Below are 144,179 nucleotides of genomic sequence, written 5' to 3' on the forward strand. Positions count from 1 at the left end.
CTGTCTCTGTCAAATCAATCTTTTTTAAAAAAAAAGAAATATAATTGATTTCTTGTATATTGATTTTATATCCCGGAGTGTTGCTGAACTCATAAGTCTTAATAGTTTTTTCAATGAATTCCTTGTGATTTTCTATATATAAGAGCATATTGTCTGCATATAGTGACACTTTTACTTCTTTTCCACTCTGGATGCCTTTTGTTTTCTTGCCTATTTGCCCTGGCTAGAACCTCCAGTACAATGTTTAATAGAAGCAGTGAGAACAGACTTGTCTTAACTTGATCTTAGATGGAAACCATTCAGTCTTCTACCACAATGTATGATGTTAGTTTTGGGGTTTTATAGATGTCATTTATCAGGTTGAAAAAGTTCTCTTCTATTCCTAATCTGTTGAGTGTTTTTATCATGAAGGTTAGCAATAATTCTTTTTTTTTTAATTATTTTATTTGTTGCTTTAGTGTTTACAGTATGTGTCTTCAACTTTTCATACATTACCTTCAAGAGATATAGCTTAAAAAACATATAGTTTGAAAAAAAAAAACATATAGTTTGAGAAACTTCCATTTCTCCCCTCTCAGCCATTATATAATTGTTGACATATATTTTACTTTTAGATGTCCTAAATTCTGTAAAAGTTGTTAACATTGTTATTTAAATAGTCAATTATCTTTATTTTAAAAGATTTTATTTATTTAATAATTGGAGAGGAGCAGAGGGAGAGGAAGAGAGAGAGTCATAAACAGACTCCCCACTGAGTGCAGAGCCCATAGCAGGGCTCAATCGCAGAGCCTGAGATCTTGACCTGAGCAAATCAAGAGTCAGAAACTTAACCAAATAGTCAAGTATCTTTTTTAAATGTTTATTTTATAAATTTGTATTGTAACGTTTACTTGTAAAAACAATCTATGAGACCATTTAGGGCATTTGGACAATCACAAACATTTGTAATTTACCACCTTAACCATTTTTCAGTATCTTTACATTGCTGTATAACAGATCTCTAGAACTTCTTCATTACACAAAACAGAAGCTCTACACCCATTGAATACCAACTTTCTATTTCTCTTTTCCCCCAGCCCCTGGCAAGAACTATTCTACTTTCTGTTTCTATGAGTTTGAATACTTTAGATATCTCGTATGAATGGAGTCATATAGTATTGGTCTTTTTGTGACTGGCTCATTTCATTTAGCATAATGTCCTCAAGGTTCATCTCTATTGTAGCATGTGAAGGATTACCTTCTTTATAAAGACTTTGTAATAATCTTTTTTTAAAAGATTTATTTATTAATTTGAGGAGGGGAGGTGCCGAGGGAGAGGGACAGAAATCTTGAAGTAGACTCCCTGCTGAGTGCAGAGTCCGACACGGGGTCCATCCCAGGACCCTGAGGTCATGAACCTGCAATCACGACCTGAGCGGAAATCAAAAGTTGGACATTTACTCTCCTGAGCTACCCAGGTGCCCCAGGCTTAATAATATTCTATTTCATGTATATGCTACATTTTACTTTTTTATGTATATACTATATTCATCTGTTGATGGACATTTGGGTTGCTTCTACCTCTTTGCTATTGTGATTATTGATGTGATGAATGTGGATGAGCAAATATCTCTGTATATTCTAGATATTAATTCCTTATCAGATACATGATTTACAAATATTTTGTCCCATTCTATAGGTTTCCCTTCTACTTGAAACTCCTTCAGATTTCTATTATCTATCTTCTGTCTACTGATTTTTCTTTCCTTATCCCTCTACCAATTGTTCCATTTCTGCTCAAAAACACATAAAATCCTTACCTTGACCATACTAAGTGTCCCAAGCTTCTATTTTTTCTACTTCTTTTCCTTTGTGGCCTATTTTCTTGACAAGATAATTCATATCTGGTCTTCAATTGCTTACCCAGTTCACTTTTTCTTATCTCCTATATTCTGTTCCCACTCTCACCACCATTGAATTTAGTCTCTTTTTTTTTTTTAAAGATTTTATTTATTTAGCAGAGAGACAAGGCAGAGAGAGGAAGGGAAGCAGGCTCCCTGCCGAGCAGAGAGCCCGATGCGGGGCTCGATCCCAGGACTCTGGGATCACGACCTGAGCCGAAGGCAGAGGCTTTTTTTTTTTTTTTTAAAGATTTTTTTTTATTTATTTATTTGACAGAGAGAGATCACAAGTAGGCAGAGAGGCAGGCAGAGAGAGAGAGGAAGGGAAGCAGGCTCCCTGCTGAGCAGAGAGCCCAATGCGGGACTCGATCCCAGGACCCCGAGATCATGACCTGAGCCGAAGGCAGAGGCTTTAACCCACTGAGCCACCCAGGCGCCCCTGAATTTAGTCTCTTAAAGGTCACCAAGTACCTCTCCAAATCAAGCCATGCTTTCTCATGTCTCTTGACCTCTCTAATAGCATTTGACAATGTTTTATGCCCCATTTTTATTGAAAGTCTCCTCTTGGTTTCCCAAACTGTCCATTTTCCTGGTTTTCTGGCTACTTCTCTCTCGGGGTCATGTCCCCATTGCTGTTCACCATTCTTTTCAGAATTCCGACTTCACCAATGCAGACATTCCTTCAAGTTCTCTCTTTGCTCTTTTCTCTCTTTTTGCTATTTTGTTCAATTCCAGCACTTTAATTATCACCTTAAAATGCAGGGCCTTTTAAATATCTCCAGATTCAATCTTTATCCTGACTCTAATCCTGCATTTCCTTTTTTAAAAAAAGGTTTTATTTATTATTTATTTGACAGAGAGAGAGAGAGAGATCACAAGTAGGCAGAGAGGCAGGCAGAGAGGGAGTGGGAAGCAGGCTCCCTGCTGAGAAGAGAGCTCCATGTGGGGCTCCATTCCAACTCTGGGATCATGACCTGGGCCAAAGGCAGAGGCTTAACCCACTGAACCATCCAGGTGCCCCGAATCCTGCATTTCTAACTGCTGGTTGAACATCACAGTCATAAAACTTTGGAGCAGCAAGAAGCCTAGAGATCATCTAGTTAAATAGTCTTACACTATTCCACAGGACCCAAGGGATTTCCTGCAAATAGAGCAGATGCTCTCTTATCTCAGGCAGCTCTACTTCTTTCTGCATTGTTCTTTCACTTCATACGTGTGTACTGAATGATTCCTTAACGTCTTATAGACATTAAAAAAAATAGAAGATATTATGAATAATTTGATGCTAGCAAATTTGACAACTTAGATGGAGACAAATTATTTCCAAAACACAACTTGCCAAAACATGCCCAAGAAGAAATATAAACTTTATGTAGAAGTAATTATAGAAACAGAACTATTAAAGATCTTGAGCTCAAATTGAAACCCGTCCTACAAAAAAAACATAAAGTCTCCCTATGGAATTCTTCCAAATTTTTAAGAACGCTTTAATATCAATCCTATCCAACTCTTCCAGGAGTTAGGAAAAAAATACCAAAATCTGAAAGAACATTATCCAAAAAAGCAAAAATATCAGTCAATCTACCTCATGGAGATTGATTCAAATATTAAATTAGATATTTGCAAAGCCACCAACATGTTAACAAAAAAAAGGTCAGCACATCATAATAAAGCGATTGTACTAGGAATGCAAGGCTGGTTTAACATTTGAAAATCAAGCAATATAATTTACTGCATTAAGAAAATAAAAGAAAGAAAAAAGAAGAAATTACACTGTTATTTTCTGTCAACACGAGTCACATACAGAAAATTCAAATGAATGTATCTACACCATTAGAATTAATAATTCTGTTAATGTAATTGGACACACAATCAATAAAGAGAAGTAAATTTAAAAAATAAATTTATATACAGCAACAAATAAATATTATGTTAAGCAAAATAAGTCAGTCAGAGAAAAAAACAAATATGGTTTCACTCATGTGGAATTTAAGAAACAGAACAGATGAATGTAGGGGAAGGGAAGGATAAATAAATAAATAAATAAATAACAAAAACAGAGAGGGAGGCAAGCCATAAGAGACTCTTAAATATACAGAACAAACTGAGACTTGCTGGAGGGGAGGTCGGTGGGGGGATGGGCTAAATGGGAGATGGGCATTAAAGAGAGCACTGGTTAGATGAGCATTGGGTGTTATGTGTAAATGAGCATCCCCTAAATTCTACTCCTGAAACCAATACTACACTATGTATTAACCAATTTGAATTTAAAAATAAGTAAATAAATAAATTATATTCAAGAATTGTATGGGGGTTGGCTGAAATACATGGTGGGGATTAAAGAGTACAATGTAGAGTTCTTGAATCACTATATTGTTACACCTGAAACTAACATAATAGTGTGTGTTAACTATACTGGAATTAAAATTTTTAAAAATAAAAAGACTTATAATACAATATTATGATCATGTTAATTCTCCTCAAACTGATCTATAATATAACTCCAATCTAAATCTTAATTGTTTTAAAATAGAAACTTACAAAGACATTCTCACATTGAAGTGTAGGTGCAAAAGGCCTAGAGGGACAAAAACAACCTTGAAAAAGAAAAACAAAGTTGGAACATTTACACTAACAGGGAGCAAGGCTTACTTTCAAGCTACAGCATTAAAACTGTGGTCCTGAAGGACAGATAGATCAAACAAACAAAATAGAGTCTAGAAACAGCTCCAATCATATATGGTCCCCAGATATATGACAAAATACATACAGCTATTTAAACAACAGCAGCAACAACAAACAAGGTGACAGTAATAAAGATTGGGAGGATCCGGAGCAAGGGGAGCTGGAATTCCTTGCTGCTCAGAGTGTAAATTGGAACTCTTTGGAAGAGAGTTTGGAAAATTGAACTCTATGGAAAAGAGCTTCGGCACTTTTTATTAAAGCTGAAGATAAGTATACCCCATTGCCTGGCCGTCCTAATTCTGGGATACAACTATACAAAAGCGTATACTGTGTACACCCAAACCATATCCTAGAATGTTTATGTCAGCCCCATTCATAAAAGCTCCAAACCGGAAACAGTTCAAAGACGCTTCAAAAGACAACAATAAATACAATATTGTGTGTTCATATAAATACTCCACAGCAGTGAAAAGGGACAAACCCTTGCTACATACAAAAATGTGAATGATTCTCACAGATGTAAGGTTGAGTGCATGAAGCAAACACAAAAATATATACAATAAATAATTCTGTTTCCATAGGCAAAATGAAATGATGGTGATGGAAGTTAGGGTGGTGGTTACCTTTGGAGGAGCTCTGAAAGGGAGCACAAGTGGACTTTGGGGCTGTTGGTGACGTGGGTTTGTTCACTTTGTAGCATTCACCAAGATTTCTGAACTTTCCTCTGTTTTCTATCCTGCTACAGAGCTATACAAAAAGGAAGCATATTTTAGGAAAAAATTAGTCTGGAAATATTTTTATTCTTAAAGGACAATGTGGTGCACTTTGATCACATAATAATGAAGTATGCAATTATTGGTTTCTTTTCTTTTTTGTTTCCAAATATCAAAAACCTTGGGGATAACTGTCAGTTGTAGTGACCATATTAATTTAGCTGGTTTATTTCTGTCTTCCTCCTAAACGGCTTTTAATTTTCTATTTCTTCTTATTATATGTGTGTTTTCAATTATGTGCTGCCTCAAATCGTCTCAGGAATCAATTTCTGATGAAAATGTATGATACATACCATTTTACCTAGGAATTGTGGTTACCATTTTGCTTTACTTTTTTTTTAACACCAAAAAGCTAAAAATGAGCAACCAAACCAGGATGCTTACACTTTTTTCAATTAAATGTAAAAGACCAAGATGTCCACTAGATGGAGGCAAACCCCAAGGCTAAATTTTTCTTGTAAAAAGTTAAATATATTTAACGTAAAAACATACAGTCTATAGTAAAGAAACAAAAACTTAATATATTACCAGAGTTAATATATTGCTTTGTATTACTTAATGGTATATTAGTAAAAACTAGATGGATTAAGTTTCACATTCTGTGTTTAATTACACAGATTTTAAATATATCTCCAGAAGTCACCTCAGTCTGTCCTCTGCTTGGAACAGGGCAATTGAATAAAGCAATGGGAGGTGCCTGGGTAACTCAATGGTTTCCTCATATGCCTTTGCCTCAGGTCATGATCCCAGGGTCCTTGGAGTGAGTCCTGCATTGGGCTCCTTGCTGTCTGGGGAGCCTGCTTCTCCCTCTGCCTGCCACTCCCCCTGCTTGTGTGCTCTCTTGCTCTCTCTCTCTGACAAATAACTAAGATCTTTTAAAATAATGAACGGAACAATGGATGTTTCATGCCATTGTTTTTTCTTCAGAGAAGCAGATGCTATAACCATTTTGGTTTCCTATTCTAGATTCTAACAGTCCTCATCTAAATTATTTAAAAACCCAGTAGAGTCCTTCTTTTAACAACAAAGCCATCTTTTCAAATTTGTTGAGTGCTTTCAAATGGACTAATTATTTTAGAGAAATTATTTAGTTTCCTACTCTCATTTAATGGAAAAAACATTCCTTCCTGTTATAAAGGGCTTTTTGCTTGGGATTGTAAAATTCCAGTGAATTGGTGAAATCTTCCTCTTCTACTTCTTTTGTTGTCTTTGTTGTTGGTGGTGGTGTTAATAACTCACTGGACTCTGCAGTGCCTAGAAAGTTATACCCTTAGAATTCAGCGAAGAGAGTCTTATATGCCCCTGCTTGCTATGGAAAATAACACAATGATGAAACTAGTCATCCCTGGATACCCTACTTGTAAAAATCATTGAAAAAATCATTAAAAAATTATTGAAGTATAACTTCTGTACAAAAACCTGCAACCCATTTAAAGAATACAACTCAATGACTCAGGCAGTGGTGTACAGCTGCAAAACTACCACTACAAACATGATATAGAACATTTCCATCTCTTCCAAAAGATTCTTCCTGCCCTTTTGCAATCCAACTTCTATCCTTGTTGCCAGGCAACCACTGCCTTGCTGTCTATAAATGAGTTAATTTTCCCCCTAAATGGATATTCAGTTGGAACACAGTACTATGTCTTTAAGAGAATTCCTACTCCAATCCTTGGCAACTTTGTCAAAAATTAATTGACCATTTCTTTCTGGATCAGTTCCTAGAGTCTCTTTTTTCCTATTGATCTACATGTCTATCCAATACCACACTGTCATTACACTGCCATTTCATAGTTAGTTTTGAAATCAGGTTGTATAAATCCCCCAGCTTTGTTGTTCTTTTTAAAATTTGCTTTGGCTCTTATGACGTAGGAATTGCTGAATATTTTATGCCATAAAATGCAATCTGCTCCTTATAAGGGTAATTTTCATGTCTCCAAACACTACTGTAAATAAATAATTTGAAAGAAAATGGAATTTTTGTTGTAATTATTTGATAGACTAATTGGTGGTACATGGATATTAAGATTCAGGGACACCACAGATGAAAAGCTGTATTTGAATGTGAGCTTTCTGGAAACGTAGTCCAGTGGGTGGGGTGACAATGGGTCATCTTCTTAACCTCTGTAAGCCCTAACAGAAACTTGTATGATGACATCTCAAAGGTTTTTGTGGGGCTCACATGAGAAAATGTTAGTGAGTGCCCACAGAAATCCCTCAGTTGTTAGTTATTAATATTATCATAGTAGTCTGGTGTCAGAAGGTATTGGCTTTTCTTATCCCCTCTAGAAGTAAAAAGCCTGTGTATCAACCTAAGAGCATTTTATCCAGCAATGCAATATAAAATTTACAGTTGCAATGGTGCAACCTATTAAAAACTCAGGATTTGATTATTATACCCATTAATACCCAGAAGTTAGAATTTCCCTAAAAACAACTTCATCTGGACTAAGGGGTAAGTTTTCTAGAAGCCAAAGCTGGGAAAAGGAAGTAGGCTGTTCTTAAGAATGATACTCAGTATTGAAGAGTTTTCTTTTTCTTATTGTATGTTTTATCTTAATTTTTTTTAAATGTTTATTTTTATTTGATAGAGATCACAAGGAGGCAGAGAGGCAGGCAGAGAGAGAGAGAGAGGAGGAAGCAGGCTCCCTGCCGAGAAGAGAACCCGATGTGGGGCTTGATCCCAGGACCCTGGGATCATGACCTGAGCTGAAGGCAGAGGCTTTAACCCACTGAGCCACCCAGGTGCCCCTTATCTTAATTTTTTAATGTGTTCAAAGAATCTCATTAATATACTAAAAATTCAAAATAGAATCAATGATGATCTAATTTTTGAATGTATACTGGTGTGGAGCTCGATCCCAGGACTTCATGACCTGAGCCAAAGGCAGACATTTAACTGAGACACCCAGGTGCCCCTTGTTTTGTTTTTTGATTCCTAAAAATTAACTGTTTAAGTCATCTGTGTCTGAAAACAGAACTCCAGTGACTGCTTAGGAGACAGTGCTACTTATCAACTCAAATTAACTCTCCAATGAAGTTTGCCTAATTTTTAAAGACTGTACATCTAGTAGAGATGAAAAGCTGAACATATTGTTATGCCTCAATAACGGGTCCATGATTAAAGGAGCGAGACTGATATAAAGCGAAGGTCAAGCAAAGCTTTATTTCGCGCCAAGCATCAAGAATCTAACCGAACGTTCGGGGATGCACCTCTTACGAGAGAGGGCGACCCTTCTGTTTCACAGACTAGCTTTTAAGGGCAAAGGTCATGCGGTCGGGCCTGGCCACGCACAGGTGGCCAATGAAATTGTAACACACACAGGAAACTCCACAGTGATGCTAGGTGAGCAATTGAGTTACAACTTACCCTAGTAGACATTTGATCCAGCCTATTACACCTTGATTAGGATTGGTGCCAAAAGGGTTCCCCAAGGGTGGGGGTCCCTGCTCCTTGGTAGCTAGGGAGACAGTATGCAAGCCCCTACTGATCGGATGTCTCCACCTGGCCTGACCCACCCTTGTATCTGGGCTTTGTTACTTGAAGCTGGTTTCCTGGACTTGTTTTTCTTTAAATAAATCCCCTGGGGGAAGGGGAGCAGGGACAGTTTAACTTTAATGAAAGCCTCTTGCTAAATAAGTCCTTACATTCCCCCCCTTTTTTTGGAGACTAGTTAAATCTTTGACTTTTTAGCCAGTTCTATACCCTCCTTTTATTAGAAACAGTAAGTTAAGCCCCACCTTTTATTAGACACAGTGAGTTAAGCCCCCCCTTTTATTCGCAATTGTTTATATACCCCCTCCCCCATATATTAACAATAGGCGCAACAATGAATTTAATGAACTTATTGTTTTTTGAGTCTTAGTTTTAGTCCATCGGCAGCGGCATCCACCTCTGGGGGGCGTTCTCATCCTTGGCTTGTTTGACGTGACCCGCGTGAATCCAGGCCCTGATGCCTTCTACTTTTATTGCCATGGGGGTGGTCAGGATGACAGTAAACGGTCCCTTCCAGGGAGGCTCCAGGTTTCCCACTCGGTGACTACGTATCCAAACCAAGTCCCCGGGTTGGTAGGCATGTGGTTTCACCTCCGTCTCCGTCTCAGTGTGGGCAGTCCGGATCCCTGCATGGGCTCTTTTTAAGACAGACTGTAATGCCTGCAGTGACTGGAGTACAGACTGGTCAGTCATTTCTGCTATAGCAACCTCTTGTAATCGGGGGCAGTGGGGGGGGGGGGTCTCCCGAACATGGTTTCAAATGGGGTCACCTTATTTAAGTAGGGTGTACATCGCGCCCTGAGGAGGGCGAAGGGAAGGAGATCTACCCATCCACCGCCAATCTCCAGAATTAACTTTGTCAGGGTCTCTTTAAGAGTCCGGTTCATTCTCTCTACTTCCCCGGAGCTCCAGGGCCGGTGGGCACAATGTAGTTTCCAATTAGTGCCTATGGCTTTGGCCAATGCCTGTGAGACTGAACTCACAAATACAGGGCCATTGTCTGAGCCGATCACGAGAGGTAACCCAAACCTAGGAATTATTTCTTCTAGTAGCTTTTTGGCTACCATTCCTGCTGTTTCGTTTTTGGCGGAAAAAGCTTCCACCCAGCCTGAAAAGGTATCTACAAAAACTAACATATACTTGTGCCCATATTTCCCGGTTTCATCTCTGTAAAATCTATTTCCCAATAAATTCCTGGTTCCTTACCTCTTTCTCTTTTCCCTCTTCCCATTCTAGTTCCTCCCGCATGGACTGCCTGGCATTGAGCACACCTATCAACCACATCCTGAGCCATACGCCGTAATTTAGAAACCTGGAACCGCTTGCCCATAAGCTCCTGAAGCTTGCGTGTCCCCAGAAGAGTGCCCTGATGTATTTGGCGTACTAATTTTCTTCCTAGTCTTCAAGGAAGAATTAACTTTCCTGTTCTAGTCTTAGCCCAATCCTCTTCATAGTCTAATTTAGTCCACTTCTCTAAATATTTTAAATCTTCCTCTGAATAGTTTGGTTTCTCTGGTAGGGTCGGAGCCGGGAGTGTAACCAGCTCTTGTGCTGTTCCTCAAGCTGCTTGCTTCGCTGTCCGATCTGCTAATTGGTTTCCTTTTGAAATCAGATCAGTCCCCTTTTGGTGTCCCGGGCAATGCATAACGGCCACCTCTTTGGGGTCCTAAATAGCCTGGAGGAGAACCAGTATCTCTCCTCTATTTTTTTTTATATAAGCTTTCATTTTTTTTTAAGATTTTATTTATTTATTTGACAGAGAGAGATCACAAGTAGGCAGAGAGGCAGGCAGAGAGAGAGAAGGAAGCAGGCTCCTCACTGAGCAGAGAGTCAGATGTGGGGCTCGATCCCAGGACCCTGGGATCATGACCTGAGCGGAAGGCAGAGGCTTTAACCCACCGAGCCACCCAGGTGCCCCTCTCTCCTCTATTTTTAATTTCTTTTCCTTCTGCTGTTAGGCCCCTTTCTTTATAAATAGCCCCATGTGTATGGAGAGGAGCAAAGGCATACCTGCTGTCCCTATAGATGTTGGCGGTTTTACCCTTGGTCATCTGCAGTGCCTTAGTGAGTGCAATCAGTTCCACTTTCTGTGCCAAGTTCCATGTGGCAGGGCTGTTGTCCAGAGTTCCTGCTCAGGGGAAACCACCGCAGCCCCTGCGTACCTCTTTCCATTGACCATGTAGCTACTCCCATCCGTGAACAGAGTCATCTCTGCACCGGGAGGGGAATGTCTCTGCGAATTGGCCTTATTCCTGTGACTTGGGTTAGGACCTCCCCGCAGTCGTGTGGGTGGTCAGTCAGCTCCTCTAGCAGCAGCGTGGCTGGATTTAGCACCACCGGGGGCCGGAAGGTCACTCTTGGTTCGTTGAGGAGGAGGACCTGATACTCCGTCACTTGGGCGTTTGTCATCTACAGATCTGGTGGAGTCTGGAGAAGGCCCTCGATAGCGTGGGTGGTGGTCAGGATGAGATTTTGACCCAAAGTAAATTTACTCGCATCCTTGACTAGAAGGGCCGTGGCAGCAATTATGCAGAGGCAAGAGGGGAATCAGCCACTACTGTATATAGTTTCCTGCTAAGATAAGCTACTGGCCTTTGTCAAGGCCCCAGAGTCTGAGTCAAAACTCCTTTGGCCACCCCTGCTTTTTCATCCACATACAAGTGGAAGGGCTTGGTAACATCTGGGATGGCCAGTGCTGGGGCACTCAGTAAGGCTGTTTGTAATTCCTGAAATGTTCTTTCGGCCTCTGCTGTCCACTCTACCATAGTGAGCCCTCCTTTTGCCAGTTCGTAGAGAGATCGGGCAATCTCCGCAAACCGTGGTATCCACAGTCTACGGTAGCCCACTGTCCCAAGAAACTCCCTCACTTGTCGGGACATGGTGGGGAGGGGGTATCGGGTGATCACCTGTTTCCTGGACTCAGACAGCGAACGCATGAACGCACTCCCTCGTGGAGATCAAAGCCTAAGTAAGTGGCACAGCTCTGACAGAGCTGTGCTTTCTTCGCTGACACCCAATACCCTTTTTCCTGCAGAGTTTGTAAGAGCTCTTGTTCCCCGCAAGCATGACTCAAACTCCTCAGCGGCTATCAGCAAGTCATCAACATACTGCAACAGTGACTCCCGGGTTGGAGGTTCTGTACTCACGCAAATCCTCATGTAGGGCCTCATTGAAGATGATGGGTGAGTTCTTGAATCCTTGGGGAAGTCTCGTCCAGGTGAGCTGGACTTGGAATCCCTCCTGTGGGTTGGACCACTCAAAAGCAAAAAGAGGCTGCGATTCCCTCGCTAAAGGTATGCAGAAAAATGCATCCTTGAGATCTAAGACGGTGTGGACAGTTCTTCTGCGGCCCAGGAGGGAGAGTAGGGTGTAGGGGTTAGGCCCTGTCAGGTGGATATCTTCAACCTGTTTATTAACTTCCCTCAAGTCCTGAACGGGTCGGTATTCCCCAGTCTCGGCCTTTTTGAAGGGCAGCAAAGGAGTGTTCCATGAAGATTTGCAAGAACTAGGATCCCGTCTCCCCAGAGGCGGTTAATGTGTTTCCTGATCCCTTCCTTTGCTTCCCAGGGGAGGGGGTACTGCCGGACGTGAACAGCCGTGGCCGGACGTGAACAGCCGTGGCCATCGCTTTTAACTGTACCACCACTGGGGGCCGCTCCTTGGCTAAGCCAGGGGGTTCCCTTCTGCCCAGACTTCGGGAAACTCGGGCCTGTAGGGTTTGGAGAAGGCTCCTCCCCCCCTTTTCTCCTCTGGTTTCGAGACTGGCTCATAAAGGAGGTGTTCATCTAGTGCTGCCACGAACATCGGCACCGTGGGTTGTCCCAAGGTTACAGTCAGATCTCCTTCGGAGAACTGAATGCCAGCTCATAATTTGTGGAGGAGATCCCTTCCCATTAAGTTATAAGAGGCATTAGGGAGGACCAAGAATCGATGTTTGACTACTCCTGAGGCCAAATTTAAAGTCCTTTCTGTTGTCCATTTGTGTTTTTCCGTGCCGTTTGCCCCTTGCACCCAGACTTCCTCTCCAGATAGTTTTCCCATGGGTTTAAGTAATGATGAAAATTGGGCTCCTGTGTCCACAAAAAAAAAATCAATTGATTTTCCCTCCACTTTAATTTTTACCCGAGGTTCAGGGAGGGGCTCCGAACCACGGCCCCTTCAGTCTCTAGTGGCCAGCATTGCCGTCTTCCTTTTGGGGCACTCCCTGGCCCAATGTCCTTTTTCCTTACAGTAAGCGCACTGATTTGAATCTAAGTCTTCCCGCCTGCTTTCTCTGTGCTTAGACTTTTCCCTCCATTGGCTATCCCCTACCTGCCTTCTCCCTTTCCATTGACCTTTTTATCCCGTTTCTTCCCCGCTTCATGTGCCAAAACCTTACCCAGCTTTTTTGTCTGTCTTTCCTCTTCCTGTGCATCCTTGTTGTTAAACACCTTTTCTGCTATTCCCACTAACTGTCAGATTCTTTCCTTCAAATCCCTCAATTTTCTCAAGTTTCCTCCTTATAGCTGGGGCTGACTGACTAGTAAAAGCAAGATTCACTGCCCTCTGATTTTCGAGCGCCTCAGGGTCGATCGGGCTATACATTTTATAGGCGTCAATAAGCCTTTCTAGGAAAGACTCATTCTTACCTTGAGTCACCGCACTAGTTTTAGATAAATTTAGGGGTCTCCTTGCAGCTGATCGGAGACCTCCCAGCAGAGCCTGGTGGTAGAAGTGTAGGCTCTCCTTACCTTCATTGGAGTTTGGATCCCAGTCGGGGGGTTCCCTTGGGTAGTAGTCCTCCATTCGCCAGGGATCAAGGTCCCTGCCAAGTCTCTCATTTATCTTACGGGTTTCTCGCACAATGCGATCCCTCTCTTCCACGCTAAAGAGGGCCATAAGGAGTTGTTGAATATCCACCCAGGTGGGCTGGTGAGTAAGAAAGGCAGTCTCCAAAAGACTGATTAAATCCTGAGGGTGGACAGAAAAGGATTTATGTTGGGCCTTCCAGTTAGAGATACCAGAAGAGGAGAAAGGGATCTAGGTTAGGTGGGGGCGCCCTCTTCCCTCACGGAGAGGCAGCATCGGCGCGATGGAGGGAGTTAAAGGGGGATAGAGGAAAGGGGGAGATTCACGGCAATCTTCCTGCTTGGTGGTCCCAAAGGTGGACCCTGACCGCGTATGAGGTGGGCTGGTAAGGGCATCTCGGGACTGAAAGTCAGGTTTAGGGGACAGATAAAAGGGGGGAAATTCCACATTCTCCACATTGGACGGAGGTAGGATGGTCTTCTTCCCTGATTCCCCCTCCTCTTTTTGTTCCGGTTTTGGTGATCCAACCTGCCTTAGGGGGAGAGAGATGGTTTCGTTAGTGGGGAGGTGAGATTTGAGCCATGACGGTGGCTCTTCTACCAGATATTGCCAGGCCATGATGTACGGTATTTGGTCTGGATGGAGATTGAAGACCTTGCTCTGAGTAGAGTAGATTTGAGCCAAGACAAACGTTCCTTCCTGCGGCCACTCTGTGGAGGAAGCGGGCCACTCTAATTGGCAGAGTGTTTTTTAGTTTTCCCAGATAAACCTTGTCACCTGACTGGGTGGCTTTACTTTGAAAATCCTTAAAATGCTGGAGAACAAGACTTAAGGGTGTCATAGGTCCCTTACTCCCCACTTGCCTCATTTCTCCAAACATAATAAACAACACAACAGACAACAAAAAGACAAGACAAATACAACCGCAGGCCCAGCTGTCCTCACCCAGATCTTGCTGCTGGTGGGAATTTTCTCCATCCCCTGCAAACATAATGAACAACAGAACAGACAACGAAAAGACAAAACAGAGACAACCGCAGGCCCAGCTGTTCAGAACCTGAGGAGACCTCCTAGGGGGACTCGAACCCCCTGGTGATCTACCAGTGGAGGGAAGGGGCATCCCTGCATCCTCTCCAGCCCTGGGGAGCACGGCTGTGTCCGGCTTCACCCCGGTGGGCTATACCTGGAGCTCCACCCAGACAGACAGACGGACCTCACAGAGTTCCTGGGGATCGGTGGATCCCACATAGTAAAATCTGTGAGATCTTACCTCAAGGCTTTTCCCAGAAATTCTGATGCTGGCTCAGTTCTTGTCGTTTAATCCCGGGCAGAGCCCCCAAATGTTATGCCCCAATAACGGGTCCGTGATTAAAGGAGTGAGACTGATATAAAGCGAAGGTCAAGCAAAGCTTTATTTCGCGCCAAGCATCAAGAATCTCACCGAACGTTCGGGGATGCACCTCTTACAAGAGAGGGCGACCCTTCTGTTTCACAGACTAGCTTTTAAGGGCAAAGGTCATGCGGTCGGGCCTGGCCACGCACGGGTGGCCAATGAAATTGTAACACACACAGGAAACTCCACAGTGATGCTAGGTGACCAATTGAGTTACAACTTACCCTAGTAGACATTTGATCCAGCCTATTACACCTTGATTAGGATTGGCGCCAAAAGGGTTCCCCCAAGGGTGGGGGTCCTTGCTCCTTGGTAGCTAGGGAGACAGTATGCAAGCCCCTACTGATCTGATGTCTCCACCTGGCCTGACCCACCCTTGTATCTGGGCTTTGTTACCTGAAGCTGGTTTCCTGGACTTGTTTTTAAGTAAATCCCCTGGGGGGAAGGGGAGCAGGGACAGTTTAACTTTAATGAAAGCCTCTTGCTAAATAAGTCCTTACAATATGAGATGAAGGAAAAAAAAAACCAAATTGGGTAGCAGTTTGCTTTTAGAATTTATTTTTATTTCATTAAGCAGATTTTCTAGCCTACAAAGCCTGCTCCTCTGAGATCCACTGGCAAATGTGACCATGTCATTAAATTCATAATGATGGCTATTAGATGTACCTGAGCATTGACTGGGTAATCAGTGATGAACCAAATATAAGAGTTTTTGTGTTTTTATTCCACTTGGTCAACATTAATAAGACTTATCCTGAAAGGGGTAAAATTAGGTATGAATTTAAAGAGGAACTCAGGTAATAGGTATTGAAGAGCTGTATAGAGAACAAAAAATAAGCCACTCTCTGCTTCTCAGCCCTGGGTACAGGAAACCCATTTTCTCTCAGAAACTCATTTCCTCTCAGTCCTTTTAATTATTTGCTAACATGGGCGCCTGGGTGGCTCAGTGGGTTAAGCCGCTGCCTTCGGCTCAGGTCATGATCTCAGGGTCCTGGGATGGAGTCCCGCACCGGGCTCTCTGCTCAGCAGGGAGCCTGCTTCCCTTCCTCTCTCTCTGCCTGCCTCTCTGCCTACTTGTGATCTCTGTCTGTCAAATAAATAAATAAAATCTTTAAAAAAAAATTATTTGCTAACATCCTTTTGCTTCCCCCCTCCCCCAACTTCGGTTTTTCCCATTGGTTGGAGACCTCTGATGCCTGAAAGGGACCTTTGAAAATGGGATATAGTGTTTCCAGGAATGGAGGCGTTTGGATTTTTGTCATAATAGATGCCAATGAAGAGAAATAAATGAATGCATCCGTAGAATAAAGTCTACATCCCATCACCATGGTAGGTAGTGGGTCAGAGAGCTCCCCGCAGGAGCATATTTAAGATTTAGAAGAGCAAAGCCAACTCATTTCATTTGTGAGTCTATGAATTATGATGTACTCCTTAAACAATGACAGTCACCTTTCCTTAAGCATATAAGCTAATCAAAATTAAGCCAGTTATGAAAAACAGTCTTCGAATAAACTCTCCCAGATTAGAGAAAATTTTCTTTGCAAACCGAGTTTTGTTTTGTTTTTTGGGGTTTTTTTTTTTTAGGTTTCTTAAAGCAAAGTGGAAGATACAGGTAAGTAAAAGAGTCAAAAGCATGGTTAGTGAATGCCTTCTGTGGATAGGAAACACTTTCCTAAGGAAAAGTACAAAGGAAGCAAACAACACAAATTCTGTGCTCAGAGATGGAAAGGATTTCTCTTTTATGTGGAGTTTGCTCCTCAGCACTGGTTGAATGTTAAGGCCTGAAACCAAGGGAGTAGTGAGTCACATCTCAGCTCCTTATTGTAAGTAAGGAGGCCTCTTTGGCCCCAGACTTAGGTGGAGAGCTTATGTAAAATCATGGATGCAACTTATTTCCAAAGTAAGAAAGGAGTCACAGACTCTAACTTTCAGGTAAGCAGGTAGCTTGTTTAGCAGTCTGCTAGGATAGATGGGGTCCTATTCTATTGTCACTGCCTGTCAGCTGTACCTGTCATTTGGTATCCTCAAACTGGGCCACTTTTTTTTTTGAGAGAGTGTGTGCCTATACAGGAAGAGGGAAAGGCAGAGGGAGAGGGAGAGAATCTTAAGCAGGCCCCATGCCCAGCACAGAGCCCAACACAGGGCTCAATCTCACCTGAGATCATGACCTGAGCCAAAATCAAGAGTCAGATACTTCAATGACTGAGCCACCCAGGCGCCCAGTACATTTCATAGACATTGGTACTCTGAAACTGAGGCATCTCCTAGCCAGAGACCACAGAATAATTAAAGCTATCCTAATTCTTGAATCCTGTTTGTCATGATGATTCAGTTCCTAATTAACTTTTCTGATATGATTCAATTTTTTTTTTTAACCCCAAAACCACCAAACATATTTGATTAAGTAACATTATTAGTCCATAGTGATTGGCTCACATGGATTGGCTCAAAGAGACAAACTTTGGTGAATAAACAACTGAAGAAAGGCCCATTGGTTTAGTTTCCTTCCTATAGCATGTCAGTTCTGGTGTTAAGAAGTTAAGCGACAACACTTCAGGAATAGTCACAGAAAGGGTAGGTGGTCAGTGGGAAACTCCTGCTAGAGAGACTGAGACAGTAGTTAATCAATATATGTTCGATGAATACATAGGTTATGTATCCAAGGAAGATCTGTGCTGATCAAAAAAAAAGAGAGAGAGAGAAAGAGAGAGAATTGGTATCACTTTTTTTGTTCAAAACTTTTATTTTTTTCTGAATATTTCTATTTATGCTTGTGTCTCTATCCACATTGTGGCTTTTTTAAAACCTGAGCCACTTATAATCTAGCCCCAATATAATCATCATCCCTTCACTCTTCGAATTCCTTTTCCCTCGTCTCTTTGCCTTTGTAGGATTCATATAAAAGGACGACCTTGGAAAACCGAGACTTCCTGTGAACTAGAAAGACCATCTGAGCGGTGCCCCAAACACCAGGCTTAGGCAGGTAAAACCGGTTGGCGAGCACATATAGTACGATCTCTTGGACCAAGGTAGAGTTGTGCGCATGTCTAAAAAGTCACGCCGACTCAACCAATGGAAGAAGGATCGTGTGGGTTGACCAGGGTGAGGTAGGGCCGTCCACAGGATTGTGTGAACTGTGGTCGCGGAGGCAGTTATGTAACATTCACGGGCTAAACACTTTAGTTAACTACTTTGCTCTAAAAGCAAACTAACTAACTAACTAACACTCTAAACTAACTAACACTCTAAAAAGATAAAGATCTAAGCTTCTTTAATGTTTTTTTAAACTTGTGACCATTCAAGTCACTAAGTGAGTTCTTACCATTTAAAATGAAAGCAAATGGCTATTGTGATGTGGAGAAGATGGCTGAACCGCACCAGTATACTTGAGATTTTTCAATTAAATTCTGAGTTACCTCACCTTATAAAAATACATGTCAATATACTAAATACTGCACGAAGTGGTGGTATTTAAAAATACACTTCTCTTGGATCAGCACCAAAAATATCATTAGTTTTTCTGTACAACCCGTTACAAGTTGTTAAGTAGAAGCATGTTAAAATTATTTCTGATAAAAATTACAAAGTCCACATAGATCAGTAAAGTTATATCCAAACAACTTTCAAATACATTTTGACATCAAGGTTAGGCATTTCACTGGGAAGGGCATTCGAATGTGTACCACTGATTTTCTGTCGCAAAACTTTTGATGTCAACTTTGTATCATGGGCATATGTCCTATCTCACACAAAGGAGGCACTGGTACTTGGAAACGTCAGAGGATCATTAGAACCGTTATGGCTGAGGTGAAGAATTTGTGCAGCCTTCCACAATTTCAAAGAGGTAGTGATAGACACTTGTCCGTCTAGCAATATCAAAGGCCGTTTCTTCCAAGTTGTTCTTCAGACCCGGTTTGATGTAGCGGTTCATAAGGAGGAGCTCCAGGGTATCTTTGCTGTCCCTGTTCCCGGCGGCGAGGTGTAAGGGGGTCAGGAGGCCTTTTGTTTGGGCGTTGATATCTGCATCATGCTGGAGTAAGAAAGAAGCGACTCTGGTGTTATTCCACTTACAGGCACTGTGCAGCGGCGTCCAGCCATCCACAGTCACCGCGTGGACATCTGCCCCTTGTGCAATCAGCTCGCGTACCACATCTAAGTGTCCACTGTAGGCTGCTCGATGGAGAGGGGTATATTCGTCTTCGTCTCTAGTGTTCACATGGGTGGCCTTTTCAGACAGTAGTCTCTGCACTGTAGTAAGCTGAGAAGGAAAAGGATCTTTTCAAAACCCAGCGTGACCAAAACAGTACATGAAGCAAACTAAACTGCCCAGTGGCGTTAAATTTATTTGAGCTCCACAAAAACTTGTTAGCAGAGGACTTTTTTTTTTTTTTTAAGATTTTTTATTTATTTATCAGAGAGAGAGGGAGAGAGAGCAAGCACAGGCAGACAGAATGGCAGGCAGAGGCAGAGGGAGAAGCAGGCTCCCCGCCGAGCAAGGAGCCCGATGTGGGACTCGATCCCAGGACGCTGGGATCATGACCTGAGCCGAAGGCAGCTGCTTAACCAACTGAGCCACCCAGGCGTCCCAGCAGAGGACTTTTAAGATAAAAATGATTTAAGATTTATTTTGGGGACAGAGGGCTACAGATTTAAGAATGAACACGTTAGTGTTAACCACACTCTTGCTTCTAAGAATGTGACTCTCTCTGAAAACCAAGTATCAGTATCAGATGTATGACAATCACACATTTACTCCTGGTCCAGTTAAGGCCCACTGCATCTAAGCTTTCGTCCTAGAGAAATAACACCATAATTGTATTTGATATTTTACACTTCATTAGTGAAAACATTAATAACTGATTTTTCTACAGTAGGATTATGGTACCAATATGCATAGTGCATAAAGCTTCAAAAAATTATCAGAAGAATACAATGGTAACAAGGAAATCTAGAGATTAAGGAGCTCAATTCCTTCCTACTAAAACAACCTTGGAAACGTTTTCAGGAAGTGATTTTCAGTTTGGTCTTTGGATCTCTGGTGGGATACAGTGTGCTCCTGGATGAAAAAGTTATCCAAAAATGCAATACTTTTTAGTTATTAATTTGCTACCACCGACATGGAAGAACTTAGTAAAACGAAGAAGTGGCTGAGCAGGAAGAATCCATTTATGATACTACTTACATAATACTGGGCAAATTAATATTCCTGAATCCCATTTTCTTAAACTGTAAAAGGGAAGAATATTACTTATCTTGTGGGGATAGATGAGGATTAAGTCAAATAATATAATAAAGCACATGGTATAGTTGTTATACCATGTTGGTATATTCAAAACAAGTTAATTCCCATCCTCCCTCTTCTAAATGATAGTTTTCTCTAGGAAGATCTTAATGACTTAATATAAATGTTTTAAAAATATAGGTGATTTTGGGGCACCTGGGTGGCTTAGTGGGTTAAGCTGCTGCCTTGGGCTCAGGTCATGATCTCAGGGTCCTGGAATCGAGTCCTGCATTGGGCTCTCTGCTCAGTAGGGAGCCTGCTTCCCTCTCTCTCTCTCTCTCTCTGCCTGCATCTCTGTCTACTTGTGATCTCCCTCTACTTGTGATCTCCCTCTGTCAATAAATAAAATCTTAAAAAAAAAAATAGGTGATTTCTTGCTAACTGTATAATTATCCCTTAAACTCCCAAATAATACCCAATAGGACGCTTTGTGACTTACTATGTCCTTTCATGGACATTGCCTCATTTGATCCTCAAATCCTGTATAAAAGATAAAGGTATTATCATGGCCATTTTTATAGGTAAGAAAATAGAGGTTCAGGAATGGTAGGATTTGCCCAAAGTCACAAACCAAATAGAGGTTCAGGGACAGGTCTTCTGGCTCTGAATCCAGTACTTCTCTTATTATATTATGGTTTCCTCTTTAATTGTTTGTTTGTTTTTTTTACCCGATTTTTTTCTGCGGCCCAAAGAAGCAATTTGCTTGGATCTTTTTCCATCTTTTTTTCTTGCAATTGATACCACTCTTCAGTTTTTTCATCTTGTTCCTCGTCTTCATCAGAATTCCCTACCCAGAGACTTTGGGTACCAGTGGGAATAAGGTGCCCATGTGTTTCCAACAATTCAAGCTGGTTAAAGTGTTCAGAAAAGTCCAGGGAATTTTCTGGGTCTGGTTTTCCATCACTATTTACTTTCCCTCTTTCCATTTTTCCTATGACACTAAATATAAAACATTTCAAATGCCAGGGTATAAATAATCTTTCTAGAGATGAATTATGTCTGCTTTATTTTATCCATCAAGATCTGGAAACACAAACACAAAAATTATTAGCAAAACAGTAATTGTTTGTCAACAGCATAGATAAGTCTTGCAAACATACACAATAAACCCATCTAGACTTTTTGGTTTTACTGGTAGTCTTTACATTCTCTAAATATCAGCACTGAAATTTGTTATCTATACTTTTAATGGTTAAAACTTTATTTTTGTTGTTGTTGTTTTCTTCTACTAAGCCAATGGTTAAATTATTCTGAATCTATTGGTTTCAATACTATTGTATTATATGAAGACTGATAAATGCTTAAGGCTTTTAAATCATAATTAAAAAGACCAGCACATTCGTGATTTTTATAAACTAGACACATAGATGATGTAAAGCAGAAATAAAAACTTTTAGTTTCTAATAAATTACTTCAAAGAATTAGACATTCTTAGGGACGGAATAGCCCCAAGGATACCTGTATAAATCTCTCATCAGTGCAGATATCTTTATTAACACATCTATAATAATTATCCTATTTCTACTCTAATAATTGCAGGCTTGGGAAAATTCACTGCTTTAAAAAGGAGTCCCATTCCTTGAAAGACAACTATAGTTTTTAGTTGGCTTCTTGTCTGGAACTAAATTTCGGCTGTCATTCACTCCATTCAACAAATATGAATAGAATGCCTGGTCTGTGCCAGTCTTCGGGTATTGGGATTCAATAATGAACGAGATTCATGTCTTAACCTCAGAAAGGTTATTGTCTACTGGAGGTGACTAGAAACAACAGCATGATGTGTGCTATGACAGGACTCCGTCCAGATACAGTGATATACAACAGGGTTATAATTAATCCAATCCTAAAGGATTAGAGAAGGCTTCTTGAAGGAAGGGACATTTATTTAGTGAAGCTGCCACATTAATTTATAAACGAGTTATCAGTTTTAAGAGTTGCACAGCTTATTAAATCTTAACCAATTTTTAAAAATGCAAATAACTAGTAAGTATCTTTTAAAAATACCATTTCTCAGGCTCCCAATTATATTTGTTGAAATCTTATCAGTCTTTCAAGGCTCTTCTCAGATGTCATCTCTTTCATTAGTCTTTCTTGAACTTCCAAATTAGATTTCTCTCTAGTTGCTTTTCTGGTTCTACCTATTGTCTTATTTCAGCCCTAATTATTTCCTTAGAGGATTATAAGCTTAAGGATAGAGTCTGTATTTAACTTATATTTATGTCCTAATCAATATTTGTAGAATGAAATTTAATTAAAGTCCTATCACTTGATTTTGTCTGGAATGGATTCTGAGAAGTTCCAGAATTAGTCTTCCCTTAAGATACTAATTTCTTTCTAATTTCAGAAGCTTAACAGTATTCAATCCTAATGTAGCATTAGATTTTATCATTAGTGCCAAAAGTACTAACCTTATGTTTAAATTTATCACTTGTGACTAATAAGGTCTCTGGGCCTGTTACTTCGCTGTAAAATGTAATGACTATATGAAGTGATTTCCAAGTCCTGCCTGGTTTTTCAGAGTCTATTGATACCTCATCAGAATTACTTTACGTTTTATTAGTTCTCTTGGAATTTTCACTTTTTATTATTGAAGTAATGTTGATATAGTGTTATATTAGTTTCATGTGTACAAACACAGTGATTCCACAATTCTGTACATTACTCGACCCTCACCACAGTACACTACATAACTGCCTACACTTACTGTATTGTTGGCTATATTCTCTATGCTGTACTTTTCATCTCTGTGACTTATTTATTTTATAATTGGAAGTTTGTACCTCCTCAAACCTTTCACTCATTTTGTCTATCTTCCCACCCCTCTTCCCTCTGGTAACCACCAGTTTTTTCTCTGTATTTATGATCTTTATGATTTCCTGTAGGTAGGAACTCCCATTGGGACTCTCATTTTTTACTTCACTATCAAACTATTCCCTGAACTTTGCAAAACAAAAATGATCATATATCAGTTCATTAAACACTCTGAACAGATACTGATAAAGTTCATTTAACTGAATCAAAAATAGAAGTAATAAGGCACATTTATCCTCCCCTTTCCTTTCTGTCCACCCCCCCCCGTTTTTAAATTCTTAATTTACTGCTCCAGATACAGTAACTCATATATAAAATTTCTTTTTTAATTTAGGTAGATTTAATTTAAAGAGTCAAACCTAGGTGTATCTCCCTGACTCCAGATTTTTAAAAAATCGATTAAGATTCTTACTTGATGATACTCCACCAGGAAGAAATAGGGTATGTTTCTTAAAAGAACACATTTCGACAGAGCTCTAAACTGTCAACGCCTCAGAAATAACTCAATGACAGATGCGGGCATAAACCCCTTTTACAGGTGAAGGCGCCGAACTTCGAACTTCGTACAGATTAAAACAACCTGCCCTAGATAGGGACGCTTCAATGGAACTAAAAGGTCAGATTTTTTTCATTCAAAAGTTTCACATTATTTTTTAACTGTACTGTATTTTACTGCTATCAGCACAAAGCAATACAGACGTGCTGCAACCGGGATCCATGGGTGAAAATAAGGGGAAGCTAGGAGTAAAAGGGTCCGAAGGCTCTAACTCTGGGGAGTGGGAGTGAGGGAGAAAGCCCCTAGTCCCGGCCCTCTGGCACCGATTGGTCATTTCCCAGGCCCGGAGTCGCGTCTGCGGCCTTCCAAACAGCCAAGAGTGGAGAAGCCACTCCAGCCCCACCCCAGACCCGCGACGCGGCTAGAACAGCAGGGCTCAGCCGGGCTCGACAGGTGACCCGCTCCCAAGGGCCCAGGAGTTTTTAGGTGGCGCGAGGGGACCAAGGAGCGCGGTCCGGGACATGCAAGACCTACCCACCTTAAAGAAAGGAAACATCGCTGTCGCGGACCTCGCTTCCGGGGTCGTCCCTCGGCTTCTCAGGATTGGCTCCCGCTTAAGGGCGGGGCGTCGCCGACGCTTTCCCGGCTCCCTGACGGCATTCGGCAGCCAATGAGAACCGAAGAAGACCTGAACTCTACGGCATCAATGAGGTATCGCGAGAGGAAGAGTCGCTTTTTTATTTTTTTTTCCTCTCCCGCCTAATTCAGGTTTGTGGCCCGGTGGCTCCCTGCGTGCAGGCTCAGGAAGTGCTGTTGCTTTACTTCTCACGAATCCTGCTCCTTCCCTCGAATCCCGCTCCTTCTTCCCGGGTAAAAGACAGCCTGGGGGTCCGGTGTGGGGGCTTTGGAGAGTGTAGGTGTGGGATAATTTAAGGAATTACCGTCTCCTATTTTGTGGGATCCCGGGCGGACGTCCTGAGTGGATTGACTTTCTGGAAAGAGTGGGACGAGTCGGTTAAGGCCTGGAGGTTCTGGTTTTGGCTTCAAAGAGTCCAGGGGCGGCGGGGGGGACGGTGTGTGGAGGCTCAGAATTTGGAAGGAACCAGGAGTCCGGATGTAGGAGGGGTGGTTTCGCTGTGGCAGCGGCTCTTCCCCGAATATGTTGCCATTTCCAGTGGCCTCTCGGGCGTTTCTCCGCGGTGCACGTGTTTCTGTTTATTTACGCTAGATTGAAAGATGGGGCCTTCTCTTTTCCTAAACTGGACCATTCCTTTAAACAGCCCTGTGGTTGAGCATGAAATACGCGATTTTCTCCAGGCCCCAGGGTAGCCTGTGCACATCCAGAGTTGTTTTGTGTGCTAAACCAGAATTACTGTCTGTGACCCTCTCTGTCCATTTATCTAATAAACACAAGTTTCCAGTAGTTTAATCATAGTGGTGAAACTAAAATGGTAAAACTAAACTGGAGATGCGCTATTTTCTGTTGTTAGCTCTTAAAAAATAAAAATATAGTCGGTGCTTAGATGAAAATGAGATTACTGAAATCGGTAGTTTTTAAAATAATGTATTTGACAATAATGTAATTTTGTTTTTAGAATTTGCTAGAATTTGGAATCGAGTGAGTTTCCTGACGTATTTGATCACAGGACCCAGGAGTACTTGGAAAGAAAACTAGTCGGAGAGGAGCTGGACTGACCATACATAGAAATGAGTCCTGCAGATGCCCTGTAAGAACTTGTCTTCTGGAATCTTTTTTGCTTTGAATTTCTTGAAGCCCATCAATTATAATCACCATGAACAAAAACTTATTTAAAAAATTAGCAGTTGGGGGCGCCTGGGTGGCTCAGTGGGTTAAGCCGCTGCCTTCGGCTCAGGTCATGATCCCAGGGTCCTGGGATCGAGTCCCACATCGGGCTCTCTGCTCAGCAGGGAGCCTGCTTCCCTCTCTCTCTCTGCCTGCCTCTCTGTCTGCTTGTGATCTCTGTCTGTCGGATAACTAAATAAAATCTTAAAAAAAAAAAAAAATTAGCAGTGGGGAGCCTGGGTGGCTCAGTGGGTTAAGCCGCTGCCTTCGGCTGGGGTCATGATCTCAGGGTCTTGGGATCGAGTCCAGCATCGGGCTCTCTGCTCCGCAGGGAGCCTGCTTCTTCCTCTCTCTCTGCCTGCCTCTCTGCCTACTTGTGATCTCTGTCAAATAAATAAATAAAATCTTTAAAAAAAAAAATAAATAAATAAATAAAAAATTAGCAGTAAATAACTTGCCTATAAACAGAAATGTCATCAAAAAGAATACATTGTTAAAAAATTAGTATAATTTTTTATAATTATAAAAGATAATAATACAGCTATAGATTGAAGCCTTGCAATAATTTGATATATTACTGTAGTATATACGTTTATATTCTTAGGTTTTCTCTTAAAATATTGAAGCTATCAATATTCTTGAACTTTTGTGAGGAAGTCTTATTGGTCAATGCAAGCCTATTCAAGCAGAGTTTTAGAGTAGTAAATTGTTCTAGCACTGAATAGATTGGAAATAAATTTGGGTGAAATAAAAATCAGTGAAAGAATCAGAAGACCCTGATTTCGGTTCCTTGATTATTACTGTGTGACCATGGGGAAGTTAGCAATTCTCTGAACCTTGCCTCCAGTTCTTCATTTTGTTTATATATAATTGGAACAGAATTGCCTTTCTCAGTTTAATTTAGATGTTTCAGTGAGAGAATTCGTTTTAAGATATTTTGTAAGTTGATATGGAAGCTTAGGATAATGTGATCTTGAAAGTATTCTGATCAACCGGTGTGTATGTAGCAATTGGAACTATGTGCATATCTCATCTTTGAAGTTTTTGAAGAGAAATCTCTTCTGGAAAAATCTCATATATAAAGATTTTAATTTGGAGATATATGTGAAAGTTTTTTTAATTTTATTATGGTTTAGTGAAAATAGACCGAGTGGTTAAATCCTGTTTCTTCTACATAAGTTGTGCGATAGCTCATTTAATTTCTCTGTAAACAGTTTTTTAATTTTTTTAATTTTTTAATTTTTATTTTTTTAAAGATTTTTTTTTTTTTTTTTTTTTTTTTTTTGACAGACAGATCACAGGTAGGCAGAGAGGCAGGCAGAGAGAGGCAGGAGGAGGAGGCAGGCTCCCTGCTGAGTAGAGAGCCCGATGCGGGACTCGATCCCAGGACCCTGAGATCATGACCTGAGCCGAAGGCAGAGGCTTTAGCCACTGAGCCACCCAGGTGCCCCAGTTTTTTCATTTTTTAGAGATAGTAATACCTACTTCTTTACACGTGGAAGTTGAGGTGAGATCATAGATACTTAAGTATTTTAAAGAAAGTTTTTTTTTTTTTTTAAGATTTTATTACTTATTTGAGAAAGAGAGCTTGAGTCTGGGGGAGGGACAGGGGAAGAGGGAGAAGCTGGCTCCCTACTAACCAGGGATCCCAGGGGCTCAATCCTTAAGTGTATCCTTAAGGCATACACTTAACCAATTGAGCCACCCAGGCTCCCTGAGTATTTTAAAGAAGTTAGAAGTTACATTAAAGAAGCTATTAACAACTACTACATTGCTGCTTTACATGAGAGTACCTTTGAATACTACCAAATTCAAATGGAATTGTAAATCTGTTTTGTTACTTGGCCATATTTGTTAATGAAACATTAACTTTGTGTAGGGAATAGAATCATGCAAGTGTCTTCAGGGGCTTGAATATAAGTTACTAGTTTATTTGGATAAAATCTACTTATAAAGTAAGAGGGAGGGCTTTTTAAATTAACAGTCGACTCTGATTTTTCTGAAAGAGTGCAAAATAGATAAAAAGCAAGTTTAGATATGGGGGTCAAATCCTCTTGGGATTTTGGGATGGAACAGAATTGGAAAACAATGAAGCTTTTAGGTCCAGGGTCCAAAGGCATGTATAAAACTGAAGTTGTAATAAGGTTATACTTTTGGGGCACCTGGGTGGCTCAGTGAGTTAAGCCTCTGCCTTTGGCTTAGGTCATGATTTCAGGTCCTGGAATCCAGCCCCACATGGGGCTCTCTGCTCAGAGGGGAGCCTGCTCCCCTCCACCCCCACTACCACCTGCCTCTCTGCCTACTTGTGATCTCTGTCTCTCAAATAAATAGATAAAATCTTTAAAAAAAAAATAAGGTTATAGTTTTTGAAAGGAGTCACAGAACCTTTTAAAGTTTATGTGTTTGTTTTGTTTTGAATTAGGTGTAGGCAGACAAACTGAAGATCTGTCAATTGCTTCAAAATTTCAGACTATTTTAAAGCTAGAAAAGTGATTTTACTGTATACTATTATTTATCTTCTAAATTTAGGTTTTAATCTGCTTGAGCATCTTTTAATGAATTATCTTGAAACGTTTCTTCTTTTTTTATATAGTGATGATGAAAATACATTTAAAATCCTAGTTGCAACAGATATTCATCTGGGATTTATGGAGAAAGATGCAGTCAGAGGAAATGATACATTTGTAACACTGGATGAGATTTTAAGACTTGCCCAGGAAAATGAAGTGAGTTTGGTTTACATTTTTTCAGTTTCTGCTATGCTCCCTTAGTCTGTAGCAGACTCTTTTTCTTTCTTAAAGTTGGAGGTTTGTTTTACAGGTTCATATGCTCACATTGCCTGCTTAAATATCAATATACTATAAACCCAAAGCAGATTTTAAGTGCTTTGTGACCTCAATTCAGTAGGAGTTGGTTTTGGTTAGAAGTTTGTGAAAGTTCACACATATTTATGGGGTGTTTACTGAGTGCAGGATCCTGTTGCAGTTTCTGTTTGAAATGGAAAGATGACTCATAGTTTCTGTTTTCTAAGAATATACAGGATATCAGTATGTGAGAAACGACAGATGTCCATGCAAGTCTTATGTGTTAAGAACCAGAAGAAAATTATAAACAGCCTTTCCAGTAGTTTAGAGGTAGAAGAGATCCCATATAAAGTTCTCTTCTTTCTAGAGCATAGCAACATAAGTTTAAAAGAACGGGGTGGAATTTAACTTAAGCTTTGAAGGACGAGTAGGCTTTTGATGGGTAAAGAGCATAGAAAATGTACATTTCATAGGAAGAAGGGCACAGAGGTGAGACAGTATGAGGTATGTTAGGGTGCAACAGGTCAGTTTGGCTTATTAGTAGGCCATATGTTAGAAAACGTGTTGAAAAGAATAAAACCACTGTTTGAGCTGTCTTAAGGAGGGCTTCAAATGCCAGACTGAGGAGTTTGTACCCAGTTCAGTGGAAAATCTCCTGGTGACAGGATACTGCATGAATTGGTGACCAGACTACTATTTTCAAGTAGTGGCATGGGTTGGAAAAGGGGAAGTGGATGCAAGAAGTATATGGATTTGCATACGTCAGGGGTAGAGTTGAGGGAAGGAGAGAGGACAAAGTCCTGGTGTATGTTTAAGTTTGGGCAAATGGTGATACCAATAATAGAAATAGCTTCTAAATAAGGAAGAGGTACTTTATGTGGGAAGGTGATGAATTCTGATTTAGACCATTTGAGTTGGAGATTCCAGTATGACATTCAGTCAGCATTCTAGCAAGCCAAAGGAATGTCCTGTTGGACATTTCAGGAGAGAGCTGGGGAGTAAACATAAACGCTTGTGACTTACAAATTAGGGTCTTCAACCTTGACTTTTCCTCAGAGTTTTGTTCCATTTTTCTGCAAGTCCTTTGGTTCTTCCTCGTAAACATATATGGAAACTGTTTTTGTGCCTATATGTTTAGCCCAAAACTTTTATCCTATTTTGCTGGACTACAGTAGATCCCCATTCGTCTTTCTATTTGCATTCTTTCCCCCTACATCTATTCAGTATAGCGCCAAAGTGAACTTCTAAAATCATGGATCAGATCATATCTCTCTGCTGCTTGAAATCTTCAAGAATCCTCTTTCATTGATGCTAAAGTAAAATTCAAACTACAAAGCTCAACTCGATCTAGCCCCTGCCAAGAGACTTCTGCAACTCTCTGCATTGTTCATTGTGCTCCATCCACCCTGGCATGTTTTATTCTGGGACCTTTGCACGTCTGGTTCACATTGGAGCACATTGTAGTTACCGTTTTCGAGAGGTCTTCCTGGATATCTCTAAACACTTCAGTTACTCTGTTTATTTTTTTCATAACACCATCTGAAATAATATATTGAATTGCTTACTTGTTTACTATTGATCTTCTCCACTAGAAGGTCAACAGGAGAATGAAAAATCTTTTCTGCTTGTTTACACTGTATCTTAAAATTTAGGAAGGCTCTAGCAAGCAGTAGGGAACTCTTAAAAATTTGTTAATGAATATGGGACTATCTAGTACTTTTTCATTTTTAGAGGTTTCCTCTTTCCCTGAGGACAGAGAACTTGGAGCTGAAGGAGGTGTGTTTCCTACTAGAGAAACTTGTGTTCTCTTTTCTCTTTGGTACTAAAATACTACTTTCCCTGAGCATAAGCTTCTTTCTTCTACTCTGTCCTTTGCTTCCCTTCTGTTTCCTTGTTTCCCTTCCTGCCTTCCTTAATTTTAATACTCCCCTCCCTCACAGCCCCATGCTGGTACTTCCAGGTGCATATTTACTGTTTACCCTTAATTTTTATTTAGTATTTCTTATTACTAAAATCTAAATTTCTCCTGACTTTAAGTCCCCTATTTTGTGTGTCTGTGCCACTAACTAGCCTTATTTTTACGCCTTGATTTCTTGGAGTCTTTTGTTTTTTAACTTTTAATTTTGAAGCAATATCAATCTCATAGAAATGTTGCAGGAATAGTACAAAGAACTCCCTCTCTTTACCCTTCACCCAGGTTTTCCTACATTTTACCACTTACCATATTTGTTTTATTCTCTCTCATTACATATGCACATGTACACTTTTTTTCTGAACCATTTTTTTTTTTTTAAGATTTTATTTATTTGAGAGCGAGAGAGCGTGAGCTGGGGGAGATTTTCTGAACCATTTGAGAGTAAATTGCCTGTATAGTGCTGTGCAATTATCAAAACCAGGAAACTAATGTTGATTCAGTACTGTTACATAATTTAAAGATGCTGCTAATTGTCTCAGTAATGTCTGTCACTGCAATTTTGGGGGTAGGTTTGTAAGAGTCCAGGTCCTAAAGTAGGATTACATTTTGCGTGAAATTGTCATGCCCCCTTAGTTTCTTGTAATCTTCTTTCCTTCGGGCTGCCTTTGTCTTTTTATGACCCTGGCATTTTTGAAGAGTTCAGGTTCATCATTTTGTAGAATATTCTTCAGTTGGATTTGTCTGGTATTTCCTCATGATTAGATGAATTTTTGCATGAATACCACAGAAGCAAGTTATGTCCTTTTCAGTGTTCCCTGGAGTCACAAATTAGCTTCTAAAAATTAAAAAAAAATTAATTTTTGGTAAAATACAATAACAAAATTTACCATCTTAACATTTTTAAGTGTACACTTCATCAGCGGGAAGCACATTCACACTGCTGCGTAACCAGCCTCCAGAACTCTTCATCTTGCAGAAGTGAAACTGTATCATTTAGATTGCTACTCCCCCTTCCCCTTGAAATGTTTTATTTTCTTTGAGGTTGTTTTTTTTTTTCTGTGCTTTTGTGATCATTTTCTTCCTTAAATCTTGTTCATTTTTGAAGACTTAGCTTAAGTCCCGCACTTTTATTAAAGCTTCTCTGACTACTGTAGGATGGAAAACTTTTCCCTTCTTTTCTTTCAGGTTATTGGGCTGATCTAATAATCAAATCGACATAAGACACATGAACAGGAGCAAAACAAATTTTGTATGTACAGGAGCCTCATAAAAATATTAGACTCCCTGACAGGTAATTGAGGCTTATATTGCCATCCTGAGCTAAGGAGAAAGGGGGTAGAGGTCTAGGCCTTCAAAGGGAAGGAAGATAATTTCTAGGAAGATGGGAAGAGCAAATGTTTGCCATGCCATGTAGAGATGTCTCTCTGTCATAAAAGTTATCTCTGATAATAGCTCTTCCTGGTATAGATCCCCTGTCTAAATTCTTTCAGGCAGTTAAGGGGGGACAAAAAAAAAAGCTTTTCCTGAGTCTGCCAAGTCTTAACTGCCTTTAGCTCAAAACAATTCACATGCCAAAGTGACACTTTTGGGAGTGCTGTGTTCCCCTCCCCCTCACTTCTGTAGCTCAAGTCATCTGTACTGCTGGGTTCTTTTTTGTAATTAAGAATTTAATCTAGTTTCTTTAAGTAGATTATACACTTCTTGAAACCGTGTTGGACTCTTTTTTTTTCTGTATAATTTCTTGCTTCTCTCTTGTTTCTAGAATGCTCTCCTTAAAGTCTCATTTGTTCTTTGTAGTGCAACTCAGATGCCATCGTGTTTACATAGTCTTCTGGACTCCTTGTCCTCAGATGAGTTTCTTCCCTTCCGTTAGAATTGATTGTGATGGGGCGCCTGAGTGGCTCAGTGGTTTAAAGCCTCTGCCTTCCGCTCAGGTCATGATCCCAGGGACCTGGGATCGAGCCCCGCATTGGGCTCTCTGCTCAGCAGAGAGCCTGCTTCCTCCTCTCTCTCTCTCTCTCTGCCTGCCTCTCTGCCTACTTGTGATCTCTGTCTGTCAAATAAATAAATAAATAAATAATCTTAAAAAAAAAAAAAGAATTGATAGTGATGTCATTGCTGCTCCTGGTTTATTTACATATCCTTTCTAGTGCATGTCTGAGTTTGAGTTCTGTTCAGATGTGTAACACTTTTTCTCTTCCATTAGACTCTGAACCATTTAGGGAAGGATTGTATTTTATCCATCACTTGTATCTGGAGTGCCTGGTACAGGGAATTGCACGTTGTCAGTGTTTAATGAGTGCATGGACATCATCTGTTTTGTAGATAGCTATTAGGTTCCAGTGCCTGTTGGAGCCCTAAATAATGATTGAATAAATTGAAATCATGACCTGAATTGAACTGGCTGTCTTGTCCAGAGGTGCATTAAAGTGCTAAGTTTATGTTTGATTTGAATAACAACAACAAAAATAATGATCACTTTGGGTAGCATGAGTTAGGGGTTTGGTATAATAATTTGAAGGTGGCTTTTTTGAAAGGTAGCCTGGGAACCGGAGTTGGAGTCAAATTAATCAACAGACTGGGAGGCCCCCTGAATAAAAATAAAATATAAATCTTTAAATCTCCATATACAGTAGTATCTTATGAGATTTTTTCTACCTCTTTAAAGTTTTAACATTCTTAACCACAAAACATACTAATTTTCACACTATTTTCTGTTGATTAGGTGGATTTTATTTTGTTAGGTGGTGATCTTTTTCATGAAAATAAGCCCTCAAGGAAAACATTACATACCTGTTTCGAGTTACTGAGAAAATATTGCATGGGTGACCGTCCTGTATCATTTGAAATTCTCAGCGATCAGTCAGTCAACTTTGGTTTTAGTAAGTAAGTATATTTAAATGCTTAAGTGAATGTTTCCTTGTGTATAGTATTTTTTGTAAAAGACAAACACCTTAACAATTAGCGATTTCACTTTCACCAAAAGCTATTTTCATAGTAAGTGTAATTCTTTGAATTTTCTGTATATTATGTTAATTTGTATTTCCCTAATTATTTATATCTCTGCGTATCTTCTCAAATTTTTATTGTACACCTTGGTATTTTCTCCTATTCATCTCGTTTGCCCATCTTAAAAATTGGGATTTTTGTCTTTTCCTGTTGAATTCGTAGAGGTTGTTTATATATTCTAGAAACTAAATATTTGTTAGGCATGTATTTTTTTTCCAGTTAGTGGATTATCTTTTGACTTTTTTATGGAGACTTTTGTTGACAAATTCTTATTTAGTGAGATATATCATTTTTCCCTCCTTATGATTTGTACTTGGGACTGACTGATGATATCCTTCTAGAATGCCATGTTGTAAAGATAGTCTCATGTGTTTGTATAGGATACCACATTGCACGTAGTTGAAATGTTCTCTCAGACTCCTCAGACTATGCTAGTTTCTCTGTCTTTTCTTACCTTTCATCTAGTCCGCTATTTCATAAACTATCCCTCAGTTTGGGTTTTTCTCATGATTACACCAGGATTGTGGGTTTTCAGGAAAGAATATTCCAAAGGTGAAGTGCCCTTCTCATAGCATATCCAGAGTGCAAGCTGTCAACATGGCTTATTACTGGTGAGGATAACCTTGATCTCTTGGTTAAGGTGGTGTCTGCCAGGGTTCTCTGCCGTCAAGTTAGGATTTTTCCCATTTCATATGCCGTTCATTAGAAGTGAGTTGCTAAGTCCAGCGCACACTCAGAGAGGGATTTAAGTTCCACCTCCTAGAGAGAGGAAGGAGTGTCACAGGATATGGGCATATTGAAGCTATCATAGTCAATAAAAATTTTGAGGGAGTTATTTTGAGTCTCTGCACCTATTCTGTATTTCCTTAAAGTTTGTCCACTAATTTTAGCATTCATCAGTGGTTTTTGCCTGTAGCAGTTATAACTATGGTGTTTTAATGGTGATTTTCTATTTCCATATTTTTCTACATTTATTAATAAAATTCTTCTGTAAGGAAGATTTGTCCGTTGTCCCGCATTTGTTAACTTACTTACTCAGCTGTCTATCAGTAGGAACTTACTTGCTTGTTTATATCAGTATGAACCCATTTTTTTTCCTTTGGATTATAATTTTATACTATTATAATCTTCTTTGTGGCTCAAATAATTTGTTCTAGGGTTAGTCATTGGGTGCTTTTTCAGATTGGTTCCTATCTGCTTTTGACATACCCTTAACCTCCCCCTACCCCCTTACTTTTTGGTGCTAGAAGATGCTCCAAGCTGATTTTTTATTTTCCCTTCCTTAGCTTTAGACTCATCCATTTCTTCAAGGAGCCCTGGTTACTTTGGAGGATGGTATTTGAAAGCCCAAATCTAGATGCTGGACTTACACATTGCTATTATCTTTTCCCGGCTTCTGGGCTGTCTGTGCTCACAGCTACGAAATACATGTATATGTACTACCCATGAGAACAGACCTATTTGTCTTTATTTCTTATTTATTTATTTATCTATATTTTTAGTACATGTGCTGCTGAAGCGAGCACTATTTATCTATATTTTCTAAAATAAGTTCATGTTGGGAGGTAAATTTTTAGATTTTTGTATGTAAGAAAATGGTTGTATTTAACTTTACTCTGGATTGATAATTTGGCTAAGTATAGAATTGGATTTTAAATGATTCCTATAATTTTTAACATATAGCCTTATTTTCAGGAATTCTGATCAGTATCTTTACCTGTATTCTATTTAGCTCCAGAACTTTTGTGTTTTCTTCTTTCTTTCATCTTATTTTTAAACTGCTCCACCCACCTTTGCAAACCTGTTCACATATTTCTTTGCTCACTATTGTTGCTTTTTGTATTTCATTTTTTTCTCTGGATTCTGTTTTCTTTCTAAAGTACAGTTTTCAGTAGTTTTTTTTTCATTGAGTGTCAGTTGAGTGGTAAACTCTCTGTTTTTGTTGCTGAGAAGTCTGCTATCATGTTAGCTGCTGGAAGAGCCGTATGACTTTGTGATTAAAAGCGTGGATTCTGGGGCGCCTGGGTGGCTCAGTGGGTTAAGCCTCTGCCTTCAGCTCAGGTCGTGATCTCAGGGTCCTGGGATCGAGCCCCGCATCAGCGGGTGGCCTGCTTCCCTGTCTCTCTCTGCCTGCCTCTGGCTACTTGTGATCGATCTCTCTCTCTCTCTCTCTCTCTGTCAAATAAATAAATAAAATCTTAAAAAAAAAAAAAAAAGCGTGGATTCTGGTACAAGACCTTCTGATTTCTTGTCCTGGCTTTGCTCTACCTTACTTTTATATTTACAAAATGAAAACACAATAGTGGTGATCTTACAGAGTTGTTGTGAGAAGTAGTTGAATTAATTAGAAAATTGCTTAGAATAGTAACTGGCAGAAAGAAAACACTAAGGTAACTATTAAGCTTTTCTCATTGTTCTTAGCATTTCGCAGTCTTACTATGACATACTTAGCTGTGGATTTAGTTCTAATTGTTCTGCTTGCGTATCATGCATTTCAGTCTGACGATTTTTTTTTTTCCTCAGCATCTTATCCATTACATTTTCAAATGTTTCCTATTCTTTCTCTTTTTGAATATTATTTACGTCTCTTAATCTTTTTGTTATATTGTTATTACTTACTTTATCTCTTTGTGCTATATTCTGAATAATTTTCCTTTCTTGTTTACTAGTTCATGTAGGAAAAGTAGAGAAAACAAAAAATAGAGAAACTGAAGGAAAAGACTGCTAAATAAAGATTAGCCCCATCTGGGGCGCCTGGGTGGCTCAGTGGGTTAAGCCGCTGCCTTCGGCTCAGGTCATGATCCCAGGTCCTGGGTTCGAGCCCCACATCGGGCTTTCTGCTCAGCAGGGAGCCTGCTTCCTCCTCTCTCTCTGCCTGCCTCTCTGCTTACTTGTGATTTCTCTCTGTCAAATAAATAAATAAAATCTTTAAAAAAAAAAAAAGATTAGCCCCATTAGATGTGAAAGTATATTATACCACATTAACAAAACAGGATAAAAATTATACCATCATCTCTAGATGTAGAAAAAGCATTTGACAAAATTCAACATCCTTTTATAATAAAAACTCCCCCAACAAATTGGGCATAGAGGGAACATACCTCAACATAATAAAAGCCATGCATGACAAGCCCACAGCTAACATCATACCCAGTGGTGAATTTTCTTCTAAGATTGGGAACAATACAAGATTCCCACTCTCACCCCTCCTATTCAACATCATATTAGAAGTCTTAGCCTGAGCCATTAGGCAACAAAAAGAAATAAAAGGCATCCAGATCGGAAAACAAGAAGTAAAATTGTCTCTATTTGTGGATGACAATATTATATTTAGAAAACCTGGAAGAATTCATCAAAAAACTGTTAGAACTAATAAATGAATTCAGTAAAGCTGCAGGATACAAAATCAGTACACAAAAATCAACTGCATTTTTATATACTAACAGTGAATGAGCAGAAAGAGAAATTAAGGAAAAAATAGAATAAAAAAAGAATAAAATACTTAGGAATACACTTAATCAAGGTGAAAGATCTGTATATTGAAAGCTATGACATTGGTGAAATAAAGTGAAGACAAAAAGTGGAAAGATGTTCTGTGCTTACAGATTGGAAGAATTAATATTGTTAACCTATCCTTCTTACCCAAAGTGATCTATAGATTCAGTGCAATCTCTATCAAAATTGTAGTGGTATTTTTCATAGAAATAGAACAAGCTATCCTAAAATTTGTGTGGAACCACAAAAGGCCCCAAATAGCCAAAGCAGTCTTAAGAAAGATAAATGTGGAGACATTAGCCTTGCTAGTTTCAAACTGTATTACGAAGCTGTAGTAATCAAAACAGTGTGGTATTGGCATAAAAATAGACCTATAGGTCATGACAACAGATTAGAGCACAGAAATAAAACCATGCTTATTTGGTCAATTAATTGATGACAAAGGAGCCAAGACTGTACAATGAGGAAAGAACAGTCTCTTCAATAGATGGTACTGGGAGCATTGGACAGCCACATACAGAAGAGTGAGGCTGCCCCCTCTCTTAGACCATATACGAAAATCAACTCAAAAAGGATTAGAGACTTGAATGTGAGACCTGAAACCATAAAACTCCTAGGAGAAAGCATGGGAAGTAAGCTTCTTGACATCATTCTTGGCAGTGATTTTTTTGGATTTGACACCAACCGCAAAAATAAACAAGTGGGACTACCTCGGATTTAAAAGCCGCTGCGCAGTAAAGGAAACCATCAACAGAATAAAAACGCAACCTATGGAGTGGAAGAAAATACAGTCATCTATCTGATAAGGGGTTAATACCCAAAATATGTAAAGAACTTATATAACTCAATAGCCCCCTTCCCTCAAAAAGAGCAAAATCCAATCTAATTAAAAATGAGCAAAGGAACTGTGTAGACTTTTTTTTAAAGAAGATCTACAAATGACCAACAGGTATATGAAAAGGTACTCAAAATCACTAGTTATCAGGGAAATGCAAGTCAAAACCACAATGAGATATCACCTCACACCTGTTAGAATGGGTATCATCAAAAAGATGAGAGAACCAATGTACAAAAGGATGTGGAGAAAAGGGAACTCTTAAGCACTGTTGGTGGGAATGTAAATTGACTAAGCCACAATGGAAAGCAGTATAGTGGATCCTTCAAAAATAAAAATAGAACTACCATATGATCAAGCAGTCCTCTTCTGGGTATGTATCCAAAAGAAAATGCCAACAGGGTCTTGAAGAGATCATCTGCATTTCTGTGTTCATTGTAGCATTATCCATTGTAGCCAGATATGGAAAGAACATAAGGGTCTGTCAGTTGGATGAATGGATAAAGATGGATTAAGATGATGTGCCATGTATATATGAACATGAAATCTTAATTCAGCTATGAGAAAGAAGGACATCTTGCCATTTGTAACATGGATGGACCTTGAGGGCATTACACTGTGAAATAAGTCAGACAAAGCAAAATACTGTGTCGATTCCCTTAGCATATGGAATCTGACAAAGCTGAACTCAAACAGACTAGAATGGTGCTTAACTACGGCCGGGACTTGAGGGAAAAGGGAAGATGTTGGTCAAAGAGTATAAACTTCAAGTTACAAAGTGAGTAAGTTCTGAGACTAATGTACAACACAGTGATGGTAGCTGGTAATATTTTATACTTGAAAGTTGCTAAGAGTAGATTTCAGATGTTATTGTCACAAAAAAATGTGAGATGATGCAAGTGTTAGCTGTAGTGGTGATTTTGGAGTATATGTGTTTTAAACAATACATTGTACTCCTTAAAGTTATACATTGTTGTATGTCAATTATTTCATGATAAAATTGGAAAAAGTACAATGCCTCAGTAATTAAAAATGTGATATGCCTCATGCCTTGATAGGCAGATAAGTGAAAGAGTGTAGAGCTTCCATAAGTAGCCTCAATACATGTAGGGATTTTGTATTTGGAGAAGGTGGTGTCTTGTACCTGCAGGAAAAATATGGATTATTCAACAAAAGTATTAGAAGAAACTATTAGATGTTGTTTTAAAATTTAGATGCAGAAAAGGGTTTTCTGTGTACGATACAAACTGAGAAGCCATAAAAGTGAAATTGATGTTTGTCTTTGTAAAAGTAAATTTGTGCAGGGCAGAAACTTCCTGAGACAAAATGAAAAGTCAAGAGTTCAACTAGGAAGAATATTTGCAGCTCATTGCAAATTAAGGTCTCATTTCCCCAGTAGGTAAATAGCTATTTCAAATCAATTTAAAAAATTCAAGAGTTGATAAAAACATAGGTAAAGAATACAGATTGAGTTCACAAAAGAAGTGGCATTTAAACATAAGAATATGAAAAATACAAAATGGAATTCATTCATAATAAAGATATAAAATTAAGCTCTACTGAGATGTTTTTCTCCTGTCAGTATGGCATAGATCAGTGATTTTTCAATTCTGGGTGCACATTGTAGTTGCATAGAAATATTAAAAAAGATACTGATGACAGTCTCCAGGTCAATTACTGTCTGAATGTGTCATCAGCATTGTTAGATCTTAAAAGATTCCTAGGTGATTCTAACATGCCGCTCGGGTTTAGAATCATGGGTAACTTATTATGTTGATAGAATAAAGGGAAAAAGTTGTCTCCCATGCATTGCTGTTATATTATGTGTAAATTTGTCCAACTTCTATGGAGGGAAATTGGCAGAATTTCCAAATGTACGAATGCTTGCTCATCCTTTGACCTAATTCCCTTCTAGATGTTTTCTTGACACTTGCACAAGGGCAACTTTGTACAAGATTACCCAGTATAGCATTATTTGTAAAGTAAAAACAATGGAAATATTCTAAATGTCCATTGGTTAAGTAACTACTTAAACACATTATGATAGCCCATTCAATTGAAGTACTGTCCCACCAAAGAAAGCACAAGGAAGCTCTTTATGTACTGATACAGAATGGTTTCTAAAACATTAAATGAAAAAGCAGGGTACAGAAACCTATATTGTGCTACTATTTGTGTAAGAAGGAAGAAGTACATTTATTTGCTAATGTAGGTGTAAGATACTATAGCATAGATACACTAGAAATTGTTAATTGCTCCTCCTCTGAGAAGAGGAGCTGGATGACTAGGCAGAAGTGGTGGGAGGCTTGTAAATTGCACAGATAATAAGTGATAGACCTGGAGTTTTGAATCTTGGTTTCCGAAGTGGATATGTTTCCTTCCCTCCCCCTTCCACAAATAACCTACAAAGGCTTTCAAAATTCTTCAGGTCTCTTTACTTTCCATTAGTCAGGTATACCTACCTATCTTTCATATAACTCACAAATACCATATATTGCAGTGTTTTCATTATAGTGTAGTACTTTGAGGATCCAGCCCCACATCGGGCTCTCTGCTCAGCGGGGAGTCTGCTTCCTCCCTCTCTCTCTGCCTACTTGTGATCTGTCAAATAAATAAATAAAATCTTTAAAAAAAAAAAGCGTAGTACTTTGAGATGCTTCAAACTTGAATTGACATGAATTCTTGCCTGTCATTTTATTTCTTTAAAGTGCCAAACTAGTGGCACTTATATGGCCAACTTCTATCATCCAATTTGCCCATAATTGCATTAATTTTTTTAGAGGATATTGGGGAAAATAGCTTTTGTGTTCATAGAAACATTAACTTTTCTTTTTTTTATAGGTTTCCATGGGTGAACTACCAAGATGACAATCTCAACATTTCGATTCCAGTGTTTAGTATTCATGGCAATCATGATGATCCCACAGGGGTAATTATTGGGTTCTTACAGTTTGTTATCACTTTAGTTTGTGGAAAGCATTCTTGTCCTTCCCAGAAATTTTTAGTCAAATTGAGTCAGAAAGTCAAATTGACTTTGTATCATTCATACAAGCTTTTATACTGCTATTTAAATAATTTTTTAAAATCTGGAGTAATAATTGGTGTGTGCAGTATGCTTTTATTTCATTAGTGCTGTGGTTGACAATAAGTAACCAGGAGCAGGAATAAATACCTAACATTTGTATAAAGCTTCATAGTTTACCTGGTGTTTTTATGTCCCTTATCTCAAAATCTTACCTGTAGGAAATGATTTCTCATCAACAGTTTTAAATCTAAATTAGTTCATCTTATTGCCTATTTGATAGGGAAGCAGTAATAGAGGTCCTGCACTAAAAATATTTTTGTTTCATCTGATCATTAATGTCATAGATTATTAGTTAATCCAGTTTTTTCCTCCATGGCTTAAGAGGTCTGCTTTTATTACAAATGCTTATTTCAGGGCTGGCTTTTATTAATTAATTAATTAATTAATTTTAAAGATTTTATTTATTTATTTGATAGAGATCACAAGTAGGCAGAGAGGCAGGCAGAGAGAGAGGAGGAAGCAGGCTCCCCACTGAGCAGAGAGCCCGATGTGGGGCTCAATCCCAGCGCCCTGGGATCATGACCTGAGCCGAAGGCAGAGGCTTTAACCCACTGAGCCACCCAGGCGCCCCAATTGATTTATTTTTTAATGAGGGACTTGAACTCAGCCTCTGAGATCGAGACCTGAGCTGAGATCAAGAGTGGGACATTTAACCAGGTGAGCTACCCCATTGCCCCTGGTTTTTATTTTTGGTAGCCAAGACATATAAGGCTTTTTTTTTTTCCTTAAGATTTTATTTATTTATTTGAGAGAGAGCAAGTGAGCATGAGCAGGAGGAGGGGCAGAGGGAGAAGCAGACTGCCCGCTTGGGCAGGGAGCCTGATGTGGGGCTCCATCCTAGGACACTGGGATCATGACCTGAGCTAAAGGCAGATACTTAACTGACTGAGCCACCCAGGTGCCCCACATCATAAGTAGGTTTTTTCCCCCCCCACATCATAAGTTTTGATGAAATGCTAACTTTGTATTTAGCATGTGGTTCCAGTCACAGTAGGTCATTTGTAAATGAAGAAAGGTAACAAATACTTCTACTGTTGTAATTTTGTTTTGGCACTATCCTAATCTATATTTTAGTTAGTATATGGATTATACTTTAATAGGTAATAATATGATTTGTAGATTATTTATTTTTGGATACACATTCATATTCTTTTGAAAATATTTTGCATAGGCAGATGCACTCTGCGCCCTGGATATTTTAAGTTGTGCTGGATTTGTAAATCACTTTGGACGTTCAGTGTCTGTGGAGAAGATTGACATTAGTCCAATTTTGCTCCAAAAAGGAAGCACAAAAATTGCTCTATATGGCTTAGGTAAGATAGTTTTATTTTATCATTTATGTCAATAAATAGTTACTTAAACAGCAACTGAAATCAAATTCTGGAATTAACTTTGTTACTGTTTGGGAAAAAAAGTGAGGCAGACCTATTCCTGATGAGTGACTATAAAAAATGATAGAAGGTTTTGGTTGAAATTTTTTAGTATTTAATAAGGACCATTAGCCCTTGATACTACTTTTAATAGCCGTTTTGGCAAAAAAAAAAAAAAATTCCTTTAATTTCTGTTGATTTTTTTTCTTTCTTTTAGACTCAGATATAGAATCCTGAATGTTAGACTTACACAGTAATTAGAAACACTGCATTTTGGTATCTTGGACATCTTTGAAATGTCTAAAGCTTCACTGTCTAGTATAGTAACTACCAGCCTCATGTAGATATTGAGCACTTGAAATGCAGCTGGTCTGAATAGAGTTATGCTGTAAATATAAAATCACAGCTGATTTCAAAGATGTAGAAAAAAATGTAAAATGCCTTATTAATCTCTTGGATTAAGTAAAATAAATTAAAATTAATTTCACCTGTTTCTTTTTATTTGTTTTAATGTAGTTAGTAGAAAATTTAAAATTACATAATTGGCCTGTGTTAGTGGCTCGTTTTTTGTTTTTTTTTTTTTAAAGATTTTATTTATTTATTTGACAGACAGAGATCACAAGTAGGCAGAGAGGCAGGCAGAGAGAGAGAGAGAAGATGAAGCAGGCTCCCTGCGGAGCAGACAGCCCGACGCGGGGCTTGATCCCAGGACCCTGGGATCATGACCCGGGCCGAAGGCAGAGGCTTTAACCCACTGAGCCACCGAGGCGCCCCTCGTGTTATATTTTTGTTACAACATTGCTAGTCCAGAGCTATCATCTGTAATGCTGAATATGTGCTTTATCAGCTTGGCTATCTTCAATTTATTTAGTATCCAGTAGGTAAAAATCTATTTGCTAGGCTTGATTCCATATGAACAAAGAAATCAAAGAATATTTTTAGAGTGCATGCCAAGTCTGTTTGTTGAGTCCTCCTTGGACTAAGTTCAGTTTGATACTTTATAATGCAATAGCTTTACTGTTTTTATTGTATATAATTTTAAAAATTATATTCCATGTTAAATCAACTGTAAAGTACCCTGAGAGAAATTAGGAAAAAATTTCACACTGTAGCCCTAACATAGTCCTTTTTTTTTTTCTAAAGAGATTTTATTTATTTATTTATTTATTTATTATTTTTTTTTATTTGTCAGAGAGAGAGGAAGAGAGAGCGAGTGCAAGCAGACAGAATGGCAGGCAGAGGCAGAGGAGAAGCAGGCTCCCTGCCGAGTAAGGAGCCCCATCCGGGACTCGATCCCAGGACGCTGGGATCATGACCTGAGCCGAAGGCAGCTGCTTAACCAACTGAGCCACCCAGGCGTCCCTATATTTTTGACAGAGAACACACAAGCAGGGGAGCAGTAGAGGGAAAGGGAGAAATAGGCTCTCCAAAAACCAGGGAGCCCATATGGGGCTCAATCCCAGCAGCCTGGAATCACAACCCAAGCTGAAAGCAAAAGCTTATCCAAATAAGCCACCCAGGTGTCCCCATAACATAGTTTTTATATCTTTGAGTGATTTGGGTATAATAGCCTTAGAAGACCTTGTTTACTTCATTCAAGTCTCTTTGTGTGTATATATATCTATATCAATAGATATAGATGTATATCTTTTAAGATTTTATTTGACAGAGCGAGAACACAAGCAGGGGGAGCAGGAGAGGAAGAAGCAGGCTCCCCACTGAGCAGGGAGCCCAACACAGGGCTCCATCCCAGGACCCTGGGATCGTGACCTGAGGTGAAGTCAGACGCTTAACTGACTGAGCCACCCTGGTGTCCCTCTTTGTATGTTTTTAAAAGAATAATTACAACGGGGGTTTATTTATTTATTTATTTATTTTTAAAGATTTTATTTATTTATTTGACAGAGATTACAAGTAGACAGAGAGGCAGGCAGAGAGAGAGGGGGAAGCAGGCTCCCCGCCGAGCAGAGAGCCCGACGTGGGACTCGATCCCAGGACCCTGAGATCATGACCCGAGCCGAAGGCAGTGGCCTAACCCACTGAGCCACCCAGGCGCCCACGGGGGTTTATTTAAATACTTACCCTAGGGAGTCTACAGTCTTTGTCCAGTTTTCATAGTTTCTAAAAAGTAGAAAAATACCATGGTTATCTATATTTCAGAGATAAGGAAAATGAGATCAAAGTCTGATTTCCTAAGTGGTAGAGCAAGGAGTGAAATACACTTTTTAAAAAGATGCTAAGAGAGGGTGTCGGGGTTATGGACATTGGGGAGGGTATGTGATATGGTGAGTGCTGTGAAGTGTGCAAACCTGACGATTCATAGACCTGTACCCCTGGGGCTAATAATACATTATATGTTTATAAAAACATTAAAAAAAAAGATGCCAACAGGTATTTTAATCACTGTAGTGCTAGGGACTTTACTGTAGAAAATGGGTGATACTCCCACATTCAGACTAAGACAGATCCCATTATGCCTCAGGACCACCTGTTGCATTGCTCAAGTCATCCATTTTTTTCCCAAACTCTCATTTCATCCTCTTCTGTTCTCCTTAACTGGACTCTGTCCCCCACCCCACATTCTCACCCTAGCCCTTCTCTCTACAGTTAATAAAGTCCCTCATATCATGTTTCTTCTCTGCATGGTATCTCTACTTCCCAAACTGCAGGGAAACTGGTCCCTAAGGTTCTGTGTCCCACATGCTTCTCTGCCTCTCTCAGGTTTCTTACAGACTTTAGGGCAGGAGCAGTGGGGATGGGTGGGGTGGGAATCCCCCTTCTCCCTGCTTGCCATGTCCTTTCCTGTCTGCAAACATCCTGCCCCCGCAAGGCTAATTGGCTAAACTGCCCTGCCCTTCCCCCTCAAATTTTTCACCTACCTATCTTCAAGTTTTGTCAGCATTCTCAGGACTACAACGCCTAAGTAGATAACCTAATGCCCTGGACTTTGTATGCCTTGACTTTTTTGTTTCCAGTTTATATGTTCTTCATTCCAATATCCATTCCATTGGTCACACTCTAGAAATTTCTTTTTTTTTTTTTTTTAAGATTTTATTTATTTATTTGACAGAGAGAGATCATAAGCAGGCAGAGAGGCAGGCAGAAAGACAGGAGGAAGCAGGCTCCCTGCTGAGCAGAGAGCCCGATGCGGGACTCGATCCCAGGACTCCGAGATCATGACCTGAGCCGAAGGCAGTGGCTTAACCCACTGAACCACCCAGGCGCCCCTAGAAATTTCTTTTGAAGAAGTTAGACTTTTTCAGGTTCTTAGCTTCTGTGTTATTGGCTTTTTTCCCCCAAAGCCTTCCCTAATGACTGCACAAAGTAGCAACTGTCCCCTCACTGATATTTACCCTCTTAGTATCCTTTTTCCCTTTTATAATATTTAAAAGTGTAATTTGTTTGTTTAGTTGTTTTTGTTGGCCTTCTCCACTAGTCTAAGGTGATCCTTTGGGGTTTAGGAAGAATTATTTAAAAGTCATTATGTTATTAAAAAGAAGAATATCTTTATTTAAAAACAGTATATAAGAATATTATTTTGGGGGCACCTGGGTGGCTCAGTGGATTAAAGCCTCTGCCTTGGGCTCAGGTCATGATCTCAAGGTCCTGGGATCGAGCCCCACATCAGGCTCTCTGCTTAGCAGGGAGCCTGCTTCCTCTTTTTTCTCTCTCTCTCTCTGCCTGCCTCTCTGCCCTCTTGTGATATCGGTCAAATAAATAAAATCTTAAAAAAAAAAAAGGATATTATTTTTAAGTACATTTATTTTTTTACCTCATCCTTTTTAACATATCTATTATAATGTGTATACTAGATGGAAAGTATGTATAATAAAGGGGTAGTGAAAAACAACATTATTGGAAATTTTAATAAGAATTTGAGAAAACTTCAAATAGAAATAGTTTTCATAGAAAACTTCAAATTTTCATTCCATGTTTTCCAGATTTTGAAGGTATGTGTGCCTGACTTGGAAAACATTTTTAAAATGCAAGTATCTTCTCAACAGCTGTCATGCAAGAACCCGTAACCTACTCGTTTGTAAATGATCCCAGATTTCAAATATATCTCTGATAAGAAAATGAAATACTTAGAGAAGCACATAAGTTAGAAGCTAAACATTCATTTTTCAACCAAGTAAAAAACCGGTTTTAAAATAATGTCTGTTTCAGGGTCCATTCCAGATGAAAGACTCTATCGAATGTTCATCAATAAAAAAGTAACAATGTTGAGACCAAAAGAAGATGAAAACTCTTGGTTTAACTTATTTGTGATTCATCAGAACAGGTGAAAGTATTTGTTTTTCGTTTTTTGTTTTTTAATTTTTGAGTCCAGTATTGAGATTCCTCAAATCTCTATTTCTAGGCTTCCGTGTTTTTGTAAAATGTTTCTTATTCTTTGAAAGTTGTCAGTGCAGGATCACGCAAAACTTCCGTGTGCTTTGTGTGACTGCATTTTGAAATTGTTTCCAAAACATTCTTCTCTGTAAAGAATGTTTATGACATATGAATAAGGTGCAGGAATAACTATAAAATTGGATACTTTTAAATTCAGCAGAGAAGTAGAACATTCACAATGTGTTATCCCATGAGCTTCCCAAACCTCTTCTTTCCGCTTACCCCAGAGGGAAGCACTATTTTTAATTTCTGTTTAATCAGTCTGTTGCTTTTCTTTATTGTTTGATCACATAATTATCTGTCATGAGTATTTTATTTAGTTTTGGTACAACTGGGACAACTGGAACCCTTCTGTGTATTTTATATAGCTGGCTTATTATGTTCCACATTACATTACTAAGATTCATACATTTTGATGCTTAAAAGCATAATTAATTTCCACTGATCTGTACAGTTACAGTTTTGCTTGTGTTGGTAAATGTTTTATATTATTTCCAGAGTCTTGCTTTTTTCAGCCTTTTTGTTATGAATACTCTTACGTGCATCTCCTGGTATGTATAGGCAGATATTTTTCTAGAATACATTAGACATAGCTAGAGCGGTTGGTTGTCTTTTGTTAGTATTTTGAAGAAGTTTGACCTGTTGTTAGGGTTCAGGATCGACTGAAAGGAAGACTTGATGCAAGATTTACCGTGATAACTGTACTTAAAGTGTGAAATGATGGCAGTGAAAGTGATGTGGAAAGGACAGACCTGAGAAGTTACAAGGAAGAATCTAAAGGGATTTGGGCCTGATTATATAATTTATTACTTATTGAACGGACTCTTACTGAATGCAAAATACTGGTACTTAAACCCACTAAGCACTCAGTGAAAGGAAGGCATGACAAGGCAGCCTTCTGTTTTATATATGCTCTTGAACAGTGAGTTTCGAAGGAGGAGCAGGCCAGAGTTTTAATAAGTGCAGTCGCCCTGTAACTTTGCAGCATTGGGAGTTTGTTCTTTCTCTTGCTTCGGGCTTCTCAATTCTGCTACACTTTCTACTTTCCCAAAGTAGGGAAAAGTCAGAAGGAAAAAATCCTGAGTGATTCCAGGAACTTCAGTCAGACTGAGAGGTGGAATGGCAGCATCAGGAATGGGAACGGGTGGGATAATGTTGATAATGGCTAGTTGCTGGTGATGGTAACACTCATAATTTGATGAAGGTGGTGTATGCTAAGTTGCACAAAGGTCAAGGTCCCATTTTCCCATTTTGTAATTAATATTTTGGGAAAAATACCGTTTGGCCTTAAAATTTTGCCCGCTAATTTTGTGTGTTTGGTGGGGGATCTCATTTCCAGCAGTGAACACTATGGTGTTGCAGTTGTTATTTTTTTATTTCCCCTCATTCTTTCTGCATTTATTAATTGAAATTCTTCTATAAGGAAGATTTGTCCCTTCTCTCTCATTTATTTATTCATTTATTATTGGTATGGACTTAAGGATATTTATTTTATCCTTTGAGTTATAATCCAAAACTATCAGGGTTTTTTTTTTTTTTGGTTGTTGTTGCTCAAATTGTTCCAGTTTTGACCACTGAGAGTTCTTTTATTTTAGCTTCTTTGTCCTCTCAGCATGCCCTTTTCCGTTTTATTTATTTTTGATCATGTCCTTCACTTTCTGGTACCACAAGGTGCACCAGGCTCATGTTGTATTTTTGGCCCTAGTCCTGGAATCAACCACTTTGCCAAGGATCCCTGATTGCCTTTATTGGAGAACAGTATTTAGAGACCCAAATACGTCCGCCAGGTGTGCTTATTGCTGCTGGGACTCTCTTAGCCCTCAGTGATCAGAGTGAAGGGAATATGTGTATATATCCTAACCCATGTATATACATCTGTAGCTGTTAAAAACACACATGCAAGCGAGAGTTTGTACTTACTCTGGGGCACCTGGGTGGCTCAGTGGGTTAAAGCCTCTGCCTTCAGCTCAGGTCGTGATCTCAGGGTCCTGGGATCGAGTCCCGCATCAGGCTCTCTGCTCAGCGGGGAGCCTGCTTCCTCCTCTCTCTCTGCCTGCCTCTCTGCCTACTTGTGATCTCTGTCTGTCAAATAAATTAAAAAAAAAAAAAAAAAAAGAGTTTGTACTTACTCTAATCCAGCCCTATAGGGTTCATTTTTGTCTTTTCCCTTTCCTTATTTGGGAGTTCTTTCTCTAACAGTTAGAAACTTGGATCATAATATCTGTAATATATTTATTTAATTTTTTCAGTCTTGGTTGACATATAAGGTAATTTCAAAATTGCTGACCTCTACCCATGAGAAACAAATTTGTCAATGAGTGTATAGTTTATGTAAGTTATTTTAGTCTTTAGCCTTACTATATGTAGTCAAAACACCACTTGTGTTTTGGCCACAAAAGGCCACGAAAGGCCAGCTCCTTTTCCCCCAGCCCCTTCAACATGATTATGCAGTTCTTCCGTAATACTGTTGGACTCATTTTCACCCTCTGCATTCTCATGTACTTTCTTATTGCTTCAATGGACTTATAAAAAACAGGGTTTGTCCTAGTGAGTGGCTTCTCATGAGCCTTTTACATTTTGCTTTATTTCCCATTTGTGTCTATACATGGGCCGGTTTCTTTCTGTGGCTGAAAAAGAAAGTAGACTCCAAAGCAGAAGAGGACCTTGTCATACAAAATACTTCCATCAGAATGTTTTGGTCAACTTTTTGTTTGTTTGTTTTGTTTTGTTTTGTTTTGGTCAACTTTTAAGTCACAAATCAGAGTCAGTCCACCAGTATAATGTTCCCTCTTCTGTGAAGGAGTCTGTTCTGTGAAAGCACAGTTACATTGTATAGTATTCGAGTTACCTGTTTCTTAAGTAACTGTGATTATGTCATACCCTAGATAAGTGTTTTGTTTACATAAAAACATCCTTAGCTACAGGAGCCTGCAGCTTGTCTGATCACTTTCAGCTCTTCCTTGCATTCCTTTTGCTCTGCCATGCTCCTCTCCTTGCGGTCCTTGAACTTGCTGAATATGTTCCCGCTTCACCACCTCTGCCACCCATCTGCTCTAGGACTCTGCCCAGGACTTAGCCCTCTTTCTAGAACTTTCTTCCCTTGCATGCTCCATCCCTCCTTGTGGTTCTCTGCTCATGTGTCACCTGACAGAGCGGCCTATCCTAACTACCATAGTATTTTAGTAGCATTCCCATTCTGTGTCACTTCTCCCTCTATCTCTCTTTACAGCACCCACCACCACCTGACAGGTTAATGCACACACATGTACATATTGTATTATTGCTCGTTCCCACACTAGCAAGGACTTTGTTCCGTGCTATGTCTTTGGTATCTAGAAGAGGCCTAGGACACCTGGCATAGAGTGGACCCACAGGAAATATTTGTTTAATGAATGAATGTTGATTTGCCTTAAGTGAATGCTAGGTTGAAGTATTTGGACACTTACTAAATTCCCAGTGATAAAGTCAGTGTTAGGGAAAACTTCTTGCCTTTCTTCACTTTGGGTTTTCACGTATCTTTTAATAATAACAGCTAATCTAGGTATAAAACCAGAGTTTGCAAATCTTCACATAATATTTTATTTAATATTGAAAGTCATCTCTCAGGTAAGACTGAAATTCTTACTCCCATTCTTTTCAGTAAACGTGTTAAAAAATGGCTGGGCATGTTTAGAGATTTGTTTTTATTCTACAAAGTTTAGATTTCACTCACTTTCATTTTCTGCCTCTATGAATAATCAAATCAATTTATATGTTTCCACTGTTGATAGAGCTCATGCTGCTGCTTTTCTGATTTCACTTCCAGCTCTTCCCTGCATTCGTTCTGCTCAGCCACACTAGATGAAGCTCATGCTTTCCTGACTTGCCCTCTGTAAAGCCTTTTGCAATTTGCCTCTCAGTGTGGAACTGACCAGTTTCTCTTTTGTGGCTCCTACCTGTCTGTATCCTGCAAATTTGTAAACCTGTCGAGGGCAGGAATTAGGTATTCTCTTTGCACCTCTAATCCCTTGAATAGTTTTTGGCACAAATAAGAGTTGTAATAAGGCTTTAATGGATGGAGAAAGAAAGATCTGTATATCTTTTCTTAATACGAAGTGTTCCTATAGCTCTGGATGTTTATATTTATTTTTTAAAATCTTTGTATAGGAGTAAACACGGAAGTACTAACTTCATTCCAGAGCAATTTTTGGATGACTTCATTGATCTTGTTATCTGGGGTCATGAACATGAGTGTAAAATAGCTCCAACCAAAAATGAACAGCAACTCTTTTATGTATCACAACCTGGAAGTTCAGTGGTTACTTCTCTTTCCCCAGGAGAAACTGTAAAGAAGTAAGTAATTATTATATTTTGCAAATCAATTAGAATAAACAAATCTCTTGCTATAATCATCCTATAGGTTCAAAGTACTGATGGTTTTTTATATGATAGATTTCTTTAGGAAGATTGATTATTTGATGTAGTCTTACTAGTTTCCCAGATCTTAAGCCATTTCAAAGGAGAGTGTCCCAGTAGTGTTAATTATTTTGTGGCTTATTAGGCATATTCAGGGCTAACACTTTTACTAATTAAATTTCAGGTTAGAATGCTGTGGATGATGATTACCAATTTCTCAAAGTCCATTTATAAACAAATTCACTGTATGCCATTTAAATGAGATTTTTCTGGTTATAAATGCAACATTATAGTATATCTCATTTATTTTAATTCTTTAGGGGAATTGTATGATAAAGTAGTTAACAGCGAATAAGCCCAATTTTTATAATGGATTTTACCTTTTGAATCCACTCAGATTTTGATTGTTATGATGATAATAACAGGTTTAAAGAATATGGTAGTAGGATGTAAATTTGTTTTTTTCCTTCAAAATTCTGCTAACTCATTTTATGTGTGTATGTACGTATATACTCACACATAATCCATATATGTGGCATAATCTGTCTGTTGTCATGGTCTGGTAATGTCGTATCCTGCCTACTGTCATCTTCCTCACTGGAGTGTGTATTTGTTCAGGCAGGGAGGTATGAGTGGATTTTATTCTGCGGATGAATGTTAACGTTTTTTTTCTGATGATACAGCATTAAGTTGTTAAAAGATTTTTTTAAGACTATGCTTTTATGGAGAAATATTCTGTAGGAACTTAGAGATACAGTAGTTTTGGTGTGTACATTTTCCTGAGAAAATTTACAGTCTGACTACTTTCATTTCCCTCATTTCAGACATGTCGGTTTGCTGCGAGTAAAAGGAAGAAAGATGAATATGCAGAAAATTCCTCTTCACACAGTGCGGCAGTTTTTCATGGAGGATATTGTTCTGGCTGATCATCCAGACATTTTTAACCCAGATAATCCTAAAGTAACTCAGGCCATACAGAGCTTCTGCTTGGAGAAGGTAATCCTCTAGATAAAGGTCGATGAGATCTGCTTTAGCTGAGAGGTGATTTACATTGAATTAAATACTTCCGTAGAGTAGGAGAAGTCTTTGTCCTTGTTCTAGTCTCATGAAGCCCACAAGGAAGCACTGTTGTTCCATAAATGAGTTCAGTTGTATCAAAGACCTTTTTTCTAGTCTTGGAGATGGAAGAACATTAAACAGAAGAAACTTTAATTAAGCCCCTCCCAGTTCCAGTCCTCTTCCTCAAAAATCTACACATAATCTTTTCTTTGTTTTTATTCTGATTTGATAATTTGTTCATTTTATTTCTGAAAGCAAGCAGTGGCTTTTGTTGGTGAATGGGAAGATACAGTGGAGGATGAGGAAAGCCTTAGCATTTCTAATAATCTCTGTTAAGCATCCTTTTCACCCTGAAAGCTGCCTCCAATGAGATCTTCAAATGTGCCTGTCATGTGCCTTGTAGCTTTGGCATAGGTACCATACCTCACCTTCCATGCAGGTTCCCCCTCCCCAACCTCCGAGAAATTCTAGAGCTGCTGCAGAGGTTGTGCGAATGCACTTAATAGTATGTAAATGGACAGCTTAATACCATTAATTGCTGACAGCCACTGTAATTCTTGCAGTTATCACTGATATTCATTGATTGTGTATATATCCTGGGCACTGTTGACAGCATTTTGCATTTAATCCACTCAGCAATGCTGTTGGTAGGTAGATCCTATTGTCCAAATTTTATGGAAAGAAGAACTGAACCGGAGATGAAATCACTTACCCAGTGTCACAGCCTTCCCAGGGCATGTAACTCACACGTAACTCACATAGCTGAGTATTCTGGTTTCAAGAGGATTAGACCCAAAAACCCACATTAAGACTGCGGTTTCTGTGTCTATTTCTATGTTTAGCCCCCGTGACACTCTGTAGGTAGCTGTCTGAAGCTTCACTCTGAGGAGGTGAGGAGGATATGTCCACAGGGTTGCTTGCACCCAGACTCACAATGTCCTTAGAGCTGAGAGAGCCTGTTTTCTGAGTTGTTGTAAATCAACTCCTAGGAGTTCTGTTGGACTGAGGTCCTATATGTGTCCTTGGGAGGTGGAAAATGGCTTGGTTGGTCAGGCCTACGTCAGGTCTCTTAGCCTTGACACAGCCTTGACCTTTTACCCCAGGTAATCCCTTGTGGGAGGTTGCATTGTACGAGTTCAGTCCTACAGTGACCTCTCTGACCTCTAACTCGCTAGATGCCAGTAGTATCCTTCCCCCAAGTCATGACAATATTTTTATTTTGAGATTAAAGAAATGCTTGAAAACGCTGAGCGAGAACGTCTGGGAAATTCTGGACAGCCAGAGAAGCCTATTATCCGACTGCGAGTAAGTTCTGTGTAGAGAAATTAAACTTTATTGATTTTCAGAGGACAGTACTTACACGGTTTCCATAAATTTTTTTGTTTTGTAAGTTAGTAAGGAAAGTAATACAATAATAAGAGCAATCACCATCTGGCACCAGAAATAATAAAGCTGTCAGGAGTTGAGTTAATCGCAGTTTGATTCTGATAAGTTTAATTTTTTTTCTTATTTTTTTCATTTTCTGAATAGTCCATTGTTCTGCTTAATAAGTTGGCAGGATCTGACTCCATCTTTTACTATCTCTCTCCCTTCATTCCCTATGGTGTCCTGCAGTTGTCCTCTCACACACTTCCTTCCTTCATGTCTGTTTGGTCAGGCCCCCCCAATGAGATGGCACCCCCACATCTTCTTACCGGCACTCCTGATTTCACTTACCCTCCCTTTCTTTGTTCTCCACAACACATCCTCATAACCTACTATACGCAATGTATTTATTTTGGTTATTGTGTGTCCTCAACTACAAAACAGTTCCATGAGAGCATGGAACTTTGTGAATGTTGTTGACTAATGTACCCAGAGATCTCAGAACAATTCTGGCATATTGCAAGTGCTTGAGAAATATGTTGAAAGAATTAAGTATTTGAGAATATTAAAAAATTTAAAGAAAGTGAAGCACTTCCGTTGCCTGTAAACCTGCTTACTTGTTTCCGTCATCATATAAAAAAAGTAACAGACCTCTTTTTTTTTTGTCCCTGTGCCTTTCCCTTCAACTAGTTCTGCCCTTGTTTTTATTTTCTTCCAAACTCAAAATACATAGTCCTTAATTGCTCATTTAACATTTTGTTCCTCAATCCACTATAACCAAGGCTCTGACACCGTCATCTCAGGTGGAAAAGATGGCGTTCAGTTGTCAAAGGCAGTAGCTTGTTTTCATCTGGCTGAATCAGTCTTTGGCATTCTTTTCTTCGAGTTACATTTGACTGAACCTCTCTCTTAGCCTTCTTTTCAGCCTAGGCATATGGCTTTAAGGACCACCTATAGCGTGATGATGCCCACATCTTTACCTCCAGCTTAGACCTCCTTGTTGAGGTCCAAGAGCCCCCTCCCCCTGCCCCAGCACCACCAAGCCTGATACTTAGGAAGTAATCAAAGCAGCAGCACTGACATCACCTGAGAAACTCTTCTTTCTTTCTTTCTTTCTTTCCTTCTAACAATTACTGCTTTATTTATGTACTTATTTACTTACTTATAGAGAGGGGAGGGAGAGAAAGAAGCAGAGGGCAGGGGCAAGGGAGAATCCCAGGCAGACTCCGTGTCTGCAGGCGGCCAGAGGTGGGGTTTGATCTCAGAACCCTGAGATCATGACCCGAGCCAAAATCACAAGTCAGAAGCCCAACTAACTGAGCCACCCAGGTGCCCCTCCCGTGGGAAATTTTTTAAAATGCAGAATCTCAGACACTACATCACACCCCCTGAACTGTGTTTTAATAAGATCCCTAAGAGATTTGTATGCATGTTAAAATTTGAGATACTCTGGGATATATAGTGTGAAAATAAAGAGTACAGTCTAGAGCCAGAATGCCTGGGTTGCTATATGACCTTGAGCAGTTGGATCTTTTGTCCCTTGGTTTGTACCTCATACAGTTATAGGATCAAAGTGAATTAAATATCACCCGTTGTATAGTAAGTAATCTGGTCCTTTCTGTACCCATTGTCATTGCCGAAGTTGAGCCTTGACTTCTCTTATCTGGCCTATAAATGCAGCTTCTTTCCTGACTCTGCCTTCAGTTTCTCCCTCCCCCCACCCCAGCCTGTTCACACTAATGCCAGAGTCATCTTGGTAAAACATAATCTTACATGTCTTTCCTGCTAAAAATTACTTTTTTTTTTTAAAGATTTTATTTATTTGACAGAGAGAAATCACAAGTAGGCAGAGAGGCAGGCAGAGAGAGAGGAGGAAGCAGGCTCCCTGCTGAGCAGAAAGCCCGATGTGGGGCTTGAACCCAGGACCTGGGATCATGACCTGAGCCGAAGGCAGCGGCTTAACCCGCTGAGCCACCCAGCCGCCCTCCTGCTAAAAATTACTTAATGATCCCCTCATGCTAATAGGAACAAGTCTTGCATGGCATTCAAGGGTTTCATGACCTGGTCAAAACTGACCTACTTTTTCTGCCAGAGCCTTCTAAGTTCCAGCTATATTAGGCTAAAAGTTACTGCTCCCTGGGTCTGGTGGAGTTTATTCTACTCTTCCATACCCTCACTCATGTTGATCCTGCTGTGTGCAATGTGCTTCTCTCCTTCCATAGCACTTCCTTCAGCATCCACTTAAAGCTTTCCCCTTTTCCAAGAGCCTATCTGGACCTCCCTTCAGGATCAGCGCTTCTACCTTTGTGCCCTCGGTCTGCTTTGTATGTACTTGTTAAGCACCAACCCCATTCTGCTTGTACTTAGTTATTTACGTTTGTCCTCTCAGTCACCTGTGAATTTGACAAACAAGATTAAACTTCTTTATAGCTATATCCCTGGGCCTTAGCGGAGTGCCCAGCACATTGTGGACTCCTCAGTAAAGTTTGCTTAGTGAATGAGTTTTTGGACTCTTAGGAGCAGAAAATTACAAATCAACCTAAGCTGGAGTACCACTGATAAAATGTATGAAGAGTTTTGGGGAGACCCAGTAGCCTGAGCATTTAGCATTTTCTTTTTTATATCATGGTTACTGTAGAGATGTAATACGTAGTTGCTCAGAGAGAACCACATAGTTCTCTTTATCGAGGCAGAAGATGCCATGTTTCCCATCTATGTCCGCCTTATACCATTAGAAGCCAGCACAGTTAAATAGAGAATTGGCATTCCTTTTCCTAAACATAGTGAATTATTAAATCATTCATGAAATGAAAGGACAGATATTTTCATTAGTATAGTCCAAGAGTACATTGTATCAACTAAGGGACCCTCATTAATTTTATGATTCAGTAAACAAATACTTTCTGAGTACATTTTGTTCTGCATGCTGGGGGACACAGTGACAACAAAACAGAGGGGGTTTTGAATATATCTGTCTTACGGGAGGTGGAGGTACGAGGAGAGATATAAAAAATAAATAGCAAATAAATGAACAAAATGCCAACCAGTGCTAAGTGTGATGAACGGTGTAAACTGGGCAGAGGGTAGGGAGGTTTCGATAGGCTAGTGATGTGGTACGATGCCTGTTCCCAGAGCCTATTTTTAGAACAGCTAGTTTGGGGAAATGATTATATCTCTTGGGGGAAAAAATGTAGTATGTATTTCTCTTTGGAAAGATCTCTGTGTGGCTGTAAACTTCTTAACTTAGAGCCTGCCTGACTGTGATTTTTAAATAGATACCGTGCTTTGAAGGTAATCATTTCTCAAAGCTAACAGGTTGGATTTTTTTCCTGCGTGGATTTTCCCAGCATTTCTTTCTTACCCTTAAGTTAGTGAAAGTATACCCCTAAGATGATAGACCAATTAATTAATGCATGTAGGGCTGGCATTTTACTTAAGTGGAGAATTTTCTCTGTTTTGAAAGTTTAAACATTTATGTTTAGAAATTTTACCTCCTTTCTAGGTGCTACTCCCGGTGCCTAGGCTCTTAGTGTTATCATAGGGAAATGTTACCATTCATACCTTGTGGGAATACTTGCTGTACTTTAGGTCTGTCAAGCAAAATGTCTTGTGTAAACTCACAAACCTTTGAAGCTTTTTTTTCTCAGTAGAATAAAATGTATTAACACCGTCATGATCTTTAACATGAATTATGGAACATCTATTAACTTTAAAGTATTGAGCATAAATGTAAATAATGAAATTGGTAAACTGTTGTATCTGGCCTTCATAGCTTGTTTTATATTTCCAGGTGGACTATAGTGGAGGTTTTGAGCCTTTCAGTGTTCTTCGCTTTAGCCAGAAATTTGTGGATCGGGTAGCTAATCCAAAAGATGTTATCCATTTTTTTAGGCGTAGAGAGCAAAAGGAAAACACAGGTAAGCTAGTTATTTTCACAAATTAAAAAACGCTTTTTGCAGGGTTTATAAAATTCAGTCTTTAGTAAAAGAAGTAGAAAATAATGAAAATATTTTTATATGATTATTTCTAATATCTTAAACTGGCAGTTGGAATAATTAAATCTTTTGTCTTCTAAAAATTTGATAGCAATTGTTTCAAACCTGAAGATAACGGTAAAGAAAGGGAAGACTTTCTCTGCAGATAAAGTTTTTAGAAACAGTTCTGCCTGCTGAGTAACAGTGCATACAGACTTTAAAAATTTATTGCTCGGGCTGCCTGGATAAAAATCTTTAAAGATTTATTGCTCAAAATATATATTATTGACAGTACATTTTTAGTGTTCAGAGAATATACTCAAATTTTGCCTCAAGTATTTTAGCTTTTGAGTATACAAGATTTAGGAAGACTCCAGTCTTTTGGAATAAGAAGTATCTTATAGTTTAGTGTTTCTCATGATCAGATAATTAATTTCTAATTAAATTTCATAAAAATGAATTGCCCTTATTTTAAATGCATTTATAAAAATAGGCCATCCAGCTGAAATAGTGCTTTTTTGTAAGAAATATAATCTTCTTAAAGCTATCGAGTCAGAGAATTTTTTTTTTTTTTTTTTTTTTTTTAAGTCAGAGAATTTTTATAGAAAAATATGGCCCTTGTTTTATAGGTAAAGCTATTTAGGTTTTTAAATTTTTTTTAAATTTTTATTTATTTATTTTTTAAAAGATTTTATTTATTTATTTGACAGACAGAGATCGCAAGTAGGCAGAGAGGTAAGGCAGAGAGAGAGGAAGGGAAGCAGGCTCCCCGCTGAGCAGAGAGCCTGATGCGGGGCTCGATCCCAGGACCCTGGGATCATGACCTGAGCCGAAGGTAGAGGCTTTAACCCACTGAGCCACCCAGGCGCCCCTTTAGGTTTTTTTATTAATAAGCTTCAATTTTCAGTGTCAAGTTGTGACCAGATTCTTTGCGTGTTAAACAACCTGAAACATTCATTCAGATATTTAAATGGAACTCATAAATACTGTTTTAGGAAAAAATCCTTATCAGATAATTATTTTCTTATGCTATGAGTTTCATCTAGTTATTTGTTCATAGTGTTTTTTTTTGTTTTTTTTTTTTAAGATTTTATTTATTTATTTGACAGGCAGAGAGGCAGGCAGAGAGAGAGGAGGAAGCAGGCTCCCTGCTGAGCAGAGAGCCCGATGTGGGGCTCGATCCCAGGACCCTGAGATCATGACCTGAGCCGAAGGCAGCGGCTTAACCCACTGAGCCACCCAGGCGCCCCTTGTTCATAGTGGTTTACTTTAATTGTCCATCCTTATCAATACCTTGAGATTTTATGGGTGTAGCATTCATCATAATACAGATTATAGAACTAGCACATTGTTAGTTGAATTTCATATATAGTTTTATTCTAATTGTTCCTGTTTGGTTTAAACATAAATTGCTAAACAGAAACAACAACCCTTTCACATGTTTCATTGAAAGCATTTTTTGTTACTTCAGCCAGCTCTACTTCTCAAATACCTGTGTGATATTGTACAAATTACATAAGCTCTCTGATGTTTGATCTTGTCTGTGAAATCAGGATAATGACTGAGCCTGCCTCATAGAGTCATAGTGAGGATTAGATGATACGATATGTGTAAATAGTCTAAACATAGTGTCCAGCATCGTAAAATGTAGTGATCATACTTAGGAAGCTGTGTTAATTCTACTGTCTTGGAGGTTTTTTTTTTTGTTTTTGTTTTTTTTTAAACCATCTTGAGATTTGAAAAAGACTTCTGCTCACTAGCCTTCAGGCACTTTGCAAGAAGCACACTGAATGTCGTGCCTCTTTACCCTCCAGGCCACATATTTTTCCCTCTGACTCAAGTACTTTTTTCTTTTCCCTGTGTTGCTTACTGAGTCTTATTTATTCTGCAGTTTTAATTCAAATGATAGCTGCATCTGATACGTGCACATTATTTTCAGTCTTCTCTGAGAAGAACCAGCGTATTTCTTCTTCGTGTGTCATACTCTCTGTTTTTACCTCTCGGAGCATTTGCCACCTTTATTTTCATAACGTGCCCTTAATGGCAGGGATCCTGTCTTTTTTCACTATTTGTGTTTTCATGACCAACATCCGCTAGACAGTTAATACTTGTTTTCCTGACAGAGGCTATGAGCAGAGTAAGTCCTGGACCCTCTGCTTCTTGGCTTCCTACCAGTACTCTGGATTCTTTACCTGCTATTTTTAAGGCAGCTCTCCTTGCTTAGGAATGCAGCAAAAGTGCTGTAAGCAGACATCCCATTTGTCTCACAGAGGAACATATTTAAGGGCTGAGATTTAATTAAATGAATAATTTCTGCAGTTTCATTAAGGACATTCTTTTTTTTTTTTTTTCTTTAAAGATTTTATTTATTTATTTGACAGAGAGAAATCACAAGTAGGCAGAGAGGCAGGCAGAGAGAGAGGAGGAAGCAGGCTCCCCGCTGAACAGAAAGCCCGATGTGGGGCTCGAACCCAGGACCTGGGATCATGGCCTGAGCCGAAGGCAGCGGCTTAACCCACTGAGCCACCCAGGCGCCCCACATTAAGGACATTCTTAAGTGAAACTGGCTTTCTTTGTTTTGCTTGGAGCCGTGTGGTTGTGGTGGTCAGTGTTGTACGATTCCAAGCCACTGCCTTGACTTGCAATAAGGAACCCACAATTGCTTTTTTTTATCATCAGGGCAAATGGCAACATAGCGGAACAGGTAAATAGCATCTTGGTGTCGTTACAAAAGGAGTTTTGTCCCTGGACATTCCCTGAAATGGTCTCGGATATCAAGTCTAAAGATCACCCTTTGAGAATAGCTTTAGGAGACATAAGACTTGCAGATAGGTAGAGAAATACACATTTTGAGGAAGACTGCAGCTGCTGGCAGTAATGCCATGTTTTTGCCTCAAAATTTACCATGTTGAGCAAGCTGATCCTTAACCAAGTCTGGCCTTAACTCCTGTACTGAGCCAAACTTGCCATGAATTTGGGCACTTTCACGCTGTCCCAGAAGCTACTGTTTCTTCACGGGCTTTTTTTTTCTAGGAGAAGAGATCAACTTTGAGAATCTCAATACAAAACCTTCAGAAGGAACAACCCTAAGAGTAGAAGACCTTGTCAGACAGTATTTTCAGACTGCAGAGAAGGTAATTTCTTTATTACAGCCTACATGTTGAAGAATGGCTCTCTGAGGATAACCGACTTTAATTCGGGATATGTATAATGATACTTGCAACAAAAGGGATCTTCACGATGTGTCCATGAACTAAGTGGGAAAACAAGGAATTACATTCACTTCTGGTTACTCTTCATCAAGAAGAATCAGTGCTTAATTATGGTATTATTTTGGCTGTTATTTTTGTTATTTTTGGTTTTGCTCTTCCTTTTTATCTCTGCTACATGTTTCTGAATCCAGGATTTATTTCTCTTGCGTCTAGATGTAATTTCAGAATTAAAGACAGCACAGGATGGTGAAGCTACTTTCATTGTCATGAGTTTATGCACCTTTAAGATCTGGTTCTGTTAATTGCCTGTTGCTGCTGAAACAGATTTCCACAAACATAATTATTGAAAATAAAACACATTTGTTATCTTACAGTTCTGTAGGTCGGAAATCTGACACCAATCTCACTGGCCTAAAATCCAGGTTTCAGCAGGGTTGTGTTCCTTTTTGGAGACTCGAGGGGCAAATCCACTGCCTGTCTTTTCTAGTTTCTAGAGGTGTCCATGTTTCTTGGGCGACAGCCTTCTCCTTCCGCCTCCAAAGCGAGCAATGTTACATTTCTCTGGCCATTTTCCCCCAGTCAGATCTCCCTCTAACTTCTCCTTCATCCTCCCTCTTCCACTTTTAAGGATGCTTGTGATTATGCTGGGTCCACCTGCCTAGTACCTGGCAATCTGCTGATTGTATAGCCAGCTGATTAGCAACCTTAATTCCATCTGTAACCAGCCATAGTTTTCCTTTGCTGTGTGACATATTCACAGCCCAGACATTAGGATGTGGATGTCTTTAAGGGGCCATTACTCTGCCCACTACACTGATTAAGCTAATCTCTTAATCATCAGCTACCGTTTCAGGACTCTACATCCCAACCACTCAGGCCTCTGCTTTCCCACCTGTCTTAACCACTACTCTTGTTTCTTATTTGTACTTGGCTTTTTCTGGCCCATAAAATTTATTAGTAGGCTTACTTATTGTCCATTGTTTTGTTTTTTGATTTGTTTTCCCTTCAGCAGCTAGATAATTTTTTCATCTTTTTCCCCTGGTAACATTATACTCTAATTTTCTAGCTTGTATAGAATTATTTGGTAAGGAATAGATACTGATTTTCTGCATCCATTGATTTGTACCTCTTTTACAGAATGTTCAGCTCTCACTTCTAACAGAGAGGGGAATGGGTGAAGCAGTACAAGAATTTGTGGACAAGGAAGAAAAAGATGCCATAGAAGAATTAGTGAAATACCAGTTGGAAAAAACACAGCGATTTCTTAAAGAGCGTCATATTGATGCCCTAGAAGAGAAAATCGATGAAGAGGTAACAATTCGGGGTGGAGAAATCTAATTAGACACTTTCTCCTTTAGAGTAGCCCTGACTTTTCTTTCTATTAAACCACCATTTAGCCTCTTTGATTTGTTTCGTTTCCTCGTCTATAAAATTGAGCTTGTGAAATGAGGATTAAAGTGGAAAAGGTCTAGAACAGAATCATGGTTGAAATCCATTAAATGTTAGCTTTGTTCTCCATAGATAGTATCTTCTCCTGAAGATCATGAAAATGCTTTAAAATAAACTTTACAGGTTCAGGATGAAAACTTCTGTTCTTTTCAATTTTTTAGTAAGTTTTGTTTGAGATTTGGTATTTCATTTAGAAATTCAGATTGACCTCTGAGCATAAAAGCAGTGGAAAGATCAGAGGAGAAGCTTTTTAGGTTTGACTGCACAGAAATTGTAAATGCTTGCATGTCAGATTATCAAAAACCAAAATGTATTATCATGGGAAAAATACTTGTATGTGGGCAGAAGAAAGGTTGATAGTCACAATATTAAAGTACCTTAGTAAATGTTAAGAAAAGTAGTAAACATTTCAGTAGAAACAATGAACAAAGACATGAATAAGTGGTTCACAAAAGAAATGAAAGTGGTAATAAGCATGTGAAAATGATATTCAGAGGAACTGAGATGTATTTTTTATTTGTCAGAGTGACAGCAGTTTGAGAAGAAGTATTTAGTATGCTGCTGGTGGGAGTATCAAACTTGAGCTGCTGCATTGAAAGGCAGTTTGTCAGGGCATATCAAAAGGCTTAAGATTTGTTGTTTAACTCAGCCCTTTCCCAAGACAACAGTGAGGTAGAAATTTGTGTATGCAGTAATTTATCTAAGTGTGGTCTGCGGTGGGAAAATTTGAAAACTTTTGTTGAAGTAAATGTGGGTACATACATACTAGATGCTTTGCAGCCATTAAAAATTACACTTTTGAAGAATGTAGATTTAAAACTATATACACTGTGATTCCAGGGATTTTTATTTTATATGCAAGTGTGTGTGTATGTGTGAAGAATGAAAGAAAATATTCCAAACATTATCATTGGTTATATATATATATCATTGGTTATATATAATGAGATTATAGGGGATCATTTTTCTGTATCCTCTGGATTCCCTTTAAGCAGAACGAAACATTATTTTTAAAACTTATTCCCTTTGACTTTGATTTTAGTGCTTTTAGTTAGTCAACGTGGTTCTCTTAAAGCCTTGAGATGTTGTTGTGCAACTAATAATATTCCATGCCAAGTATGCTGGGTATATGGGGTTCATAAATTTTTAGCAGGAATGCATTTCTCCACTAAATACAGATATAAAATATGACTTCCCACTCAAATGTAAATATAAAACTACGGAACTCCTAGGGGATAACATAGGAGAAAATCTATGGCAGTGACTTTTTAGATGCGACACCAAAGGTATGGTCTGTCAAAGAAGGAATTGATAAGCTGGAATTTATCAAAATGAGAAACTGCTCAGTGAAAGACAATGTCAGAAGAATGAGAAGACAAGCAACAGACTTGAAGGAAAATATTTGTAAAAGACACATCTGGTAAAGGACTTTTATCCAAAAAATACAAAGAACTCTTAAAACTCAGCAATAAGAGGCATTTGGGTGGCTCAGTTGGTTTGTGTCCAACGCTTGGTTTCCAGTTAAACCTTGTGTCAGGCTCCACGCTCAGTGCACAGTCGGCTTGTCCTTCTCCCTCTCCTCCTCCTTCCTCTATCTCTCTCAAATTAAAAAAAAATCTTTTAAAACAAAACAAAACAAAATTCAGCAATAAGAAAACAGGCAACCTGATGTAAAAACATTCTAAACACCTCAACAGACATCTCACCAAAGATGTACAAATGGCAAGTAAGCATATGAAAACAAGCTCTATAACATATCTCATCAGCAGATTAACAATGGAATATACCACTATGAACCTATTAGAATGGCCAAAATCTGGAACACCGACAACGCCAAATGCTGGTGAGGATGTGGACAGCAGGAACACTCACACATTGCTGGTGGAAATGCAGAATGGTACGGTCACTTCGGAAGACAGTTTGGCAGCTTCCTAAACAACTTAATATACTCTTAGCATATGATCCAGCAGTCGTGCTCCTTTGTATCTCCCCAAAGATGTTGAAAGCTTATGTTCACATAAAAACCTGCACACAGGTGTATATAGCAGCTTTATTCATAATTGCTAAAACTTGAAAGCAACCAAGATGTCCTTCAGTAGGTGATTGGTAAGTAAATTGTGAAACACCCAGACAAGGAAACATTATTTAGGCCAAGAAGAAAGGAACTGTCAATCCATGGAGTCACGGAGAAAGCTTAAATGCATTTTACTAAGTGGAAAAAGCCAGTCTGCAGAGGATTGTATGATTTCAACCATACAACATCATCAAGTATACAGTCATACAAACTATAGGATTTCAACTATATGATGTTCTGAAAAAACAAGCCAAACTGTAGAGACAAGAAGAAGATCAGAGGTCGTAGGGTTGAGTGAGGAGCAAGGGAAGGGATGAGTAGGTGTGCAGAGGAGTTTCAGGGCAGTGAAACTGCTCTGTACGATACTCTGATTTAGGTGGATATAGGTCATTCTTTTTCCAGACTCATAGCACACCAAGAGTGAACCAGAATATAAACTAGATTTGGGGGGAGCTTGGCTGGCCCCATCAGTGGAACATGCAACTCTTGATCTCGGGGTTGTAAGTTTGAACCCCATGCTGGGTGTAGAGAGTACTTAAAAATAAAATCTTAAAGCAACAACAACAAATGTTGGACTTTGGATGGTTATGATGTGGCAGTGTAGGTTCATCATTTATAACAAATGTGCCAATTCTGGTGGAGGGAGGTTGATAATAGGGGAATCTATGTATGTGTGGCGCTGGAGGGCTGTATGGGAAATCTCAGTACCTCCTCAGTTTTTTTGTGAAGCTAAAATTCTTAAAAAACAAAACCAAACAAAAAAAACCCACAGACAAACACAAAAGCAAGTAACTTGAGCGTGCCTACCTGGAGTGCTATCACAACTCCTGAGAGGGTCCATGAGGGATGGGGGGATGTAGCTAAGAGCTCAGCTCTTTTGGACTCTGGACCAAATTTCCTGTGTCCAAAATCAAAGCTCTTACTACCCATGTAATTATCAGTGAGCGTTTTAGCCTCTCTACCTCTATTCCTCATCTATAAAATGGGGATAATAATAAAAAACTTCTTCAAAATCGTTGTGAGGATCCAAAGAACGCATGTAAAGTCCCAGGACACTACCAGCACATGGTATCTACTTGGTGTTTTCACTCTGACTCCTTTCTTCGAGTGACTTAGCACTTTTGGTATGATATTTACTGCCTAGAGCACAATTAACATACTATGCCACTTTTAAAAATAATTTTATCCCCTCTACCAAATCATAACAAACATACCGTCATTTCTCCTTAGACAACAAAAAAAGCCCTCTTTACTCCCATTTCCCTTTAACTACTATTCATTTTCTTTGTCTTTTACAGCAGAATTGCTTCAGAATTCTGTGTTTTTGTTGCCCTGATTTTTCTCTCTCCCTTTTCCCTTACACCCATCATCCGGGGTTTTGACCCATCATTCCAGTGAAGCTGCTCACATGGAAGTCACCAGTGACCTCCATTGCTAAATCCACTGTCAGTTCATCTTAAATCTCCCTTGAACTCTTCTTGACATGTTTTTTTCTTTGGCTTTAGAACCGCATGCTCTTCTGCTTTTCTTTCTCTTCACGGTGCATATTCTCAGTTTCTCTTCTTGTCTTCTCACATCTCTCCTGCCTCTGAAATTGGGAGTCCCCAGAATTCAGTCCTTGGAGCCCTTCTTTAGCTCCGTATTCCTTTTGTAATCTCATCCAGCTGCCTGGACTTAAATTCTGTCTGTTTGGTGGTGATTTTCAAAAGTCCTAGCCCAGATGCCTTCTCAGCTCAAGATTTCTGCAGTCAGCAGCTTGCTAGATGTTTCTACTTGGATGTTTAATAGATGCCTCAAACCAGTAATATTCCCAGTCTGAATTGCTAACTTTCAGCCTTGCTCTCTGTGTAGATACTCTTTATGCCCCCTGTATCCTGACTAGAAGTCCTTTTGGCATTACTCAGAATACATACAGAATCTGACTATTCACGTCTTCATCACTACCAGTGGTCCATCACATTGCCATTTCTCACTTAGATTATTCCTAAGATTTTTTTTTTTTTTTTTTTTTTTTTTGACAGAGAAAGAGATCATAAGTAGGCAGAGAGGCAGGCGGGTGGGGGGGAAAGCAGGCTCCCTGCCGAGCAGAGAGCCCAATGTGGGGCTCGATCCAAGGACCCTGGAATCATGACCTGAGCCGAAGTCCGAGGCTTTAACCCACTGAGCCACCCAGGCGCCCATCATTTAGATTATTTTGATAGCTTCCAAACTCCTCTCCCTTTTTCTAACTGTGCCCCTCTTCTACCCCCCATTCTGTTCTCAATTCAGCTGTCAGTGATACTAACATATTTCAGATCAACTCCTGCCTTTAAAAAAAAGTCCTTATAGGTTGGTTTTTTTTTTTTTGCAAGACCCTATTCAGTCTGGCTTTCTGTTACTTTCTTAACCTTCATAGCCACAGCAACCTCCTTGCTATTTCTTAACATACTATACATTCTGCCCCAGTGCCTTTTTTAAAAAAGATTTTGTTTATTTATTTAGGGCAGCGTGAGAGGCAGAAGGAGAAGGAAAGAATCTTAAGCAGGCTCCGAGCTGAACACGGAGCCCAATGTGGGGCTCGATCTCACCACCCTGAGATCATGACCTGAGTCGAAATCAAGAGTCGGAAACTTAATTGGCTGAGCCACACAGGCACCCCTCCCTTAGTGCCCTTATGCACAATTTTTCCTTTGATTAGAATATTCTTTCCTAGTTATGCAAGATTGATTCCCTTTGCTCATAAATTGCCTTCTCAGTGAGACCTTGCATGATCATTCTATTCAGATGTGACTTCTCGTTGGTATTCCTCACCCTCTTCCTGGTTTATTTCTCCCTGCATATTTATTGTCTTTTTTTTAATTGTTCCTTTTTTTTTTTAAGGTTTTATTTATTTGACAGAGATAGAGAGAGAGCAGGAAGGGGGAGGAGAGGGAGAAGCAGGCTGCCCACTGAGCAGGGATCCCCACATGGGGCTTGATCCCAGGACCCTGAGATCATGACCTGAGCTGAAGGCAGACACTTAACCAACTGAGCCACCCAGGCACCCTGCATACTTACTGTCTTTTGCAAAGTGTTCACAAGTTCGAATATTTGAAGAACTCAAGACTCTACTGAGCATACTCACTGAGATTTTCATTTAAAGGCAAAAGATATGACGCGTCAAGAAAAAAAGTATGGGCAGGCATTAGAGACCTGTAAGAAGCCAGGCATAAGCTCTCATGTCCTCATTTGCACACAGGTATCCCTGGATTGAACACACCAAGATTTGTGAGGAAATTCCCAGGGGATCTTTTTACGCCCTTCTGGTCTCATAATCAAACCATGCTTCTAACTGGTTATGCAGGTTGAAAACCATCAGAAACAAACATCAGTAAATAAAGGGTTCCCCAGAGATGACAGCGCTTTCTTAGTCTAGCTGTAAATTAACTCAGTCTGACCCGCCATCTAAAACACAATTGATTTTTGTTTATTGGCTGCATAGGCAGACAGACACACAAACCTAAACTCCATGGGGGCAGAATTTGTAACTATTTTGTTCATTGTTGGATTTTCAGTTCCTACAGTAGTGTTTGGCAGTAAAGTGTTTGTACAGTAGTGTTTGCTCAGCAAAGAGGTGCTACGTATATTATTAAACAAATAGAACTTTTCCCTAAATACATTACTATAAGAGCCTGTAGGGCAGGAATTTTTAAAAAAAGAATCTTTCTAGTTTCCCTTTTGGCTCCAGGACCATTATCAGCAAACAGTAAACCAGTTGACTTGATAAAATGATTTTCAGAGGCCCGCCCACTTCAGATACTATTTTTTTAAAGGTTTATTTATTTTCATGCACATAGGAGTCGGGGAGAGGCAGAGAAAGGGAGAAAGAGAATCTCCAGCAGATTCCCCACTGAGTGCAGAGCCCTATGTGGGCTCTATCTCATGACCCTGAGAATGAAATCTTATCATTCACAACAACATGGTTGGAGCTAGAGTATATATTATACTAAGCAAAACAAGTTAGAGAAAGACAAATACTGTTGATTTCATGCATGGAATTAAACAGAAACAGATGAGCATATGGGAAGAAAAAAAAAAGAGGGAAGCAAGCCATAAGAGACTCTGAACTATAGAGAACAAACTGAAGCATGATGGGGAGGTGGTTGGGGATTGGGCTAGATGTTGATGGGAATTAAGGAGGACGCTTGCTATGATGAGAACTCTCGGTATTATATGTAAGTGATGAATCACTAAATTTTTCTGAGACCAAGATTATACTATATGTTAACTAGCTAGAATTTAAATGAAAATTTGAAACAAAAAATTCCCGTTTTTAGGTCTGATGGAAAGCATTTCTTTTTTTTTTTTTTTAAGATTTTATTTATTTATTTGACAGAGAGAGATCACAAGTAGGCAGAGAAGCAGGCAGAGAGAGAGAGGAGGAAGCAGGCTCCCTGCTGAGCAGAAAGCCCGATGTGGGGCTCGAACCCAGGACCTGGGATCATGACCTGAGCCAAAGGCAGCGGCTTAACCCACTGAGCCACCCAGGCGCCCCGGAAAGCATTTCTTAATCAGTCATAGCCTGTTGTTTTATATTTCCATGATAGGACTAAACAACATTTTTGATTTACTGTTTTAACACAGGTACGCCGTTTCAGAGAAAGCAGACAAGAAGACACTAATGAAGAAGATGAAGTTCGAGAGGTAATTTCTTATATAAATTACTGTCCTTCTGTGTTGGTTTGTTAAGCTAGAGTGACTAGTAGATTTATGTAGAATAGTCCATGGGACCTTGCTTTGTAGATAGGCCTGAGCAGGGATTGGCTGAGGATAGCTTCCTGTGATTTATACCAGTGTAGCCTACCAGTATTCAGCTTCCCAATATTCCCATTCTGTCCTTTTGCTCTTGTCTAAAATGTACTTAATTATGTGTTTTCGGGGGGCAGGGAGGATGAGCACAAATGACAAGAGTCCTTAGCAATCAAAATAATACATAATTGCTTTCAGAGCATCTTACTAGCATAAGAGGAAATCTTGCCCTACTAAACTGATACTATTTTGGGCAAAAAGGAAGAAACATGTGTTTTGCTAGCAATATTACCATAGATAAATATACAGCATCCACTGGGCTTTCAAAATTGTTGTAGTGAGCTTGATCACCATCAATGCTGGTCTTTCTCAACTTCTCTACAGTTTGGGAACTTTTTTTTTTTTTTTAGTTTTTTTTTTAGTTTTTTTTGTTTTTTTTTTTTTTAAATTTATTTGAGAGAGAGAGAGAATGAGAGAGAGAGAGCATGAGAAAAGGAAGGGTCAGAGGCACCTGGGTGGCTCAGTGGGTTAAAGCCTTTGCCTTTGGCTCAGGTCATGATCTCAAGTTCCTGGGATCAAGCCCCACATTGAGCTCTCTGCTTAGCAGGGAGACTGCTTCTCCTCTCTCTCTGCCTGCCTCTCTGCCTACTTGTGATCTCTGTCTGTCTAATAAATAAATAAAATCTTAAAAAAAAAAAAAAAAGAAAAGAAAAGTAAGGGTCAGAGGGAGAAGCAGACTCTTTGTTGAGCAGGGAGCCCAATGCAAGAACCGATCCCGGGACTCCAGGATCATGACACGAGCCCAGTTTAGGAACTTCTGGCTAGCCACCATTTTTGCTGAACCTTCAGGCCTCTGTCTGGCGCTTGGTGAATTCATGGTTGAAATGCATTTTTCTATTTTCTGATTATCCTTAGTATTTTATGATTGCTATCTACTATTTAAAGGTTATCTCATAACTAATTTACTGTTGGGATTTTTGTCTTCACTGCTTTCATTTGTATCTGTTATAGCCTAGCAGTTCTACTTGGCATTAGCAATACAGATATGAAAAACATGTGGTTCGTGTCCACTAGAGACTCTTGGTTTAGTAGGTGAGGCAGACATATATAGAAAGAAAATGCTAAACCCTAGCATAACCTAAAGAGTCACCCTTGCTGAGTTAATACAGCAGTCCTGCTAGTCCATTGTCATTTTCCTAAGTATTTCAGAACTGCCCCTGACACGTGGTGAATTACAAAGAGCCAAAGCACTTGACACATCCCTCAAATTAACTTTTATAACCTTCACTCTTTTCTCTGCTGCAAGCAAAAAAGAGTAAGACACCCTTCTCCTCCCTCCCCCTGGATCACCACCCTTTAAATATTTTTTACTTTATTTTAAACATGCTTTTTAGGTAAAAGTCAATACCTGGGACACTAAAACAGAAAAGAACCCTGCCTACAGAGAATGGGACTCTCAGTTTACTCCTTTTTCCTCTGAACTCTCTTCCAAAGGAATCTGTTCAGTGGTTTATCTACTGATGACCACCAGGTAATACCACAGCCTTTAATGTGAGGCAGTTTTAGATCCTGACAGAGGAAAAATCACGTACCAAATAATTCTTCAGTACCATCTCTAAAGGCCATGAGACAGACTTTTTTCTTTCTTTTTTAAGTAAAATTGCCAAATCTGTATGTGATTTACTTCATCATCCATGATACCATACAGACTATTTAGGATTTTAGCCTGATCCAATAATGCACCTTATCTGGAATGTTAAGGATTAGGAATGGCATTTTGGGTATTATTTTTTTTCTTTTCTCTGTCTTATTACAAAAGTTAGGTGCCATGTACTTACTGTGGGGAAGTCACCCCCCCCAAATAATTATGTCCCAGTTCGTTAGAATACTTAGAAATTAACTCAGTTAATAACCTTCTTTAGAGAGGATATGGGAGGATCATCTTAGTGTCTAGTTTTGTGCCAGGTTTCTTCCCTTTGTACAATTTACACTGTTTTCATCATGTAATATGGGGAATTTTGCAACATTAACTAACATTACTAACAGTAGTGCCAGTATTGACTACAGTTTTCTTCCTAGCTCCTTCCTCCCTTTCATTAATAGCCTTCAGTACTTGATTATAGAACTAAGAGCTCTCACCATCCACAGAATTTCACACTCCGCATTCCCGATGTCAGACTCATTCCCCTACATCGATGTCATGGAAAAAGCAGAACACATTACCTACTTGGTTTTACTCATTACTGTTTTAAAGGGGAAAGGGCAAATGGTATTCATTAAATTTTCATTTATTGAATTTTTTCTAGATGTGTCATGTGCACAATTTCAGTTTCCATCTTACGAATGACACTGAGAGCACAGTAAAGGTTACGCGTTGGGGTGGAGTTGGAACCTATTTCTACCTTCAAGTCTAGGCTTTTCTACTATACCATGTCCTCCTATCAGAACTTTATATTATAACAACATTCATACAATGCATAGCCAATGAGTGGCTAAAAATGTGAAATTTCTGACAGTTTTTGATATGCAGAACATCAAAAATTACTGTCCCTCAGAAGTGTAGATGCAACTGCTGTACCATTTACAAGATGGTTTGGGGGAGCTAAGAGGAGGAAGCTAGAGATTAGGGATCCCTTACCACATTTATGTTTGTATTCGTCTTACCAAGCATCCTTCAAGTAGAAAAGAGTTTGCCAAATAGCAAGAATGAATACTAGAAGAAAGAAATGACTCCTGGTCCTTGGATCATTTAAACTTAACTCACCATTTCAATTTAATAAATTACAGAAATATTTCTTTGCATGGCCTTTGTGTTTGGAGTCCCTAAGCTGTTTTTCATTAGTCTTTTAAAGAATTTGGTGAATATTTTATAAAAGGAAGGTAGTAGAGGACATGACAAACTGCATTTGGGAGTTTTTCAGAAAAAAAGCACTTTTAGGTTTAGATTTTTCAGCTACATTTTAAGACGTTAGTAGGTAATCGGGGTTTCCTAGGTAATTTGTCAGCTTGCCATAGGATGTTATAAATGGTCTTTATTCTTAGCATACTATTTAGGACTTGTAATGGAATTTGAGACTTTCCCAATCTATAACTCCAAGCCATGTAGAATCATTTAGCTCAGAACATGAATCCTAGTACTGGGTTTAAATTATTTAAACAAACAGACAAAAGCATTAGTCCTTCCAAGAGGCTTTAAAGCCTCTTGTTCCACACTGAAAAGCTCTAAGTAATTTCTTTAACTGTAAGGTCACGTTTAAATAAAAGGCCAAGCAGTAAATATTTGGGGCTTTGCAGGCCATATGTGGTCTTTGTCACGTATTCTTGTCTGTGTATATGGTTGGTTGTTTTTTCTTTGTTGTTTTTTTGTTTTTGTTTTTGTTTTTTTTGTTTTTTTGTTTTTGTTTTTTAAGATTTTATTTATTTGACAGAGAGAGATCACAAGTAGGCAGAGAGGCAGGCAGAGAGAGAGAGGAAGGGAAGCAGGCTTCCTGCTGAGCAGAGAGCCCGATGCAGGGCTCGATCCCAGGACCCTGGGATCATGACCTGAGCCGAAGGCAGAGGCTTAACCCACTGAGCCACCCAGGCGCCCCTTGTTTTTGTTTTTAAACAGTCCTTTAAAAATGTGAAATCTGTTCTTCGTCTGACTCATAGTCCATAGTTTACCCACCCTCTGGTTTCGTGTGTTCTACCTGAATTTGAGGCAGGGTTGATACCCTCTTTCAAACTGTAATACCAAGCACTGTCAACGAAGCGAAAAGGCACACCCAGGAATGGGAGAAAATACTTGCAAATCATGTATTTGGTAAATGATTAATATTTAGAACATTAAAAAAATTCCTAAAACTCAGTCACAGCAAAAAGTGGATGATGGACTTGAACAGACATTTCTGCAGAGACAATAAAGAGGTGACCAATACGCATATGAGAGGATGCTCAGCGTCACTAGTGAAATGGAAATCTAAACCAGACGCTTCACGTTTATTAAGATGACTATTACAAAAAAAGAAAATAGTGTTGCCAAGAATATGGAGAAATTGCAAGCCTCGTGCATTGCTGGTGGGAATAATAAAAGAATCTGTGGAAAATAGTAGGATGATTCCTCCATAAATTAAAAAGAGAATTATGTGACCTAGCAGTTACACTTGTAAGTATTTACCTGAAGGAATTGAAAGCAAGGACCAGATGTTTGTACACCCATGTGCATAGCATTCACAATAACCAAAAGGTGATAGCAATTAAAATGGCCATCAAAAGGTGTGCAGATATACAGAAGGTGGTGTATATGTGCGATGATGGACTTTTGCTTAGCCTTAAGAGGAATGAAGTTCCGATAACGCTACAATATGGACAGACCTTGGAAACATGCTGAGCGAAGTAAGACAAGTGCATGGATGAGTATTATATGATTCCACTTAAATGAGATCCTTAGAGTAGTCAGTCGTATGAACAAAATATAGAATAGTGGTAATGAGGGGAAGGGAGGGGTTAAGGAACAGGAAGTTATTTTTTAACAGGTATGGAGTGTCCATTTCAGTTTGAAATGACGAGAAAGGTCGTGAGGGGGATGATGGTGATGTTGCACAACAGGGTGAATGTGCTTAATGCCGCTGAACTGTACACTTCAGAATGGTTAAGGTGCTCAATTTTATGATATGTATATTTTGTCACAATTAAAACAAAACAAAACAGAGGTGTACTACCAGGATAGGAGTTTTCGAATCTCACAAAAAAGCATATGGAATCATTGTCCTACCAGTGGCTCTAGATCTGCATTTACAGTGGCTCTGAACCTACACTCCTGAGGTCAATTAGAATTCCACTGCTAATTCTTGGAGGTAACATACTTAATATTTATCCGTAAACTCCAGAATCTGTTGCACAGAAAAGTGGAGTTAAAATATTTGAATGTAATGTTAAATGATAAAATGAAGGTATGGTATTTAGACAAAGGAAAGGTAAAAATTTAGAAATTTTTAATAAAATTTGGAAATGAGGATGGGTAATCCATTCCAAAAAATAATCACAGAAGGACACAGGCATCTTACAGTTTTGTTAGATACTGCCATATCCCTCCGGAGATGTGACACCCAGTTTGCATTCTACCCAGTATTTGGGAGTGCTTGTTTCCCCACATCCTTGTCATCGTGATGTATCATGACATCTTTTGATCTTTATAAATCCAGAGGGTGGGGGCACCTGGGTGGCTCAGTGGGTTAAAGCCTCTGCCTTCCGCTCGGGTCATGATCCCAGGGTGCTGTGATCGAGCCCTACATCGGGCTCTCTGCCCAGAGGGAAGCCTGCTTTCCCCTCTCTCTCTCTCTCTCTCTCTCTGCCTACTTGTGATCTCTGTCTGTAAAATGAATAAATTAAAAAAAAAAATCCAGAGGGTGAGGAAATTGTTTCTTACTATTGTTTTAACCCCTGCTACTTTTGTTACTAGTGACTCAGCGATTTTTATGTTTCTAAACCATTTATATTTACATGAAACACCTGGTCATGTTCTTTGCCCAGAAATTTTTGTTGGGTTTGGGTTTTGTGCCGAGGACAGTGGTCTCTCTGTAAGAACACTCACAGGAAAGTGCATGGACTCTGTGGGGGGGAAAGGTAGCATATTTTAGGGTATTTGTTGTGTAAAAGAAGGATTTTGGGGTTTGTTCACATCCAGAATGGGTGATGAAGTAAGGGCCTTTTTGACATCTGTGGAGATAAGCGTGTGGGATTTTTTCCTCCTCCTTTCTATTTGGTGAGTTATATTAAAACATACTCTATTAGTGCCCCATTCTTGTTACCACTTTGTGAACCTTCTGGTAACAGGTATCCTGGTTTTTCCATATGTTCCTGTATTCCCTTTGCTTTAATATTCATAAGTAAGATACTGTAATCATCTTTTTGGGCCTGCAGCCTTTTGTCAGTTTTTCAGTACCGTGTTATGCTGGCTTTGTACAAAGAAATTGGGAGCTTGCTTTCTTTATGCTCTGGTACTATGGAAATAGCAGTGGCATTATCTGTTCTTTGAAGATTTGATAGAATACCTGTGAAACTTGCTGGTTGTGGTTCCTTTTCCGGGGGTGGTGTTCCTTTAACAATTTTCTTACATATTCTTTGATATTATTATTATTAGTCTGTTGAAACTGTGTGTCTGTTGTTGGATATGTTTGGGTCATTTATTATCCAAATTACTTAGATTGAAGAGTTTTTGTCAAGATTCTTTTAATTTTCCCTCAATCTTTTTTCCCCTCGATTCTGATTTTTAATGGTGTAGATTTGTCTTTCTTTCCCTTTTTATTAAGTTAGTGATTTTTATCAATGTGGCTTTGTACCAGAGGATCACTTCTTAAATTTATTAATTTGAATGGATTTTTAGTTAAGATTTGTTTATTTATGATTGTATCTTTATTAATTTCTCATAATTTCCTTTGGATGGGCTTTATTTGTCCTAACTTTTGAATATCAAAGCTATTTATTTTCATTCATTCTTTTTTAATAGGCTGTAGGCTTTCTTTATAAACACTGCTTTATTTCATATATTCCAGTCTACAGTATTTTTATTGTTTTCTAGATTTTCTAGTATTTTATTATTTTCCGGAGTTCTCAATTTTATTTTTGTGATTCGGAGGCAGGTGTTTTTGTTTTATTATCATTAATTTCTTATTTGATTCATGGCAATTAGACTATATAAATACCCTTACTATTTAGAACTTAGTTGATATTTTTGTTAGTACCCCATGATACATGAAACGTTTCATGAGGTCTTGGAAAGAAGTCTATATTTTCAGAATAGAGAGTTCAACATACATCAGTTAGATCTATCTTATTAATCATATAATTTAGGTCTCCTTTTTCTCTTTAAATGTAGTTTTAAAAAAGTAAAGCTGGTTCTTGTTTTTTGTTTTTTTTTATGTTCTGTGTTACTGCAAACACTAACCTCGTGAACACTAACCCATATTGCTCCTAGGGGAAATAGAGGAGTGGGTTCCTGCCAACTACTGGTTACAGCGTTTTTATCCGCTGATCAGTACATAACCTTTTTCTTGTTTCTTTCTGTTTTAATGTATATTGTTGAGTCATTAATATTGAACTTAGAGCCAGCAACCCTGTAATCATACCTGAATGAAGCTTATCTCACACATGTATTTCATTTGTAAGGCGCATCACAGCCTTCTTGCACTTGAGAGTACTAGACAGCACTTCAGCGACACTGAATCACCAACCAAAAGCCCAGAAATGTGAAAACCTTGACACTAAATATGCCACAGAATCCTTGTTTAAAGTGTCAGCTGAAACAACAAGACTGAGTGTCCAGTGTTCTTCATCTGGGAACATGTGTGTCAGGAGACTCAGAATTTTCCCCACTCTGCACAGGTCCACAGATGACTGTAAAAGTATCAGGAATATTGTTCTGGGGGTTACAAATAAGTTTTAGCAAGTAGGTGATTTACAATTATAGAATCTGGGAATAATGAGGATTGACCATCCTTCATCTGGGACAAGAAAAATGAGTTGAAATCTTTTTCTGCCATTTTTTTCTTTGTATTTTTTGTTGTTCCCTGAAGTTTTTTTCTTTTTACACAGTAATGCCATACAGCCCTTTCTGCCATGATTTAGCTGTTATTTCCTTTAAGCTGAGATCATCATCATGCAGCTGGATTATCTCCCACCTCCCGCTTCCCTCCTACTTCTACCCTACGTGTTTTGTTCTCATCTCCTGATTTAGCCCTGCCTCTCTTCACTTCATGGTACCACAGAGAGCTCAGAAATACTCTCCGCACCTGTTCTTAGACCCAGAATTTTTTATTCAAGCAAGAGAGACTATAGTTATGGTCCCTTAGAATATATAGATCAATTTTAGAGACCTTTATACTGCCTAAGACTCTTCTCTACCTTGTTCCTTAGGTCAGTCTTCATTATATTCGTTAACTCCTCAGAGATTTTGTATTTTGAAGTTGGAGCTATTTTCTGATTTTATTGAGAATGTATTATGTCTCATTTCTATTCTCACAACATTTTGATTGGTTTAAGGGAGAACCTCAGGGAAACATTACCTTTATTTTATTTTTAATCAGAAAATCTGTACTCATTTCAGAGTTAAAATATTTCATTAAATCTCAAACTTGTCTTTTCTGGGCAGTTTCTTATCAAATTAAAATTTGTGGCATATTCTTGGTCTTAAGCTTTTATTCTTTTCCAGGCCTTCAGTTGTTATATTCTACTTAATTTTTTTTATCTTGCCTTTTTTTTTTTTTTTTTTTTAAGATTTTATATAGTTACTTATCTGAGAGTGCGAGGTTGCGGGAAGGAGCAGAAAGAAAGGGACAAGCAAACTCCAAACTGAGTGCAGAGCCTGGTGCGGGGCTTGATCTCACTACCCTGAGATCACGACCTGAGCTGAAATCGAGAGTCGGACGTTTAACCAACTGAGCCACCCAGGATCCCCTCTTTTTTTACATTTTTATTCTTAATTCTACTTAATTTTTGTGAGAGATTATTGCTCATAATTTTCTGATTCCAAAGTAATATTTTGAAAATCTATATTGTAGAGAATTTATGATTTGTGAATTAAGAAGAAAACAAGAGCACTGTAAAATTTTGTCACCTAGAGATAACAGCCATTTTTTGTAAGAATTTTTCTTGTTATTTATTAAGAGCCCGTTGTACAGAGTAGCTCAGGTGATGACAGTCTCTTACAAATGGTGATGTTGAATTAGGGGCAATTGCCAATATTCTAACCAGTTCTAAAAGTTTTGATTCTGTGAAATTTTACATTCTCAGTACACCTTTTCAAAAGGTCTCATTTTACAAATAAGTATGGCACACTGATCTGACAAATCGTAGGAATTGAATTTGATAGATGGGGAAGGAGAGTTTCTCCTGCTTGGCATTTTTATAGCATGATTAGTGAGAAATAATAGTGCAGATAGTTTGACAATATTAAATGTTATCTGAGTAACCAGATTAATGACTTAGGATGCTGCATTTTCTACTAATGTGTATTTTCTCCTCTTTCCCTCTCAGGCTATGACAAGGGCCAGAGCCCTCAGATCTCAGTCTGAGGATGCTGCTTCCGCCTTTAGTGCTGAGGACCTTATGAGTATAGATTTGGCAGAACAGATGGCTGATGACTCTGATGAGGACATCGCAGCAGCAGCCAATAGAGGAAGAGGCCGAGGAAGAGGCCGACGAGGAGGAAGAGGGCAGAATTCAGTCTTGAGAGGAGGGTCTCAGAGAGGAAGAGGTCAGCACTGAGTACTGGCTTGCCCACGCATTCACACTTGGCAATTGAATGGGACGCACGTGATTGTATTCTTGTCGTCAGAATTAAGTTATGCAATCTTCTAAAAGTTTGGGTTTTTTTGTTTTGTTTTGTTTTTGTTTTTAAAGATTTTATTTATTTATTTGATAGACAGAAATCACAAGTAGGCAGAGAGGCAGGCGCACAGAGAGAGAGAGGGAGAAGCAGGCTCCCCGCTGAGCAGAGAGCCCGATGTGGGGCTCGATCCCAGGACCCTGAGATCATGACCTGAGCCGAAGGCAGAGGCTTTAACCCACTGAGCCACCAAGGCGCCCCTAAAAGTTTGTTTTTATAATGCATAAAGTCAGTCTTTAATATAGTTCTGACATATATGTTTACTTAAATAAATTTTAATGGTCACGTGCACATAATGATTTAATGTCTCTTAACGCTTTTTTTTTAAGAACTTCACTACATTCCTCACACAGTACTTTTTGGGTACTCTCACAGGTATAAAGTAATAGGCAAATATGAGCTGCTAAGGAAAATGGCTGCTTAATGACCATTGGCAGCAGGAAGAAACTCCAGGTCATAAACATTATTATTTTTGTTACTATCATGAGATACAAATGTCCACATTTTTATAAAGTGTCTTCATAAAATATGTTCAAAAAGAAAGCTACCCTAAAACAATATGATATCTTCAAGCAGTCATTAACATTAATTGCCATAATTATATTTAACGTGGGACTGTTGTCCTTGGATAATCCAAATAATAGAAAATTGGTCATCCAGTGACTTCCTGGTATATTGTATAAATTTATTTCTAGGAATATTTTCAGTTGTTTTTATTAAATATTTATCCATAGGAATTTTAAGCTGGTCAAATAGTACTTAAAAGTTAAAAATTTCCAGAGAAAGAGATCCTCATCCTCTAGTGATAGTTCATTTTCATTATCCTTAAGTTTACAAAATGTTTCCTTATATTTTGATTGGAAGAGTATGAACCAAATGTGGTGTAAGTATAGTTTTTGAAAATTGAGTAGACCATGTGTTTCTTGTTATATGTCTTTGACTTTTTATATAAGCTATGTTTTGACGTAACTTTATGTACATTTCATTTGGCACTGTCTTAAACCTTGATTCCTGATAGAATTGTATAGTGACTGCTCATTATTCTAACACTAGGCATTGGTCTAGAGACTTCTACTCGAAGCAGAAGTTCAAAGACGATTATGTCAACATCTAGAAATATGTCTATTGTAGATGGTGAGTACGGATTGCAAATGATTATCTAGTAGTTATTTATAAATTTCAAATAGGAAGACCTAGGAAATCCTCATTGGGAAACCTCATTGATTTCTGTTGCCGTTGTTGTAGAGTCAAAAGTGTTATTAGGATTACGAGATAAATCATTCCTTAAAAGGTCTTTGCCATTCATCAGAGCTATTGAAGAGGGTGAGCCTTAAAAATTATTTTCTGTAGTCCCTTACTTTAGACAAATTTGTTTATTTCCTTTCTTATAGAGGGATCATGAAGATAGAAAAGTGAGTCAGTTGGTCAGTATGTTACCAATGATCAAGAGAGAAACATTTGTTTTCTTGAGTGTAAGAAATGTTTTCTTACACTCAAGCCCCATGCTGGGCTCCACACTGGGCATGAAGCCTAGTTGAAAAAAAAATAATAGTTTTTACTCTGATTATTTATTTATTTATTTATTTATTTATTTATTTTTTAAAGATTTTATTTATTTATTTGACAGAGAGAGATCACAAGTAGACAGAGAGGCAGGCAGAGAGAGAGAGGGAAGCAGGCTCCCCGCTGAGCAGAGATCCCGATGTGGGACTCGATCCCAGGACCCTGAGATCATGACCTGAGCCGAAGGCAGCAGCTTAACCCACTGAGCCACCCAGGCGCCCCAAAAATTATTTTCTGTAGTCCCTTACTTTAGACAAATTTGTTTATTTCCTTTCTTATAGAGGGATCATGAAGATAGAAAAGTGAGTCAGTTGGTCAGTATGTCACCAATGATCAAGAGAGAAACATTTGTTTTCTTGAGTGTAAGAAATGTTTTCTTACACTCAAGCCCCATGCTGGGCTCCACACTGGGCATGAAGCCTAGTTGAAAAAAAATAATAGTTTTTACTCTGATTATTTAGTCCTTGAGGAGAGCCAGCTGAGTTTTTGTATCTTTCTTTGTTTTGTTTTTAGATTTTATTTATTTGACAGAGATCACAAGTAGGCAGAGAGGCAGGCAGAGAGAGAGGGGAGGCAGGCTCCCTACTGAGCAGAGAGCCCGATGCGGGGCTTGACCTGAGTGGAAGGCAGAGACTTTAACCCACTGAGCCACCCAGGTGCCCCTGAGATTCTTATATTGATTTCAAAAGCATGTTGTCTTTTAGGGAAAGGCATCTGAAGAGGTACTCTTCCGTTCTTGGTAGGAGTAAGGTAAAAGCAGAGAAGGGGGAAAATAGGCAGCATAGAAATGATCTAGGCAGAGTTCAACATGGAAAAGCCATGTGACTTTGACTATGTCACTCAGACTCCAAAGTTTATTTTCCTTATAGACTCTACATAATAGGTTATTCTGAAGGTGAAAGGTAGAGTCTGGTACACAGTAGATCTGTATAAAATGTTCATTTAAAAAAAAAAAAAGAAACAGGGAGATAGAAATACGAAGTGAAAATAATGCGTACACTTCCAAGTCAAGTCACCAGAAGTTGGTTAGCATGTGACACTAAGGCATACCCATCTTGACCTTAACCCAAACTGCCTTTTTTTGTCCTGGCTTAACTGTTTTATGTGAAGCTTTCCTTGGCACCAGTGGGCAGAATTAATCACTGAGAGTGAATCTTTGGACTTCAGTTTTGTTGTTGAGAAATGAGCTATTGGTTAAGCTTGCCTTTTTTTTCCCTTGGAAGTAGTCTTTTTTTTCTTCCAGCTGGCTGTCTTTGGTATTCTGAAGTTTCACTGATGAATCTAAATAGGAGATTCTTTTTTATAGGGCTTCATGAAATTATGAATTGGTGTCTTTCATGGCTCCTAGAAAATCCTTTCACTTTAGATAATACCTCTGTGCTCTTTTTCTCCTTCCTTCAGAGTCTTCAGAAGTTAAATAAATCTAAGAATCACTCTGTCCTCCCATGACTATTAATCTCTTGTATTTTCCCTTGCTTTATCTTCCTGCGCTATATTGATCTTCCAATTCACCCATCTGTTGTTTTTGTTTTTGTTTTCTTAAGTAAACTCTGACCCCAACATGGGGTTCAAACCCCTGACCTGAAGATAAGAAGTTGCTTGTTCTGTAGACTGAGCCGAGCAACCCCCATGCCCATCTATTCTTCAAACTGTCCTTTGAAGTTTTTATTTTGTTGTATTTGATGTGGGTAGAAATTCTACTTAGTTCTTTTGAAATACACTGTGTGATTTTAAAAATTCCCTCCAGATGTTTTTAAGCCTGTCTGTAATTTTTTTGTACACATAGTAAAGATATTTGTTCTGTATTCTGTGTCTAATAACCCAGTGTCTGAATGCCTTTGGCTTCTTTTTATTGTCCATTACTGATTTCTGTTTCTGCTTGTTCTCATTTACGATGACTTGTTTCCTTGTATGTATTGTTATCTGTTGTCCCTAAGAAATGATCAGCAGGAGTAATTTGAGATCAGAGATGAAGTTAAGTTCCCCCAGAGTTGATTCATATTTGTTTCTCCAGGCTTCTAGAGGCACCACAAGTCTTAGGCCACATTAAACTACATTTAAAGTTGTGACTTGAGGTTCAACCAGCTAATAATGTACTTGCAAAATCCTGTTTTTACATATGCTTCTCTCCTTAACCATTGTGGTCCCAGCTTAAGGTAGGGAGGACATGCATCAGGTCCCCTCCCCCCACCAATCTTGATCAGGCCTTGACAGTTCTCCCTACAGAACTGTCAAAACCAGTGTGAACATTTGTCCAGATTAGCAGGTCCCCAGAGAAAAGGATTCTGCTTGCCTCTCTGAGTTGGAGCTTTTCTTCTGTTTTGGCCCGTTAATTCTTTATGTGACCAGGAACTCAGTGCCATTAGAAAATTTTTATGTGTTTGATGAAGCAATTTGTGTTGCTTTGAGCATCAGTGTTTGTCTGAAAACCTAGCTCACATTAACAAATACAGAGGTTTTTATCTTTATTTTCTTTCTTCAAAACTCAGGTGGCTGCCTCCTATGCATCTAGAACTTTATATCTCATAGGGTTTTTGTGAGCATTTTTTTTTTCCAGTTTCTACCCTTGGCTCCTTTCAGAACTACTATGCCTGTGAGACTTGTAACAGATACTCTCTCCTGAGCTCTGCTCTGTTACCCATTGATAATGTGGAAGAAAGCTTCTGTTTGTATAGAGAAGACAGAAGACCAGTTACAGTGCTTTAAAATGTTCACAAATAATCCTTTTTTTTTTTTTAAGATTTTATTTATTTATTTGAGAGGGAAAGAGAGAGAATGAGAGGAGAGATGTCAGAGGGAGAAACAGACTCCCTGCTGAGCAGGGAGCGCAGTGTGGGACTTGATCCCCAAACTCCAGGATCATGACCTGAGCCGAAGGCAGTCGCTCAACCAATTGAGCCACCCAGGTGCCCCCACAAATAATCCTTTTTTTTTTAAAGTAATAATACTCATTTGTAAAAGGTAAGCCAAATTAATATGAAACTTAAGATTTCCTGAATTATGTTGAGGAAAAAAATCTATTTGTTATGCCTTTTGCAGCAGATGGTATGGTTAAGAACCTGAGCTTTGGAGTCAGACCTGGTGTGAGTGGGCCAGCAATTCACCAGCTGGATCCATGCCCATAAACCAGGGGAGCATCAGCAGAATGAGGTCAGAGTCATTCTTCTTCATCATGGTGTCCATAGTGCCTGGCTGGCATAGATGCTCATTAAATGCTTGAGAATGAATGAATAAAAGTTACTTAGAGATTGGATAGCATAAAGGTTAAAAACATGGTTCTAAAGTCAGCCATTGGTTTGACTTGACTCCTTAATTTACTAGCTATGTGTCCTTTTAGGCTTTTCATCTTCAGTGTCCTCGTCTCTAAGTAGGCTGATGATTGCATTTATCCCATTGGGGTTTTTTTGAGGATTAATGAGAAAATACATGTGGACTATTTGGCATAGTATATATACATGTTAAGCCCCAGGAGGCGTAAACTGCTTCTTTCTATTCTATAAGCTTCAAATCCTTAGCTGTAAAATTGGCAGCATAGTACTGACTCTGTATACAGAGTCATAGCAAGTATCAGTTGAACTCATGGGTATACATTACTTAGCACAGGATTTAGTAAGAATCCAAAAAATGATTGCTATTAGTATTAGTGGCAGTGGTGCCTGGGTGGCTCAGGGTCCTGGGATCGAGCCCCACATAGGGCTCTCTGCTCATCATGGAGCCTGCTTCCCCACGCCTGCTTCTCTGCCTACTTGTGATCTCTCTCTCTCTCTCTCTGTCAAATAAATAAATAAATAAAAATCTTTAAAAGCAGAAACTTCCAAACCCCTGTTGTAAATGGAGGCATGAAGAGAGCTGTAACAGTATGATTCTATTATTAACAAGCCCTGTGGAGTGTAGAGATTTATTATTGTACTGGAATTTTATTGGAAACGGTAGATATTACACTTCAGCCAGCAGCAGTTGTAAATAAAGAGTTGACAGCCCCAGTTTTTCCCTTGAAGTTTGTCTGCAGAGGGTGGTGACCGAGTGAGTGGTGGCTCTGAAGGCTCTGTGATTCCATGTAGTTTACTGTCATGGCGGCCGCTAGCTACGTTATCAGAGTACCTGCTCCTTCTAGTCTCTTGGCAGAACTACTTCCATTAATCACCTCTTCTTATCTTTGCAACGATTTTCTGCATGAATTTTGATTAACACTATTTTATGATGTAAGAAAGACATTAGGGTTCAAAGCTGACGGCCAAGAAGAAATTCTTGAGACATCTTTGGTGCAAAGAGATGGTTTGTTTTTTTTTTTTTAAAGCACAGGGACAGGACTTGGGCAGAAAGAGCTGTGCTGAGTTCATGAGGAGTGGCCCATTTTATACTTTCAGGTTGGGAGGGGGTTGGGGATAGCGTAAGCCTCCCAGGTATTTTGGAAACAAGGTTTCCAGGATCCTGAGGGGGTTAACTATTGTTAGGAAAGGTAATTTTATTATTGTTTAGTAAAAACTCTGTCATGAGACCCTTCAAATATATATGGGTGGGTCCTGTACTTAAGGGATGATTGTCCACATGTATTTTGGGGATAGAGATAAAGCAAGTTTCCAAAGGAATTTTTATGTGTTAAAGTAGACTTAGGGGGTCCTGGAGTTGGGCTAAGATTACCCTTTGCCCTGAGCAGAGTATCAACTTCAAGGTAGTTGAGTCCCTAGAGGAATGTCACTCTTCTGTTTCAAGGACTTGCCAGTGGGCTGTAGGTAGTATGGAAATTCAGTAATTTTTCTTCTGCCTTTATTTCCCACATCACTTTATAGGCGGGGAAATTGAGACTTAAGGAAGCCAAGGAGCTTGGCTCTGGTCACCCAGCTAGTCAGTCAAAATGAGTTTAACTCTACAACCACCATACTGTATTGCCTTCCTAACTTAACTCGGTGCTTATTTTTCTGATAAGGTTAATTTATCTCACTGACATCTGTTGGGGATATAAAGAAAGGAGGGCCATTTATTTATTTATTTTTAAGGCGGGCTCTTCAGGATCTGAGAGTCTGAGGATTCAATTAGTCAATAATTATTGAGTAGAAATATTCTTTAAGAGTCATGATGGCTGGGGCACCTGGGTGGCTCAGTGGATTAAGCCGCTGCCTTCCGCTCAGGTCATGATCTCAGAGTCCTGGGATCGAGCCCCGCATCGGGCTCTCTGCTCAGCAGGGAGCCTGCTTCCTCCTCTCTCTCTGCCTCCCTCTCTGCCTGCTTGTGATCTCTCTATCAAATAAATAAATAAAATCTTTAAAAAAAAAAAAAAGAGTCATGATGGCTGACTTTTTTCATTCAGTTGCCCTCTTTAGCCTTTCAAGTAGAGTTAGGATGTAAGGCCCTAGTAGTTGAGTAGAGTGGATAAGAACTTTGCTTTTGCCCTTAATTTCTCCTCTCAGATAGACATCACAAGACAGGATAGAACCTGGAATAGGAAAAATGAACAAATCATAAATTTAGGCTAGATAGAACAATTTCTGAGTTTTCAGACTACAAGAATTTTGGACTTTGTGGGTTTCTCTGAGCTTTTGACTTTTTCGGGGCCTCTTTCTTTTTTTCTCCTCTTACCCTGTTTAATTTGGGGGTTGTCTTGGGGAAAACATTGTTTTATATTAAGAAATTGGTAAGGCTTAGGAGGAAATAAAACTCTAATTGGCAGTTTGAAATTTATTCTAGGTTTTAAATATTCTGTACCCAATTCATTGTAGTGGGAGTGGGGCAAGGGAGGGGATGCGGGGGCTCACACCACTAAGCAATTCTTAGCCATCAGCTGGGTTTCCTACAAATTGACTCAATTCTGACACTGTCTACCCAGATGTAGCATCAGATTCCTTAGGGTAAGGGCTGAGTTCCACAAGACTGCCTCCCTCCACTTCAGAGGCTAATCAGAAATCTAGCTGTGCTTTTTATCCGTCTTTTTCCCTTAATTTCCTCTTCGGGTTTAATTAATTTCCTGGGGCGGCTCACAGAACTCAGGGAACTAGTTAATTCACTAACTTACTGGTTTATTACAAAGGATATAAATCAGCACCCGGATTCCCGGATTAAGAAATACAAAAGGTAAGGTTGCAAACAAAGGATTTGTATCCTCAGAGTTTGGGGGCCAGCAGCCTGGCAAGTGGGAGCATTCTAGTTTACCACCTCTAAGCTTGCTGAACCCCTCCTTTGGGTTTCTGTGGCAGCTTCATGACCATTAAATGATTAAATCAATGGCTATTGGTGATTGATTCAACCTCCGGTCCCCCTCTCTCCTTGGAAATCTTGGGGTGGGACTGAGTTCCAGCCTTCATTTCCTGATTTCCATGTTGGTTCCCTGGCAACCAGCCCCCAGATTTAGGTTTGGTTTGAAAGTCACTTCATTAACACGACAAAAGACACTTCTCTGGCTCTTAGTACTTAGGAATTTCTGGGTACTAGGAGCTCTGCCAGGAATGGGGACTGAGACGAAACCCGTATTTCTTATTATAAAATCGTAGTATCATGATTTTGATCTTGGGAAATATAAGGGTTAGCTAAACTTCATGTTTCTAAGTTTTTAAAGCTAAAATGTGAGGATTTAAAGAGAAGTTTTATCATAGCGTAAAAGATAACGCTGTTTTCTAGGATTTCCCCTGGACTCTTTCTTAGACTGAATATGGCTAACAAAGTAGAGGAGAATAAGAAAGCTCTTACTGGAACCACATGGTTCCTGATCCAGCCCCAGGGAAAGGTACTGCCAACTGTAAGGGAAAGAAGACATGAGGAGGGTTACCTTTGATATATTTGGAGTTTAATCCATTTGATGATCAGATTTTATTCTTCATATAGTTCCTATAAAATATTTTTAGTGTAGGTGTATTTATGAACATCACCTGTTATTTTATTTGAATAAGCCATGAAATCAGGAGACTGGCAGTTAGGCATTGATTTATTTAAACATATAATTCCACCTCCCTTTAGATTTTAAAAAATATAAATGTTTTATAATTGGCTATCATGGATTTTTGTAGATTGAGCTTACAAAGTCTGAAGATAAAGATAGGTACAATTTTTTCTCAGTTATTTTAAGAATAACATAGTGGATGTTTATTCTTTCACATTATAGCCTTTAAATCTGCAAGACAGCAGCCATCCCGAAATGTTGCTACTAAGAATTATTCAGAGGTAAGATGAAAAGTTTTATAGTTGTGTGTTAATAATTTATGCTTCCTGCATTTTGAATTGTCAATTCTTTGATCTACAAAGTAAATGAAGAAAAAGTGGGAAACATTAAAGCTGGACAGAATATTATGGGTTATCCAGACCAAGGGCTTCTAGGATTTTTTTTTTCTTTAAATACTGGATCTTGGGCACCTGGGTGGCTCAGTCATTAGGCCTCTGCCTTTGGCTCAGGTCATGATCCCAGGGTCCTGGAATCAAGCCTGGCATCGGGCTCTCTGCTCAGCGGGAAGCCACCTTCTCCCTCTCCCACTCTCCCTGTTTGTGTTCCCTCTCTTGCTGTGTCTCTCTCTGTCAAATAAATAAAAATATTTTTAAAAAAATACTGTATCTCATGATTAGGAGCCCTGTGTGTTTACAGTAATATTTTCAAGGATAACATTGTTGAGGTTCATGCATAGAATATTAATATTGAAGATTGGAGTTCAGTGCATATAGAAGTATTATTTAAATCTGGCTTCCTTTTGTTACTTATCCTCTCATGATACCACAGTTGGTTTGTTGATGGCTGGGAGCTAGACTCAAGACAAATTAAGCAGTCAGAATGTAAGGACCTCTGTCTTAAGCTCTAGATTCAATAACATAGGCCCTCTGCACTTCCTTTGGATTACAAGATTTTATATGTGTTTGAAGCGCCTGTTACCTTACTTTCAAGACCCACATGTCTTTACGCCTAAGGCGGTGCTCTTGCTTCTGTGTCAGGGTTTCTCCATAGCAGCACTGTTGACCAGATAAGTCTTGAACCAGGTAAGTCTTACTGGGAGGGACTGTCCTCTGCATTGTGGGAATTTTAGCAACATCTTACCCTCTATCCTCTAGATGCCAGTAGCAACCCCCCCTAATTATGACAATCAAAAATGTCTCAGACATGTCCCTAAGTTTCCAGAATAATAGCCATTATCACCTGCAGTTGAGAATTTGTGTTCTGTGTCATACCTGCCCCAGCAGCATTCTCTCAAATTTCATTCTTCAACTCTTGAATATGTGACAAAAGTTACCCACCCTTCTGTTCCAGGAAACTTCTCTGCTCTGATTTCGTTTTGTCCTTTTATATCCCTTAACCTCATCTTTTTCCCCCCTTCTTCCTGTTGTTGCTGATGTGTGGGTGCCAGTGCTAATAACTATTATCCTGAGCTCCATTTTATTATTTGCTTTCAACTATTGCCTGCTGTCACTTGCAGATCATCTAAAAGCAAAATAGCACACCCACAAAGTAGCTTCTTTTCTGGATTTTTTCTCTTGCAAGACAGGAACAGGAGTTCAAAAGGAATAAGTTGTGCTAAAATAGCTTTTTTTTATTCATTCATCGTGGTTACACAGTGGTAGATTGGGGGAGCGTTGAATACCTTTGATTCCTTCAAGGCACATAAGACAATCTTCTGGTGGTTTTATGACAAAATGCAGAAACATTGGCCGGATTCATAGTTTCTTGGACAATTACATTTAACAATTTTTTATTAATAGTTTTAGGTCAGCCTAGAGGGGGATCTCTCAGATACTGTTTTTTCACTGTTTTGTCCTTGGCTTTGTTCCTTAGCTGCAGATGTAGCAACTGTGTGTATTAAGTGTCAAGATAATACAAAATGTAGAGAGATAAGTAAGTAGTATTTTTTTTCTTTTTTCCTTTTTTTTTTTTTAAGATTATTTATTTATTTATTTATTTGGCAGACAGAGATCACAACAAGTAGGCAGAGAGACAGGCAGAGAGAGAGGAAGGGGAAGCAGGCTCCCTGCTGAGCAGAGAGCCTGATGTGGGCTTGATGCTGCCTCCATTTCTGGACCCTGGGATCATGACCTGAGCCGAAGGCAGAGGCTTTAACCCACTGAGCCACCCAGGCACCCTAGTAAGTAGTTGTTAGGGTACGGAGTCGCCCACCCCTCGATTAGACAGAGAACACTCTCGATAATGCAAGTCACACAGCGAGGTTTATTTCCAGCTAGCTGGGGTCCAAGTATCTGCCCGGTGCAGTGGGTTTCATCAAGGACCCCGAGCACTCAAAGCCAAGGGTTTATATAGCATTTTCTTTTCTTTTTTTTTTTTTTTTTTTAAAGATTTTATTTATTTATTTGACAGACAGAGATCACAAGTAGGCAGAGAGGCAGGCAGAGAGAGAGGAAGGGAAGCAGGCTCCCTGCTGAGCAGAGAGCCCGATGCGGGACTCGATCCCAGGACCCTGAGATCACGACCTGAGCCGAAGGCAGCGGCTTAACCCACTGAGCCACCCAGGCGCCCTATATAGCATTTTCAAGGCACTTTTTCATAGCTACATACAGATCTTGCGCCCCACTTTGACAGTCTAACTTTGTTTAACCTTTGCCACCCCGGCATCACCCTGGCGCCATCCTGGCGGTTAAGTGAGATTTAGGTTTAGAAGAAATTTAACTTTATTTACATTTCCTTCTGCCTCAGCCTCCCTCAGTTTTATGGTGTGACCTTAGACCTTGAGGAACTGAGCCATTTGTCTCTGGCCATTGAAGAGATAGCCCTTTTTGTTGTAAATCACCAGGACATTTGCAAACCAAGGGAGACTCCTGTCTTGCAGGATTGTGATCTCTGCAAGTTAACTATTTGTTTTTCTTTAACATTTGGTCCCTGTGGTACCACCACCTAACTGCCCTGATGGTATATGATTAAGTTGTTTTTTCAGGTTTTAGCTTCTTTCTCTTGTCTCAAGTTACTTGCGCCTGTGGGCTGGTTAGGGACTCTCAGTAAAATGGCTTCCCGGCCTTCAGGATGGCCATTCTTCTGCTAACCCACTCTTACAGTGCAAGGTGCCGGCTTTTGCTTTGCCAAGATGACTGTACTTATGTCAGGGCTAGACTCGAGGTGGGTACAGCCTTGTTTTTCTTGGCCTCCACACCTGGAGCTGGTCTCCGGGACTTGTTTTTTTTTTTTTTTTTTTTTTTTTTTTTTTTTTTTTTTTTTAAAGATTTTATTTATTTATTTGACAGAGAGAGATCACAAGCAGGCATAGAGGCAGGCAGAGAGACAGGAGGAAGCAGGCTCCCTGCTGAGCAGAGAGCCCTATGGGGGACTCGATCCCAGGACTCCGAGATCATGACCTGAGCCGAAGGCAGCGGCTTAATCCACTGAGCCACCCAGGCGCCCCCGGGACTTGTTTTTAAGTCCCCTGGGGGAAGGGGAGCAGGGACAGTTTAAGGGTTAAATAACAAAGTTATTGTTTAACTTCAATGGGAGCCTCTGGCTAAAATAGAAATACAAAATAGGTCCTTACATAGTATTGTAGATGATAGAATCAAGAATAACAAATATCTTGGGGTGCCTGGGTGGCTCAGTCAGTTAAGTACCTTACTTTGGCTCAGGTCATGATCCCAGGGTCTTGGAATCGAGCCCTGAATTGGGGCTCCCTGCTCACTAGAGAGCCTGCTTCTCCCTCTCCGTCTCCCTCTGCTGCTCTCCCTTCTTGTGCTCTCTTGCTCACTCTTTCAAATAAATAAATGTTCCTCTAGGTACCTCGGCTGCCATGGTGTTTAGAAGAGTGAGCTCAGACATGTATAGATACCATTTGTGATTGAAGAGTGACATTAGAGGGAAGTCAGGTTAAGCTTCAGGTTTTGGTTATTGTGGTTTGTTTTGTTTTGTTTTGTTTTGTTTTAAGATTTTATGTATTTGAGGGACGCCTGGGTGGCTCAGTTGGTTAAGCAGCTGCCTTCGGCTCAGGTCGTGATCCCAGTATCCTGGGATCGAGTCCCACATTGGGCTCTTTGCTCGGCAGGGAGCCTGCTTCTGCCTCTGCCTCTGCCTGCCCTTCTGTCTGCCAATGCTTGCTCGCTCTCCCTCTCTCTCTGACAAATAAATAAATAAAATCTTTAAAAAAAAAAAAGATTTTATGTATTTGAGACAGCACACATGGGGGATACTGGGAGGAGGAGGAAGGAGCACAGGGAGAAGGAGAAGCAGACTCCCCACTGAGCAAGGAGCCTGCTGTCAGGCTCCATCCCAGGACCCCAGGATGATGACCTGAGCTGAAAGCAGTCCAGTCACTCAACCAACTGAGCCACCCAGGTGCCTCAAACTTAAGTTTTAACAATTGGTTTCTGCCCCCTTTTTTCTGACTTTTTTTTCTAATCTATTAAAAAAATATTTTTTGAGATACAACTATTTATTTTTATTCAGATAAATTCCCATAAACTCTATTCACTGTTTTGTTTTTTCCCTTAGGTGATTGAGGAGGATGAGTCAGATGTGGAAGAGGACGTTTTTCCTACGACTTCCAAAACAGAACAAAGGTAGGTGCACTGATTTCCTGCAAGAAGAAACACCCTAAAAATTTTAAATCATCCAAAATTCTACCTATACATTTTTCTGTGCCACAGAAGTTTAACAGATTTGTTCTCAACTGGCCAAATAAATAGAGAAGTGAAAAATAGAGCAAAGCCGAGTTCATAGAGATGACGCAGCATTACTGCAGGTATTTTTCAGTGAAACTTAACCTCTAATTTGTTTCCTTTTGCCTTTATTACTCAGGGATTTTCCTGATGGATTTTTCTGTGTTCTCTCTAATGAACAGAGTATTGTATTTTTTTTAATTGTATTTTTCTAAATATTTTATTTCAGCTTCTCTTTCATATCGCATTTTTTTTTTAAAGAGTGTTTATTTATTTATTTGACAGACAGAAATCACAAGTAGGCAGAGAGGCAGGCAGAGAGAGAGGAGGAAGCAGGCTCCCCACTGAGCAGAGAGCCCGATGTGGGGCTCGATCCCAGGACCCTGGGATCATGACCTGAGCCGAAGGCAGAGGCTTTAACCCACTGAGCCACCCAGGTGCCCCTCATAGCGCATTTTTACATACTGTGTTTCACAGGGTGCTGTGCCAAACACTAAAAAGAGGATCACGTGGGCTTTTCCTGCCTTTGGAGCGCTCGTTTGCTTCTACCTGTCCCTTTTGGTTTTTGCCATTTTTGCTATTACTTGGCTTGATGCACTGTTAGCATTTCTCTGTGTTAGGGTTTTAGGTGGACACTGCTTAACTGAAGCTCAGTTAATGAAAATTTCTACTTAAGAAAATAATCAAGAGCTTTTTAAACTGATTTTCTGTGTGAGCATTATATGAGGTCTGTTGGGGATCAAAATAAATGTTTTCACATGGTTACTGCCTTTAGGCAATGCAAGTTATAGTGGAAAAGAGAGATGAACACTTTTCAGTCCATTAAAGGATGATGAGTCAGTACATAATTATGTGTGAAATTTTATGATACAGATTAGGTGTGAGTGCTCACAGGCTCTTAGAAAACGGAGCAAGAATTATGGGCTATGAAAGAAGGAAGAGTTTTCTAAGGGAGTAACATTTAGCTGAGGTTTTGAGATAGGAATCTGAGTTTTGAGAGGGGTGGAGAAGGGCAGCTGAGAGTAATGGCCTGAGCAGGAGTTGTTAGCAAGAAGGAAGAGAATGAGGAAAAAAACTCTGCCTCAGTGTTTCACACTGGTTTCATGATCTCAACCTTGTTTTCATTTCCTAAGGATAAAAATGAAATTTGATTTAAATTAAAATAATAAGAGAAATTAAATACTAAAGAATGAAATTTTGCTGGGTAGGATTGAGCTGGGGAAAGGCCAAAACCATTGTAGTATCTCAGATTTTTCACCTACCCCATCTTTTAGAACTTAGAACCAATTTTCATTCCTTGGGCGTGATACTGACCCTACAGAGAATATATGCTTTATGTGAATTAAGGATCTGTGTTGGGAAAATTGGTATATGTAGTTCTGCATCCATATATTTATTCAGTTACATGTTATGCTAGGAGCTGGGGGTAGAAATATGGAAGAAATGTCTCCTTCCTTCAAGGAATTTTCACTTTAGCAGTATGCTAATTACGAGGCACTAATAATCCAACAAGGTAAATGTTTTATTCAAGTGTAATGAAATCTGAGGGAAGTGACACTGTCTTCTAGAATAGGTCATCGAAGGCTTTACAAAGAAAGTAGGTAATGTTTGGGTTGATGATCAACAGGTGTTTAAGAATGTTTAAAAGAAATTGTCAGAGAGGAAGAATTTCTTCTCCCCTTCAAGGTCTTTCTGGCTGAGCTAAGAACCAAATTGACATGAGACAGATTAATAGGAAATCAAGTTTAATTTCATATATAGGGGGAATCCACACAAACGTGGAAATTCCAAAGACAGACAAAATGAGGTATATATGTCATTCTGAAATAAGGGAGTAGGGATCTTGGACATCAGTGGAAAAGAAAGCAATTCACAGGAAGATGAAAGACAGTAAGCGCTTGGTAAATGAATGTTTACTGGGCCACTCAGAATTAGTAGGACAGAGAGGATTTTGATCAAACAAAATCTTTGCTGGGTTCCTCCCTGTCTACCATACCTAGTCCATACCGTAATATGGTTACCTACCTATGGTGATAGCTCTCTTCCTGGAGTAGGTCCAATATCTAAGTCCTTTTTAGGCATTTGGGGGAAGGTAAAGAGCTTTCCTGAATCTGCTGAGTTTTGATTGCTTTTTAACTCAAAATAATCCTCATGTCAAAGTAACTGATGTTGGGATGGCCTACCGTTGGCCCCTACAAAATTATCAGGGTGCAGCAGTAAAGAGTAATGTCACAGGCCACAGACATCTGCTTGAAAGAGAGATCAGGGAAGGCCTCTGAGGAGATCACCTTTAAGGTAAACTCTTCAGGTGCGTGGGTGGCTCAGTCAGTTAAGTGTCTGCCTTTGGCTCACGTCATGATCCCAGGGTTCTGGGATTGAGCTGCTCATTGGTCTCCCTGCGTGGCAGGGAGCCTGCTTCTCCCTCTCCCTCTGCTGTTCCCTCTGGTTTTTCTCCCTCTTTCTCTGTCAAATAAATAAATATTTTTTTTAAAAAATTAACTGAAATCTTGCTGAGAGACTTGGCCTTGCAAAAAGCCGAAGGAAGAGCACATACAGAGTGCCTCTCGCTTGTTTGTTTGTTTCTCTTTTTAATTTGAATTCGTTAATTAATATATAATGTATTACTGGCTTCAGAGGTACGGGTCTGTGATTGATCAGTCTAAGATAACACCCAGTGCTTATTACATCCTGTGCCTCCTTAATGTCCATCCCCGGGTTACCCCCTCCCCCCCTCAGCAACCCTCAGTTTGTTTCCTATGATTGAAAGGCTCTTATGGTTTGTCTCCCTCTCTGGTTTCATCTTGTTTTATTTTTTCCTCTCTTCCCCTATGATCCTCTGTTTTATTTTTTAAATTCCACATATGAGTGAGATCATATGGTAATTGTCTTTCTCTGATTGACTTACTTCACTTAGCATAATACCCTCTAGCTCTATCCATGTCATTGCAAATGGCAGGATTTCTTTTTTTTTTTTTCCCCCTGATGGTTGAGTAGTAGTCCATTGTGTATATACACCACATCTTTCCATTCATCTCTTAATGGCTACCTCGGCTGTTTCCATAATTTGGCTATTGTAGACATTGCTGATGTAAACATTGGGATGCGGGTGCCCCTTCAGATCACTACGTGTATACAATATATACATGTATACAAATATATTTCTTCCCCGCAGACAGAGAGACAAACCGTGTGTGTGTTTATGCGTGTATATGTAAATACCTAGTAGTGCAACTGCTGGCTCATAGTGTAGTTCTTTTTTTATTTTATTTTATTTTTTTTAAGATTTTTTTTACTTATTTATTTGACAGACAGAGATCACAAGTAGGCAGAGAGGCAGGCAGAGAAAGGGGGAGGCAGGCTCCCTGGTGAGCAGAGAGCCCGATGCGGGGCTCGATCCCAAGATCCTGAGATCATGACCTGAGCCGAAAGCAGAGGCTTTAAACCACTGAGCCACCTAGGCGCCCCTGTAGTTCTTTTTTTAACTTCTTGAGGAACCTCCATACTGTTTTCCAGAGTGTTTGCACCAGCTTGCTTTCCCACCAACAGTATAAGAGAGTCAACATCTGTCATTTCCTCATCTGTTAATTTTAGAATTTTAGCCATTCTGATTGGTGTGAGGTGGTATCTCCTTGTGGTTTTGTATTTTCCTGATGCTGAGTGATGTTGAGCATTTTTTCATTGGTCTGTTGGCCATTTGTATGGCTTCTTTGGAGAAATGTCTGTTCACATCTTCTGCCCATTTCTTGACTAGATTTTTTGTTTTTTTGGTGATGAGTGATAAGTTCTTTATAGATTTTGGATACTAGCCCTTTATCTGATAGGTCATTTACAAATATCTTCTCCCATTCTATAGGTTACCTTTTAGTTTTTGTTGACTGTTTCCTTTGCTGTGCGAAAGCTTTTTATCCTGATGGAAGTCCCAATAGTTCATTTTTGCCTTTGTTTCCTTTGCCTCTGGAGACGTGTCTAGCAAGAATTTGCTACAGATGACGTCACAGAGGTTGCTGCCTGCGTTCTTCTCTAGGATTTTGATGGATTCCTGTCTCACATTGATGTCTTTCATTCATTTCGAGTCCATTTTTGTGTGTGGTGTAAGGAAGTGGTCCACTTTCATTCTTCTGCCTGTGGCTGTCCCATTTTCCCAACACCATTTGTTGAAGAGACCGTCTTTTTTCCATTGGATATTCTTTCCTGCTTTGTTGAAGATTCGTTGACCATAACATTGAGGGTTCATTTCTGGGGTCTCTACTCTGTTCCATTTATCTAATGTGTCTGTTTTTGTGCCAGTACCATATTCTCTTGATGATTACAGGTTTGTAATAGAGCTTGAAGTCTGGAATTGTGATGCCACCAGTTTGGGTTTTCTTTTTCTTTCTTTTTTTTTTTTAATTAATTAATTTATTTATTGGTCAGAGAGAGAGAGAAAGAGGGAGAACACAAGCAGGCAGAGCAGCAGGCCGAAGCAGAGAGAGAAGCATGAGCAAGGAGCCCGATGTGGGGCTCGATCCCAGGACCCCGGGATCATGACCTGAGCCGAAGGCAGAGGCTTTAACCCACTGAGCCACCCAGGCACCCCGGATTTTCTTTTTCAACATTCCTTTGGAGATTCGGGTCCTTTCGGTTTCCATACAAATTTTAGGATTATTTGTTCCAACTCTGTGAAAAAAATTGATGGTATTTGATAGGGATTGCATTAAATGTATAGATTGCTCTGGGTAGCATTGATATTTTAACAATATTTGTTCTTCCAATCCATGAACATGGAACATTTTTCCATTTCTTTGTGTCTTCCTCAGTTTTTCTCATGAGTGTTCTTCCCCCCGCCCCCCAAGATTTTATTTATTTATTTGACAGAGAGAGAGAGATCATAAGTAGGCAGAGAGGCAGGCAGAGACAGAGGGGGAAGCAGACTCCCTGCTGAGCAGAGAGCCCGACGTGGGGCTCGATCCTAGGACCCTGAGATCATGACCTGAGCCGAAGGCAGAGGCTTTAATCCACTTAGCTACCCAGGTGCCCCTCATGAGTGTCCTATAGTTTTCTGAGCACAGATCCTTAGCCTCTTGAAAAAGAAAGAAGCTTAACTGTAGGTTAGGAGCCAGTGACCAATCCATGGAAAAGAAGGGGTTTGAAATAAGAATAAGAAAAGTAGGAATACATCATGAAGTAGTAATAGTTGAGCAGGGTAAGGTATTTGGACTTTATTATAAATGCAGGGAAATCCATGGAAGGATTTTGAGAGAGTAGTGGCACCATCTGATTTACATTTATAAAGGATCCCTGTGGTACAGGAAGCAAGGTACAAGCAGGCTGACCTGAAAGGAGTGTGTGTAGTCCCCAGAAGAGAGATGACAGAGGCTTGTACCAGAGTGGTAGCAAGGGAAAGGGAAGGAATAGACGGTTTCAGGGTATATTAGGAGGTAGATGTGACAGAAGTCGGGGATGTATTGACTATCTGGAGTGAGGGAGAATGAGGTATCATGGTTGGTTTCCAGGTTTTCTACTTGAACTCTTAGTGCCATACACTGAGAAAGTCATCAAAGAAGAGAAATAGATTTTGGTAAGGGATGATGGGCAGAAAATCAAATAATTCTGCTTTAGATGTGGAAAGTTTGAGATGCCTGTGAAATTTATATGAAGGGGGTGGTGGTGGGCAATTGGATATATGAGTCCATAGCTCAGATGCGAGGTTTGAATGATACCTAAATGTTCTTCTCAACAGCATATAACAGATACACAGATACTGAACTTGAAGCTGTTAGAATGGATTTGATCACCTTACAAGAGAAGGTAGAGAAGAGAGGGCTTTGTGTTCTAGTACCTGGGTTTTAACCTTTAGAATTTAGGAAAAGTAGGAGCAATGAGAAAGACCCAGAAGAGTATGGCGTTGCCAAAGCCAGTGCCGGCCTTGGTAGAACGAGTGCAAAATACCAAGACAGGCTGAGGTGCAAGTCAGGTTGTATATTTGTGGTCTATAGTTGAGGATAATTGGGGTAGCATTTCTCAGTCTTGAGTTACTGTCTTAAACTTGAGTTCTATATTAGTCAGGACACCTTAGGTTCTTTGGTCCAATGAAAACCTAACTCAAATTTGCTTAGGGAAAAGGAGGTTTATTGAAAGAATATCTGAATATGTCAGTCCATCAAAGGAAGAGAGTCTCTTTCAGTACTTGCTTGATCATTCTTGTCTTTGTGAATTAAAACACACACAAACAAAAACAAGTGTAGCTTTCTGAGGTTTTTTTTTTTCCCCCAGTAGTGCATCAGTAGTCAAGAGGAAATAAGTTTAGGTTGCATGAGGTCCTTATTTTTCATTATTAGAACCAATGGAAATACTATTTTAGTATGTTTGACATATATTTTAAAGGTATTAAAGAAAAATATCTTGATTTCTGCTACCATTTTGTGTTGTCTACTTTTTAGTAGAATAAATGTTTGTCGCTTTCTTATTTACTCCTGCGGTAATAAGAATAACTGAATTGTTTATTCTTCTGAGCCTTTACATGTGAATTAGCTTGTGTGATGCTCACATGCACCCCAGGAGGCAGATGAATCTGTAACTATCCCATTGTCCCTTGGAAGAAAGTAAGGCATAGTAGGTTAAGTGGCTTACTTATTTATCGTGGCCCAGCCAGTCACACAGCCAGGGGTTCTGCTGCAGACCTGTTTGTGCTGCTGCTTCGCTTTGTAGCACAACAGATTCACCTCTCAAACCACTGTGCAGGCAGTAGGAACCATTTAAATGATGAGAGGCAACTTAGAAATTAATGTTTTTGGCAGCAGATCAGAAATCAGCCATGGCAAATTTGTGTTTCTGATGAAGCAATGACTGACACAATTTTGGTGGGTTTTGAAGACTTACTTACTAATGGCAAGGTTTGTATGGTTATTTTGATTATTTACAGTATTTAAGCTCTAAAACATACAAGGTATGGGCCTTGTACAAGTTGTTTTACTACTCTGTGCCTCAATATCCTCATTTATAAAATGAATATAATAGTATTTACCCCATATGGCTATGAGATTTAAGTGGGTTAATACTTATAAAGTGCTAAGTACAATGCCTGACACATAGTAACACAGTAACAGCTCTATAAATGTTCATTAAATAAATTAAATAACAGGCTAGGGAAAATAGAACAAGAGTAATAGGAGGAAAGGTAAGCAATAAAAGCTCCATAATGCCCAGCAGTTAACTTGGAAAAGGAAATAACTTAAGGGCTGTAAAACTGCCTCCTGCCAGATGGGTAACAGAGAGCCTACTTTTCCTTGGGAAGGTTGTTCCAGACTTTGTCCTTGTGCTGGCAATAAGAGGGCCGTTCAGGTTTGGTAGCAGTACCAAATAAACCGAGGACCCTCCCTCAAAACATCAATAAGAGGGGTGTGGGGGAGGGGCAGGCATTGAGTGGTGGGAAGCTTGCATTTTTGTGGCACCTGTGATGTGCCAGCCACAGTATTAGGCCAGTTCTAACATGTCACCTTGTGCTTAAAACACTGCTGCAGCTGACTTCTTGGCTAAACATCTCTAGGCTGAACGCTCTGATTTATGGCCCCAAATAATATCTGAACAAAAAAGGGAAAGAAGCTTACAGCTCCTGGCGCTCGATTTGATACACCCTCTCTTTTTATTTTAGCCATCCACATGAAGCAAATCAAATTAAACTTTTTCTCATATCCAGGATAAGGCCCATTTATTCGACCCAGCAATCAAAAGAGTATAACCATTTCTTTCCCTCCCTACTGTTGATTTCTAGGGCTAGGGGGCTCCTTCACAAATGAGATCTGTAAGTCTGTGGAGCCCCCAGATGCAGAACTTAGGACTCTCGCTATGATCAGATGAGCCACTGTCCATCATAGATGACTGGCTCGTTTCTGGGTCCCATTGGTTATTTGGGGAGACATCAGAAGCCAAGTCAGGGCTCAGTGGGTTTTTTTTTTTTTTTTCCCATAAACCAGCCCCCTTTCCCCAGCCCCCAGGGAGAATGGGTTCACCTAACTTCCGCCTCCTTGGCACTGTGGCTGTATGCTCTTGATGACCTGCTTCCTGTCACAGATGGAAACAAGTCAGCAACCGACCAGTTCCCGCTTAGGCCAAGTACAGAGAGATGGGCATGTTCCAGATGGATCGCTTGATAAATTTCCTTGATCTCTACTTCTAAAGCCGTGTTGCGCTTCAAGTTTGCTTCATAGATCCTCCTGTCCTTTACTTTTATGTAGAAGAACCCGTGGGTTTTTTCTTTCCTTCTGACACATGCCCTCTTGATTCTCAACCCACTTGTCCAGACAAGATCTTCAGATATACTTCAGACGTACTTTTGCTGTAACATCCCAATGCATGGTAATAAATTAGTAGCTAAAAGTTTACAAATGCTGCTTTCATTTAAGACTGGAGTTGGCAAACTTTCTTAAAGGGCCAGATAGCAAATATTTTAGGCTTTGCAGACCAAGAGGCAAAGCTGAGGCGATTATGTAGATATTTGTAAAACCATTTAAATGTACCCCATTTCAAAACGGGAAAACCATTCTTAGTTCATAGGCAGTAAAAAACCAGGCTGGATAGACTGCAGTGACCTGATCTAAGAGGATTTAGAATTCCTGCTGATAAAAAGACATACAAATATGAGTTCCTTTACCACAAGTTAAGCTTCATAAGGAGGGGAATCATGATCTTGTTTGCTGATATTTCCCAGGGCCTATCAGAGTACCTGGAAAAGAGCAAGCTCTCAGTGTATATTTGCTATTTGATTTGGATCGAACATGAGTAAGACGAGCAGTGAGCAGTGAGCCCTAGAAAATTGTGAGCCTCCCCTGAAATCCCTTTATCTTGTGACAGAAACATAGCTGGTATTTGAATACAAATATTTCCATATTCAATTTTCAAGAGTGGGGGATGATAGTAGATGCATGTTAATACATGCTAAGCACTATAATAAGCAAGGATCGGTATAGTGTTTAATAGATGTCAGGCGACTGATCTAAGTCTTTTAGCATATTAACACAGTAATTCTCTAAAAACTTATTACTATCCTCATTTTATGGATGAGAAAATTGAGACAGAGAGGCTAAGTGCCTGAAGCCACATAGCTAGTAAATGACAAAATTGGAATTCAGACCCTAGCTCCAGAGTCCTTTTCCTCACCATTACATTTTTACTGTCTCTAATGTAGATTGAGGGAAGGGATTAGCTATCTTTACTCATGGCTGCTACTAGAATGAAAAATCGCACTTAAAAGGGCTCATGAATTCTCTCATTCATTTTCTTTGTTTTTCCCATGTTTCTGCCTCAGGTGGTCGAGCGCATCATCATCAAGCAAGTGCATGTCCCAGAGCCAAATAGCTAAAGGAGTTGATTTTGAATCAGATGAGGTAATAAAGTAATATTGTTAAATCTTCATCAATTTTCAGCTGTCTATAAAATTTAAGTAAGGACTGCTAAGCTAGTTGCTGGAAATGATTTTTTAAAATACGTGCATTGATAACCTTCCTTTGAACTGTACTTAATGTTAAGAATCAACAAGTAGGGGTGCCTGGGTGGCTCGGTGGGTTGCCTCTGCCTCCGGCTCAGGTCATGATCCTGGGGTCCTGGGATCGAGCCCCGCATCGGGCTCTCTGCTCAGCGGGGAGCCTGCTTCCCCCTTTCTCTGTCTCTGCCTGCCTCTCTGCCTACTTGTGTCCTCTGTCTGTCAAATAAATAAATAAAATCTTAAAAAAAAAAAAAAATCAACAAGTAATGTTTGTTGGGTACCCGTAAATCTAAATACTCAGCTATAGAAGACCTGCCAATTTTTATTTATTTATTTTTTATTTTTTAAAGATTTTATTTATTTATTTGACAGACAGAGATCACAGGTAGGCAGAGAGTCAGGCAGAGAGAGAGAGAGAGAGGGGAGGAAGGACGCTCTCCACTGAGCAGAGAGCCCGATGCGGGGCTCGATCCCAGGACCCTGAGATCATGACCCAAGCCGAAGGCAGAGGCCTTACCCCACTGAGCCACCCAGGCTCCCTGACCTGCTAATTTTTAAAATAGGATATCCTGAATTCTTAGTTAATTTGCCCTGTTAATCGTGGATCAGAATAGTTTTTCCTCCATTTCTGTCATTTATATTTGGAGAAGTGATAATGATATTCTAGAAGTTTTTAATGTTACTTTAATAAAATATTTATTAAGTACTTGCTACATGCTTTACATATTTCATATATAAAAGGGTACATGGTGGTGGTTTTCATTTACAGAGGGTTTCAGATATTGACTGAAGTGCCACATGGCAGGAGGTATGAAAGAAACTCCAATTTATGTCCAGGCCATAAAACTACCAAGTCTCTTCTAAGCTGGGGGAGAAGGAATAGAGAGGCAGACTCAAGACTAGCCTCATGGCTTCACTCATCCGTTCATTCAGCTGTGTTAAAGCCTGGCCTTTCCCATTCCTCCACGGCAGCCAGTTGATGGGCCTTTGCTAGTTTTTGTTCAGTTGCTTTAATGTGTTTTTCTTAGCTCTGTAACCCCTTTCATTTCTTTCTTTTATTTTTTTTAATTTTTGAAAGATTTTATTTATTTGAGAGAGAGTGTGCAGGCAGGGGGGAGGGGCACGGGAAGAGGGAGAAGCAGACTCCCGGCTGAGCAGGGAGCTGCACCCAGGACCCTGAGATCATGACCGGAGCAGAAGCCAGACACCTAACTGATTTGAGCCACCAAGACACCCCATTTCTTTCTTTATTTCTTTTTTTTTAAAGATTTTATTTTATTTATTTGACAGAGAGAGAGAGATCACAAGTAGGCAGAGAGGCAGGCAGAGAGAGAAGGGGAAGCAGGCTCCCTGCTGAGCAGAGAGCCCGATGCGGGGCTCGATCCCAGGACCCTGAGACCATGACCTGAGCCGAAGGCAGAGGATTAACCCACTGAGCCACCCAGGCACCCGCTTTATTTTTATTTAAAAAGTTTTTTAATTGTGGTACAAACATACAGGGTAAAACTTGGCATCTTGGGGTGCCTGGGTTGCTCAGTCAGTTAAGCATCTTCCTTTGGTTCAGGTCATGATCCCAGGGTCTTGGGATCGAGCCCCATATTGGACTCTCTGCTCCATGGGGAGGCTGCTTCTCCCTTCTTCCTCTCCCTCTGCTCCTGCTTCTGCGTGTTCTTTCTCTCTCGCACTCTCACACTGTCTCTCGAATAAATAAAATAAAATCTTTTTTTAAAAAGATTTATTTATTTATTTATTTACTTATTTATTAGACAGAGATCACAAGTAGGCAGAGAGGCAGGTGGGGAGGGGGGTGGTGAGGGAGGGGGAGCAGGCTCCCTGCTGAGCAGCGAGCCTAAAGCGGTGCTCAAACCCAGGACCCTGAGACAATGACCTGAGCTGAAGGCAGAGGCTTATTAACCCACTGAGTCACCCAGGCGCCCCAAAATAAAATCTTAAAAAAAAAAAAAACTTACCATCTTAAACATTTTTCAGCATGCAGTGCACTAGTGTGAAGTATATTCATTTTTTAGTGCAGTAGATCTCCAGAATTTTTTCATCTGGATTTAAAAATCTCCACCCACTGAGCAACTCCTCATTTCCCTTTCCTCCCAACCTCAGTAATCACCATTCTACTTTTTGTTTCTATGAATTGGACTGCTTTAGATACGTGCTATAAGTGGAGTCACAGTGTTTATCTTTTTGTGACTGACTTATGTCACTTGGCATGCCCTGCAGGTTCATCCCTGCTGTAGCCCTTGACTCACACCTTTCGTTTTGAGCTTCCGCTGTTGCTGTCATGTCCTGTATCCCAGCTGTGGTTTTGAACCAGCTTGAGGAGAGGACTCACCAGCAGTTCAGGCTGCAGAGAACAATGGCAGCATGAGCTCAAGCTCCCTGTGAAATAGTACCATGTTGCCTCCAGGAGGGAAGCAAGCAGTTGTGGTCATTTATTCATTCCAGTCATGTAGATGGATATGTTAAATGTTAAAGTTAGAGATTTGGATATAGTTCATGTTAACTGCAAAGAAAAGCAATTAGCAGGTTATTATGCCTCAAGTTGGATTTATCTCTGGTTTTTAATAAGTTCTGCCTTTGTTAATAGCAGAAAATGAATCAGTAATGTGAGTCAATTTGTATTTTCCTAGGCATTCATTTCTCACTAGAGATAAGTAACGTAGGTAACAAAGGATAGCTAACTTAGCCTAACACCAAATAATTATCCCTTTTTATTAATGTCTTAAAAGAAACAAATCAGGGGCACCTGAGTTGCTCAGTCAGGTAAACATCAGCCTTCGGCAATCCCAGGGTTCTGAATCGGGCTCCGCACTGGGCTCCCTGCTCAGCCAGGAGTCTGCTTCTCCCTCTCTCTCTGCCACTTCCACCTGCTCGTGCTCTCTTCTTGCTCTCTCTCCCTCTCTAATTAATTAAAAAAGAAAGAAAGAAAATTTACAGGCAGATTTGCTTTCTCCTGGATATTTAGCTAGAGAATACATCAGAATCAATTTTAAGTTATCCTCATCAAATTTTATAATTTGGGCTCATCTGAGGTTTGTTAGTTTTCCTGCTAACTAAGATTATATGCTCTTACTGTGCATATAATCTTCGGTCTCATTCCAGCATGAGAACTCTTCCATACTGCTGCTTTTTCCAGAAAGATACTTCAAAGATTGATTTGCTAGGTGTCTTTTTGCAGCAGTCTAAGAGTAGCTGTCTACTGCTGGCATGAAATGGGTAACAGGAAATAAGAATTATAGCTATTTCTGAGTTAGGTCCTGTGCCTTCATATTTGGCTGGGGGGGGGGGGGTGAGTTTCCAGAATATTAGGTAACATCAGTAATAAAATGTAATTAGGAAAAAAAACTCCTGAAAAGCAAACAGAAATGACTTGAAGAGTATTAACTTTCCTGGCTTACCCATACTTTATTTGCCTTTTTTAAGGTTAATAATTGAGAGAAATGTATATGGTATATATTGTAGGGATCCACACACACCTACACATATATCAGGATCAGTTATTTTCAGAGCTTGCTAAGAATTTAACTGACTGACTTACTTCCACGGTGGAAGAGCTACCAGGGAAGGGAGGAAAAGATAAATGAACAGACGATTCATATCCATAAAGCAGAGAGAACAATGAAAGGCACCTCATGTGAAAGGACGAAATGGCTTTTATTGGTATTGTTTACCTGTGAGCATGTCTGTCTTGTCTGAGTGAAGCGTGCAACAGTCACTCCTGTAACATTTGTATGTCATTTCAGGATGACGATGATGATCCTTTTATGAACATGAGTTCTTTAAGAAGAAACAGAAGATAATGTATTTAATATAACTTTGAAGTTTTCAAGGTTCAGGAAAAATCAAAATGTTGCAAGCTGAGAGTTTACAGTTGAAGATTTTTAAAGTACTGCTGTTAACTAAAGAATTTGAAAAAGATGTACTTAACAGGGAAATTTCATGTGTAAGAATTTATGTTTTGGGGTGTCATTCCCTGAACATGACTCCTTTAATTGAGATGCTTCCCAGCTCAAGAACGTACAGAATAAGATTGGTTCTCCTTATTTTTTTAATCTAGTTGTTAACATTACCTGGGGCTGCTCTATAAAATCAGAATGTTATTTTCTTCACATGTGTTAGTGTACGTCTTACCGAATGAGGGTTTTGCTTAAATACCATTCTTGAGAGTAAGGATTAAAAGAAATCTATCACTGTATGTTTCTGCTTCATGATCAAAGACTATTAGTATTTTAATGTAGTTACATTTAGCCAAAGTTGAGGAAAAGAGCTTATAAAATCTGACCCCTTTATAATTTTAATAAATTCTAGAGATTCTGGATTTCCTCAGGGTCAAACAGTCTTTGCGAAACTGTGCCCAAGCTCACTGTTCATTACTATATATTGTTCTTTTTTTAAAGCTTGTGATAGTGTCAGACACTGAGACTTTGAATGTTAGAGGTACCTTATGCTTTGAATAATTAGATAGATTTGTATTTAAAAAAATAGAAAAATCTCAGAATTAAGTTTTTGATTTTAGTTGTAGCAAAGATTTTTAAAAGATTGGGTTCCCATTGGGTTCCCATTAGTCATTTTCTTCATTCTTCATGGTTCTCTCTTCCCTTATTCTGGAGCTCTCTCATCTATTTCTACAAGGAAAAGTGTTAAAAAAAAAAAAAAAACTTATTCTAACTGTATTTTTTCAAAAGTATTGAAGAACTTTTTTAGATAGAGTGATCAATTGAGCATTATATTAGATGAAAGTACTGAACTATAACTTCTGTGGACTATCAATGCCAAAATTTTATATTAATCATATTTTATCTTAGCATCGGACATGGCCAGTTCCAGACATCTTAGTGAAGCAGCCTTGTTAAGGCCATATTTTCTCCAATCCAAGTACTGGCCAAGTCTGACTCTGCTTAGCTTTCATGATCAGGCACATCCAGGGGGTATGACCGTGGGCAAGCTTGTATTTCTTTACTTGTGTTGCAGGGGGTGGGGGAGGCAATAACGATTTGACCTTTTCAGATTTAAGCTCAATAATTCCATCTCCATCTTAAGACTATTAAAACACCCCCTGAAGTATGTCTTGTTTTCCTCTCTGAGGTAGCTGTATTTAAAGACTTGCTAGGGAAGTCGCAGATCTTGGTGGTACAACAGCCTGACATTTCTTCACTTATATATAGAATAAAACGCTTGACTGAGCAATATTCATGATGACTGGCGTGGTCACACCTGAACTATGTCAAATTATAAAAGAACATTTGCATAGTGGCTTTCTCCATATTGTAGCCCTTTGACATGGCTTCGGTCAGAACTGGGATATAACATTCTGTGGGATGAACTGGGATAAAAAATCTGTTTTAAATATTTTTTTAAAATATATTCTGTATCAACTTGAGCATAAAGATTAGGTGAGCCGATAGCATTAACCCAGCAAAAGGCATTATCCTGTGAAATATTGTCAGGACCATGTCCCGACATCTTGACTATTCCCAGCATCAGCGAAGCCGGGAATGAGAGTTGCTTCCTGTGTAGAATGGAAGCTGGTTCGGATGGTGGCATCCAGGCAATGTAGGCCCCACGTGGGGCAGGGTCAGCTGATGACTCTTCTCTCCTGCCACTGAGATGTGCCCATGTGGGGTCATCACGAAGGACACAGTCACAAAAGCATGCTGACAGCTTCTTACGAAAAAAGAAGACTTTTTCTCCAAAAATTGCTCCATGGTATGACAAAGGTACTAAATGTCATGCCGATAGCTCCCAGGAAAGGTGATTCCATGGCAGTTAGAGAAGTGAAAATCTTAGCGAATCCAAGTCACTTTGTTAACAGCTTGTATCGCTTCAGTATGGTAAAACGTGAAAGAAAATCCTTTCTGATTGAATATTGTTAACATAGTTAAATATGCCATGTAGCCTTGCTATTCTCTATCAAGGCCATAAAATCTAGGGTCTTTTGGTTTTCAGAGATGTTAGTACAGGTGTGTAGAGGTGATTCCAAATGGTGACAACCTGCAGTTGCTTTCTGGAGGCCAAGAGAGCAGTGCTGAAAACGTTCTGAGGGAAAGATCTTCCATCATTTACCAAAGAATAGACCTCTTTCTGGTGTTTTGTTCCTGTTGTAAAAACAGAGCAGCGCATTTACAAGGTTAAGAATGCACTGTAGTTCTAGGAAATTCTAGGAAGTATGACTGGTGCTTAGAAAGTTCAAGCATGTAGGCATAGGACTTAATTTGGGTACATAGAAACCATTTCTTCCCTGTAAGCTTTTAAAATTACAGAGAACAAAAACAGAAAAGTCATGTGGCTTAATAAGGAATTATAAAATGAGCACTCATGACATTTCTATGCCGGTCAAGAAATAGACCATCACTTGTGCCCCGGAAGCCCACTGAGTGTTCTGCGTCTCCTTGGGCTAACCAGTCCTGACTTCTGTCATTGAGAAGCTCTTTTTGCCACAAGGTGGTGCTTTTACCATTGGATGGCAGATAGGATGATGCAACAGCAAATCTGAAAGAAGTAAAGTTTTGGTAAATTTGGAACCTATGCAATAATACTAAGCCTATGCAGTAATACCAAATTAGCCTTCTAATCTTAGATGTAAATTGCTTTACATATTTCACCTGGCTCTGCCTGTGACTGAGGAAGTTGCCAGTTCGATAAATTTTACAAATACCGGTTCAAGAAGAAACTGTTTTATGTTTTAATAAACAAAGAGAAAAACCCTTTATTAGAAAAAATAAAAAGTCTCCCATTGTAAAATTTGTCTTTTGAAATGTACTATATTTAAAAATAACTTTCCCCTAATGTAATCTGACTTTTTAAATCTATCATACATTTAATTCATGGTGTTCTGTAGCTTTTTTAAGGCTTATTTCCATTAAAATTATTGTAAAAGTTTTGTAGAATAAAGGTTTGTGTTTTAAGTCCAAAGAGCTTCCTTTTTTTTTTTTTTTTTTAATTTGACACACAGAGATCACAAGTAGGCAGAGAGGCAGTCAGAGAGAGAGGAGGAAACAGGCTCCCCGCCGAGCAGAGAGCTCGATGTGATGCGGGGCTCCATCCCAAGACCCTGGGATCATGACCTGAGCCGAAGGCAGAGGCTTTAACCCACTGAGCCACTCAGGGGCCCCAAGCTTCCATATTCTTGAATGAAAAATGTCTGCATTTTGTTATTTGCTTATCCCTTTTAATACTTTTTTTAACTCATTGTTTATTAGCTAGGTCTGAAGACACTAGAATGTTAGTTTGAGCTCTGTAAAGCCAGTTAACATAGCTTGCTATTGCCGGCACATTTGTGTATCTTGACTGTGACTATTCACTAGAGCTGGTTTTAGCTGTTTTTAAATTATAAAGGCAGTGAATATTTATTCTTTAAAATTCAAACAGAGCATATATTAAAAATATGTATATTTCCCTGTAATCTTCTCCAGACTTAACTCCCAACAATTGGGTACACATTTCTCCGATTACTTTAGCATGATTACTGACCAAAATTGAATTAGAACCCCCAGTTACGTAGTCACATTTTGAGTCCCTACCTCAAGGTGTATTTTCAGCTTGGTACTTGACATCCTGATGTTTCCACAGCCGCTTTATCACCTCTCTTGGTCAAGCCACCATTGTCTGTTCTGAGGGATAACTACTGCTCTTCAGGTCATCATTGAAAGGTTACCACTCCCTTTGAGTCAGATGCAGGAATGTTTCATCTGTGTGCCTTGCCATCAAAAGCGGTGAAGTGATTTTCAAAGGGCTCTTCGCTAGTGATGGCACATGATAGTGGATTAATTTAAGAAACTGGCGCAGCGGGTGTCTAGCGGGTGAGCTAGGCCACGTTCTGCTGCTTCGTGCCCCTCTGCGTCCAGTGATTTACGTGGAGCTACCAGCACTACCGCAGTAAGTACCCTTGATTACCCCTTGATTACGTCTCCTGTTTGGTTTCAGAGGTTCCGTGTTTATTGTGTCTAAAAACCAGTATTTGCTCAACTGCAAGCTACAGATTTAACTCCAGTCTACCTATTAGTGCATTCAAATAGATTACATGGTGTATCTGGACTTGGAGCAAGTTGCCAAAGGCAAAAAGCTGTTGCTTCATAGGGTGGGAGGCACAACTGCATTTCTGTTGGTCCTTTGACAGACTGTAAATAGGATGCACTAAATGAAGGTATCCATTTTACATTATTAAAATGTTTTTCCATAAATACTAAACTCAGTCGATCCATCTATCCATCCATCGTAGACAGAAGCCCCTGGGGTTTATCACCCCAATCTCAATACAGAGGTTTTTAGTAGTGGTTTAAAGCTAGACCATGTTTCATTTTTTTTTTTTTTTAAGATTTTATTTAGTTATCTGACAGAGATCACAAGCAGGCAGAGAGGCAGGCAGAGAGAGAGGAGGAAGCAGGCTCCCTGCTGAGCAGAGAGCCCGATGTGGGGCTCGATCCCAGGACCCTGAGACCATGACCTGAGCGGAAGGCAGAGGCTTAACCCACTGAGCCACCCAGGCGCCCCTTCATTTTGTTTTTTAAAAAACATTTTTTTGTATTAGAGCACAAGCAGGGTGGAGGAGAAGCAGAGGGAGAGGGAGAAGCAGACTCCCTGCTGAGCAGGACCCTGAGATCATGACCTGAGCTGAAGGCAGACACAACTACCTAAGCCACCCAGGGACCCCTAGATCATTTTTTTTTTAATTTTTATTTTGAAATAATACTGAATTTTGTGGAAGATTTGCTAAAATAATAGAGAAGTTATTTTTATCTTTTACTCAGATATATTAACTTTTAAGTTTTTGTCATTTAAAAAATCATGTATGTGTATATTACATACACATTCATACACACATGTGAATATGCACCCACATATAAAAAATTTTTTCAGGGTCGCCTGGGTGGCTCAGTGGGTTAAGCCGCTGCCTTCGGCTCAGGTCATGATCCCAGGTCCTGGGTTCAAGCCCCACATCGGGCTTTCTGCTCAGCAGGGAGCCTGCTTCCTCCTCTCTCTCTGCCTGCCTCTCTGCCTACTTGTGATTTCTCTCTGTCAAATAAATAAATAAAATCTTAAAAAAAAAAATTTTTTTTTTCAGTCTTGAGAGGTTTCAAGGAGTAATGCTCCTTTACCCCTAATACTTACTGTATATACCCTAGGAATAAGGGTATTGTCTTATATGACATCAGTACAGTTAGACTTTTAGAAAATTTAAAATTCATTCAATAATTTAATTTTTAAAATTCTCATTTTTTAATACTTTATAGTCCATATTTCAATGTTGTCAGTCCCAATAATTTTCCTTATATAGCATGTTTTTCCCTCTAGTCCAGGATTTAATTTTTTTTTAATATATAAAACATGTACATGCTTCCAGAAGTCTAACCATTTAAAATGTGTACTCAAATCTTTCTCCCTTCCCTATCCCTTTGACTCCTTTCTGTTCTACCAACTGTAGGTAAACAATTCCATTCTTGTTTAACCTTTCTGCATTTCTTTTTCCTAAAAAAGCAGTTTTGTGTATTTTTTTCATTTTCCCTTATTTCTTAACACAAAAAGTGTGTGTGTGTGTGTGTGTGTGTGTGTGTGTGTGTGCATTATCCCCCCTCACCAACCCCCGATAATCTGTGCTGGAAATCACTCCATGTCATTTTACAAAGATCCTCTTTTTCATAGCTACATAGTATTCCATTGAGTTTAAATACCATAGTTTACACTATCATTCTCTCATATTTGGCTATTCAAGTAGCTACAACATTTACAATTACACGAATAATGCAGTAATGCTCATCTTGCATGTTAGTGTTTGGACATTTTTAGACATACATCTTCAAGAGTAAATTCCTAGATGTTGGAGTTACTGGGAGTAAGTGTATATGTAGTTCTACTAAACATGGCCAAATTCTCTACCATAGAGGTTGTACCATCTTGCATTTCTGCCAGCAATGTGTGCGGTCACCTTCCTCACACAAATTAGATTTTATTACCGGTAAGCCATTGATTTCTGGTTGGCTGAGATCTGACTTTTACATTTAGATCCAACTTGTTTACTTGACTGTATATAACTCTTCCCCAGAGAAATATGATCATACTTCAAACACCACAGACCTCCTTGATTCCACCGCCTGCAAGTAATTGCTAGAATTTGTCTTTACTGTTGTACTAACTTTGTAAAATAGAAATGAGCACAGAATTAATATAAGAAAAGACAGCTTTTTTCTGGTGCTCAAAACTAATGACCTCAAGTGACAATTAAAAAAAAAAAGTATTAAAGCACTTTCAGGAGTGTAAGACCAACAACAGCTGTTGCTTACATCCTCTGAAAATGAGTTGCAGATCCAGTGATGCCATCTAGAAATAAAATTTCTACTTGGTATTATAAAAAAAAAAACAAACCCAGGAAACATCCTCCTTTCCTCTATAAGATGCAGTATTAATCAAATGGTTTAGATACCATGCTTAATTTTCTTTCACTCTCTAAGGATCCAACTGAAACAAAGCACACAACAGAAAAGAGAAGTAGAAAAAATAGCTCAATAGCAATTAAGAGCATAGAATTAGAGCTTGTGCTAGGAAATATGACTCAACCTGTAGGATAATAGAAAACCTTGAAATACGAACTCCATGGCTCCACCTGTTAGAAGAATCCTATCTTCTCTTTGCCCCCCTCAGAGATCTAATGAAGATTCCTCATTTTAAGTCATTAACTAGCAATAGAATCAGGAGATATTTCCACAGAAGGATAGTTTTACACTGAATTTAGAAGATGAGGATTTATATAATTTTCTGTGATGAGAACTTAGATATGCCCCCAGAATCCTACTAGATAGCAAAAGGAGTACCAAGAAAAGTTTAAGACTTGCTTCCTAGGTCATCTGACTCCAAGTCCAGTGTCTACCACAATAGACACTACTATTTCTCCTGTCTGGGCACTGTGCAAGGCTCTTAAGACATGACGTGCAGAATAACACCATCCTGGCCTGCAAGAGTGGACAGGTAAGTCACAAACAGAGCACCACAAGGGAAGTGCACATCCGAGAATGGATCTCATTTTACAGGAGCACTTTTAACTGAATAGATAAGGCAACACAGCTTGTTCTTGGGTTGTGGAAATCAAGGAGGTCAGTGAGTCTTCAGAGGAGAGAGAAGACTTCAGCTAGGTCTTCCAAGAGGAGGAGTTTTTCTGGCCCTGGGATCAGAGGGAGGCTGATTCGAGACAGAAATAGCATCTTCGAATGCAATAGCATCATGAAGTGGGGGTGGGCTGTAAGGCGACTGCAAGACTCTAATCATGGTGAACAAGTGAACAAGAAAAGGAGCAAGTGTAAGAAAGTAATGGAAGGAGGGGATACAATGAGTTTAGTTTGGAGGATGTTGAATTGTAAGTGTGGGGGGTGTTCCAAGTGGGAATGTCCAGGCAACAGCCAAATGTATCATAACAACCGGGAGCTTTCAAGAGGATTGATAAGTAGAGATACAGATCTCGGAGTCACTTGTGAATGATGGTTCAACCAATGGAGATGGTTGAGATCACCTTGGGGGACATTTAGTTCAAGAGGACCAGATGCTGGAGGATGGCACTCTGAATCGCCAAGAGTAGCTAGGAGTTCTGTGGTAGCACCACTAAGGCTACCAGTAGTCTACTGTAGGGATTAAATGGGCTGCTATGAGTTGGCCCAATACCCGCTCCATCATTTATAAAATTGCCTATGTAAAAGTGTGGAGTAAGTTCAAACAACTTACCAAAGTATTCGGAGCCACAAACTATACGTTGGAATTTGGGTGTACTTCTTTTATTTATCCTAAATATATCATTTTTTGGAAGACTTTATTTGTCAGAGAGAGAGCACAAGCATGGGGAGCGGCAGGCAGAGGGGGAGGGAGAAGAAGCAGACTCCCCGTTGAGCAAGGATCCTGATGCAGGGCTGGAACCCAGGACCCTGGGATCATGACCCAAGCCGAAGGCAGACGCTTAACCCATGGAGCCGCCCGGGTGCCCCTAAATATATCATTTTAGTCTACAGCTCCAGGGTACTGGAATATTTCCAGCATACTTGGAAACCGATTCCAGGGGTAACATGCCCACACTCAGTGTTTTTATTGTGTTGGGAATATCTTAAGCCATACTTTCTATTTCAGGTCTACCTGATTCACTTTGTAACTAAGGTATGATGCCATCCCACCTTTGCCATTAAAACAGATCAACTTTGATTGACAGTCATGTGCCTGACATGCTAATTGTTCTTTCTTCCCCTCTGCCAATGATTGGCAGGAGAGAAGAATTGTGGGTTGGTGCATTTTTAACTCAAGTAGGACCTTTTCAGGAAATAACCCTGGCATTAGAGGAGCAACTACTCGCAGTGCTGGGAATGTTGATGGAGTGGGGCTCTCAAACACTTCTTTCTGAGGCCTCTGTGTGATATTACCATTCTGTAATGCTTGGTCTTGTGAATGCTGGTGAGGTGATTTACTATTTTTCTCGTTTCAAGTCCATTTGAAAGAGTTAAATTCTCTACTCTTTGGTATGTTTAATACGTGTGACTATTATTAGAGACAGAAATATAATTACTATCTGGCACAGCCTGACTCTACACAGCGTCCTCAGTTTTATTCAGAACGCACAAAGGAAGGAGCTGTCTCATTCTGTAAGAGCAGCTCTGTGTCTTCCCAAATCATCTTCATAATAGCAAATGATAATGTTACAGAACCATTAAGGTCTCTGAGGAAGGGACTTCTTTTTCAAAACTTAGCCTTGACGTGGGGTGGGTGGGGGATGTTCTGCTTTCATCAAGCCCTGGGCTGTTGCTACAGTTGAGAGTAAATTCGGGCCAGGAGAGTTGGGCGCTGGGAACTTGGGAGACTGATCGGAGAGCCGAATGCTCACGGAATAGCACATCTGTCCAAATTCCAACCAGAACCAATATTTACTTGTCTCCTTGACAGCTGGAAGTGCAAGAGAATTATCACACCCCTGGGAGCAGCCTTCAACCAGTGATTGATAGGAGTTGGGTGGGTAGATATCCAGCTCTTGTCTACTGGTTTGGATAGCTGATGTGTCTGCTTTGCAATGGCTTTCCCAAAAGGAAGGGGCTCCAGTCCCTCACAGTGGTAGCTGGCCTGCCAATAGACTACTGGCCCCTTCCAAACCTTGTCTCGCTTTTCCATTCCCCTACTGGTGTTTGCCTTCATTTCTCAAATAAACCCTTCCTCTAGAATCTTTGTCTCAGGATTTTCTTCTATGGAAAGCTAAGAGCTAAAATATGTCGTCTTGTCTTCCGATGGAGGGGAGGTTTCAGGCATCTGGCATAAATGCCCTCAAATCACCAAGGGGGATGTGGGGAGAAATGTATCAAAGTGAAGGCATTAATTAGGAGCAGATGAGTGCACCTGTCACAGAGCACCAAGCAGGGTACATGGGGGACAGTGCTTGGAAGGACACTGCCTACCTTTGATTCCTTTCTGTGTGCTCCAGGCTGACTAACCTTAGTCTGCACATTCATTCTTTCTCAACAATTTGATTAAGTAGGATTCTGTTCTCTAAATTACCAGCACATTCCAGCCTTGCCTCCCTGAAATGGTACCAAGTCACCTTAGTAGACCATTAAGTCTACCCAGCTCTTGAATTACATGTTTACAGGCAGTCTCTTGGTTTCTTTTCTAGAACTAAATACCTATTACTTGATCTGCCTGGCATCCTGTCCCTTCTCCTAGGACCAGTCACATAATCCCCTATTCTGACCACCTAATCCTCTGGGACCCACCAGGTCCATCAGCAGAATTGAAGGACATTTGCTCACCATACTCTCCCCTACACGGAGTTGCCTGAAGAGTGAATGTGAAGGAAAAACTGGAAACAAGAATGGACCCCTTTGAATTTGCAGATAAAATAATGGAGAGAGCTAAGTGAGGTCAGAGGAGGATCTTTTTTGTGCTTGACTTCAAACTGAAAATGAGGCAATCAGCCATGTGTCCTCCTTCCCATCTCTGTCACCCTTGCTCTTCCCCTTGCCAGCTCCTTGATTCAGGATCACTTGACCAGCCGCCAAACCTCCTGCCTCCGGCTGCAGCCTATTTCCCAGGAAGTCACTAGAGGGTTCTTTCTAAAATGCAGCCGTGATCTTGTCAGTTTTGTACTTACCGCCCTTTGGTGAATGCCAAGGGCCTTCGGGAATGCATTCATATCACTCTTACAGCCGCTGAATGTGCCAGGAGCATACTCACCTCTATGTCTTTGCATGTACCATGGTTCCTTCCTTCTGGAATACTCCATCTTCTTCCCTCTGCCTCCTCTGTGACCTGTTTCTTCCTGGTACCTTAGGACTGAACCAAAGTACCACCTTTCTAGGAAAACTTCCCAGGCTCCCGCCCACCTGGGGAAGTGCACCTGTATTTTATTGTGATGACACTTAAACCATTTCCTAGCCGCTTATCAGTAGGAGAGCTTGAACTGTATCCCTGAAGTTTGAAGAGGTACAGAAGCTGACATCTAACTTCCCCTGGAAAAGTTCCAAAGTGAGAGGTGCCTGGGGCCTCTCCTCCTGACCTCCTGAAATATAGAGGACTTTGGTGGGCGGGGCCCATTCTTCAGGGTGAAGGTGGGACAAAGGAGCAGGCTTTCCCCTGGGCCAAATGGAATCCTCAGAAGGAACCTGGACTTAAGTCTTTTGGTGGAGTCCCAGCAGGGGGAGATAATGCCGTAGACAGTCTACCTGACCTTTACCATTTGAATGGGTGTGGGGCGCTCAGTTACAAATGGCCGTCCACAGATTACTGCATACCTAGCACCAGACGGCAGGGTGGTGGGGACATTCAAGGGTCTCTGAAAATCCCACAAATGGGAAAAGGAAAGCTTTTTTTTTTCTTTTAAAGATTTTATTTAATTTTTTGAGAGCGAGTGAGGGAGAGAGAGGAAACACAAGCAGGGCTGGGGGTAGGGGGCCGAGGGAGAAGCAGACTCCCTGCTGAGCAGGGAGCCTGAAGCCATTGCTGGGCTGGATCCCAGGATCCTGGGATCATGACCTGAGCTGAAGGCAGACGCTTAATCAACGGAGCCACCCGGGCGCTCTAGAAAGCTTTTCACCAACGGCAGAAAAGTTAAATTTAACTTGCCCAGGATCTCTTAGCTAGGAAGTGACAAAGCTGTGATTTGATCCTGACTCCCCGGGATGGGGTCAGTGGGTGGGCGGCCGGGTTGTCATGACTGGGAGAGACTACTCAATGGGAATGAAAACGGGTGAGCAAGGTACCAGGATTTCCTGTGGAGTAGGCAGAGAACAGAAACATGGGTAATACACCCCTTCCTCAAGCTTCAAAAGCTTCTCAGGCCACAGGGGGCACGCAGCTACTTATCTCCTTTGATTCTTTGATCCTGTCAGCAGATTGTTCCGCTTTGAAGAGTTTCCTTGGAAAAGCCTACCCCCCACCACCACCCCCATTGTCTTAAGACCTGCAGGAAACAAAACCTAGGAAGCCCTCCAGCAAATCTGAAGTCTGGTGGTGAAGGGGTTTGGAGAAGCCCTCCCTTCCATTGCCTTACTCGCCTTGTTCCTTAAAAACAGCGGGACCCAGGGATCCACCGCAGTGTGGAAACCGCGCCCCGGCTGACGCTCCGAGGGCACAGGCGTTGTGCATCCCCGTCTCCGCACAGGGGGCCGCCCGGAGCCCGCACACCAGGCTTGACAAGCCGCGCGCTCCAAGGGCCAGGCACCCCCACGGGGGCGGCTGCCACCCGCCTGCCCTCTCCCTTGACAGTAACGGGGCTGGGGCGGGATGGCGGGGCGAGTGTGACAGGGACAGAGCCCCGGAAGCCGGGCGGAGTTGTACTCCCGGCGTGGGAGCGGGCGGAGTGCGGCGCGCCAGAAAGCGAGCGGGCGAGCGCGCGCAGGGAGAGAACCTTGCGAGCCCCGCGGGGTTGCATTTCCGAAGGGGCACCCGGCCGGGCGGGCGGAGCGGGCGCGCGTCACCGCCGGAGCAGGAGCGGGAGCCGGGGCGGGAGCCGGAGCGGGAGCCCGGGCGGGAGCCGGAGCCGCGGCGCGGAGCTGCGCAGAGCGGGAGAAGTGCGGCCAGCACCCCCAAGCGCAGCCGGCGCCCTCCCCTCCCCGCGGACGTGGGCGCGGCGCGGGCTCGGGTGCCGGGGCTCCCGCAGGATGGGCACGCGCGGGGTGCTGCTCTGCCTGCTTCCGCTGGTGCGAGCCGCCGAGCGCCCCGAGGGTCGGGCCGACGAGCCGGGCCTGGAGGCGGCCCTGGCCGTGCCCAACGCCTCGCACTTCTTCTGGAGCAACTACACCTTCTCCGACTGGCAGAACTTTGTGGGCCGGAGGCGCTACGGGGCCGAGTCCCAGAACCCCACGGTGAAAGCCCTGCTCATCGTGGCTTACTCCTTCATCATCGTCTTCTCGCTCTTCGGCAACGTCCTGGTCTGTCATGTCATCTTCAAGAACCAGCGAATGCACTCGGCCACCAGCCTCTTCATCGTCAACCTGGCGGTCGCCGACATCATGATCACGCTGCTCAACACGCCCTTCACCTTGGTGAGGCCTCGGCCCCCGCTTTGCCCCCGCCCGTCCCGCTTGCCCGGCGCCCCTCTCTCCTCGGTCCTTACAGTTCTCTCCCCCGGTTGCCCCGGGTCTGGCCCGAGGCGCGGGGGTGGGGGGTGGGAGCACGGGCTGCGCCTCTCCAGCTCCTTCCCTTCTGGCTTCCTCGCTGAAGTCTGAACTCTGCCCTGTCTCGCAGACTTTTGTCCCTTTGCTCTGACTCTTTGTGTCTTCATCTTTTTCCCTCCCGGTGACTGTCTCTATCCTCCCTTTCCCGATCTTCCTGTCTGTGGTTTTGTTTTTCTGTCCTTCCTCTCTCTCTCTTTTCTGTCTGTCTCATCACCTTTTGAGCCCGAACTTCTGCAGCTGGGGGCACTGGGGTCAGTGACTGGAGTGTCTGCAGTCACCCCGGAGCGAATGACCACTTCCTGTTTAATAGCACTGGCCTTTGGGCCTATTGGATATCAAGCGGTAAATCGAAGCTCCTGGAAATGGCAGAGATGGCTAAGTCCCCCCCCATCCCCAAAGTTCCAGCCCATTCAATGCCCCGCTGCCACCCTAGGGTGCTGCTTTGTGCCACAGCTGCAACAGCAAACAACTGCTAATTGTTAATGGACACTTAAGTGCATTTTCCTAGAACACTTATTTAAATTGCGTCTCTCTTTTGTGGTTTGACAATGAGGCTGTGTCAGAAGTGTGTTGGGGAAGAGATGAGAATGAGGTGGGCTTGAGTCCCAGGGCTGGGCTGGGGGTACTTGCACGTGGGTGGTAGATGAACACCTCCCCACCCTCCACCCCCACACCAAGGCACTGGCTGCTTGGCATGAGCCGTGTCCTTCCCGTCCCTCCGGGACTTGGGGCTCGGGAGTGTGGTGCTCCTGGGTGGTTTGGGATTGTGAGGGCTAGGACCAAGCAGTCTAATGACAGTTATCCCTTAGGTTTCTGCAGCATGAGTCACGTTTTTGTTTTTGTTTTTTTGGGGTTTTTTACCACTTCATGGAATAACCTTGTTATTATTGGTATTTTGACCAAAGCAGATTCTCTGTCTCTCTCTGCCCCTCTCTGTCTGTCTCTCATACTCATACTCAACCAGAATAATAGACAAGCCAAAGGAAGAGGGTGAACTCCCACCTGTGTGAACATCCTTCCAAACCTCACATTTTAATACTACATTCTCTCTTTTCTCCTCACTTATGAGAAAATTGCGTTTTGCCGGTGAGGAAACTAAGGCACAGATAGAGGTTCAGTCCCTTGTACAAGGTCACTTAGCTAGTAATTGGCAAAAGGCATGATAAGAATTACTTTTCTGACTCAAGTCCAGAGGTCTGTCCACTAAGCCACTGAACCCGGGGGTGGCAGGTGAGGGGGTGGGGGTGTTCTTGGACTATGTTAAGCTTCCGCTACTCCAAACCATGGACCTTTCCTGCTCACTGGCCAGCTTATATCTGATTCCTGGCTACTCGGAATCCTCTTGTCACCAGCCAAGGACAAAAGGGCTCCAAATACCACCGCCCCCCAATCTCGTATCCCCTGTTACCTTGAAGCACAAGAGTGTATGAAAGGGCTGTGGGGAGGGTCTTCTCAGGTAAGGCATCCTGTCTTCCAGCTAGTTGGTGACAACGTTCTTCGTCTCTGGTCTCCTTTCCTGTCCACTTTACACACGACAGTGAGCGTGTTCCTGTCCACTTTACACACGACAGTGAGCGTGAAGTTCAGCTGTGGTCATCGAGAGAGAAAAGCAAACAGTTACTTATAATTCCGGTGGGTGGCAGAGGCACGCACAGAATGTGGTGGAGCCTAGAGGAGAGAATCATTGGTTCTGTCCTGCCAGAGTCCCAGGAGAGGGTCACAGGAGACTGTACAAAGAACGTGACATTTCAAAGCGGCCTGGAAGAGCCAGAGTTTCCCAGGTCGAGGTGAAGGCTCCACGCAGACAGGGACCGGGAGACCAAAGGCAAAGTGTGTCAAAGCTCATTTTGTGTTGAGGGGATGTTGAGTGGCTCTTGATGGGCGGGGGGGGCAGTGGGGCAGAGTGCTGTGGGGGGTGCGCGGAGAGCTGGGGACAAGCGGAGGTGGGCCAGGAAGGCTGGGACGAGCTTGTGAAGGGGCCTGGGTGCTCTGGAGGCATCTGGCTCTGTCCCGAAGGCCAGGATGAGGCCAAGCGGGACCTTGGTGGGAAGTAAACTGGGAAGGTGACAGTAATCGGATTTTTAGCTGGGAAAATACCATCCGCAGTGTGAAGCCTGAATCACAAGTGGCCAAGATCGGAGGACAGAGAAAGCCTTTAGGAGGCTGGAAACGGTCTGGGGGAGAAATGGTGGGGCATGCCACGAGGACCACGGCCTTGGGACTGGAGAAGAGGAGATGATCTGAAAGCCGTGCAAGGCAGCCCCGGTTGGCTCTATGATGTCTTGAAGGTGGGAGGTGAGAAGCAGGAATCGCTGACAATGTCTAGCCCCATAATGTTCGTGGATGGCTCAAAAGCCTCATATGGCTGCTGGCTCCCAGCCCCACAGAGAGTAAATCTTTGGTCTGCTGTCCTAGTGTCACGATCTGCCCACACTCGTGGTCCCTCGCGACTCTCTTCCACACACTCCCGCCAGACCATCTCACTGCTTATTCCTCAAACAGGGCCTGGGATTTCTGACTCAGGGCCAAGCCTTTGTTCTTACTACTATAGGAACAAAGACTATTTATTCCTTTTTTCTTTTCTTTCCTTTTTTTTTTTTTTTTAAAGATTTCTTATTTATTTATTTGACAGAGAGAGACACAGCAAGAGAGGGAACACAATCATGGGGAGTGGGAGAGGGAGAAGCAGGCTTCCCACCAAACAGGAACCCCGACGCGGGGTTCAATCCCAGACCCTGGGATCATGACCTGAGCCAAAGGCAGACGCTTAACCGACTGAGCCACCCAGGTGCCCAAGACTACTTACTCTTTAAAGCTCATCTCATGTCGTAACAGGAGCTCATCTCCTGTTGTAACGGGAGTAGTTACTGTGTTAAGTGCTTCCTCTGTACAAAGCACTGCTCTACCTATTCTCCACGTGTTCTTTCTTGTTCGATTTTCACAACAACTTTAGCCCATTGTACTGACGAGGACAGTAAAGCTCATAGAGCCTAAGAGCTTTGCCGCAGGTGACAGTCGTAAGAGGCAAATACTCTGTTGTAAATCACTGGATGGTATTCTTCCTGTCCAACTGACTTGCTCTGTCATTTACTCGATCGTGTTTCCTATCAGCCTCAGCCCTCTCCCACCCCGCCTTGTGGCCCTCTCTCCGGGCCTTCTCTGGCACTGAATACTTCCCTTCTTGCATCCTGAGATACTGGGTCCTCTCCCCAGACTTGTTCAGAATCAGTGCCTGAGCTTTCTCGGGCATCAGTCAGGAGCAGCTGGAGCACTGAGGGAGTGAGCAGGCAGCTGTGGGTGATGTGGGATGAGGCCTCGGTCTGCTGCTAGGGCCCCACGCTGGCCTGGAGCTTGTCTTCTCCCCAGCCTGCCTGCCGCTCTCCAGGCCCCTCGGTCCCCTTCCCAGATGGACTTGCAGGTTTGCTTAGTCAACATTAGAGAGCACAGCCCCCACGCGCTGTTGTGATTTTTCCTATGTGTGTCCCCCATTAAGTCTGAACTCACGCGGGCCAAGAATGGATTTTATTATTACCAGAAAAATAGCTCCTATTTCTTTCTACTGATCTGCCAGATACAGTGTTCCCCCCTTTATAGACCTTCTGAAACCTTAATCCTTACAATAAGCCTGCAAGGTAGAGATTTTTAAGGCTCATTTTACAAATAAGGAAACTGAGGTTCAGCGAGATTGTATCCCTCGGCCCAGGCCACACATCTAGAGGCCAGTGGAGGTGGCAAGTCCAAGTCCAAAGCCCACGGATTCCCACACTCTCTCGGCACCTAACAGGGGGAGGCCCCAGCAACGTGATCAGGTTTCCCTGAATTGAGTGATTGGAAATCAGTCCTGCTGGAGGAAATCGTGTGTGACCCACAGCTGAGGAGAGTGGAGTGGAAGAAACCTCCTGAGGGATGCTCCTCAGAGGCCACAGGGGCTGGGTGTCAGGCTCAAGGCCTCTGACCTCTGTGGGCTGGTTTCCAGGTCCGCTTTGTGAACAGCACCTGGGTGTTCGGGAAAGGCATGTGCCACGTCAGCCGCTTCGCCCAGTACTGCTCCCTGCATGTCTCCGCACTGACGTTGACGGCCATCGCCGTTGACCGCCACCAGGTGAGGGCACCTACCCCTGACCCCCTGTCCGTCCCCATCAGGCTTTGCTTCTCAGGGAACTGCAGGGTCCAACACAGTGTTCTAGCACATGTTTCAGTATGCGTAGTTGTCTCATTGATCAGTTTGAGCACCCAGGCTAGGCATTTTAAAACGCGTGTGCTAAGCGCTACGAGAAAATCATTACTCCCAGTTTGTTTTTCCAGCAAAGGCTTCCATGTCGTGTTTCAGAAATTAATGAGCTTGTCTTGGGTGTAGAAAAGCCAACCTGAAAATCACACATGAAAAGAGATTGGCAAATCACTGCAGGGCAGAGTCAAGGGAGATGGCTGTTTCTTGGCCCCCGTTATCGAGGAGGAAGCTAGAGTATCCAGGTGGCAGGAGCGGGCCTCAGGGTAGAGCAGGAAGTTCCTGCTCGCTGTCCTGCCCCATCAGACGCATGTGGTGGATATGGCAAAGGAAACCAAAGAGGGCCTGGGGATGCCTATCCTGGAGGAGGACGCCTCTGTGTCAAGGACCTCCCACACACTGACTTAGTTGGTCCATATTGCGTCCTTAGGTCTGTGTGGAATCGAGGAATGGAAACGAAGGAAAGTGCGTGTGTAGCTTTCCCAAGATCACCTGCCTGGTGACTGATGAAGCTAGGATTAGCACTGAGGTCTGTCTGGCTTCAAGCCTCTGCTCTGATCACTAGACCACCCTGCTCTGAGAAAGCTGAGGGGCACCTTACAAGGCCCATACCATAAGGGCCACCGGACAGAGAGGGTAGAATTTATTGTGAGTAGCTCCAAGAGACGCAAACAAAGACCAAAGGAGAGGAGGCTTCAAAGACGCAAATTCAAAGATACAGCTCAGTGTGAGAAAGAATTTTTACATAGAACAGAGCTGCCTGGGGAGGTAATGAGTTTCATTTCACTGGCCACTTTTAAACAAGGGCCGGATGACACTTGAAAGGGATGGTTTAGCAGACATTCATCATTGGGAGGGAACTGGGCCGGGCAAACAGATTTCTTCAGCCCTGCAAGTCCGTCATTTTGGCGTTTCTATTGCAGATGCTTTGGGCAATGTCTGAAAAGCTAGCATACAAATATTTTTCTGGCATACAAATATATTTGCCTTTCTTAACCTTCTCCCTGAATTCAACAAGAGGGATTCTGGGTCGCCCTTACCTGGCCTGTGCTTACCCCCATCTTAACATGGCTGAGTGACCCTTGGGCCAAAGGTGGGTTGGTCTGAGGAGCTCAGGGATAAGTCTTGCCCACATTGATCACGATGCTGTGTTATAAACCCCAAAAATGGGGACTTGTCCCAAAGCCAGTGAAATCTTCAAGTGATGTCCAGGGCCTCTGACCCAGGCTCTCACTTCTCTCAGCAACCTGAACAAGGAGGGAGCGTGAAGGGCAAGCTCCAGAAGAGGGCTGTGCAGAGCCACTTCTAATGCCTGTGACTTCCTCCCATAAAACCTAGGAAAAAAACTGGAGAAAAATTTGGGGAGACACAGCCAGAATGTCCACTGTGTCACTCTATATGACCTCTCCCCCTAACCCTGGATTCACCTGTCTCAGGGCGCCTTTTGTAAGAAAGAGAATGCTCCTGCTCTTAGAAGATGAGAATGCCATGAGATTCCCAAGTCTTGACCAAAAGGTTTAAGGAGAATGGATTATCACATTGTGGCAATTCCAGGATGCTTTTCAGCCCAAAGTCTGCAATCCAGGCTTTACTATAGGCGTGGGAAAGCTGGACCCCACTGCAGCTTTAACAACGAATGCAATAATTTAAATAAATACATTTTTTAAAAGATTTTATTTATTTATTTGACAGATTACAAGCAGGCAGAGAGAGAGGGGGAAGCAGGCTCCCCACTGAGCAGAGAGCCCGATGCGGGGCTCGATCCCAGGACCCTGGGATCATGACTCAAGCCAAAGGCAGAGGCTTTAACCCACTGAGCCACCCAGGCGCCCCAATAAGTAAATAATTTCATCACCAGTGTTGTGAATCCCCAGATAAACGTCCATGCAGCTTCCCATGAGGTCAGAGCCCTCCATGACCTAAAGGGTCCTGGGGGAGGGGGCAGGGCACGATCCCAAGGTGGAGGCTGATCATGGCTTGTCTTTCTGCTGGCCTTGTGGGTGTCATGCAAGCAGACCTCCTACCCCACCCCTGCCCCGCCCCCTCCTTCTGCCACATATGATGGCAAGACGGCTCTGAGCTACTTGGAGTCTCTGAGTCCAGACGACCCACTGGAGGGGGGCCATGGGGGTGGCGTGGTCCAGGGGCTTCATCCTGAATGAAGGGGTGCTCTTTTATAAATCGGACCTGCCTGCCTTGGAAAGACACGGCAGCTGCGTCGTCAGGATTCTGTCTGCTTCTGCATTTCTTCGGCTGGCGACACACAATGCTTGTTTTCCAGGTCATCATGCATCCATTGAAACCCCGGATCTCCATCACGAAAGGGGTCATCTACATCACGGTCATCTGGACCATGGCAACGTTCTTTTCACTCCCACACGCCATCTGCCAGAAATTATTTACCTTCAAGTACAGGTGAGTTGGCTAGTAAGGAGCAGCCTGTGGCCACTGAGGACCTTGACAGGGAAATCTGAGCATCCCCACTCCGGCCCTGACCCCAGTACCTGCTGCACCCAGCTGTTCCCTCTGTCTGTCTCCCGTCCTCTTGCTTCTGAGCAGGGGTGCGGGGGGCCCGATAACGACGACTGTCTGTGGCATCCCTTCCTCTCTTTCTCCTCTCTTCCTCTTAACCAGTTCGGCTCCCTCCTTGTTCTCCACCCAGTTTGTCTGCAAGGTCAAGGCAGTAGCGGACAGCTTCTTTCACTGGGAACGCATACCCACACAATCACACAGACCAAGACGCAAAATTCTAAATTGGCGATGTTTATTTATTTATTTTTTAAGATTTTATTTATTTATTTGGCAGAGTGACACAGCATGAGGGGGAACATAAGCTAGGGCGAGTGGGAGATAGAGAAACAGGCTCCCCCTGAGCAGGGAACCCAGCGCAGGGCTCGACCCCAGGACCTTGGGATCATGACCTGAGCCGAAGGCAGATGCTTAGTGACGGAGCCACCCAGGCACCCCTAAAATGGTGGTGTTTAAATGCTCTCACCTGACCTGCAAACAGAACATGCCTGTGTCCGTGTGTCTGAGGCAGGAAGCTCCACTTCCTCCGCCTCCCTTTCAGGCTGCTTTGTCAGTCATATCCTCTCACAGAATGAGAATTTCTTTCAAAGCACTTCATTTTTTAAAAATTTAAACACTTGTGTGTGGTACTAGTTCACTGAAGGTGCTGCCCTCAGCTAGACTGTAAGGTTGGGGAGAGTTGGCACCATTTCTGATTCTGTTACCTTGGTGTCCCCTAGCACCTAACTTACTGTCTCCACGTAACGGGCTCTCAGCACGTAATCACTTATTTACTGAATAAATGAGTGAGTGAATGAATGAGCTTCAAGCGATTTTCATCAGTTCATAGTTGTTTTCGATGAGGTTCCTTAGAAATAGACCCTGTGATGATACAGATCAATTATAAGGAAGTGCTCCCAGGGGTCATGGCTGAGGGAAAGGGGATGCAGGATAGCAAGTGGAGGGAGACCTAGGGAAGGTGCAATTTGGGGGTGGAAAGTTGTTGGGGGTAGCTACAGCCAGCTGCACCGGATCTCTAGAGCAAAAATAACACAGAGTTTGTTCAGCCTTGAAGCAAGGGAGCTGGGCTTTCATATTCCAGGCTTCCCTGGGGAAAATGGAAACTCCCAGCCCCTTCTGGCTCTTAAGGGAGCTGTAGGAAATGATTTCAGTGGCCCGAGGCTAGGCACCTACAAGATCACAGGGTTGTCTGGGGGCTAGGGTCCTGGCACTGCAGACCTGTAAAAGGGATCTGAGAGGATCTAGGGGCGCAGTGCTAGTGTGTCCCACAGTCGCCACGCACTACTCCTCCTGAGGTGTGCACTTAGAAACATACATTTCTGTGCCACAGGCAGGGTCAAGAGACTAAGTCTGAAGGCTGATAACAGCTACAGTGGACACTTGAACAACACTTGTTCGAACGGTGTGGATCGACTTCTATGTGGATTTTTGCCACTGATAGATTCCAGCACTAGAAAGGTGTTTTTTTTTCTTTCTCCTGATTTTAAATATTTTAATTCTAAATATTTTATTTACTTATTTGTCATAGAGAGAGAGAACACAAGTGGGGGAGCTGCAGAGGCAGAGGGAGAAGCAGGCTCCCCACTGAGTAGGGAGTCCAATGCGGGACTCGATCCCAGGACCCTGGAATCATGACCTGAGCTGAAGGCAGACGCTTTAACCCACTGAGCCACTCAGTTGGTTAAAATCCTTCTTGTTTTAATAACATTTTCTTTTCCTTACTTTATTAGAAGAATACATATTTAATACATACACAAAATAATGTGTTAATCAATTGTTTATGTTTTCAGTATGGCTTCCAGTCAATAGTAGGTGATTGGTAGTTAAATTTGGGGGAAGTCAAAACTCAGCCATGGGTTTTCAGCTATGCAGGGGTCGGTACCCCTAACCTCTCTGTTGCTCAAGGGTCAGCTGTAATTTATAAAGGCTCCCTCCCCAAATTCTATGATACTGAAATGAATCACATACCCAAATCCCCTAGCACTCAGAATCCCATCTGCCCTCACACTGAGGGAGCTGGGTTTTTTTGTTTGTTTTTTTCCCCCTGCTAACAGAAGCAGAGATAATTCTCTATCAGTAATGAGGGCCACCAGCACCTAGGACAAGAGCAATGAGCCACAGGGTGGGAGGAGAAAACAGCCATTTTGAGTTTAGACCTTTTGCAGTATGACAACTCCGTTCACACCCACAATCAGGACATTTAGATTAGGACACGGGGTTAGGATTCCCACCACAAGTTCCTGCCTTATTTTTCCTGGGTCACCTTCTAAAGGGACCACTTCAAGTGAGCCCCGCCCCAGACACCTGGGGGACCACCACACAGGAGGTGCTTGCGCCCCTGGTTTCTATCGCGTGCTTGCTGGTGACGCAGACAGAGGACTGCCCTTCCCCCAGCTCCCAGTGTCTCCGTTCTGGGCTTTGTAAGTAACAGATCTCGTGGCGTGGCTTCCTACGTGTGAGAGTATTGAAATCCGCCTTCTGTCAAAACGGCCCCGCGGTTTTCACTTCCCCGAAGGTACTTGCCGGCCCTTCCTGGGTGCCTCGCGCTTCCTCATTCAGCAGGTCAGAATCTGCGGAGTCCTAACACACGAGCTCTGGGGATTCCTCAAAGAGGACCGGGTGCATTCCATAGAAAAGAGATACTTGTTATATGAATGGCTGAAGGTATTTTAGTTGGGGCTCTGCCACTCATATTCTTAAGACCCATCATTTCTTTGCCCCCCTCCTTAATTCCCCTCTGGAATGGGAGTAGGTGATAAACTGGGGAATTCCAGGATTTCCTGAGCACGTTGTACTCTCAGGGTGAGTTAGTTCTAAGACGAGGAACACCAGTGTTTTATCCATTCATTGAACAAATATTTACTGGGTCTCTGTTACAGGCCTATTCAAGAGTAATACAAGGTTAAGAGGCACAGAGAGAGCAGGTGTTCTCCTTATCCTTATAGAACTCCCAGCCTAGTGGGAGAGTCAGAAATGTCCCAGATAATTTCGCTGTAGCAAAAGTGCTATAAGGGATGAGCTGGGAGCCCAGTGGGGAGGAAGGCCAGTGCTTCTTGGGATGAAGCCTTTCCACACTAATGGCACACCCTCCTCTTCCTTTCTCCATCTCTGCCTCTCCCTGTTTCTATGTCTCTGTCTCTCTCTCTGTCCCCCCTGCCACCAGTGAGAACATTGTCCGCTCCCTGTGCTTGCCAGACTTCCCTGAGCCAGCTGACCTCTTCTGGAAGTACCTGGACTTGGCTACCTTCATCCTGCTGTACATCCTCCCCCTCCTCATCATCTCCGTGGCCTACGCCCGAGTGGCCAAGAAGTTGTGGTTGTGCAACACCATTGGGGATGTGACCACGGAGCAGTACCTGGCCCTTCGGCGTAAGAAGAAGACGACCATCAAGATGCTGATGCTGGTGGTGGTCCTCTTCGCTCTCTGCTGGTTCCCCCTCAACTGCTATGTCCTCCTCCTGTCCAGCAAGGTCATCCACACCAACAATGCCCTCTACTTCGCCTTCCACTGGTTTGCCATGAGCAGCACTTGCTACAATCCCTTCATCTACTGCTGGCTCAATGAGAACTTCAGGGTCGAGCTGAAGGCATTACTGAGCATGTGCCAAAGGCTGCCCAAGGCCCAGGAGGAGAGGCCACCCTCCCCAGTTGCTTCTTTCAGGGTGGCTTGGACAGAGAAGAGCGATGGCCGGAGGGTTCCACTGGCCAGTAACCTCTTGCCCTTCTCCCAACTCCAGTCTGGGAAGACAGACCTGTCTGCTGTGGAGCCCATCGTGGCAGTGAGTTAGAGGGAGGGGGGAAGGGGCAGGGAGAAGGCTCTGTCCCCAGCCGAGTTTGGCAAAGGGCCTGAGGACGGAGCCTGGAAAAATGCCTGTCCCCTCACACATGACCTTCACAGTGCTGGAAACAAGGCTCTACAGGAGCCATGGGACCCTGGATTTCCTAGGAAATGCTGTCTAGCCTCCTACGCCATTTGACGTGAAAACTAAAAGGCAACTACAAATCAGACATGTGTTTATGAATTCCTGTCTAAGAAATGCTGCGAGGCATATCACCTTGGTTCCCTGAGCCAGGGAACCCAGAACAGCTTCAGCCCACATGAGGGCTGAGTCATTTGGCTGCCTAACAACCCTCCCTACTGCCGAATGTTCATAAAGGACACCTGAGTCATACTTGGGGCGTGGCTGACCCAGATGCACAGAACTCTACTCGAACAACGTTCATTGGCCATTGAAAGGTGAGTGAGCCACAGCTGACTCACTTTCTGAAGTCCTGGGCCAGGATGAATCTCAGTAGTAGAGTGGCTGGCTGGACAGATGACAAGAAAGGACCAATTAGGGCCCTTAAAGAGGAATTACTGAGTTATCTTAAAGGATTATTATTAAAACTTGGGAAAATTTAGAAAAGCACAAAGAAGAAAACAAAAGTCACCCCTTTCTGCATTTTGTTAATATGCTATGGATTTATTTACAACTTTTCCCTTTGCATGTGTGTGTGCACACGCTCTCCCTTCCATCCTGAATTACACTTTTCCACATAGACACAAGCAAGCAACAGGGCATAACAGAGAAGTTCCGAGCCTCTCTCCCAAGGATAGTGTCCACCAGAAGAATTGGAAGAAGAGGTGGGAGAGGAACCCAAGAATAAGGCTGTCATGGAGCCAACAGACTGCCTTCTTCTTGTAGCCAGTGGTGGGAAAGGTCTGGATGAAGTTCTCAGATGGCGGCCATCATGATGAGCCGGGAAACAAAACTCATCGAGGAGGCATATTTCCTTCCCTCCTGCACTCACATGGAACAAGAAGTGGTAAAATGTTGCCCTGATTTTACAGGAGATGATGGAGCAGGCTCTCCAACATGCCAGAAATAATTGCTCTTAGACACTTCATATCCTCCCAAGCTGTCTAGACAGGCCACTTCTCTGTGTTGTCTGAATAATAATACGGCTTCTTCACGCCAGTTCCCCAAAGACGACTCACTTGTCAACATCACCCTGGTGGCTCCCATGTCACCTTCAGAAACCTGTGACATCATGATAGTCCTTAAGGACTCAACATGCCAGAGAAATCTCATTCCAGAGACCGAGTGTTTTCATCACCTTCAGTCTGGTACTGAGCGACTCACTGTGTCACCCAGGAGACACGGGCAGAATAGAACTTAATTCACCCACCCTAAACAATTGCCACTCTTACACGGGTTTTAGGTTTCTTCCTAGCATCAGATGGATCTTGAAAGCAAACATGGATATGGAGCTGAGTGGAGAACTGAGGTTTGGGGAGAAGGACTTTGTCCAGGTTTCACTTCAATCTCTTGACTGTTCATTGAAACTGAACTTGGTCATATTATCTGCTTTCCTGTAATTAACCATGGGGGTTCATTATCCTACTCTATTTATGAGAATATTTGAAATGTTTGACTTTCATGGGACAGATTGGCTTCTAAGCCCATAGGGTTCCCAAGATGGATTTTTCAGGCCAAATGGCTTCCAGGTCTGTGCCTACTATCTCTGTGGTGTCAAGAAGTAGCCTATGGTTTCATCTTAATGCTGCCATGGAAATTTTTTGAACCAGAAAGAAAACGGGCAGCAGAATTACACATAGTTTGTCCTGCTCTGGAATCATGGGGAAAGCATTACTTTTCCTCCTTGTAAGGGCATCTAGGAATACTACCAAGTCAGAGGAGGCCCTTCTCTGTGGGGGAAGACCAGCACATGGCCCAGTAGGTCTGGGCCTCCAAGACAGTACCTTGTCTTCCCCATTCCCCTTGTTCTCTGTGTGCCTCAGAGCCAAAAGCAGTTTGTATTTGTGAATGTTAAAGTTGTTAAACTTGAGTCTTTCTGATGTTTCATAATGTGTACTTATTGTCGATGCTCCAGTCTCAATAAAATATATTTTGGATGCATTGACTATGCTTCTTGGACTTCTGATTAAACCACAGTTGGTAACCTTTAAAATGGAGGTCCATTGGATCATAAAGAGAGCATGAAGACCATCTGCCCACACCCCTGCATGCTATAACTGAGGAAGCACAGACATGCGTTGGCTGGGATCAGTAGCCAGCTGGAAACCTCTAATCTCAGTCTAGTGCTTCTTCCATTGAACTGGCTGCCACATCCCCTCTTTTGTGATTATGAATCTGTGCTGAGGACCCAGGACTCCACCCATGAGTCCTTGGTGGTTCAGGAAGAAGTAGAGCTGTGACTGAAGCCTTGGGATTGGCTCTCCAATTCAGAGTGTGCAATGGATGCCACATTCCCATGTTGACCAGGATTTCTGCCCCACTGGGCCTAGGGTCCCCTTGTCCTACCAGGTAAGCTGGGTAGGGGTCTTTGTAGTATACGTAGTTACTCTGATGCCACCCAGAGCCCAGGAAATCAGTGTCACATGATTTCATGGAAGGCTGCTTATAGGGATAATTTACGGAGCCAAGGGGAATACTTGAAAGAAAAATGAAAAGCATAGGAAAAGGAGAAGGGAAGTAAGATTTGCTGACACCAAATATGAAGATACCATGCTAAATGCTTCTCAGCTCATGATCTCATTCACCTTCACAGCAGTCCTCCGGGTTGGGTGTTATCATTTCTACATTGTGGTTGAGACTGAGGCTCAGCTATAGACCACAGAGCAATGAGGAAATGCTACCTTTTTGGGGAAATTAGGTTTTGAGCAGGCAGGTAGAAAAAGAATCTTGATTTGTTTTTAATTCAACATTTTACAAATTTCCTCAATTGTGAGGCACTTTTGGGGTAAAACCTGTTAACTATCCTAAAAGGAAGTGCTTGAGTTAACTTGCTCGGGAAATGTTTGACTAAGTGGACCCCAGAGCCCTCACTGCTCCATGGTCAATGAGTCCATTGCTCTAGTACAGTAGAACTCAATTCTGGTTAGAAACATGTTCCAAATAGACCATAAGTGACTTTCAGATTGCTGGTGCCCTGCTTAACTGACCATGGTGGGTTGCCAAGGCAAACAGTTGTCTTTTAGGCAGCCTGGGCCTTGGGGTCCTCAGAGGGCACAGGCAGAACTCAACTCAACCCTCACTGCTCCAGACTGGTGTGACATGCATGCTCCAGGGCCCTCTGTGCTGCTGTCCAAGATACAGGCTCTAGGATAATAGGAGGCAACACCAGAGTGTCTGGGGTCAGGGGCAAATCTGGAAGACGGCGGGGAAACATCAACTGGGGAAGCAAGCCTGTCTTGGAGTGTTGCCTGCAGGTGGTAGAAGATGCTCACAGTGCTAAGATCAGGCCATTAGCATCTTGCTTTGGCATCTCTGTGTACCGACCCCTCCATTCTCTTTCATTTAAAGGAGTAGCTAAAGAGGGAACAAATAAGGTACATGCAATGCTAGATGGCACTTAAATAATATTCTAATAGTATTTAGTGTGAGAAAGCCCTGCAGTTCACTCTCCTTTCTGAGACTTTGTAATCTCTCTTGCTGAGAATAAGCTATTTGCTGCTTTATGGGTACAAAGTGGTTGATGTTAATAGCTCCTTCTATCCTCCTGTTTCTAGTCTAGGAGGAACCTTATCCTCAGAGTGGTCATGAATTTTAAGTGCCCAGATTAAATGTGAGGAAAGCAAAGGAATCATGAACACAATATTTAGGATATTGATTACTTGAGATGGAGGAGAAGGTATATGGGTTCGCATGTAGGATGATGAGGTTATAAATAGTTGTCAAGGTTCTAGCTTTTCTTTGGGGCAATGTTAAGAGTGAGCCATAAACCAAGGACTATGATTAATTCAATTCTGTGCCTCTGTAGCCTATAAACAAACAGTAAACCAATAAAAATGGAGATCTAGAGGTCCAAGCCTTTATTTTTCTTCCCTGTATCCTTCTAATCAAGTTACTTCTATGTCTGTGTTATTAAAACATGCAAATAGAGTTCACTTCCAAGACAAATAGGGTATGACAATTATATTTCCTTTTTACAAACAGCCTTGCTCTTCTGGAGTTAAAACTCCCTCTTTGTTTCTGGCTTAGTTTTCTATGTCACGATCACTAATTCCTTCCCAATTTTTCAGAAGAGTTAAAACCCCTTTGTGACCTGACCACACACATGGAGTGTCTGCCATCGATCCTCCCCCACACCTCCTAGGCTGTCAGCTGCTTCTCCCTGGGCTAACAGAGTTTTCTGCTTACAGAGCACCTGCTTTCCCAGGACCCTCCTTCTCCTCTACCCAGTTGCTAGGTCTTGGAGTTTCCTAGGTCCCTGTCTTCCTCTTTTTTAAAAAAGTTTACTCCTTTATTTTGGAAGACCACATTCTCTAGCAGTTGCTCAAGAAAAGGTTCATATAAACTAACTGAATTTTGAAGACATTTCTATTAGTTTTCTATTGCTGCCATAACAAATTACCACAGTCTTAGTGGCTTAAGCAACACAAATTTATTATCTTACACCTCTGTAGATGGGTCAGAATCTGACACATTTCTCCTGGGGCTAAAGTTAAGGTGTCTTCAGGGTTGCATTCCTTTCTGCAGGCTCTGGGTTGGCTCCATTTCCATGTCTTTTCCAGCTTATAGAGACCACCCACATTCTTTAGATCACGGACTGCTTTGTCCGTGTTAAAAGCCAGCAACATGACATTACTCTGAACTTCTGAAGTCACATTTCCTTCTCTGTCCTTCTGCCCATCCCCTCCTTTTTTTTTTTTTTTAAGATTTTATTTATTTATTTATGAGAGAGAGAGACCCTGAGAGGGGAGAGGTCAGAGAGAGAAGCAGACTCCCCGCCGAGCAGGGACTCTGATGTGGGACTCAATCCCAGGACTCCAGGATCACGACCTGAGTAGAAGGCAGCTGCCCAACCAACTGAACGACCCAGGAGCCCCAATCCCCTCCACTTTTCAAAGGTGATTACAAGGATGTAATTTGTAAACCTTTGTGATTACATTGTATCCACCTGAATAATCCAGGATAATCTTCCTATTTTAAAAATGGTGACTAGCAACCATAATTCCATCTGCAACCTTAATTCTCCTTTGCCTGAGCGTGTTCATAGGTTCTGGGGATCAGGACGTGGGAGGCCATTATTCTGCCTACAAGCACTGTGCATCTACTTTCCAGCACTTCTTCTGAGAAATTGAATGCTTTTCTGATTGCTAGTCCAGTGTATGTGACCTGATGATCTATTTTAGGTAGAGGTTAAGCAGGTGAGTTGAATGGCTAGAATAAAAATCATTACCTCTGCACCTATGAATTATGTAATATTGGCACCTACCTCAGTGATTCCTTCAGGGAGATGATGTTGCTTTTGGCTTATATTTTCACTGGGAGGAAGAACTTCGAGGGGCTTCCATTAATACCACCATAACGGAGCTCCTGTGTAGATTCTGTCGGTTGCTAAGTATTCCAACTCTATATTTAGGAACTCAGGAATTAGCCACAGAATAGACCCATGGACCCCCGATGAGTGGGACACAAGTCAAAATTCCATTTATCACTTGACCTCTAAAAGTCCTCGCTGTCACCTATGGGCCACAGTGGCTTTTTCCATCTCTAAGAATTGGTGTGAACTAAAAGCCAGTCCAGTCATTCCCAAATTGGTCATTCCATAAGCCCCTTTGGAGAAGCTGATTGAGAGAACTATAGCACTTACAGTGATATTGTTACAGTCTTTTCTTTATTCAAGAGATCCATGATCTTTACAGTAACTTGGGTATGGAAATTAAATGAGGGGCTCTGGATTTCAGACGTGGTGGCTAAAGTTAGGTCTCCATTTGCCAGACCTACAGCTATTTTTTGTTTTGTTATACAAATCGAGTAGTACCTTAGTAGAGTGACCTTCTATTTATTCCAGGTCCCTGTGATAATTTAGTAGCTGTGAAGTTCCTGTGGGCCACATCACTGATGAATGAACTGACTCTGCTGGTTGCCATAGTAACCCTACCCTCTGTGCCATTAGAGGTGAGTACTACTACTTGGCTTCTGCCCCCCTCAGAATCCAGGCCCATCAACCTTACTCACATTAGGAAGTCCATTTCAAAGACAGTATCCTCACATTCATTTTTGATGCATGGAAAAGATCCACTCAAACACTTTCCCATATGTCTACATTTCTCTCACTAGTGTGTGTCTCTATGCCCTGGAAAGGTCTGGGCTCTCTGAGGGGATATATTTAAGGGTGAATGCATGGGTCATACCTAATAAATCCACTGCACTATTCCTATTTCTTTTCATTTACATTACTTATTTTATTTTATTTTATATATATTTTATTTTATAATATTTTATATTTTATATATAATGGCATAGACCAGTACTGAGCCCAGAAACAATAGAAACCTAGCAGATCATTAAATTATAAAATTATTATTCCTTATTAAACTAGTTAAAACCATTCTTAAGACCCCAAATAGCTAAAATAATCTTGAAAAAAAGAAGAACAAAGTTGGAGGTTTTACATTTCCTGATTTCAAAACTTATTATAAACCTATGGTGATCAAAACAGTGTGATACTGGCAAAAAGACAACCATAAAGACCAATGGAATAGAACAGAAAGCCCAGAAATAAACCCTCCCATTATGGCCAGATGATTTTCAACCAGGGTGCAGAGACCAATGGGGAAAGGAGTCTTTTTAATAAATGATGTTAGGTAAATTGGATATCCATTGGACCCATAATTGGGTCCAAAGAATGAAGTTGGACCCTTACCTCACACTGTATATAAAAATCAATGCAAAATTAATAAAAAACCTAAATATAAGAGCAAAAAGCATAAAACTCTTAGAAAAAATGCTGTGGCCACTGAAGATTTGCTTTCAATATGCATTTTATTCCTAGCGACCTTGGTGGATCATTTAAGAGACTGCTCTACCAAAACAGGTCATAGAACACCTGTGCCTCCTCCTGTAATGCTAACCCAATCCCCACTGCCTTCAAACCCTATGGAAAAAGATAACTTATTCCAGATCCCCATTTCTTTGAAAGTCTATAGCCTGACACCAGTTCTGGAGCAAAGTCTTTACTAATCAATGTCCTTTGTAGAGAAAACAGAACCCACTAGCTTAAGTGCAATTTTCACAGCATATCACAGAGATAAGATCTTCAGGAACACTAGGGAACCTGGTTGGGATGTTTTAAAAGTGGAAGCACAGCAGCCAAGAGACATGCTCAATTACTCCATGGGACAATGTTAGAAGAAACCCACTGATGCGACTGAACATAATTCACCACCCAACATTGTAGAATCTCTGCTACAGCTGCCACAAATCAATGAAATGCCTCAAGCTCAGTGTTCCTGAGAGGAACCCTTTGACATTCACCCAGCTTACTGGTCTACCCAAGTCTACTGAAGTCATCTTCACATAGCTCACTTCTGTGACAGTGTCTGCCAGAATCTTGGCCACATAAAGATTGCTAGTTGCAAGTCATGGAACATGCAAAATTTTAAAGCATTCCAGGCATGGAATTTAAAGCATGACAGGGCCCTTGGGAAGTCTCTGCAGAGCCTTTGAAAGAGTTGAAAGAGTACAGGTAGTACAGGTAGTCAACCCAGACATAGTCACTTCAAAGGAAGGGTTACCTAGCTCTGTGCCTCAGAAATGCTGTTTACATTTTTAGACCTTATCCACTCAAAGCAATTTTACAGCAAGAGGCCTGATTTTCCTTCTGGGGGAAGCTGGAACCTCTTCTTTCTCTTATTATACAAAGTTTTGCTGAAGTGCTTTTCCCACCTAATTTTATGTTTTATTAGATGTCCCTACCTCTGCTGGGTCCTAAGGCATTTGTTAGACCATCACTTCTGGAATTCAGGAATTCTCATTCTCATTCCTTTCTGTTGATCCAGATCTGTTGATCTGTTGATCTGTTGATCCAAGATGTAGAAAATGTCTCTTTTTATATCGAACTCTTACCCTGCAGCCATACTAAATCAGTAATTCATTCTAGCAGACTTTTTTCGTAGATTCTTTAGGATCGTCTATGTATATGATCATGTCATTGACAAATAAAGACATTATTTATATGACTCATATCATTTTCTCGTCTTCTTATACTAACTGGATTTTCTTCCATCATAGTGATGGGCATGGACTGTAGATATTATATTTTTCAGTTTTAAAATTTTAATTGGTTCCAGATTCGGCTCTTCTAATAAGTGTGTAGCGGTAACGCGTTTTGTTTGACCTTGTATTCCCCTGTTGACAAATAAGGAGAAGCATCTTTTCATATGCTTATTTGCTACCTGAGCTAAAATCCTTGGTAGATCATTAAACCATGCAGTATACCTGTATATCTTCTTTGGGGAGGTATCTGTTGAGGTCTTTGTCCCATTTTTCCATTGGGTTGTTTTTCTTAGTATTACATTTTCAGAGTCTTTTTGTAACCAGATGTGTCTTTTTCAAATATTTTCTCCCAGTCTGTGGCTTGTCTTCTCATTCTCTTGACATTATCTTTCACAGAACAGAAATTATTTTAAATAATTTTGTCCCATTTTATAACTTTTATCTTCAAAAGCAATTGCCTAAACTTTTTATGCCACCATTACAGAAGTCCTATCCTTCCCCTATTTGATTATTTTTTATAATTTTCATTTCTTTGCTGAGATTATCACTCTGTTCATTCATAATGAATGTATTTTCCTGTTAAGTATTTGAGTAGTTCCAACAGTGGCTGTTTTAAATAAGTTTCTTGTCTGTTGAGTGCAACTTCTAGGTCATCTCAGAATTGGTTTCTATTGCCTGATTTTTCTTTAGAGAATGGGTCACATATTTCTGTTTGTTTGCATGTTTAGTGATTTTTTTGATTGATTGATGGTTGATTGATTGATGATTTGATTGATTGATTGATTGATGATGATTTTCATTGATTGATTGATGATGATTATTATGGTGTGTTGAACAGAGTCTGGATTTTATGTTTCCCTGAAGGGTTTTGTTTCTCTTATTTTGGTCTAGCAGGCAGTAGCCTTGATATCCCCTGTGGTGACCTGCAGAAAAAATCTCTTCTCAACCCTCTCAGTGTCCACCTGCTGTTTATTAGCTGGGCTTTGCAGGCCTTCCCCAACACATGCATGGTTTAGTGATCTACCAAGGATTTTGGCTCAGTTTACATTAAGGTTTTATGTTTCACTCCTTCTGTAGCTCCTTCTTCTCTTCAATTTCTACCCATAACCTTCCAGTCATTCTGCAAGTTCTGAACTTTGTCTTATGCTATCTCAAGGAGGAAGGTTCTGGCTTTCTGCTACCCTGAGCTTCATGCTTATTGAGGAATTTCTACAGACAAAAAGACTCTGACTCCCAAATCACACCAGTTGTCATTGTATTTCAAGAGTAGGCTCTTCCCCATTTCTACTTGCTTTTGGCCCTCTCTGATGCCTTTGTACAATTGCTTTAGAAATATTTTTCCAGATTTTTAACTGTTAATACAAAAAGATTAATCTGACTTAGATTTTCTGTTATTACCACTCTGCATGGGTTTGTAAGGTTGTTTTCAGCTTAGGCTTTCCAAACTCCATGTGTGGTGTGAATTTGGCCCCACATCCAAGCATAGAGCTGGCTTAGATTTCCAATTTCTTGTGAGTAACTTTATTTTCCACCCTTAGCCCAGAATGACTGGGAAGTTGCCTTATCACTTCCCCTGGTCACTCTATATCCTAGTTCTGTTTCCACTGTTTAGTCTGAGAGCACAGCACTCACGGGCTTCCAGCTTCAGGCAGGAAATTCCAGCCCTGACCCCAGTATAACCTCAGCATCTAAGATGTGTAGTCAATCCTGATATTCTCACTGGCAGTTCTGATACCAACTCCTACTCACCAGTTTAGCTTTCAGTTTAGTCCTCATTTATGGAATTTGGATTTTTCCATTTCCTCATTCTGAACAACACTGCTAGGTGTTTGTAGTGGGCAGAGAGCATCCTACAGCAAGCAACCCAGGTGCACATTTTGAACAAAGAGTTCAATAATTCACTTTGCATGAGAATTTCTTAAAGTATGCTTTAAATCCAGCTTCTAGTTATTATGCATTAGCTACCTAAGAGATGCAATTTAGTATATACAGTTTAGTCCACTGAAAGTTAAAAGCTTACTTAAGAGTCACCATAAACGGAACATGATGTGCCCATTTCAGACATTATGGTAATTCTTAGGGGAATTGTAAATGAAAAGGTTCAGGAGGTATTCAACAAATATTTTTTGATTCAGGCATTCTAAGTGCTAGCAAACCAGTGATGAATTCTCACTGCAAGTGTTACTCTCTCTATTTTATAAGCAAGGAAACAGAAAAGTGAGACTGAAGAGATTTGTCCAATTTTACAGCTGGTAAAAAGTGTGTAGTGGGTGTCAGACCCAAATCTTTCTAATGCCACTGGTCATGCTTTGACCACTATTCTATGTGGTTGTGGGTCTTGCCAAAAATTATCTAGTAGCCATGATGAAGGCCTGGAGTAGATAGCTCAAGGAAGCTGGCTTCAGTACCTAGCTATGAGACTCTCAGAGGTGCTAAATGAATTTGGAAACTTCCTGGGCTACCCCAGGAAACATCACACCAAGTAGATTCTTGGCAGTCCCTGTTTTAAATTTGTGGCTTCAATGATCACCGCCCCCCCCAAGGTGTCCATGACATGTAGTAATTTAGAAACCTGAGGCATGATTTCTTTTCATCCTTCAAAGCTTTCAAAATTTTAAAGTTTCCCAAATTTTTGAACATAAAAAAGATCAAATTAGAAACAAAACACTCTGACCACCTGCCCATGGCCTCACACTTTAGAAGACTTTTAACCATTCCTGTAACATAGGTAGGTAAGGTTAATGCAAGACCCATTCCTAAGCCCCTTCTTTCTTTCAGCTAACAGTGACCATGTTACGGTTCTGGGCAAAAATATAAGCCAGTCTGCTGGTGCTATCCCTTTTCCCTCACTTCCTAATCCTGCCTGGAATGAGGTCTTAATGGCCGGAGCTGTAACATCTAGCTTGTGATCATGAAGAGAAGGCCAGGAGAAATGTGGTGATATTGGCCCTGACATTGGGCGTTGGGTATATCTTTTTTTTTTTTTTAAGATTTTATTTATTTATTTGACAGAGAGACATCACAAGTAGGCAGAGAGGCAGGCAGAGAGAGAGAGGGGAAGCAGGCTTCCAGCTGAGCAGACAGCCCAATGCAGGGCTTGATCCTAGGACCCTGGGATCATGACCTGAGCCGAAGGCAAAGACTTTAACCCACTGAGCCACCCAGGCGCCCCTACTGGGTATTTCTTAGCTAATGCCAGCAGCTACTTACCCCTGCACTGCTTGGTATGAGGTATGGGGAGAAAAAAACCAACTATTTCTTCAATTCACAATATGCAGATTTTCTATTAACTGAAGTGGACGCATTCTTCAATGTTTCGCCTCTGTCACTTTAAATAATGTATTCAGAAGTCCCCATTTTTTATTATCAATTTGCCCCAATATCTATTGATTTCCTGTCATAAGACACAAGTAATCAGCTCACTTACAATTCTGCACTTCCTCACTTCTCCTGGACTCTTTCCCTGACCCTCGCTGTTTCCTCCTTATGTTGCTTAAGTAATCATTTTAATTCCCTTGAGTGGCATTTGGTGAGTCTGCTGGGGCTGCCATAATAAAACACCACAGACTGGGTACATTAAACAGCAGAAGTTTATTTTCTGACAGTTCTGGAGGCTGCAAGTCCAGGGCCAAGGTGCCACCAAGGTTCTAGTGAGGCCTCCCTTCCTGCCTTTCCGATAGCCTCCCTCCCACTGTGACTTTCTATGGCCTTTCTTTCATATGCTCAAGCTGGGGGTAAGGGGAAGAGAGTGAGGACACTTTCTGGTGTCTCATCCTCTTATAAACATACCAGTCCTATGGGATTGGGGTCCCACCCTAATGACGCATTTAAGCTGAATTGCCTCCCCAAAGATCCTATCTCCTTCTAGTCACAATGGGGTTTAGGGCTTCAACATATGAATTTGGGAGGACACAATTCAGTCCATAACAAGTATTATTATGAATGATTTGCTTAAACATCCCTTTCTTGTTCTGTTACATTTATACCACTTATTTTGATTACTTACCTGGAAAAAGGACCAAACTAGCTTCTTACACTTATTTCCAAGAGAAGTAAGTAATTGTCCAGAGCTTAAAAGTTTAGGCTACTTAAAGGAGGAATGCCTTAGGAAGGACTCAAGTCTTTAATGTGAACAGGATCTATCCAGCCAAAAAGGGTAAAGTGGGGACGCCTGGGTGGCTCAGTCGATTAGGTATCGGACTCTTGATTTCAACTCAGGTCATGATCTCATGTTTGTGAGGTTAAGCCATGCATTGGGCTCCACTCTGAGTGTGGGGTCAGTTTAGGATTCTCTCTTTTGGGGTGCCTGGGTGGCTCAGTGGGTTAAGCCTCTGCCTTTGGCTCAGGTCATGATCTCAGGTTCCTGGGATCGAGCCCCACATCAGGCTCTCTGCTCAGCAGGGAGTCTGCTTCCCCCTCTCTCTCTCTGCCTGCCTCTCTGCCTACTTGTGATCTCTCTCTCTGTCAAAAAAAAAAAAAAAAAAAAAGGATTCTCTCTTTCCCCTCTCTCTCTACTTCTCCCCTCCCCACTTGTGCACTCTCTGTCTCTAAAAAAGAGGAAGGGGGCAAAGGTAAAGGGGAATCTATGGCATTTTCAGTGAGTGTCCAGTCAGCCCTTATTGTTTATTAGGAGGAAAATAAAACTTGAATGAAAAAAAACTTAGATTGTATAGTTGTTTGTAGGAGACATGGGAATTTTGACTGAACTAATTTATTTATTTATTTATTTATTTATTTATAAAAGATTTTTTATTTTTATTTATTTGACAGAGAGAAATCACAAATAGGCAGAGAGGCAGACAGAGAGAGAGAGAGAGAGGAGGAAGCAGGCTCCGTACTGAGCAGAGACCCCAATGCGGGACTTGATTCCAGGACCCTGAGATCATGACCTGAGCCGAAGGCAGAGGCTTAACCCACTGAGCCACCCAGGTGCCCTTGATTGAACTAATTTAAAGGGCAGTTAGGTGCTAGTCTAAAGATTCTCACAAAAGTCATTCCTAGGAGTTTGCCAAAGTCTTGGGAACACACCTTTGAAGATGTGAAGAATCTGCTGTCCTATGAGAGGGAGACCTGAGCTGTTTGTTTTTCTCTTCATTTCAAAGTAAAATAATGAAAGCTCAGTATATGTTGTTTGGTGAATATGTGTCGTTGGCATGGTATGGGGCTAGAAATAGACTAATCTGAGAGTATGTAGGATGTGAGGTTGTCCTCAAAACTCAGCGTGAGAAAAAAAAGCATAGCACTTATTAAAAAAAAAAGTACAAAGAAAAAGAAACGAATAGCTTGGGCAGCATTCTAGATCTTTTTTCTTTTCTTTTCTTGTCTTTCTTTTCTTTTTTTTCCCTAAATTCTCTTCAAAGAAAAATGACTTTCGAGCTTCATTCCCTTGGCAATGAATAATTTTTATTTTTGCTACCCCCATCTTCTACCAGCCTTCGCCCCCCCAAAAAATTTTATTTTTACTAGCTAGAGCATGATCTTGAAAGTAGGAAGTAAATCACTGTTGCCAAGAAGTCCAAAAAAAGATGGAGCTGTTTTTTGTTTGTTTGTTTGTTTTGTTTTTTTACAAAGGATGAAAACACAAGTATTTCGAAATAACACTTCAATTTCATTTTATCCTAAGCCTTACCAACTGAACTAAAGAAGCAATGAGTTGAAATTACAGCAAGAAGCCATTAGGTTCTGACAGAGGAGAGTTCTCTGAGCAGTGAATGTGAGGCTTTAGGATCATTCTCTCAGCAAGGCTGAGAATTCTTTCTGCAGAGGTGCTTGTTTGGGAAGTAGGGGTCAGTGAAGAGTCCTCTGCTGGGGATTTGTCTTGTCCTGTGACTCTGAAGCCAGGAGGGACAGGAGGATGTAGTGGTTAATGCTAGGCTCTGCTAGAATTAGGCAAATGGGCTTAAATCCATCTCACCCCTGCTTTTGGGCAACTCAATTAACTTCCCTGAGCCTTGATGTCATTATCTGTAAAATGGATTGTAAGGATGAAATAAAAAGCATGTAAAGTGTTTATTCTTTTGTAAATTCGATAAATGTTCTATCAATGTTCCATAAATGGCAACTCTTGGTATCATCTTTTTTTTCTTTTTAAGGATTTAATTTATTTATTTGACAGACAGAGATCATAAGTAGGCAGAGAGGCAGGCAGAGAGAGAGAGGAAGGGAAGCAGGCTCCCTGCCGAACAGAGAGCCCGATGCAGGTCTCGATCCCAGGACCCTGGGACCATGACCTGAGCCAAAGGCAGAGGTTTTAACCCACTGAGCCACCCAGGTGCCCCTACTCTTGGTATCATCTATAAGATTCCCTACATCCCTCAGAAAGGAAGGCGAAATGAATTATGGGACTCTGGCGGATACTGTGCCGCCAGGACTTTCTATTCACTCACTTTATCTAAACAATGACTTGTGAGGCTTTATTCTTCCCGTTCTGCATCCCTATTTGTTCCCACTCTTGTGGCTTTTGTTTTGATTTCTGATTGATTTGTTTAGGGGACATGTGCCCTGGATGTGTTTGAAGGTCATTCCTTGGAACACACTGGGGATACCAAGGGATTTAGATTCTGGTGTGAGGCTACCTTGGGTATGGATGGACGCCACCTGCCGCAACATGACCTTGGCTCTTCAAACCATACTGAAGAGCCCTCATCGCTTTTTTGAGAAAGTTGCTCCCCCATGAAAGGAAAAACCTCTTTCTCTCCCTGTCTCAAGAGCCTCCTCCTGATTCTTAGAAGCAGAAGAGGCCATGGTTTAGGGAGTCTGGGTTTAAACCTGAACTTGGCCACTTTGCCGTGAGCTCTCGGGCAAGTCAGTTAGCTTCTGTGTGCTGCAGTCCCTCACTGGTAACATGAAGGTCTGGGACCAGATGCCCTCTGAAGACCTACGTCCAGCACTGCCTGTCGGCTAACCCAACACCCATTCTGAAAGTTCAAGAGAGTTCCAGAGATGCTGTCCTAAACTGCGGAACCTAAGCCAGCCATCTACCGTCAGGTGAGCAAAATATTGTTATGTGACAAAAAATGGCCCTGTTTAACTGAGCCCCCGTCACTTGGATATTCTGTTAAATGCACTTGGAACCATTTCCAACTGATAGGTTTCCATAGGTCTAGAATTCTAAATACTTATGGAAAGTTGATAACGTGCAAAGGACTGTATAAGTCACATGGTTAATTGTTAGATATCCTCATGCCTCCCAGGAATACACAGCCCTGGGTGGGTGGGGTGTGGGTGCGGTGCACGGGCTCATTGCCTGATTTTTGGAGTCAGGCTGGTCTGTAAAGCACTCTGCCACTTACAGGCTCTGTAACCTTGAGTGTGCTCTGGCACTTGGTACTCTCACTCACACAATGGAGACAATAATGCATTTGTTACTGTGTACAGGCATCCCTTGGAGACCGTGCAGGTTTGGTTCCAGAACACCACATAAAATTGAAAATGACAATAAGGTCAGTTGAATACATTTTTTGGGTTTCCTGGTGCACAGAAACATTATGTTGACACCATACTTTAGTTAGTGTGCAGTAGCATTATGTCTAAAAAAAATGTATATTCCTTCATTTAAAAATACTCTTGTTACTGTAAAATGCTAACCATCATCTGAGCTTTCAGTGAATTGTAATCTTTTGGCTGGGAGAGAATCTTGCCTTGATGCCAACAGCTGCTGAACGATCGGGTGGTGGATGCTGAAGGCTGGGGTGGCTGCGGCAATTTCTTAAAGTAAGACAACAGTGAAATTTGCCGTATCGATCGACTCTTCTTTTCACTCGGACAGTTAGAGACCACTGTAGGGTTATTAACTGGTCTAAATCAATACTGTTGTGTTTAAGGGAGTAGGGAAGTCATAGGAGAGTGAAGAGAGATGCGGTGTAAGCGGGGAACGACTGGTCAGTGGAGCAGTCAAAACACACACATTTATCAATTAAATTCACTGTCTTAGGTGGGCAAGGTTTGTGGTGCCCCCCAAATAATGACAATACTGTGTAATTCATACAGATAAATTGTTAGATAGCCTCATGCTAGATTAGATCACTCATCAGATCACCGTACCAAATACAATAATGAAAAACTTTGGAATATTCATGAGAGTCACCGAAATGTGACACAGAGACACAGAGGAAGAAAATGCTGTTGGAAAAAAATAGTCCCAACAGACTTGCTTGATGTAGGGTCACCACACACCTTCAATCTGGAAAAAAAGGCAATTTTTCTGCAAAGCACAATGAAACAAGGT

The 144,179-nt window shown here is 41.0% G+C and overlaps 3 protein-coding genes across 10 annotated transcripts; 2 read left to right on the plus strand and 1 right to left on the minus strand.

Moving 5' to 3' along the window:
- Positions 1-16,167: 16,167 nt before the first annotated feature.
- Positions 16,168-24,262, minus strand: ANKRD49 (ankyrin repeat domain 49). Of its 2 annotated transcripts, none has more exons than XM_047690894.1 (4): positions 24,142-24,262; positions 20,965-21,319; positions 18,250-19,273; positions 16,168-18,212 (listed from the first exon to the last, which is right to left on the minus strand). In XM_047690894.1, exons 2-3 carry the CDS (start codon positions 21,220-21,222, stop codon positions 18,812-18,814), a joined length of 720 nt encoding a protein of 239 aa, XP_047546850.1. In that variant the 5' UTR covers positions 21,223-21,319; positions 24,142-24,262; the 3' UTR covers positions 16,168-18,212; positions 18,250-18,811. The 2 variants fall into 2 exon arrangements, with proteins under 2 accessions (XP_047546850.1, XP_047546851.1); XM_047690895.1 differs by having other exon boundaries at positions 16,168-18,210; positions 18,243-19,273.
- Positions 24,263-24,347: 85 nt separating this feature from the next.
- MRE11 (MRE11 homolog, double strand break repair nuclease) lies at positions 24,348-107,471 on the plus strand. 6 transcript variants are annotated; one of them, XM_047690892.1, is made up of 20 exons: positions 24,348-24,473; positions 25,199-25,330; positions 28,001-28,133; positions 32,852-33,012; positions 40,307-40,394; positions 41,722-41,863; positions 46,088-46,202; positions 50,459-50,644; positions 51,532-51,703; positions 52,991-53,071; positions 56,922-57,048; positions 60,139-60,239; positions 61,455-61,628; positions 68,443-68,502; positions 77,620-77,839; positions 79,025-79,105; positions 86,628-86,686; positions 90,924-90,991; positions 91,079-91,173; positions 100,374-100,452. In XM_047690892.1, exons 2-19 carry the CDS (start codon positions 25,311-25,313, stop codon positions 91,149-91,151), a joined length of 2,061 nt encoding a protein of 686 aa, XP_047546848.1. In that variant the 5' UTR covers positions 24,348-24,473; positions 25,199-25,310; the 3' UTR covers positions 91,152-91,173; positions 100,374-100,452. The 6 variants fall into 6 exon arrangements, with proteins under 6 accessions (XP_047546848.1, XP_047546844.1, XP_047546847.1 ...); XM_047690888.1 differs by lacking the exon at positions 91,079-91,173 and adding an exon at positions 104,306-107,471 and having other exon boundaries at positions 24,349-24,473; XM_047690891.1 differs by lacking the exon at positions 91,079-91,173 and adding an exon at positions 104,306-107,471 and having other exon boundaries at positions 24,386-24,410.
- A 9,060-nt stretch (positions 107,472-116,531) lies between these two features.
- Positions 116,532-129,839, plus strand: GPR83 (G protein-coupled receptor 83). 2 transcript variants are annotated; one of them, XM_047693762.1, is made up of 4 exons: positions 116,532-117,055; positions 121,164-121,289; positions 123,697-123,830; positions 127,108-129,839. In XM_047693762.1, exons 1-4 carry the CDS (start codon positions 116,672-116,674, stop codon positions 127,730-127,732), a joined length of 1,269 nt encoding a protein of 422 aa, XP_047549718.1. In that variant the 5' UTR covers positions 116,532-116,671; the 3' UTR covers positions 127,733-129,839. The 2 variants fall into 2 exon arrangements, with proteins under 2 accessions (XP_047549718.1, XP_047549720.1); XM_047693764.1 differs by lacking the exon at positions 121,164-121,289.
- The last annotated feature ends 14,340 nt before the right edge of the window (positions 129,840-144,179 follow it).

Source organism: Lutra lutra, chromosome 10 (assembly GCF_902655055.1).
Source record: "Lutra lutra chromosome 10, mLutLut1.2, whole genome shotgun sequence".
Classification (NCBI taxonomy): domain Eukaryota; kingdom Metazoa; phylum Chordata; class Mammalia; order Carnivora; family Mustelidae; genus Lutra; species Lutra lutra.

What these genes read in the sequence shown, in the direction of transcription:
- MRE11 (XM_047690888.1), top strand. Translation starts at nt 25,311, where the DNA reads ATGAGTCCTGCAGATGCCCT. An exon ending in GACTTGCCCAGGAAAATGAA is followed by an intron (nt 28,134 to 32,851) that starts GTGAGTTTGGTT and finishes TCTGTTGATTAG; the next exon opens with GTGGATTTTATTTTGTTAGG. An exon ending in AAATATGTCTATTGTAGATG is followed by an intron (nt 79,106 to 86,627) that starts GTGAGTACGGAT and finishes TTCACATTATAG; the next exon opens with CCTTTAAATCTGCAAGACAG.
- GPR83 (XM_047693762.1), top strand. Translation starts at nt 116,672, where the DNA reads ATGGGCACGCGCGGGGTGCTGCTCTGCCTGCTTCCGCTGGTGCGAGCC. An exon ending in TCAACACGCCCTTCACCTTG is followed by an intron (nt 117,056 to 121,163) that starts GTGAGGCCTCGG and finishes GCTGGTTTCCAG; the next exon opens with GTCCGCTTTGTGAACAGCAC. An exon ending in TCGCCGTTGACCGCCACCAG is followed by an intron (nt 121,290 to 123,696) that starts GTGAGGGCACCT and finishes CTTGTTTTCCAG; the next exon opens with GTCATCATGCATCCATTGAA.
- ANKRD49 (XM_047690894.1), bottom strand. Translation starts at nt 21,222, where the DNA reads ATGGAAAGAGGGAAAGTAAATAGTGATGGAAAACCAGACCCAGAAAAT. An exon ending in GGGCCGCAGAAAAAAATCGG is followed by an intron (nt 19,274 to 20,964) that starts GTAAAAAAAACA and finishes TTTCCTTCTCAG; the next exon opens with CTTACTACAGTGCAGAGACT.